We start from the raw sequence: 139,396 nt of genomic DNA, 5'->3' as shown, positions 1-139,396 counted from the left end.
TATCCATCTCTGCACTGATAGGGTGAGATGCAGGGTACACCCTGAACAGGTTGCCAGCCTGTCGCAGGGCCAACACAGTGACAAACAACCTTCTTTTTAACATTTGATGTGTTCAGATTTTCTAAGATATCTGGTCTGAGGCACTTCTACAATTTTTTTGTTCAAACTCAAGTATGAAAATATGGATGATTTGTGCACATGCAACATCTGTGAATAAGACCCAAAGTATTCAGAAACATTACTGATGTAGCGTTTTTCTCCTTATGAAATTAACATTGCTGATTGTTGGATGGATGAGAGAATATCTACAATCTACAGCTAAGTAGGGCATTTTTCCTTATTTATGTTCTCCTAACCATGGCTGGTCATCAAGCGCAGTCCACTTGGATATGTTATGGGAAAGTGAGGTTTTTTTTGACAGTGGGCTGTCTCTGTAGGTCTTACTTCTCCAGTGCTTGCTAAAAACTGTGGTGTGACCATTCAGATGCTAATTAATTGCATGTATTAATTGCCACATTTGTATTAATACGTGGAGTCCTACCATGGAAGTTCTACCCAAATGCCCCACTGATACTGGTATTAAGAAATGTGCATCTTTTATCTTTTTGCATTACTTTATGGATTTTGCTTTGGTGTCATCCATCACTTTCCTCCAATTTCTACATACTGATGGGCAACAAGGTGCACAACAGATCAAATAGGACAGTAAATTTTACTGTGACTTAAAGGCTCAATAACTTGTGAAATCCCTGACGGAGGCACAAAGCCACACAAAAGCGCACGCGGCCATGTTCCATTTCCATGAAGTTCAGGTCGCTTCACTTTGCCACAGTTTCCACAAGCCAGGGGAGAGATGAAATAACGTTCAGACTGACAAAGAAAAAACACACTCCCCATCCAAAGAATGAGCTGGGAAAACAGGCGAGCCGCGCAGCAAGTGAGGTGGAAAAGTATTCTTCACATGAAGAATCCACACAAAAGGCCAGGCACACTGGAGACTGAAGGATGTAGCCACAAAATCCTGGCCCTAAAAACCACACAAAAAAATAATAACAGTTGATCTTTGGAGGCTAGAAAAAAAATATATCAGTCCCCGATGCATTTTAATGCAGAGTAGTAAAATTAGAATGTCTGCTGTCTTTTTCCTAATCCAAGCCGCGCCAACATTAATACACCTTAGAATATGAAAACAATGTTATTTCATCTGGACATTGAGTATTTGTGAGTGTGTTTGCATGTGTAAAATTAAATCTAGAATGATGAGGAAGAGCCAAGTTTAAAAACCACATACGCACAATGGAATCTGTGCTATGTTTGTTTTGTTGTGTTTAATACCAGACCCCCGGTATGAGGGCTGACAGAACAGTGAAACAGGAGCTGAACGCAGGCCAGACACAGCCAGGGAATGAGACCAAAACGTACTCACTCACACCTTCCTCAGCCTCGGCTGAGGCATACATCATTTGTCACATCTACGCTAATCCTGACACCATATTACAGGAGAGCTTTCTCCAAAAGAACACTTAGGAGATGTCAAAGTTAGAAGAGGTCATTTTAGGGTCTTCTCAGGGTTACTTGTATTATACTCTAGAAGTCCTAAGAAGCACACTAGTAGGGAAGTGCACAACTAGATGTCTAGTTGTTGTTGCTCTTGTTTGTCACATTGCCACAACTCAGTGCATTTAGCGTGTAGACAAGGTCACGATGACTTGTTGATGTTTAAAGTGGGCAGCAGAATGGGGAAGAAAGGTGATTTAAATGACTTTTAGGATTGAATGGTTTTCTGTGCCAGACGGGCTGGTCTGAATAGCTCAGAAACTGCTGATGTGGGATTTTCCCACACAACCATCTCTGGGGTTTACAGAAAATGGTTCAAAATAAGAGAAAATATTCAGTGAGCGACAGTTCTCAGGGTCAAAACACTTCGTTGATGCCAGAGGTCAAAGGTGGAGCTGCGTCAATCTGATAGGATAACAACAGTAACTCAATTAATCACTTGTTACATGCAACCCTACTCTGAATCTACATGTAACCAAGGCATGCAGAAGAGGTGGGGTGGCTGTGGCTCAGGAGGCAAGGCAGGTCATCTGTTAATCAGGAGGTTGGTGGTTTGATCCCTGGCTGCTACAGTCTGCATTCCAAAGTGTCCTTGGGCACGATACTGAACCCCAAGTTGTTCCCATTGTGTTCATTGAAATGTGTGTGTGTGTGTGTGTGTGTGTGTGTGTGTGTGTGTGTGTGTGTGTGTGTGTGTGTGTGTGTGTGTGTGTGTGTGTGTGTGTGTGTGTGAATGTTAGATAGAAAGGGCTGTTATGAATGTCTGTGTGAATGAGACATGCTGTATAAAGCATTTTGAGTGCTCATGTAGAGTAGAAAATGTCCATTTACCAAAAGCAATTCAGAAAGTACAACATGTCAACCCTTGAAGCAGATGTGCTACTGCAGTAGAAGACCACACCAGGTGCCACTGCCAGCTTAGAACAGGAAACTGAGGCTGCAATTCACAATACTGAACAACAGAAGATTGAAATGTTGTTGGTGTGATTTCTGCCACAAAGTGTTGATGGTAGGGTCAGAATTTAATGTAAATAGCACGAAAGCATGGAACCATCCTACCTGTATCAATGGAGGTAATGGTGTGGGGGGTATTTTCTTGGCACACTTTGGGGGACTTAGTGCCAGTTCAACCACCACAGCCTACCTGAGTATTGTTGCTGACCATATCTATCCCATTATGACCACAGTGTACCCATCTTCTGATGGCTGCTTCCAGCAAGACAGCAGAGCTGCCACAGAGCTTGGATCATCTCAAACTGGTTTCTTGGTTGGACTTGGATGGGGATACCCTATGGTACTGTATAGTGATGTGGTATTGTGTAGAATAGCAGGACATTTCCTAAATTTTCAGTGATGTGGTGAGGGCGAACTTGCAGTTTGTTGGCGTCACAGAGGGAGATGTAGAGGACAGAAGGAGATGGAAGTAAATCATCTGTTATGCTGACCCCTAACATGAACAAATGCAAGAAGAAAATGTGTCAAATGAACTTTAAATCTGGCAATCTGCAGAGCCAACCTTCACTGATTTTATGAAGTAGCAATTTAAAGTGTACATATATATGTGATTAAAATCCCTGCTGTTCAGTTTGCAGATGGAGCCAATTATTTTTAATATCATTTCATAAAAAAAACTTGAACAGTTCTCAGACAAAGACTTGTGTAAAGAGAATGCCAGTTTTGATTTTATGTGAATGACAGGAACCACGGTCACTGATGGGAGAGAAAACTCATCTATGCTTCTCCACATCCAAACAGACAGGCGAGTAATTTTAGACTACAGGAGAACAAATTGGCCTCTTTCTCCCACTCAAGTCAATCAAGTGAGTAAGGGGGCATGGAGAAAGAGACAGATGGACTGACAGAGAAGGAGAGGAGGGTAAACACTGGACAAAGTTCAAGTGAAAGGACAACAGAGATTTTAAAAATTAGCTTACAATAAAGACAACTGTAGAAACCGGTTAATCACAAACTTTAAAAGAAGATAGGGGCAGTTAAAAAAAATTGAAATCTGTCCCTCCATTCTCCCACTGGTGGTCCGTGTTCCCACTGTTGCCTCTCTTGATTTAATTGCTTGGGTAGGAGTGAGATCAGAGCAGCAGTTCAGCAGTAGGCTTCTATCAGACTTGAGAAACAATAACAAAAATGAAATTAAAGAGATGAGAGAAAGGGGAAAAAAAGGAAAGAAAGAACAGGAAATCAGTGATGCATGACAAAACATGCATTAAAGTATAAAAATGGAAGAAGACAAAAAGCATACGAGAAAGAAAGAGGGTGAGAGGGAAAGCAAAAGCAAAAAGGAGCTGGTGGTCCATTTCCTTTTTTTAAGTTATGTTTAATTGCCCAAGTAGGAGTGAGTTCAGTAGATCAGTAGTAGGAGTAGCAGACCTTCATCAAAGCAACAGTCACTGCTTATTAGAATATTATTACAGAACAGCAGCAGCCAGCCAGTGGGCTGATTACTGACTGGGTCCAATGGGAGGCCTCATTTGACTGGAATGTACGGAGGCTGAAATGGAGAACAGGGATAAACACAGAAATACCATTTATAGACTTGGTGCTTTAATATGCTTTCATAAAAACTGTGTGTCCAGTCTTTCTTTTGCCATCATGCAGCAGCTTTTCATTGATCTCCTCACAAAAATTTTCTAGAAACAGCAACAACCTGTAGCTTATCTTTCCATCTAATGAATGCAATTACATATGAAAAATTCCTAAAAATTCCAAAATATTCATAGAACATGAAAAATTCTTATTGTTTCTGGAATAGCTGATGGATGATTTTCATATAGGTTACGCAAATGTACACACAGAAAATGTGCTGCACACTTAAAAATAAACAAAATCAGAAACTATGAAATGAATTTGAGCCAAACATGACCCAGAGATACAAAACAAGCAGAACAAATCACGGCTCATATTTTTTTGCAAACCATTCTTTATGGATATTTTGTAAGTGCCAATGACTGTATGGGAGGTTAAATGCAGGAATGGGGCTAATTAAACCAGTATGTGAAATGTGATAGACCACTCAAACCATCCTCAAGCGAAAAATGGACAAAGTTACAGATAAGTAAAATATATTACCTTTAATTGGGACACTGGAGCCAACACAGCATAGCTGATCAAAATACAGACTCGATCTAGGAATACCAATTCTATGATGAAACCCAAGTAAAACAGCATGCTGGGCAATTAGCATTACCTACAGGAAATCAGATCCCATCTCCTCCACCAATCAGGACAAAGACTAAATTCAGGCTGATTGGTTGGTTGACGAGGGGAAATTAGGCAAAGCAATGCCAGATATTTATTCTCAGATTTGATATGGCTGGTTGATGTCATCCTCTACCACACACACAAAGACATATAAGCACGCAAGCAGTATGCCTCCACAACACGTAACGCATGAGCTTTCCAAACTCAGGCACACATGGAAACACGCGCACCTAGTGTGGTCCACTCAGCGACCACCGTGGCTGGACGAGAAGTAGAAAACCACAGGCATCCAGTCATTCCTGACTGAGAAAATATTCATGGAAAAGTTGAATTTGGTAGAATGCAGTGAGTGTGTGACAACAAGACAAAGTAACAACATCAAATGTTTCTAACTTTTAATACTATACATGCACATTTTTAACATATTTTCTGGATATAAAGATGCATAAGGGAGGGGGGGGGGGGGCATTATCCTTGAAGATTATCCTTGAAGATTATCCTTGAAGATTATCCTTTAAATCCATGAAAAATTCCAACCTGTTTCGACAAAACAGAAACAGAACGTTTTGTTTCCAAATCATTTAAAGCGTAAAATAGCACAAAATCAACACATCAAAAGCCGATGCAGAATTTTTTTTGTTTGTTTTTGGAAGAAAAAAAAAAAAAAAGCAGCAGCACTAAAAGACAGGAAAAGTTGAATAGGCATAAAGAAACACTACTTTCATCTCTGAGCTCAATAACAAACTGGAAAAACTGTCATGTGTTCTGACAGCTTTGAAATGATTTCTAGAAATCATGGCTACTGAGACAACACAAGGGGAGCACCCTACTTGTTATCATATGCTGCCATCAAGACAGTTTTTTTTTCCTTTCTTTTTGAGAAGCACGTCAGAGTCCGGGTGGTATACTGAGCTGCAAGCAATCCAGACTCATCACCAACTGAAAACACGGAGCAGTAGAACAAAAACAACAAAAGAGACTCCAAACTGTTGAAGAAGAAAAATTGAATCCTTTAACAAGAATGGGAAAACATTTTTTTTTTAAACCACAACAACTGTAACACAGTGGCAAATGTGATCAAACTCAACCTTTCTGAAACATGTTGCTGGCAATAAATTCAAAATAAGACTTCTCAAATTTTAACATTTGGGTTTGTGCACAATGTATAATTTGCAGTTGTTCAAAGCTGAGGTTATTTCCTGCTTTCATTGTCCTTCTTTTAATGCAAATGTATGTGAGCTCGTTCAGGCTTTTAATTATTTCAGAGACACAAATCACTGAACTAATTAACTTTTTCCTCCCATGTGCAAACATGGACGTCCAAACATGGACGTCCCTTAATGGGAAACAGCGGATTGACTGGCCTGAAATCCTTATTATCCATACTGTAGGAGGCAGGAACAGGCAGAAAAAGTAATGATGTTTCTTACAAAGTAAAACAATTTTTTTTAAAAAAGTAAAATACTTCTTTGTTGTTAATAACTACTGTAAAAAAAAAAAAATTGATCACAGCACCAGGGAACAAACAGCTGTACGTGAAAAGTGTCCATAATATGACTAGTTTTTAAAGTTGCTTTTCTGATTTTGAATTTTTTTTTTTTTTTTCCTCCGGGCTTTTTTCAAATGTGAGATCTCTTGGGTAGTTTAGTCAAACAAGTTCCTTGCCAAGTTGAATATCCACTATTTGGCATGTCTGTGCTAATATAACTTGGATCACAAGTGTAAGTCCTTGCCAGAAACCACAATGGTGTCAGCTGGGGTGATGTGGATGATTTTTTGGAGAATTATGTCTGGGATCTCAGTCTGGGCTGTATCACTTTTGAAGTCCTGGGTTCAAATTTGGTCAAATAACAATGAAGCATGGATTAAAACCTAAATCAAATGTATCACTTTCAGTGAACTGTCTCTTGTCTCTTTGCCTGTGCCCTTCATTTTTATTTTTATCAGACTTAACCAAGTCGTTTTTCACCCCAGTCTCCTGGGTGAAAGTCCTGGATATGACTTATGGGAAATTTTGTGGCTTTTTCCATGATCTGCAATAAAAAAAAAAAAAAAAATTTTAAATTAAATTGACACATGGTGTCGACTCAGGACAACAGAAGAGGCAAAAAAAAAAAAAAAGCTGGCATCTCTCACATTTTGATTTTGAAACATGTTTCGTGCTGTGGACTCTTGTTATGCATTTTGCAGTGAGACTGGTTGGTATGTGTGTAAAGGCATGGAGCTAGTCAAGACTGGCCTAATTGAAGGTTGTTTGTATGTCTGGGAGAACGGATAAATGATGGAGGTAACAGGAAAATTAAGAAAATGGAGGGAGCAGGTGGCCTTCATCTGGACCACAGCTGTACACAGTGTGACTCACACACTCCTACCTTGACCAAAAGGCACACAGACACACATACACACACATGCATGTTCAAAGGCGCATTTGTGACTGTACAACACTAAAACTCCTCCTAAGTAATACCACAAGGACCACTGTGTGACCCACTGATTGTTGATACTGTAAACACAAAGTTATTAGATTTTAAAAGGTATCTTTAACTTCACGTCAAGTTTTACTTTAAGGAATTCCAACATGCAACAAGTAAAACTTTCTACATCCAAAGGCCTGAATTTGAATCCATGATTTGTTACAGATTTAAAGGGGGGGGGTTGCTGATTGCAGTTATCACTCAAATTAGATTATGTGCAAAACTACATCCTGAAAACAAACTCTTTGTTTATGTGCACACTACCCTCCAAAGGAAAAAAAAAATATAATATACATTAATAGCAATGAATACTTACATTAAGAAAGAAATTTTCTGAAATTTTTATCTATCAAAACTTGTGTGCATTTTTTGTACAGGAACCCCCTGTGTATAAACAATCAAAATAAAGACAAATCAAAGTTTGAGGTATATAAATTGTACTAAAGTGGAGATTATTTGTCAGTGTAGGGGGGGGGGGGGGGGGGGGGGGGGGGGGGGCAATGTGTGAAGTATTTGAATCATCAGGTCTAGTTACAGAGTTAAATAGCTTTTTTTTTGTAAAGTTAATCCTTCTTAAGTCTCTTCAGTAAGGCTCAACTGGCACCAGGTTTCTCTTTTCTCTGTTCTCTTTCTGTGGTTCACTCATGGGCTACAGGTTATTTTGCTCTGAGTGTGCCTACATGTGGAGGGGACATGGGCATGCTTGCCCTTCAGGGCATACTTAAGGTTCGTTAGAGCTCCAGATTCTCCCCCCTCTCATTTTACTTTGATTCCTGGAACAGTTAACATTGCACATGCATGAGTGTCCACACACACACACACACACACACACACATGGACACTTTACAGAAAACAAGTTGGGAAAGAGTTCAAACACTGCATTTAATTACAGCAGCAAGTGACACCCTTCCTTGGCTCGTTTATCTCCTGTGTTTCAATGCTATGTGAATTTTGCTTTGATTTTAATTCAATTTATTGCGAAATCGAATCAAGAAGGTATAAAAAATATTCAGTATAATAAAATAATAAAGGATTTATTTGAAAGGATTTATTTGACAGTACGAGTTGATTCACATGAATTCTTTCGTTTGTTTACCTCAAACTAAAGAATGCATGAATTTTTCTTTTTTATTTATATTGTTTGTATGAAAAAAAAAAAAAAACACCACAGCAAGTTAGTTATTGTAGATTGATCTACTCAACACAACCAACAGCTGCAGGTCAGTACTCAGGTAAGCCTTCCATCCAATTTCTGGAGTCCACTTAGATTTAAAACATTATATTCCTTCAAGTCACAATTCTCAGGCTGTTTGCTAAAGTAAACGTCAGTATAATTTCATAAGTGACATGGTGAGAGAAAGCAGCAGTGGTAACAGCAGCAAAGCATTCAAATGCATGTATGTCATCACTTGTGTGAAGCTTTGTGATGATAAATAAGGGTGAAAGAATCAGCTGGCTGTCCTGTAAGTGGACTACAACACCTGTTACAGTAGGCCTTGTCCTAAGCATATGAGCCTCCACTTCGTACCAGAGCAGAGGAAGGATTTCTGTCGTCAGCTGCGATCCACGACAGCACTGTTAGAGTCCTCTTTCCTGATCACTCAACAAACTGTTTGGATTCTTCCATCAGAGCTGATGTAGAGGTCATCTACTGTAAATGACTGTGGCTGTGGTTAATGGCTACTGATAATGACCACCCTCTGCATCACTTACTGGACACGCAGCTAACATCTGTTTGAGCTCCGCTGCCACATGCACAGATACAGAAAATCTTTATCACGTCTCTGCATTCATTTCAGATGTAAACTGCTTACTGCGTCATATTTGCAATTTGATTTACTGAGCTCTTCGCTTTGTGTTTTCTATTTAACTTATCGCCTTCTTTAGTGTAATGTTTAACTTTCTAAGCCAATTAGTTTTGACTGCTGTAAAACAGGAATTTCTTAACTTTTGGGATAAACAGTTTTTAATATAATGGGTCGTTTGTTGCAAGGCTTTTTATTTTATGGCAGTGACTGAACTGTCAAGATAAGAGCAAGAAGACTGGCCACTCCTAAATCAACTGCGTATGATATTGTTCTTACAGAATAAAATAAAATAAAAAAATGCTAAAATAAATCATAAAATATACTTTAATAGTCATTAACATACCTGGGTGACCTGCCCAAGTCAAGTTCATGTGTGAGAAATACTTTAATATCTTCAAAAGTTTGCTAAACCAACATGTGTGTTGGATTTTCAGCATTATATGGGGCAGAGTGCCTTCCAGACCTCCTCTGAAGATTCATTTTCTTCTCCTTTTTAAATAGTGTTACTTTTCTACATTCCTCATGGCTTGTTGAGATTCCATGTCTTGGATTGTGGTCTCCCTTTGTCATGATGGTTGTTTAACTGAGCCTTGGCATTGCTCATATTCTAAATTCTTAACATACCTTTTTTATGGTTGGAGAATTGCATTTTCCACTGGTACAGTGAGCCAATCAAAACTTCTTTTTTTTTATTTGTTCCCCCGAAAACTTACTTTGGTACTAGATCTAGTCAAAGATGTGTGTTTTCCCTCGCCTGACCAAGGGCTGGATTTTACTATAATTCAAATATGTTTGTGAATGTGGTGCCACAGATAAAGACAGAAAGACTTTGCTCTTTGCATAACAAACAGCAAGTAGCAACTTTAATACGTAACCACCAAATACAAAGAGGGTGAGATACAAAACCGTAGCATGTATAATGAAAAACAAAATCCTACAAAATGAAACATCAGTGGTAAGAAACCGCACACATAAATCTCAGGTTCTATATTAGTGTATCTGTGCAATAATATTATTTAATTTTTCTGCAGTTTTTATTTTAGCTGACTAATGACCCAGCTGCTGAGTGGCAGCATTGAGGTGTCAATCAACAGCAGTGTAGCAACACTGAACAGTTAAAAGCCGCAGCATTTCAGAGTTTCTATTTATTCAAAACTAGCAGGAGGGAGGGAGGGCACAGTTGTGTCTTTAGTCCTGGTTTCATGAGTCTAGTACAGAGCTTCTGACTTTTTTCTGGCATGCCGCATTTCAGGAGACAAAAAACATTCTCCAGTTTGTATCAGTTTGTATTAATCATTGACACATGGGGAATTTCAGTGAAGTAAAGGTTTGGTAGTATCAGCAGGGCGTTGTTTGTTTATAGCAGCTGATTTTTTTTTAAAGAAAGAAAACTATAATATGGAGAGGTTAAATACATAATACAGTCTGAAAGCAGCACAGCTGACTTCTAAGTATCACAGCTCTATCATAAAGATATGGGAGAATATGACAGATCGAGTGTTATGCCATTAAATTAATGTTTGTAAGGGTTGGGTTGAGTTTTTTTTCATGCAGCTGTAGTCCTGGTGGTGTTTAAAAGCAAACAAAGAAATATAAAGATAAAATTCAAATGTAGGCTTAGATTACATGCAAATCTGAGTCTGCAGGTAAAAAGACTCACAGAACTTTTTTTTTTTTTAATGATTGAAGGCAGTGAATTTGTACCTGTACCTGTATATTGAGTGTAACCTGTTTACCTGGGGACCTGTAGTATTTTATATAGTTGCAGAGTTTTACTGTGATCTTAATCTTGTTCAGATCTATCTGCTTTTGGTTGCTCCCTTTAGGGGTCCCCACAGCAGATCATCTGCCTCAGTCTCATCCTATCCCTACCATCCTCCTCTGTCACACTAACCCTCTGCCTGTCCTCCTTCACTACATCCACAAACCTTCTCTGAGGTCTCTCTTTTCCTCCTGCCTGGCAGCTCCATATTCAACATCCTGATCCACCATCCACCAAAAATTACCTGCAGTGTTTTACTAAATAGATGAGTCCTGTGATCATATAAGTCCCATGTGAATCAAAATCTGGGAGATTTTTTGCATGGCTGCTCATTTTCTTTGCGCCGTCCTTCTGCCTCTGCCCCTCTTGAGAAAAACAGAAGCTGGGTAGGTAAATAAAAATGAAAGCTTGGATAGCATTTTAGCTGCAAATGTAGGAGAAATGTTGATGTGAGAATCAGAGCAAGAAGTTGAAGAATGATGAGATGGATGACAACACACACACACGCACACACGCACGCATGCACACACACACACACACACACACACACACACACACACACACACACACACACACACACACACACACACACACACAGCAGAGAGAATCTGGCCATCAGGCCATTTGTTTTTGAAGAATTCACCCTAAAACATGACAAAATCTGCTCTTCCCCCCCTTTTTTAAATAGAAGCTATAGTAGTCATTTTCATCTCAGAGTAAAAATACTGCAGTACTACATTTCTAGCACATTAATCAAGACTAAAATCCATCCATCCATTTTCTTCCGCTTATCTGGGGGAAGACTAAAATTACTTTGGAATTTTCTAGCTAGACCTCCTTTAGTCGACCTTCATATTAAGTGATGTTTTAAGATGGCAGTCATCTCCTTTCTGTTGGTATTCACTCCTCAGCAAAGGTAATCTGCTTGAAGTCAGCATTACAGACAGTTTTATCAATATTGATATAATCCCAAACTAAACAGTGCTGGAATGGAAAGTTTCCCCCCCTTCAGCCTCCTTTCATCCCTTCTCTTCTTCGTTTCCACCCATTAAGATGGAACAGACACTCAGAGGGGCGACTTTTGAATCTGAAAAAACGTAACATGTTCTATTTTTATTTTTTGTTATAATTTCAAAATAAGGGCACTTAATTGAAAGAAATGATGCTGGATTTCTCTTTCTCTTGTTTAGTGGGTATCGTATTTACTGTTTAATTTTTACCCCTTTTCAGTGTCTGTTCTTGTGAGTGCCACCTGCCTTTCCTCATCACATCCTTCTCCCTGGTTCTATCACTTCTCTCTCCCTCACATTCCCCACTCTCCTCCATTGATCTACCCTTTGTACTTTACATTTCAATCCGCCCTCTTCCTCCTCCATCACCCTTCCAATATTTTCCCCGTCCATCCTTTTCTTCATCACTCCCACAGACCCATCAGTGCTTTTCTGAGTCCAGGCTTGTATATCTATTAGTCAGTGTTATCTTTATGTCAACAGTTCCTCTCAAATATTTACAATAGTCCCTGGTGAGGAGACATCCAGTCAGTGGCGGGATGACTCACCCTTTGTTAACACAGTCAAAGTAACTCAAAGTAACTCTGTACCACTCTGAAAAACATGCACATAAGGAATGGCCCAGGAGAATCCAAAAACATGTTTCGTACACTAAAGCACTTGACCTTTAGGAACAGGTTTTTATGATGTCAGTTAAACACAAGCATGACATTTTCTTTAAGCATGAAAATGAACAACATACACAACTTCAAATGAAAAATAGTTCACTGGTCTCGGCTGCTTTGTACTTTTTTGTATATCATCATACCTGAAGTTTCACAGGCAGTACTACATGTATACAACAGAAAAAAAAAGAGCTCAGCTGCTGGTGACAGCTAGAGATGTGCCTACTAAGCAACTAAAGGACTACCATGCTAGTCAGTTATATTTTATTAATGTGCAACTTGATTCTCCTGCAGGGTCTAAGTGGTTATGCAGCTCACACAGCAGAACATTCTAATATCAGGTAATGGTGACACACAAAACAAATTACCATTATTATTACTATTAGTATTAGTATTTTGTGTACTGCAGTTCTGAAGGTACTTTGCTAGTTTGCTATGAATAGGTATAATGAATGTTAACGACCTTACTTTTCCCTTTACTTCTGGCGATTGCTTGAAGTACGTCTGTATGAACGTCTGTAAGAACATATGGTTGAATGTGTGTGTTTAAAGTTCTTCAATGTTTGTAAAGCACTTTGTTTGTATTGTACTTAAAAACGTACAATACAAATAAAGCTATTATTATAAAGTTATTATTGCGCAGGTATAAAAACAGTTTGACATTTTACCCTCTTTAACCTCAATTTTCTCAGATGTGCACATTGGGGGGAAAAAAAAAAATTCCTAACAGTTGCAGAGGTAATATTCTTTGTTATGAGTCCAGCAATACACTCCCCACCAATCACAGCCATCATCTTTCTCCACAGCTGCTTTTTCCACAAATACAGCCTGGCCTCAAGTACGTGCTGTCGCATGTACTAAAATATAATGCAAATATCTAATCAGCCAATCACATGATAGTAACTCAATGTATGCATGTTCAAGAGGAACTGTTGAAGTTCAAACTCAGCATCAAAATGATAAAGAAAGGTGATTTAAGCAACTTTAAATATGGCATGGTTGTGATCATGGTCTGATTATTTCAGAAACTGCTGATCTACTGAGATTGAGAGTAGTAAACAACATAGATCCATCCTGACTTGTACCCATTGTTCAGGCTGGTGGTGAAGGGTGTGGGGGATTTTTCTTGGCACACTTTGGGGACCTTAGTACAAAATAGGCATTGTTTAAATGTTACAGACCATGTCCATACCATTATGACCACAGTGTTCACGTCTTCTGATGGCTGCTTCCAGCGGGATAACGTGCCACATCACAAAGCTTGAATCATCTCAAACTGATTCCTTGAAAATGACAGTGAGTTCACTGCACTCAAATGACCTCCACAGTCACCAAATCTCATTCCAACAGAGCACCTTTGGGATGTGGTAGAACGGGAGACTCACATCATGGATGTGCAGCAAACAAATGTGCAGAAACTGTGTGATCCTATGATGTCAATATGGACCAAAATCTCTGAGGAATGTTTCCAACATGTTGCTGAATCTATGCCACGAAGAATTAAGGTACAAAAGAACTCCTAGAATATAGAAACAGCTATACTTGTTTTTTTGTTTTTATCCTTAATTTTTTTCCCCCCTTGTTATTACTGGACAATTCACAAATTATTAAAAAAAAACTGTGGGAAAGGAGGAGTGTTTCAGTCTTTGATTAACCATGTGCAGACTGTAATTTAAAGTGTAATGAGCAAAAGAGGGTGGAAACCTCTGGACAAGAGCTAATTTCAGCCTTAATGGTATAGTTTAAGTGATTTTTTTTTAATCAAAGTTATGAATTGTGAGTCAGGTTCAACAATATCCCAACATTAAACTAAGACTGAGGACTGCATTTATCCTCTATGCATCAGTAACACGTACTTTTCAACTGCTCTGAGATAACAGCAGTAGCTGAAGCAAAGAAAACAAAACCAAACATACACTTGAAATATATACCAGTAGTGGCAGATAGGCCACCCCAGGTTAACCACAGAAATGTTTCATGTGTACTTTCGGGGGACACCCACTGACGCATACACAAAAGTAACAAAAATAACCAAACACTGTAAATCTACATGCAAATTGCATATGTGTCGCACAAGCAAAACGAGAGCTTTTGCTTATACACGTATACACACAGACGCAAACGCATCCACATGCAAGCAGCAAAGATTTTCTGCGTGAGTCACCAGTAAACTCTGATAGATAAACATGATGTTGGAAGCAGCGAGTTTATTTGACATTTCTGTCTGTCTCCCTCACTTTGTGGTGTCTCTCTTGGCCCATCTTTGAGCGTGACCTCCTATTCTATTTGTTTTAGAGGTGGGACTCTGTAAGGCTGTTCAAAGAAACACAGACACACATGGCCACACCATATGGATTCACGCACACTGTACACGCACAAACAAAAATATTAGCTTAGCAGCCTGAAATCTTGGGTCACCTGGTGTTTGAATTTGTGGGCTTGTTTCCTCCAAAGGAATAAATTCTGTCTTGTCTTGTTAAGCTTTTCTAGTTCGAATACTAAAAATTGAAGAGACATCTATAGATGTTTGGAAAAACAAGTATCAATAAACAAGTGTACCATCAGTTCTGGCTTTCAATAGTTTGGTAAGAATATATTGTGCTCATCAAGAAATCCTGAAATTTAATGACAAGAAATTATAAAGATAATTGAAATTGACAGCTGGCACATGCAAATTCTGGTCATAAGTAAAGCGCTTACAATATCAAAGCACAGGATCTGTACAGATCTGGGCCAGATCGTATTACCTAAAAACCACAGCATCAGAGGCATAAGATGTACACTGTTTAACAAACTTTGTATACGCTAGAAAATACTATGAAACCATGAAAATACAACCCCAATTCCAAAAAGCTGGGATGCTGAGTAAAATGTAATTATAAACAGAATGCAATGATTTGCAAATCTAAAAAACAACAAACAAACAAAAACAACCATAACACAATATAACATAGAAAACACATCAAATGGTCAAACCGAGAAAATGTACCAGTTTAAGAACATAAATACTTGATGGCAGCAACACATCTCAAAAAAGGGCCACGCTTACCAAGCACCCCATCTTTTAAAACATTTGGGAACTGACGAGGCCAGCTGCTGGACTTTTGGGAAAGGAATTTTTGTCTGATACAGGATTCTCGCTGCTCAACAGTCGTGGAGCTTTTGTCGTATTTTTCATGTCATGATGTTTTTAGTTGGTGAAAGGTCTGGGCTGCAGGCAGCCCAGTTCAGTCTCTGCTGCTACAAAGCCATCTCTTTGTAATCGATGGCGTTTGTGACTTTAGTATTGTCCTGCTGAAATATGCAAGGCGTTCCTTGAAAAAGACATTGTATGGATGGGAGATAAAACCTGTATATAAACTGTACTTTTCAGCACTGATGATGCCTTTTCAGATATGCAAGCTATCAATTCCATAGACACTAATGCACCTCTATACCAGAGATCCAGGTTTTTGAACTGACTGCTGATAACAAGCCAGATGGTCCCTCTGCTCTTTGGTCTGGATGATGCGGCATCCATGTTTTCCAAAAAGAATATCAAAATTTCGATCTGTCTGACAGTTTTCCAGTTTGCCCATTTTGAATGAACACTGGCCCCGAGAAGATGTTGGCATTTTTAGATCATGTTTACATAAGCCTTCTTCTTTGTATAACCGAGCTTTAACCTGCATTTGTTTCCAGATAGTGATTTCTGGAAGTGTTCCTGAGTCCATGCAGTGATTTCCATGACAGAATTATGCTTGTTTTTAATGCAGTGCTGCCCGAGGGTCCAGACATCATGGACACCTAATATTGGTCAGATTTGTGAACCTCTGCCCATCTTTACTTCTGAGAAATTCTACCTCTCTATGCTGCTCTTTTTATACCCAACCATGTTACTGACCTGTTGCCAATTAACCCAATTAGTTTCAAAATATCCCTCCAGCCTGTTTTCCCCTCTGTCCCAACTTTTTTGAGATGTGCTCAAATAAAAATTTCCTACCTTTTTTTCTTGAATTGGTGCACTTTCCCAGTTTAAACATCTGACATGTTTTCTATGTTCTACTGTGAGTAAAATTTGGGTTTATGAGATTTGCAAAATTATTGCATTATGTTTTTATTTACATTTTACCCAGTGTCCCAACTTTTTTGGAATTGGGGTTGTATTTGAAATAATCTGCAATACCCTAAAACAAGGATTTTATGTCTCCAGCTGCTAATATTTAGCAGTATGTAACTGGTTGCAGTGTGAAAAGGGGAAAAAAATGATATACCGATGATGGATGGCTTTGTGGAAAGATAGATCGACTGCTCTGTAAATAAGAAAAGGTTTAATTGTATTGAGTAAAGTACACGAAACAGATGAACACAGATTGAATTTAAAAGTCAGTATTTTCTATTACTGCCATCATGAAGTTATTAGTTAAGTTCTGATGATGATGCACGTTCCTGGGTATTCTTTCATTCCATACTGCACTGATAGCAAACATACCTCTGTTGCCTACAGGGTAATCAGGGAACACCCACACTTCAGTGTACACACACACACACACACACACACACACACACACACACACACACACACACACACACACACACACACACACACACACACACACACACACAGAACGCATTCTTACTTCCAGCTTGATAAATGTATGTGCAGGCCAATGTGTAAGGGGTAACATATCAAAAGTCACTCCACCTATTCTGCTCAAAAACAAAGATAAAGTACCCTTATAGTGAGGGACACACACACACACAAAATATCACATCTGTTCTGGAAAATAATGAGGAAAAAAGGAATCAAATTCCAGGTGTGGAAAATTTGGAATAAACATCCTGAACTAATGTGAGTGGATGATGGAACAGTTATCTGGCAGCAAATAATAAACGGCGGTCTTGCCTAATAGTTGTTCGATTTTATTGATAGTCCTAACAGTTACAAACAGCTGACTGCATTCTGTAAACCAGAAATGGAAATCTGGAAATATTAGCATATGATAATAAGCCAGTGTACAACATGACATTCTTTATCTTTATTTCACTCTCAATTTAAATTTAAAATGTGCTTTTAGGGGTTGGAGCTGGTGTGTTGTTCATCATATTTTGGCTCTGTCAGTCCTCATACTATACCTCATTTCACTGATCACATACTGTGTAATATCAGATTCCTGTTTGTTACACAAGTTCAGAACTGCTGTCTCAAAAATATTTTCAACACAGTCATGCCTATCTTATTTCTAGTGTTTGGACAGGTTTGCTCATTTTGACATATCTCGAAAGAATTGTCCAAAATTATAGCAAGAACACATGGTGATTAGGTTTTCAGGTTGCCTATCCTCTTCATACATTCATAACAGCCTGCTTGAGCCAATACCGGAGCTTTTGAGATCTGATACTGAAAGAATTAAATAGCCGTACATCCATATTTGACATTAGAATGGTTGTGTTGCATCTAACCGAGTTTGTATACACTTTCCTTACTCCATTGTTGTGTGCTGTTGGCGGTTTGGAAGAATACTGCATCTAATGCAGGCTTGACAGTTTAATTGCTCTGACTCTAGAAGTGTTATATTAAAAGACAAGGGCAACAATGTTTTTGGTCAAGAATTATCTGAAGGCCAACAAGAATTGATTGTGGTCATTGGGTTCAGCCTGTCACCAGAAAGACAGTGGAGAAAAATCCGTCTCGATGCATATTTTATCAGGCAGCAAGACAAACCACACTCAAAATCAAATTCAAATGGACCGCTTTCTGCTAGAACAATATTTCTGTTCTCAAGAATGACTCCAACAGGCAGGAAAAATTATAAAAGGTTTTCAGGCTTCTTTGCCGTGTAAGGTGCAGATTTACATGCTTTAGTCAGGTTTTATCAGGATATTTCATCAAAGATGGAACAGCAATGGTTCTTACTGGACTAAGCAAAGCTCAGTCAGTGTAATGATTAGCATATACCAATTACTCCTTCTGCGTCCCTCTTGGATAGTTGTTGTACAAGTAAAGCTTTTTAGTACTGCACCACCTGGAACAACATGGGGCATACGCTCCTGTTTGTGGACTACAGCTCTGTGTTTAATCCCATCCTACTCAGCAGACTGTTCTCCAAGATGTCCAACTTGGGTACGCAAAACATCAGCCTGTGGGTTCAAGACTTCTTCAACAGGCCGCAGTCAGTGGGGATGGGTCCACACCACTCTTCTGTTCTAACACTCAGAACAGGAGCACCACAGGGCTGTGTGTTAAGCTCCTCCCTTTACTCTCTGTACACTCATGACTGTATACCATCCCATAACACCAACACCATAGTTAAATTTGCGGATGACTCAACCGTGGTGGGCCTCATCACTAAAGGCGATGCATCTGCATACACAGAGGACGTATGAGGCTCACAGAGTGGTGCATTGTCAATTTTGCACTGAACATCAAGAAGATAAAAGAAATGACTTCAGAAGTTACAAAATTTTGAATTATTGGAGTTTTTATTTACATTTAAGCCTTCTCAGAGCTATGATTTAGGCCTCAGGCCCAAAGACCAATCAACGACCAGCTGGCAAGATCCAACTGCAAAAGAAAAATGTGTGTCAAGCGGTTGCTAAAGATTTTAGGCTGGATGAAATTGGTAACAAAGAGGGTGCCACACCTTGTGATTGCTTTGGTCACTAGTAAATTGCCCATAGTTTGGAAGATACTGACTTGTTTGCAAACACTGCCTGCTAGCTAAGTAGCAGTAGAACTCAAAAAAGTGTGACACAAACCAGAAATGGAAAAAGGTGTTTTTTTGGTGCAGCACCACATACCTCTTTGAAATCAGTTTCACCCAGTGACTGCTAGCAACCTCCAGTAACCAGTCGCCATTCAGTAAAACAATAAACATGTTCCCTAGCAAACAGTGTTTGCCAGGGTGTCCCTAGTCTCTAGGGCTAAGTGGGGCTTTACATTATGTGCTCTGTCCACAATCATATTACCCAAAATGAGAGCTCTAACCACACCAGTTTTTTTTGTTTTCTTTTTAAAGACATTTTTTTAATTTAACTTGTTGGGCTGAATCAAAGCTGTGATTAAACAGAAAGCTGACCAAAAGAGAACAGCATATAGTTGGGACCATAAGTAGGAAACAACTAAAGGATAAGTGTAATTAGGCATAGTAAAATAAACAAGCTCTGTTCGTCTGTTCTGTTCATTTGTACAGCTTAGCACTGCTCTGCTGTTTCTCATGCACCCTGCAACAGCTGAAGAACATCTCATTCAGATGCTTTAATATACACACACGCACAGAAAATCCTAAGACACACAAATGCATTTAGACAAATATAAACCAAGACACACTTTCAAACATAGTCACATGCACGGACACACACAGGCAGGTCACAGCCTCTTATTAATATTTCCTATTCTGGAGTGTTTTTTTGGCAGACTGAGCCGTGCTGCTGCAGTGTGTGGCCTGGCTGCACAAACACATCAGACTTTTACAAAAAGCTCACTAAATTAAGTTTTATTGCCATCCTGGGAGTTGACTCATTGGACTGTCACACTAATGAGGGGTTCCCCTACTTCAATACCATTTTTCTCCCTTTCTGTTTATTTATGTATGCCAGTGTGTCTGTTTTTGAGCCTTCCTTTACCTTCATTATCACTGTCATGTCTTCTTTGCCACACAGTGCTATGTAATAATTTGTTTCAAAAGCACGGTGTGACTGCAACAACAGCAGTTGCTAGGAAGTACAACAACATCAAACAGCTGCAAAAGTCAGGGAGAGCTCAGTGTACAAAATTTCTGACTTCATCACCCAGACGTCCCTGCCTGTTACGTTTAGATTAATTTATGTGCTGACACATTTAACTAAATTTGTTTAGAGCGTAACCAACACCATCTTCCAGTGTAAGACTAAATATAAGGCACCCTTGCTCCATGCATTGACTATTTTATAGTTAGAAGCAGTTTCAGTGGAGATGTTCACATCATACCAGCATAGGACAGAGCCCAATGACCACATGAAAGAGCAAGCCCCCTATAGCTCAGAGGGCCCAGCACAATTAAAAGACTAGATGGGGCTCTCCTCAAGTTCAGAAAAGAGGTCTCTATGAGGTAGCAGCCAAAACGTTGGACTGAGATGTTGCTTAAGAACATGCACAAAGTACGTTGGGCACCCCTAAACAACCCTGCAGCACCAGGGGGCCAAATGCAAACACTTGAACCTGGTCTGACAAAAATTGGTATCGGTGCATCCTTCCTCACAATGTGGAGAAATGGACATGGTACAAATAATAAAAGGGGGAGGATGAACGGGACAACCCAACAGTTTTGGATTCTATGAACTTATGGGAAGTATTCTGCAGAGCACAGCATCTTTTTTGTTTTGTTGTCTGGCACCATGTAACCGCTGCACTTTTTCTCTGCCTGTAATATGTTTACTGTGTCAGTCAGTCTGTCATATATTACTCGTGTCTTCATAGTTGACAGGGTGTTGATTGCTTTGTATTATTACTGTCTGTTTGCAGTCTGTCTACATTGTCAAAGAAAATGTATGACACACTGAACAAATATCCTCTCTCTGTTGCCCCCATGTAGGGTGAGAATTAATGTCACATCAAATGAAGGCTCATCTCCTGCCAATCAGCAGTCAAATGCAGCTCTGTTACCCTTTATTGTTTCCAGTAGGGCATACAATAAAATAGTTTAATACAATACAATTGACAGTTAATAAAAAACTTTGCAAGGAGAGATCACTAAACAGCCTTCCTGCCAAAATGAAATCTCTTTAGTGTTTTTGGCATTAAGCTCATAGAAACACATTTGCCATCAGCACTTTCTAAAATTCTCACTTAACACGATTAATCCCAGATGATAATTATATTTAAAATATGTGCAGGCATTTGTAGAATGGAAACAACCAAGACTTGTATAAACTGAGACACTTGCTAATGCACTAACCAGTGTTTTATTAAAACCGTTACCTTCTGCATGTGATTATTTTACAGAAACAAACAAATCAGTAAAAATACACAGACAGGGGACAAAGGAAAGTGGTAGTGGTATGTTGGTTTGTGTTGGGGAAGGGAGGAGAGGGGCTCACAAAAATTTTAAGTCACAGAAACTCAACTGAATAAATATGGGAGATTTGGGACCAACATGCTATACAGTGCTGGAGAGCGCTGTGCATCAAATGAAGAGATTCCCTTTGTTAGAATGTTTCATTCCTCATTGAATCAAAGGGTGATTGTCAGAGTGACTGCCAACAGTTTCCCAATCAAGATGGTTTTTAAAATTGTTTTCCCATCAATTATGTGAAATTAATATTATAATTTATAATACGAAACTATATTCTGCCTCATTGTAGTTGCTAATTCTGCATGCATGAACACACAAGTTCATGCATGCCACGTTATGATCTTTGAAATGATCTCAGAACAAGACAAAACAGGAGAAGTGTATTTTCATCTGTTTCATATTTTGAATTAGAGCTTAATGGAACTTTTATTTCTTAAAAATAAACAAAAACAGATTTCACTAGTTTAACTACAGGCTTGAAAAAAGGGGCTGTTACAGTGCTTTTTATCAACCACTATTAAGAGGCAGGAAAAATGTAAAATTTTATGATTTTTAACGTTGGTTAAGGGGTTACAAAGTTATGGATTTTTAAAAAAAAATCATCAAAATTGGTCAAAATTTCTGTAATGGAAATTTGAGGAGAGACTAGTTTTGGCAGATTATGTCACTTCAATATAATCAAAACTGTCTAGACAAATTGTCATGAGCTGCACTGTTTCATAAAGTTGCCAATCATAACAGACAAAAAAATATATAGCATAAGATCAGTAAGTCATGATTACAGCCAGTAATCATGACTTGGTAAATTTCTTTTTATCAAAAATTTTAATCTTAAGATGCTGATGTCAGACTAAAAGAGAGGATGTTGGTGCATTTTAGTGATTGCCATAATGACACTTAACATCAATAAGAGCTCAAAATACCAGCAAGCCAACACACGGGGTGTCTTCCTTGCTAACATAGAGGTCTCATCAGATATCCACTCAGGCTGGGATGATCAAACATTTCATGTGAGCCACTGATCACTGAATAGGCCACCATACAGCTGGAGAGCATTCAAAGAGAGTCTGGAAGTTAGGCAAGTAAGGTATGCTGGCTGCTTCTGTTTCTCTCCCACCCAACTAACTGAGCAGACATGCAAATAAACCACATAGGGGACTCAGGTGTTTCTGGCTTTGTAGTCTTAAAAAAGAGACAGAAAGTGACTGCGAAAGAATGAGGCGGGGAGGGAAAAGATACAATGTTTGCCTTTTTTGACCTCGGCTGTGAAACCCCATCTAGCTTTCGTTCCGTCTTCCATTGTGTCAGCCTCTCTTGTGTGCATTGCTGATGAGGCCCTTTGACACTGAAGAGGTTACCCGACTCCCATTGAAGATGTTTTTCTCTCAAACGTGTGCACACTTCCATGCACACATCCACAGTGGTCTTTTCTTTAGTCTTCCTCCACACGAGCCCCTGTCTCAACTTATTCCTTTATTCTTTGTTCCAAGTCTTTCAGGCACCTCTCTGCACCCACTAACAAAGCTAAGCTAAAGCTGACACCAAGCAGACATGTCAGAAGACACATCACTGTCAAGAGGGGGGTAAAGGTGAGAATGGAGAGGCTTACAGAGGGAGATATTCTCTTTCTGCTCCCATCTGCAGTTATGTGTTTTTTTCTCCTATCTTACATGTTGTATTCATTGTTTTTTTGTTTTAAAACCTTGCAGCGAGCCATTAAAAAAGCAGCTGTAATACCACCGTTCAAAGCTTCAGACCTCCCAATCACTAAACATCTTTTTCTTCTTCATCTCATATTGAAAACGCTAAAATTCTTCCTCTGATGAAAGACACCTTAGATGACAGAAAACCCTTTTTTTTTTTTTTTTTTTTTTTGTTTTATCAATAAATATGTCCAATCAATAACCAGAATATGTAAAAAAAAAACAAACATTTAAAGCACATAAGAATAAGAATGATCACAAGTTGGTAATTCATACATACGCGGGCTTCCTTGCAACAAAATTAGAAAAATCTTGTTTCGATTTTGCCAAAATTTGGAAAACATGATGAAAACTGTGTTTTACATTAAGAGATGGGATGGTACTGTTCAGAAATATGCCTGTGGGTGTCTTTATGAGAGGAATTTCTGGAACAAGCATCTACAGAGGCTTTTAAACCAATTACAACTCAAACCTTGATTTGTATATTGTCTTTCTCCTGATGATTATACATCTGCCACACTGATTTTTCTGCAGCTACAGCTCCACTTCATTTTATTACCTGTGTTTTGTGACTCAGGTGGCAGCCAATCTACTATACATCAAAATCATTGACATAAGTGATAGTAATAGGGCCAGTTTTAATAGTAGTGACACTACTGTATTAGCCTTTAATTATCTAAAAGAACCAAATAGTAACCATGGTTATGACCCTAATGATTGATGCTGTTTAAAACAATAAACCAATGATTTATAATCGGGCTCGCTATTAGTTTTCAGAAAAGGTTCTAGTGTTCATTAAAAACTGAGAAAAAGAGAGCAAAAAGTCCAAAAAGAGAGCAAAAACTCCTTGAAAACTGAAAGTCTGGGAAGTATTTTACTTTAGGGTGCTCTGTCCTGCACTGTGCTGTAAATTTTAAAGATTTCTATTGCCAAGTCCACATACTAAACCTCTAGGATTACATTTAATCCACAGTCAGCAAAAAGCCCATAAAAGTCCTTAAAGTAAATATGAAGTAAACCATCTTTTTTTTTTTTTTTTAAATGTCAAAGAAGACATTCATAAGACACTCATATCTGAATAGTTTCTGTACACCATATAGTCTGTTGCTAGAACAGAGGTGCATTGCCACTGACTGCTGGAACAGCTCTAGTGTAGAAAAAAACATCTGTATAAGCAGGTATAAATCTCAGAACTGAGTGCTTTCTATACATACACACAAGCACTCACATATCTTTGCAGAGGCAAACCTGCTAAAATTACAGATGTTCCATTTTGCAATCAGATTGTCCCAGGATCATCTTGTTGCAATTCAGTGTTTCACTGGGAAACCTTGGGTCCTAGGATTCTTGTGGACATTCTTTCGACATGAACCGTCCACCTGAACATTGCTGCAATCCAAGCATTGATTCTGCAGCTCATCAGGCAATAGTGTGATGTTGAGACAAGTCTGATGAGTCGTGAGTCCACAAAACCTGGACCTCTGGGATCTAACCCAATACTTAACACACTGTCATTGTCATATGAACGCATCAAACATAACTCCAATTAAAGAGGTAGGGTTTTGGTTCTTGTGCTCTGCAGTTGTACTCTTCAATACATTTCTATCCTCCAAGTTTAAAATCAATATGTTGCACGGTTAGTGAGATCCTGCAGGGATGATGGTCAGACAGAAAAGTGACAGTGGAAAAGTGACCCCTAATGCCACGTTTCCACTAGTACCTACTCAGCGCAGTTCGACTCGGCACGGTTTGTACAGTAGGCTTTTCCATTAGGTCCTGGTACCAGGTACTTTAGTACACACTCAGCTAAGATTCCAAGCAATTCAAGGCAATCCGAAAATGTGACATTGAAGAACATCATGCCACTGATTGGCCAGGGAGTGTCGTCATTAGTTGTTTCATGAGAGCAACTCCTTCCCTAAAAATCAACCGTGCCATTTTTAAAACCCAACAGCAAGAAAATGGAGGCAAGCAAACCAACACCGTGGTCGGATGAGGAGGTGCAGACATTTCTGTGCTTGGTGGCAGATGAGAGAATCCAGAGGGAGCTAGGTGGAGCAACGAGAAATGAGAAAGTTTATCACGAGGTCTCTGAGCTAATGGCTGCTCACGGGTACCATTACACAACACAGCAGTGGAGACATTGTTGTGTTGTGTTTAAGTCACACACAAATTATGTCAAGAGACTACTGCCCACGTTGCTATATCAACTCCACCCACATTGAGGTGGTACACAATTGTAATGGAAACAAAACAAGACCGTGCCGAGTCGTGTCCTGTCGAGTCGAGCTGTGTTGAGTAGGTACTAGTGGAAAAGAGGCATAATTGTGATGGAAAAGAATTCAAAATCCATGAGGCACACAAGCAAAGAAACTCCAACAAATAGCAGAATCCCACACAGGTGACAAACAGAGAAAAAAGGCTAGGGCTCTGTATACACACATGAGATAAGTGGAAACTCCAGGTAATAAGACACAGCTGAAAATAATTAAGAAAAAACCAAAGGAAGTAAAACCAGTGGCAAGGCACAAGAGACAAATTACTAACAAAATAAAACATGAAGTAAATAAATGGGGATTAATTTAACAAAGACTAATGCATGCCTTGATATAAGAGGGTACTGGAGTGGCAAGAAAAAGCTGAACACAAGGAATCAAATGTTAATGAACCCCAAGTCCTCTAAACAAAGAAAATGCAAGCTGTGTCTGTCACACACTATTACCACAGTATGGTGGTCTTGTGATTAGGACAAGAGAAGATATGACTACAATTATAACTGCATTTTGATAAGTCAGTGTGTTGCTTAAATGTAAGTATTTCTATGGTGTTTAAGAAATTTTCAAATTATTCTTTCAGATCCCAAATCTAAAAACATAATTTAAACCAGTGAGGAGCCAAATTTTGCATAAGGTCTAGTAAGGAGACTCTCAAGGTGACATCAAGGTACATGGCATTTTCCAGCAATGGTGACACCATTTTCAAGATAAACCATCAGTCAGTGGGAAATCTGTTTTTTTTACTTGTTGAACATGAGTCCATAAGTTATCATAACCATCAGTTGTAATGCTGAAAACCTATAGATAAATTGGAAATAACCTGAAACAAAATGAATGACATGAGTCTAAACAATAACTGAAAAGCAATACAAGGCAACAGATTTCTTCAATTTTTAAATAATTTGGGTTGTGAGAAACAAAACAATTACAGAGTTCTAATATCCAGATCAGAAGAGAGTATAATTTAAATATCCAGCTGGAAGAACATTGAACGCTATGTTGTTGACAATCATGGTACACTAATTTTGTGTTATTTACCAGGTGTTAGTGTAAGCTGGTTTTAAAGAATAAGTCTATAATAATCCCAATTTTTAGTAAAACAAAAACTATCATAATTGACAGCTACAAGTCAGACTTGTTCCCAGTGGGTCTTGGACTCTGCCAGGGCAAACCTTTGTCACTGATTCTAATCCTGATGATTATGACAGAATTTCTGGGTGCAGTCCAAGGGTGGAGTGTGTCGGTGATCTCAAGATCTTGTCTCTGCTTTTCGCTGATCATGTGTTTCTGTTGGCTTCATTTAACGCTGACCTCCAGTTTATACTGCGGCAGTTTGTAAAAGGGTGTGAAGTAGCTGGAATGAGAATTAGCACCTTCAAGTCTGAGGCCTTGGTTCTCAGGTGTAAAAGGGTGGAGTGCCCGCTCTGGGTTGGGAATGAGTTTCTCCTCCACTTGGAGGATGACTTACCAGTTGATCTAGATTGCCACCCTCACCTATGGCCACAAGCTTGGGTATTGGCAAAAAGGATGAGACTGTGAATACAGAAATTAGCTTTCTTCAAAGGGTGCCTGGGCTCTCCCTTAGAGATAAGATGAGGAGCTTGGAGGGGATTAGAGTACAGCCACTACTCCTCCATATCAAAAGGGGCCAGTTTAGGTGGCTCAGGCATCCCACCAGGATGCCGCCTGGGTGAGGTGTTTTAGGCACGTCCTATGAGGAGGCCCCAAGGTAGACCCATGCCACTGAAGAGATTATGTCTCTTCGTTGGCCTGGGAAAGGCTTGGTTTCCCCCCGGAAGAACTGGGGTGGATGGGAAAAGAAAAATATGTAGTAAAAAATGGATAGATGGATAAATATCATTGTGAAAAATACCAAAGTTGCATAGCAGACATACTTTCAAGGATTTCCAACCCAGTGTTTGTATCCAACAGCCACAGTGAGGCTACTTCAGCTTCAAAGCCTTTTTTTGGTAAATTCCTCCTTAATTTGCAAAGGTTGGGTTTCCTTCACCGTTCACTGTAAATACAGTTTGTTTCTTTTTGAATTTCTTTTTTGCCCCTGCAACTCTCGACTAGCCACAAGGCCATAACAAACTGAAACTAAGCGGTCTGGGAAGATGTTTCAATAAACATTTTGTTTCTCTGAACTCTGTGATGCTTTAATGGCTCATATGTACACACATAGAGATGCACACGCGCACACACATATACACACGCACACACACAAGTCTAAATGAATCCCACCATACTTCTGAGAAAATCCCCCCTCTTCTTGCCACTACAGTAACCAGCCCTAACTTCTTTTCACTCCCACATTATTTTCCTCTTCTCTCATCCCTCCATCCCAACCTCTCAACAATTTACATCCAGAAGTTGAGAAGCAGCTGGACAATAAAAGCAGCTTAAAAGGACACACTCCCCCAGTGTTTATGTTAACCAGCCCTGAACAGCAATCAAACTGAAGAGTAAAGAGGCCAGTTGTTTTGGTCACTGGCCAGATTTGTGTGTCTAGATCCATCTCTGACTGCCACAGTCAAAACGACTTTAGGACAGTTTGGGGCAGACAGTGTATGTTTGTGTAAGTTCATGCAACGATGTATCCAAGAGGCCTGGGTCTGGGGGCTTTTAAAACATTGCTCAGTAACGCAGTTTCTCCAAACAAGCTGTTAGGACGATCAGATTAGACATTAGGAGAGGGAACATGCCCAAAATCAAGGATGAAAGAGATTCCTTGAGTATGTCTTACCAACGACTGATGACACACTATCATTTCTATCTGTAAATAGAAGAAGAGTGGTGCTGCTGTGACAGGTTAGTGTAGCGTGCCTTCTTTTTATGCAACCTTTATTTAGCTCTACTGGGACACCTTTGTAAGAAAGGCCCACTGAGAGTGTAGGGAGTGCAAGATAGTAGATAACTGTTCCCATATAATATATCTGTTTTGTTTTTTTTATTAGCAACCATTTACTTTACTGTGATAAAATTGTAACCAGTTTGTAATCTGTTTACAAATCTTACTACAATACACAAAATCTATGTTCTTTGGCTGCCAACTGTTCCTAGACCATCAGGAGCTGACCAGCCAAACGCGGCACACAGGTATGTCTTTAGGCCCCTGAAGGTTCTTATCTATATCAGATATTATGGGGCCAGGATGGTGCCTAACAACCACCTAGCAACAGGCTAAAATGTCCCGTTTGCAGCATACATGCACCTACAACACCTTATGATAGCATCCTACTGTTTTAATTTCATGGCAATAACATCTCATTTAAAGCCACAAAACTTGAAATTATACATGCCTAGCAACTACTTAGCCACAGGCTAAAAAGACCCATTTTTAGCATATAAACCACAACTATGGCCCTTTTTCCTTTATCTTTCTCAGCAGCACAAACAAGCCAATCAATACTGTATGTATTAGTAGTTTTAATTTAATGTTGATTTTTCCATTTTTATTTCCATGGCTTTATTTTTAGACTGCATCTTTATCCGGTGTATCTATTAAGGTGCTGTTGGACCTCATTTATCTTTAACTGGTTGAAACTACTACTTGAAGAGTTAATAAAAGCTTTAACTCTACTATCTTGGTGTTAAAGCTCTAATGTGTATTAATGAGCCAGTTAGAACACATTGCTGTCTTTGAGGATTCCAGTTAAAAATGTTTTCTAACACCGTCTGTGGTCAGTTTAGTTTAGGGTGTGTATCCTTTGTCCGTGTTTGCACATCAGTAGATTACCACATTAGAAGACGTGTCAGACACATGTGTTGGAAAGGTTTCTTGACACAGTTTAACTTTAAGGTGGAGGGCCCATCTACATAACTCTTCAGTCACACAGTTAATTCTACATGCCTTTCAACAAGATTGCCTCATTTTCTCAAGGGAATATCTCTCTATTGCACCGAGTAGAATAAATACACAGACACACAGATGATGACTCCAGTGCGTGTGTGTAGCACAAGCTTCCTTTCTTAACAAGAGCTTAACAATAACAGATCTCTAATCGTTCCTTTCCACCTTTTTTTTCCCCCCATTGCGCAGTAAGATCAGTTAGACTAATCACGTGATGTAACAATTTCACTTTGACCATGATGCCAGAATATTGGAAGCTATGTGACTATTTATATATGTAAATAATGAATCAAGGGAACCCAAAATGTTGCACTGTAGTGGCTACTACCAAAGGTGGATTTTATGGAGGTAGAAATTTAGCACGAGCCACAAGCCAAATACTGGTAAAATATAAGAGCGATTAGCAGATTTCAGACACAAAATAATTAAATAATATTGAATGGCTGGTTAATTTGAACATTCCTTTATCAGCAGGTGGTAGGTTAATTAAAAAAAAAAAAAAAGGAAACAGTAGTCTGCTGTTGGCAGTGTCATTCCTAAAATATACCTTTGTTTTTATTTGATTTTTTTTTCATCTCTTCTGTCACATCAGATTTTAAATGCAAGAGAATTATATTGAGATATTTCTACTAAAGCAATCAGAATATTCTGCCACTTCTCTGTTCACACTTGTGCTTGCATGACCCACGCCTTAAAAAAATTTGAAATCCACACACTCACAGATTAAAATCTATTCACTCGTCAAAACACACTCCTGTCATAAATAATTAAATACCTTTCATATCAAATTGCATGCAAGTCCAAGGAAAACAAATTGAATGTGTGTATTATTTTCCAAAGAGGGCAGGCTATCCCTGCTGGGAAGAAGGATGGAGGCTTATTGTGTCTGGAACATGGTGGCTGTCCTTCAGCGCTCCAGGTAAATACTGGCAGCATGTCCCTACTTCAGCTGATGAGACTGTCACCTCTGCAGTTATCGGTTCATACATCTTCACTTCATGTGTCCCTCTCAAACACACACACACACACACTCAGTAAAAATAAACACTTGACCTTTATCAGTAGCTGAAGTCCTCCAGATGCGTGTTACAGGCAGATGATAAATACCTTCTATTTGCATTCAAGAAGAAAACAAGCAAACATGTAAGCATGCATTATGCAGGAATCTCCTGACGGTCATTTGTCAACATGTTCTTTTATCATTATCACAGCATCTCGCCTGTGCTGCAGGAGTGACAGCTCTCCTTAGATCTCCTCAAGCCTGAGAGCAGATAACAGCCTGTCTGAGTGCTACTTGTTACAGGATGAAACCACCCTCATCGCACACACATGCAATCCCCATGTCAATAAATCTATCTACAGTCTAATCAACTCTATCTCTGTGGGCACCACTCCCCTTCTAAGTACCTCCAGTTTACTCTTTGCTGATGAATAGCAATCAAGTGCCTCTTGTAGGTGAAAATATCACACAGGCTGATATTTACATTTCAGTCATTGTGAGAACCCTCATCACAGACTCATGCAATCCCATTCTGTAACTGAGGGACACCTTGAAGTTATAGAGGCTGCTTTCCTGCCCAGTGTGCTAATCTTCTCCCCACTGTTCCTCAGAGAGCCACAACTATTTGTGGTTAATTTAATGTTTCAAATAAAACGAAAAGCTGAATGATGTTGGTTGCAGGAGTTCACTTCCCAGCTGTGTTTCAGCGCCTCATTTGCATGAATATCTTTAAACATTTTTTAGTATCATCATGAAATGTATCATATCTTATCTTGAACCCTATCATCTTATCACCTAAAGCAGTATCAGTGTGCTCCCTTAAACATGTATTTGTCTTTACAATTTCCTTTCTTTCCTTTTTTTTAAAACAAATCTATGGTGACTACAGCCTTATGCTCAATTTTCAGCTCCATGGTGGTCAGCAATATTTATATATTATACAGCCATGTGAAAAATTACACCCTTTTACTGCATCCACAAGAAATTAAGAGGGTAAGTAGCAGCAAGGTGCTGCTAATTAAATGCACTTCATTAACTGATCATCAGCAAGTGTGAGCACCTCTATAAAAAGCAGAAATTTGTGCAGTTTGCTGGTTATTCAGGTGCCTGTTAACACAAAGCTAAGGAGGAAAGACATCAGCAACGATCTCTTCCCAGGAGGAGACGTCCCAGCTGGATAAGACTTCTAGTACAATGTCCAACTAAATCTGAACAGATGCGACCAAAGTGGACATGTTTGGTGAAAACTCACACAGCGTATCAATGAGGGGTAATGATTTGGGTTTCTTTTACCACCACAGGACCTGGGCACCTTGCAGTCACTGTTCATGAATCCTCTGTATACCCAAGTATCCTAGAGTCAAATGTGAGGCCACCTATCTGACAGCTAAAGTTTGGCTAAAACGGGGGTCACACAACAGGACCGTGATCCCAAGATGGGTTATCAAAAGGTGATGCATTTCTGTGGCTGTGTACTGTAACCCATATTTATAAATGAAGACAGTGTTGCTCCCCTCAAGTGGTGAGTGATGAACATCCTACTTTGTCACAGAGGAATACAATGATGGATGGTGATACACAGCATTACTGTGTGAATCTGTAACCATCAATCAGCCACAAAAACAAAAAGGCAGTCTATTTTAGAATTTTATCCTTGGATTACTGGTGTAGCTTTGCATGATTCACAGATTAGTATCACAAGCAATTATTTTATGCTGGGCCTTGATTTCACTCTGTGTAAAGCCAGCCATTTCAACTATAAGACCATGCTCCCTTTCTGGTAGCTTCCTTCTGGCTGGCTTGTCCCTCAAAAACTGAATTGGATGAATACGGATGGATTTGGAATATCCCCTATTTGACATCATTAAGTTCCAGAAATAGAAATATCTGTCAAAATCCATGCATTTAAAGATCCCTGAACTCTAAACTCAGATCACATGGATTACATATATATATACAGTGACATTACTTGAAACTTTCTCCATGTTTAATACGAGTATCTGCCATTGTGGTCATTGTTGGTAGAGCATGTTGTTTACCCTCTGCAAAGCTGCACTGGAGCGATGAAGTATGTGTGGAAGTGTGACTGAAACTCCTTCCCCAAGCTTGTGATCCTTCATTTAGATAATTGCTGCAAATATTTTAGTTTTCGACTCTGCCATAGAAGATTGGGCTGGTACTTTAAACCTCACAGCTGTGGCAGACCTCAGGGAAATCCTCACAGATCAACATGTTTACTTTGAGGAAATGCAGCTGCACCTTTCACCTTTAAGAGTACGTCAGGGAAGAAATTACACTTTCAGGAAACTTTTGTGTAAATACAGATTTATTAAGGGGATGAAAATGTTCCATGACAAACAAAAGAAGGGGAAAAAACAAGTTCACAGTACATTTCATTAGTTCATCTCCCTAACATGGTGCACTGAAACATTGTACAACTATAAAACCTCATTGTTGCTCTGCCTCTTTACAAAAGAAGAAGAAAAAGAAGAAGAAACAACAGGTATAAGGGGGCATACTAGCAGAATTATCAAGATTTTCCATCACTTTGAATTTGGTCGATGTTAAACAAAGAAAGCTTTTGCTTGTGTAAGATGTGAGAACATGATCATGAGCAACATACGTGGCTCTAAACTTGCAAAACAAAGTAAACTTGCTGGCAGCAGACTGAGGTCAGGTGGTTAAAAATGCAACGTGAACACAAAACAGAAGACTATTGGTCCTGCTTTTGGGTGGAAAATGACTGTTCTCATGTGCTAGATTACCTAAAAGGTGGCTGGTCAGATCAAGGTCCTGTGGAAAGATATTGGCCATTTCATGGAGAGGTAGGACAGTTGTCAACATATCAGGTCCCAGGACAAAACTAGAACAACTAATTCATACAGTACTTATAGACTACAAAGTGATGAAAACTGCTCATGTTACCTCATGATTATTGTTCAAACTAAGCATCATCATACGCTCTTGCCAATTCATCTGCTGTGTCAGAACTGCAGCAGTGCAACGGCAGCATTAAATCAAATGGACCAAATTTAAATATGAGGGTCTGGTTGACTCAGTTGTGTAGGAACAGGTAGAAAGTGGGAGTTGCCAGCTTTTTGTTTGTGATCTACTCAAGTGGTTTTTCAAAAGCCAAATACTTCCAAATTCAAGGGGCCGTTTGGCACAAGGTTTTATTAAATGGCAAATGTTGGACTTTAATAAAAGAATGGAGGAAATACGGTATCATTTTAGAAGTACTTCATGACAACAGACAAGTCATATCTGCTGGATTGTGGCGGCAGTTTCAATTAAATAACTGCACTGTTGTTCAGACTCGACACCACAGGCCATTTGACATCTGGCCCTACTTTAGCAACAGCAATCCTTCATTTCACTGTAGAGCAATAATGAGGACACACACTGGAGTGGATGAGCCACATTCACTTAAAAACAACCTTCTTTACCATTAAGGCCAACACACTAGCATCCTGCGTACTGTAATATTGGAGCTACACAGAAAGAAGGAACACATCTGGTTCAAACACATCATAAAATCCATTCAGCTATCAGACCTTACATGAGTGTGTGTTTGTAAGAGTGAGACAGGCTCCCCGTTCAGCACAGCTGTGGTCTCACATAAAGGTCACATCCTTTTGGTTTATTGCATCGCTCGTCTGATAGAAGAGGTCTGAATGGATGTTTTTTTAAACTGTTATTTGGACCAAAGTGTGATCGGCGAACATGAGGCATCGGTGGAAGATCACAAGATACGCTCAAGTGAAAAGAGAAAAAGCAAATAGCACCGCACTGAGACTAAAATAATTATCAGACCAAATACAAAACTCTCCCAATACAGTATAAAACTGGAACGGAAAGAACTTTACAAATAAAATGTTGCACTGTTCTGCCTTTTTTCTTTTTACTTGTGGAGGGGGAGAAAAAAGATAGACGAGAGTAGACCTATCAAAGGGAACACATGACTAGAACAAAACCAAAGTGGAAAAAAAAAAGAGGATGGAAACTTTACAGGGTGGTAAAACGTTCGTGCTCAAGTCTCTCATATCTCCTCTGGTGATTCACCATCATATATATATATTTTTTTTTATTCCAATTCAAGTCTAATATTTTCTTTTAGCTATTGGCTATTTCCTAAAACACCTTAACATTGAACTGTATCATCTCTAACACCTTATCTACATTTGTGGTTGCTTTACATTAATATACGTCTCTATAATGAAGATGACTCTGTCAGCTGTTCCCCTTATTAAACAGAAGACATGCAGAAGAATGACAAACCCTTGCTTTTAAATCTAGAAATGAAAAAATTGGGCTTTACCTCATTAGGAAATGATAAATCTACTATATCTGCATTATCCAGCTATGACTGCAAAAGCCAATTTGCTTTTATTTATAGATCACAGAAAGGGTTTGCCAAAAAGCTTTTAACTTATTAATCATCTTTGTTCATTTGGCTTTGTTGCAACTGGACAAAGATGAACTGAATGCTGGAATACTTTTGGAAAAACTTCGCCTCGTTGTTTTCTTCCTTTCTCTCTCCATGTGTGCTCTCAGTGGCGTGTCTGGTTGAGGCAGGGGTACGTTACTGGGACTCGCGGACCTTGCCTTGTAGGGCATCGCAAGTCTTCTTAGCGTCGCCTAACAACATCGCAGTGTTGGGTTTGTAGAAGATGGGGTTGTCAACAGCTGCGTATCCCACACCCAGGGAACGTTTCATCACAATCACCTATGGGAGGAGATGAAGTCACACAGACTGGTAAGCTTCTAATTGGACAAGAAAGCGATGACAAGGCAGAAGAAAGCCACCTGCGAAAAATGTAAAACCAGAAATTTGCCCCTCATCTATATCATTCATACCCCATTAATGGAAAATATCCTGAATGTGCAAGATTTGATCTCAAAGTTCAGCAACTCCACCCATAAAAATATCAGAAACAATACTGGCTGAGCTCTCTTTCTAGACAGTCACTTCGGGCACTGCTGCACTGCATCTAGCACATACATGTGCACTCTGCTATATGCATGGATCTGCTCCACTGTATCAAAACGGTTAATGCTTTAGTCTCTTGGAAGAAGATAACATCACAGTGAGTCAAATGTGGCAAGAAGGAAAGGTGGGCCATTCCATTTCCATTATAAAGAAACATCAAGTGCTTTTGGGGTAAATCTCTGGCACTGTGGCGCTATGAGTTAATTCTGTGTTAACTTGAGCTACGAGTGTAGCTCAAGTTAACACAGAATGATGGATGCTTGAATCTCTGAAATATGTGAACACCCAATCTCTGACAGCAGATCTGGAGGCCTGTAGAAACCATAATTTTGCAGGAAGGGGACAAATACTTTATTCATGGCTTCTCATATACAAGGCCCATAATATTCTTTAAAACAGTCCAAATCAGGTGACTGGCTTCACAGATATATAAAGATATAAAGCTTGAATATGGGGGGAAAAAAAAGTATTTTTATTCAACTTCAGCATGATATTCCTCAGGTATGACATCGTGTACCAAATCCAAATGAACTGATTTAGAAAGAGGAAGTTTCTGTATATCCAAAACTGGAGTTTACTCTAATTTTCCCCAATAAGATTTTTTTTTTTTTAAATATTCTGATTTATTTACAAAAAACAAAAAAAACAAAGGAAGCTCAGTGGAATTTTAAATGCATTAATGCCACTTCCTGAGGGACACATTAGCACCACCTAATTACCTTTAATCATTACACCAAGTGATGATTAAAGGTACATTACACATAACAAAATGAAACATTTAAGTGTTACTGGCACTGGTGGTGGGATATTTTTTGCACCGTAGAGTCCTTTGCTTGTATACTCTATTATTCTCCTGGGAAGGATACACTCCCCACATACTGCATTTTCAAATACTATTAGGGTACTAAATAGTACATCGGTACAGAACTGCCGGTACAGTCTGACCTCAGAAGATGAAACTGTGGTGGACAACCTCATTGAAAGAAGAACGAGCTTGACCCTCCTTCTACTCAAGAACACTGTTTGTTCTCCGAGTCATAGCCAAAGATTATTGAAATCATAAAAGCAGTGTATGATGAATGCATAATTGAATACTTGAAAATGATGATTTAAAGTCTCTCATGTGTGTGTGTGTGTGTGTGTGTGTGTGTGTGTGTGTGTGTGTGGTTAGGTAAAATGTCCTCTTTTAGTTCCTGTGTGGAAACTAGTGGGAGCACTGTATAAATCACAGATCTCTGAACAGTGCCAGTGGGATGCTCCAAATGTTGATATTCCACACAGACACAGTCTCAGTAATGAGATCAGGATGGGACTGCACCTGGAACTGTAACAGCATGTGTGAGACTGGGTTTATATGTATGTATATGTGAGTGCGTCGGCATTTCATTATGTTTGTGTGCATCTTCAAATGAAGCAGGTCTGCAGGTGTGGACAGCCAAATCGTTGTAAACTCTTCCATTCATTCCATGTTTTTGTGCTTCAGGATAAATCTTATTATCACTCATGCATGCACCAGATGTCTCACCTGCTTTGCCTTCCAGACTTCCAGCACGGGCATACCAGCAATGATGGAGTTGGGGTCTTCTTGGGCCGCTGAGTTAACTGTGTCATTGGCGCCGATCACCAGGACCAGGTCGGTTTCTGATTGGATATACAAACATGCTAATATTAACAAGTATATCTCTATAATTTCATCTCAACTTATTCAGTATTTGACTTGCATTCCAGTCAATAATAAGACAGACAGGAATTATAAGGTCTGGAAACAGGAGAAACTGTTAGTCTGGATCAGTTTATATTCCCAAATATAAATGACCCTAGTAGTGAACTCTAAAAGGCCGCAGCATTTACAGATGAAATAATGACAATGTATAGACTGTATTACAGAGATGACTGGCTCTCACCAGGGAAATCCTCATTGATCTCATCCATTTCCAGGACAATGTCATATGGGACACCAGCTTCAGCCAGCAGCACATTCAGCTGACCAGGCATACGACCAGCAACCGGGTGAATACCAAACCTGAGGGTTAAAAAACACAATGAATAATCCAGCTCAGTCCTACATGTACAAATTTGGCTCTTGATCCCCATTAGCTGCCTTAAATTAGAGAGAAAGACATGAACGTGGGAAAGAAGCAATCTTAAAGGTGCCTAAAGAGGGATCAAAATAAATGGAGTCAGGTGGAGGAGGAGACATTAAGATGAAGTATTTGGACAAATGGAGTTGAGAGATGAGTGTGATTATAGTTTGGTTACACACAAACACACCCACTGCACTCCTCCACCAGTATTACAGTATTTGTTGAGTGTGCACGCGCGCGTGTGTGTGTGTGTGTGTGTGTGTGTGTGTGTGTGTGTGTGTGTGTGTGTGTGTGTGTGTGTGTGTGTGAGACTGGGTATACACAGCTCTCAAACTCAATTAGCCATGTAATGTAATCACGGTAGGAAATTAGCACCAGCCACTGAATACTAGTGGCTGGTTCTCTTTTTCTGAACCCTTCCAATCACTTCGACCACTATTTGGAGATTTCTTCCTTTTTTTTTTTTTGTCTGACGAGCTTCAGCAGATACAGACAGCAGATGGCCTGCTGATTCTGGGATAAATTAGCAAGTCAGTTTCTGCCCTTTGTGTATTTCCATACAGTCTACACGCATAGGACGACAGTGGGGAACACAGTAGTTGTGGTCGGTAAGAGCAGAAGTTGTTTCCAAGTGTTATACTGTTAGTACCCTGTAGAAGGGGGAGGGTGGGTGTATAAGACAAGTGGAAGAGGTGACAAAAGCAGGTACAGAGAGTAAGTGACAAGAGTTTTAATAATACAGAACAGAGAAAAAAATGAGAGCAAGATCAGAGTGAAGGAGGTTTTTTTCTGTTTTTCTCTGACCACCCACTTTCCTCTAATCAAGTACAAATGCTCTAAGCAATAGCAGCTGCAAGAGCCAGGATCAAACGACAGAGGCAGGACAATTACACATGCTTCCACTGTACCTTGTCCTTCGCATCCTCTCTTTCGCATTTCCTTTTTTACCACACACACATACCCACTACGTCTTGCTGTTCCAACCAAAAACTATGTCCTTCATGGTACAACTTACATCATGTACTATAGTACATCGAAAGATCTCTTAAGGTCATCTTCTTGGGTAAAACAAGTCAGCTTTCAGTGTAGTTACCATTTTTAGATCGCTCACCGGAAGTCCCACTCTGACCACTTACACTCTGCTTTCTGGGATATCACCACGGACCTCAAACTTTTGCACAGCGAACATTGATTTCAGTTTCAAACCTGACCCGAATTTCAAGTTTAGAATCGTTACTGGGTCTAGACTCCATAGTTTCCAATACCATAGACAGTGTGTCAGATGAGGAGTTAGACCAGGAGGAGTTCTGGGGTGTCTGAAGGAACTGTCTGCACCGCAGTGTGTGCCATCATGTGTTGGAACAGAGTGCACTGAGATTTTTTTCACCACAAATATAATTTTCCCTCATCAGATTTGCCTCCTTGCAACTTCATGCACTTCCAAAAATGAAAATCATGTAGAAGGATGACCGCACTGGAGGCCATTCAGTGCCCGTCGTTGAGGCACAAGAGCATGGAGACATAATGGGACTTAAAGATCGAAAAGTAGCAGCCATGCTGAAAATGGTGCATAGATACACAAAACGATGACCCTGAATGTGAGATTAGCCAAATTTACATCCCATACATTTATTATTCAGTACTGCATATGATCTACCCATCTATAACCATCTAATCATTTGTATAAAATCCTGTTCATAAACATATCTGATGGTATTTTTTGTAGCACTTTGCTGAACATATAGACTCACTTTGTAGTACTTTAGTGAATTATATCGATTTAAAGCAAGCTAACTTTATTCTTGCCTTACCTCACTTTCTTGCCAGCCTCTTGAAGCATCTTCACCAAATCTGCAATGGGGTACTGGGCCTTTGCAGCACAAAGTCCATAACCTGAAACGGATTTCAAGGCAGTAACAGGTAAGAACGAGACACACCCGACACAGAAAAATGAAACACTTTTGCCACAATTTAGCTATGACTGGTTAAAACACATTTGTGCTCAGAGCTGTATACCTCACAGACAGCACATCTAAGAATGGAGCGTAGAACGCGTGAGGGAGCAAACACAGCAACTGAGTGTTTATTTGTAAAATCTCTCTTTCATCTCACTCAGCCTCTATGACTGAAACAATCTTCTAATCTTGCGATCTGATTTCTGCAGTCTAATTATGCAGTTTTAATGACTCATCAATAATATAAATATTCAGACCAAAGAGAAAACAACAAATATTTTTCAACCCACTTTATTTCCTTGCGATATCCTGCTTTTTGTGTCACTCATGTTGACATTTGGTGTCAATGTAGCAGCGAATTCTAAACACAGTGTGCGCTTCTTTCTCCCAGCCTTGGATTTATTTCATGTTTAATAACGCTGGTGTATGGTTCGTGATTTTTATCACGCTGTTGCTCACACACAAACACATGTCAAATGGTCCAGTGGTGTTTACTAACCTTGTCACAACAGCCAGTCTGAAACTGTCATGTTACAGCACACCAATCAAAATGACAGTTTCAAATTCCACTGGGAAAAAAAAAAAAAACACTCGAGAAACTTATTTAATTGACCAACTGCCACCCAGTTCAATAATTTTGCATTGTTCACTTTTCTACCTTTCTCAATCACAATTTTTGTAACCCCTTGTGCTTCCAAAATTATCTGTGGAGTTCCTGTATAAGAACAAGTGGACCCAGGCCACGCAGACTCAGCCCAGATGAATGCCAAGTACACACCATGTTTATCGGGCAGGGTCTTAACCGTTTCCACAGATGTCAAGCAAACTGACTGTGACGGCTCCAATTTAGTGAGAATAGGCAAAATGGAAACAAGGGGACTGACTGAAAGCTGGTGCAGGGAAACGATACCACACTACTGCTGCCTCCCAGAACACAACAAATTATGCATTTGGCTGATGTGAGTTATGTGGTCACGTCCATAACAATGTATGACCTGTATACTCTGGCTGATGTCAGGTTTTTGAAAATAAATTTCATAGTGTCCTCTGCGTGTTACTGCACTGCTTTCTGTACAGTAACATGTGAACTGCTGTATACATTCCAATTTCAGCTGAAAATTCAGAAAGCCACAATTGAAACAAATTTATTCATAATGAGAGAAAATTCTACAATGTGACATTCCAACTTTAGGATTTCAGAGCGTCCGATGGAAACAATCTCACCGACTGTGGAAGTTAAATTTAATTTACCTGTTATTACAGGTGACAAATGGCACATGTGCCGGGAACAGGCTTTAAAACTAGAGTGTTGTAAACAAATCTCACATTAAGAATGTTCGAATGCTTAACACTAAGTGCAGTTTGGACTTTTATGTTCGCGTTTAGAAGCTTGCTGGCATTCGTCTTTGCAACAAAGTCCGGATAACTGATTGATGTTGCTTAAAATGGCCAATTATTCAGCAGGTTGCATTATAATTTGTTTAAATGGATTTCAGTTCTAGTTTCATTTGGGATCTTACTCATGAGTGATGGGAAGGTGGAGTGCGAGCTGGACCAGCAGATTGGTGCAGTTTCAGCAGTAATGTGAGAGTTGTGTCATGGTGAAGAGAGCGCTGAGCTGAAAGGCAAAGCTTTCATTTAACAATCGAGCTACATCCCAACCCTCACCTATGGTTATGAGATCTTGGCAATGACCAGAATACAAGCAGACGAAATTATTTTCCCCCATTGGGTGGCTGGGATAAACTTTAGCAATAGGGTAAGGAGCTCAGGCATCTGGAGGGATCTCCCCTTGGAGGTTTTCTAAGCGTGCCAAACTTTGAGCAGATCCCGAAGAAGAACCAGAATTCACTGTAGAGATTATATCTGGCCTGACTACACCTCGAGATTTCCCAGGAGGAACTGGACAGTTTTGCTGGGGAGAAGGACTTCTGGAATACCCTTAAACAGTCTCAATGTGACTCGACTCAAGGTAAGCAGAAGATAATAGGTGGATTTTAATCATTATATTTTCACTAAAATCTTTTAAAGTGGACTTATTAAACTTTGATTTGTCTGTTACTTGTTAGATGCTCATATTAAACGTGTCCAACATGTTCAATTTGCTGACATGTAATCCTACCAGCCAAACGCTACCCTAAATGCCTTCAGACAGTTTTTTTCTCCTCTTAGATCTGTATGATGTCAAAGAAAGTGGATATCCTCCATTTGGTCATTTCAGGCATGCAGCTCTGGCCAGTAGAACAGAAGCCCCACCCACCTGTTGTTTAAACCTTCTGCTTCTGAGGGGCAGCCAATCAGATGAAAGTTGGCTTAAATAGCTTGTTTCAGACAGTGGATGACCCGAGAGGCTGCTCCATGTGCAAGATAAATAATGATTACTCTAAACCGTAAATCATTCAAAACCTTCCGAACAGTCCAAGAATAAAAATATGGAGCAGGAAATAAGTAATAATAGGCCAACTAAAGAAATGTCTGGTGTTTTATTATTTATCCTGTCCTGGTGTTGATTTGTTTATGAATCATTTTGAGAAAAGGCTGAGAAAATATAATTTTTCCATTTCCACTTTCTCCCACTCCTTCCAGTTCTCTTTTTTGGGGCTGTTTTTGGTGTTAGCTGTCAGATGTGTTCCTGTTCATCTTCCATTATTCCCAGAAAAGAGGGGGGGGTTGACCTAAATTGGATGCCACTCTCTCCGTGGATCACCTCTTTTTCACTTGACCACGTGACTACTTTAATTTTGCAATTCTTGTAAATTGCAGCGGTTTCCTCTGAAGACTTAGTTTTTGTATACAGGCACTCAGTGCTGTGACTGGAATCACCAGTTTGCAGATTAGATGCCTTTGGTCTGTGTTTACATGTACCCACGTGAGCGAAACAACCCTTTGGAACTGTGACTGGTTAACAACAGTCTAGACGAGGGGACCGAAATGTCAGTGGGCCACACAATAATGAGTTTAGAACAGCAGCTCCAAGGACAATCACTATAGTCCAAGTGGGAGGTTCAGACACATATCTAGACAAATATTGAAAACATGTGAAACAAAGAAAATCATATAGCTGGAACAAAGACTGGAACCCACTCTTTAACCCTGAAAAAGGAACTAGAAGCCAATTTAGAGTGTAGTATTTGAGTTGTCAACAAAAACCCAGCATACACTCATTCCATCTAATTTCCCCCCTTGACCTTGCATACATAAGCTGCACTGTAGAATCTCTATTTACGAGGACTGACGACCACACAGAAACCTAACAGTGTGCATGTGTGTGTGTGTGTATACGCTCCACCAGGACTTGTCAATTAGCCTAGCAAAATGATGTAACATGGGCTAAGAAAAGGTTAAATAAACAGAACACACACTGTGCTAATAATACCAAAAAAAAGAGAGACTGGCAAAGTCAAAGTACCATTTTTTCCACTCATGTAAAATCCTCAGTGTGTGAGTGTAGGGTTGTGTATGTATATCTTACCTGGAGTGATGATTATGTTCTGGGCCTCTTTAATCATCTCGACAGTCTGATCCACATTGACTTCTGTGTGTGTCCCTGTGATCTCCATGGGCTTTCCTGTACCGGTGGAAGATGTGCCGTAGCCTCCCAAGATCACATTAGTCAGTGAACGATTCATGGCCTGAGGGGGAAATAAAAAATAAAATACTTTATTTGATATTTACTTCACAACTTGTCTAAAAGAAAGCATGGCTATGAATGTCACACATTTGTGGCCAGAATATTTAGAAAAGGAACTCCACAATCTTGCTATAATGGAAAAGTTAGAGTCCCTCCTGCTGGACAGATAAGGAACAACCACATTAAACAATCTGACACAGGAAATGCTAGGATTCAAACAGTGATGCTGAGTCTGTGTTCTACTCACCACACACATAATATATGACAAAATGGCTCCAGATGACCCGATGAGAGCGCCGACGATGGTCAGCAGGTTGTTGTTGAGAAGGAAGCCCTCGGCACACAGGGCCCAGCCTGAGTAACTGTTGAGTACAGTGATTACCACCGGCATGTCGGCGCCTCCAATAGCTGCTGTCAGTGTTACACCCTGGGAGAAAGCAGGAGGAACCATGAGGTTAAACCCACTGCTGTGATCACCTTAGGTATTCAATATGCCAGCGAATGCTTGTTATATGACCAGGGGTTCAGTAACCAAAACTGGAACTCAGCTACATCTTAAGCACCTAAAGTTTCTTATCTATATCAGATATTATTGTGTCAATGCAGCAGCTTCACAGTGTAGTCGTTTACACATTTACCGCACAAGCAAATGATCCCAGGTTTGACTCCAGGAGGAGACAGAAATCTCTTCATCTGGTGTTTTAAAAAAAAAAAAAACAACTGCCAAATCAAATATGTGGACCTACCCGCTGTGGCGACCCTTCGTAAGGGAGCAGCTGAAAGTAGCTTTATTATGTTGCACAACAACCACCTACCAACAGACTGAAATGATCATTTGTAGTGTGCATACACCTGTAACACCTTATAAGATCATTGTGTCATCTTAATTTCTTGACACAAGCATCTAATTTCTATCCACAAAACTTTTCATTATGCTTGATATATTATGACATCAGCAGCAGCCGCCTAACAACGAACTAAAAATCACACACCAAACAGTACTGCGGTATGTGCATGTGCCAAAACTGTAACTGTCATGTCGCCCCCTTACTCAGTCCTCACTCTGAGTGTTTAGAGCTCAGTTATTAGACCATCTTTGCTGTTTAACTTCAATGTTTAATATAAAATATGTCAAAATGCAACAGCACAATAAGCTGTCAGTTTAAAGAAATAACTAACGGCGCCAGGGTGGCTCAGAGTTTGAGCATGCGACCATATATGCTGCGTGGCAATGCGGACGGCGCAGGTTCGAGTCCCGACCTCTCGCCATTTACCGCATATCTTCCCCCGTCTCTCTCCTCCTACTTTCCTGTCTCTCTCCACTGCAAACTATCAAATAAAGCCATAAAAGGCCAAAAAAAAAGTAACTAATAAATATTACACTACAGTAGATTCTTAAGAAAACAGTCTGCTTTGACTTTTTTTCCTGCTTTCCTGCAGAGCATCACACACTTTTTTTACACAGATCTGTAAATCTCTGTACAAGAAAGGTGACACCATGTTCGAGATCACACCTCACAGTATCATTTGCAAAGCCGACAAATCGTACACGTAGCATTTCTTCAGAAACGCCCTCATAGCAAGGCTTTCTGGTGTGTAGCTCCAATTCAGTTTCACACACTGCAGAAAAACCCAGAGAGATCCATGCACTTATGCACCTGGCACAGTAACAGTATTTTCATTAACAGACAAACAGCTTGGGATCTGACAGTAAATAATGTTTTGTGTTCTTCAACACATCGCACATGTCAGCTGTGACACATTTCAGGTTTATATGGAGGAATAGCTTCTAATAAAGTCACTCTGGATAAATCCTGTGATCTACCTGAGTCTCAGTTCTCAGGTCCACACAGAGCCCACCAATTTCTGACATAACATATTGAGTCTTTTTCAGCCTCCTCTAATTTATATGAAGTGCCACACTCTTTTCAGATAGAAACACATGCGTAAAACCTGCACTTAGACTGTATTATTTTATTGGCACATTACTTGATTCCTTATTTTTGAGCCACAAATTTGTGCTACTCTTATTAGAATGCTGGTCATTAATGAAATGAACTAGCTGTGTTTGGTTAAACATTTATAAATGATAAATTTGCCCTGTTTATATCTGGCCCAGTCTGTGGCTAAAAGGCTCATGCCTGATGTTCCGGTACAGCACCACACCTCTGATATACACAACAGCAGATTTGCAGCAGTGGGTGACAGATTTGTGATTTATCACAGTTAATTGCTGTATTAATGCAAACATATTGCAGTGTTATTGCCAACTTGACCCTGTTCAATCGACTGACTCTATCTTATTGCTGTTTTTTGCCATCTTGATGCACCAATGTTGCTTTGAGGACAGCAGCTGTCTGCAAGTGGTCTCGGACCTGATTCCCATCGCAAGTTGATTGGCTGTGCACAGCGGCAATAATTTTGGTCGTGTAGCGGTCTCTAGCCACTGTTTTCCCAAGTGACTGTACCCTACAAAAATACCTGATTACTTCCAGTTACTGCTGCGAAAGGTGGTTCCACGAAAAAATTGCTGTATGTACAAAGGTCAACATATCAATACTGGAACTTATTACTCCCTATAAAGTACCGGTAACCGTATCAGCCCCAAAACTGCATTATTGGCTGGGGTATAATACAGAAGAGTGATCTAAAACCATTATAAAGCAATATTTTTTGTAATAATTAAAAGGTGCTATTTGAATCTATTTAAGAAAAAAAAACAACTATTTAAATTGTAAAGGATGCAAACAGCATCCCAGTTTTAGATAAATTTTACTTGTCCTCCATCCCTCTATCATCTGAACAGCTTTTGTTTAAAGAGAGCCAACTGTAGTTATGAAAGCATCAGCGAGCTCCAGAAGTGTGAAGAAATGCACACGTGTACAGTAGATGATGCATTATACTGTATTTTAACAACTGATTAGAGGACAGAAATATAAAACAAACTGAAATGATATCCTGCTAACTTCTCTGGGGACGTGCTGATGTTTTTATGTGGGACTCAGTCCAGCTGCTGATTTTCCCAGCAAAGCATGCAAAAACGCAGAGCAGGCAGAAAATCCCAAAACTCCAACACGTCACTGCATATAGCATTTCTTTGCTTTTTAACGTGTGCTCGGTGCCTCTGCCTGGCTTCACTTAGTGATAATGTAAATTCTGCACAAGTATATGAAACTCCAAAGGCATGTCTAGAAAAAAATTATGATTTTTTTTTTTTTATTCTGATCATCACACCTCAAAAATGCTTCTCTGGAGATCCTAATTCCAATTTCATAGAGTACAAACATTGCAAAATGTAAATCTAAAGTTTCTCACTTAAAAAAAAGCTCATTTAAAAGTAGGTGGAGTTGTTAAACTTGTTATTGTTTATTCTCACATGCTGAGCATTTAATACTGCTGTGTAGAAATACCTGCACTCAACATCTTTGTCTCTGATTTCCACAGAATTTCAAAAGCTAAGCAGGACTTAACAACGGCAGGGGAACAGGAGCCTGGCAGTTTCGCGAAGTCATGCCTGCTTTGCCACTGCCAACTCTCCATTCTGAATTTCTGGGCAGCTCCTGTTTCCTGCGCAAAGAGCCTCCTGACATTTATAACTAAATCCCTGCTTTTGTCTCTTTTCTCATTTACACCTTCCTGGCAGCATTTTTCTTGACTTTTTTTATGCCGTTTCTCCTCTCGTGAAAATTTTATCATCATATCCAGTCTGTCAGTATGAAATCACTTTTCAGTCTGTGATTTTTAAGAGTGAAAAAAAAAAAAAAAAAGACCTCATACATAAACACACAGCGTACCATGACAGCAGAGAGAGCAGAGACTGATCCGAGACAGGTGATTCCTGTAGTGTAACTTGGATCGAGCATGTAGGGAATCATTCCACCAACACTAGCTGCCATGAGACCGGCATTCAGGGCGTGACGAGCAGGGAGCATCAGAGGAGCGCTGTTCAAAATACCTGCATGTGGAGAAAAGGTGGTAAGAAAAAAAAAAGATAAGACCAAACTGAAAAAGTATCTGTTAGGGGTCTCAAAAATCTAAGCAGTAGCTTTTTTTTGTGTGTGTGTGTGTGTGTGTGTGTGTGTGTGTGTGTGTGTGTGTGTGTGTGTGACATTTATCATTTTAGATTTCTCATTCTGCAGCCACCACTTGAGACTTGTCATTAACTGAATGCCATGTTGATGCATAATTTGTCCTTATGAAACACTTTCAGTCAACATGGAAATTATAGTGTGATTACAAGGACTGGAGCCAGCACATGAACCTGATGAACTGGGCTTTTTTTTTTCTTCTATGCTTCACAGCAAGCAGCAGTGACATGAAGCGACAGACTTTCTTACATGGATAAACACAGTATGACCAAGGTAACACATCATCTGCTGTCAGCAGTATACACACTCACTTCCGATTAGAGGGAAGTTTGTTCGCAATCAGTAAGGACAGTAAACACCTTTACCATTTTTACCTCACAATATCAAAGTGTAATGACAGGTACAGGTCAGTTAACTAGTCAAGTTTAATTATGAACTAGGCAACTGCAAATAAAACTGATTTATGAATTATCTTAATTATAATAAAAAGAAAAAGAGATACGTCAGCTAAAGGAACTGTCATTTTGGGGAGGTTTTTTGTTGTGACATACATACAGTATCCAGGCTAAAGCTTGGAGTCAGTTACTTTCTCAGCATAAAGACTCAACCAGAGACTGCTAATTAAAGATAGATGGAGCCTCCATGATGTCAGCCATTAGTGCCTGGACTCTGCAATTTAAAGTCTCAAGATTAACATTTTGGACACTTGAAATGTTGATTTGTGGAGTCAGAAGTTCCCTTTTTTTTTGGACCAGACAGTTGAGTGCCAAGTTCTCTTTATGTAGCAAGCTTAATTAACAAGCTGCAATGCACAGATGCTGACAAATCAGTCCAGAATAACATACTGATAAGAATTACCACAATTCGCTCGCCAAAACTAAAGCACAAACTTCCTAGATGGTCTGTATCACATCGTAATCCATATTACTTATTCCTATTAAAAATGCCCCCAAAGCCATCAACAGCATAAGCACGGCTGAGAGGCCTAGTTCAGTAACTCGAGCAGCAAGCTGCTCCCTGTACGAGCACGTCTGTCAAAGTAGCCAAACCTCTAACTTTAAGCCTTAACAGTATCTACATGGATAAGATTTTAAAAAATTCACCTAATACAAAGCTGTTAGGAAAACTACCCATAATAGGCAAAACTGTTTTTTACCCTTGTTTATTAAATGGTGTTCATGCGAAGCCAAGCTAAATGAGTCTTAGCTTCAGCTTGAGAATTAATGCTAAGACTAGAAATTGGTACTCATCTTATAATGTGGCTCCTGGAAACAAAGTAAAGACAGTTCATCTGAGCTAAAAAAAAAAAAAAAAAATCTGAGCACTGCAAAATTAACTGCTCCTTAAGCATTAACTATTGCTTTAAAGGTTACATTTAATCATGATCTATGGTTTTCCCAACATGCATCATGCAGCTAGAAAGAACAACACCTCATGATAGGCTACATCTGCCTCGTCTTTGGCAAATAGGGTCACCACAAGTGTAACAAGTGGTCTTCATAATAACATGTCAGCATTAGTCCAAAGTCTGCCTGTACATCAGCATACTAATAGTGTAAATGTTTCTTCTTCACAGAATATTTATTATACGTAACTGCAGTTCTCACCTTGCAGTTTGCCGTATGCCACCAAAGAGCCGCTAAAAGTGACTCCACCGATGTAGGTTCCAAGATAAGCAACTATCTTGGTGAGGTTGGCTGCAGGGTCTGTGGCGAAGTGTGGGTACTCAATCATGTATTCAGCCACACAGGTGAGCACAGCAGCCAACCCAACCAAACTGTGGAAAGCAGCCACCAGCTGGGGCAGGTCACTGATCTGGATCTTCTTAGCAATGGCCAGGCCTAGAGAGAAGGAGATAAGAAGTAAATAAAGTGTAGTGGCCCTGAAAGACCCACACACAAATAACATGCAAATCACAAGCACATGCACATACACTCAGGACTGCTGGGAAGTGGGCCCATCTAAAGAGCCAGGTGGTGCTGATGAGGCTTGCTTGGGGAAATTCCGTATGTGTGAGTTGGTCTACACTTTCTGTCCGTGTGTATGTGTGTGCACGTGTGAAATACGTTCCCGTATCTGGAAAAAAAGCATTATTGTCTGTGTGGATAGTTTAGTCTGGCTTTCAGCTTTGTTACTGGAACAATTAGCATTTAAATGATCAAACTATCCTCAAAGAGAAAGAAAGTGAGTAATGTGTGAAGCTGACCATTCTGACAGATCTCCTGTGTCTGGCAGAGATTTAGTCATGATGTAAATATCACTGCTCTTAGCACACCTGCTAACTTAATCTAGCCAAGCTTGGAATACATGCATGCATGCAAACACAAACAATGCAAAAGCCGTGTTCAATATTTCTGACTCAAGAGACATTCCTTCTTCCATGTTAGGGAGACGGATAAGCCAATCTTTTAGACTCCAAGTACAGCTGCAAGAAAGAGTTTGTGAATCATTTGGAATCACTGATTCCAAATGAACCTGAACACAATCTGACTACACTAATTAACACTGAAACAGGTGTACTTTTCACTGCTTAATTGAACCCATTAAGTATTCACTCAATCACTTATGGTGGAGGCCGGAAAGAGGAAGTTAATTCTTGAATTCAGTAACTTGTAACAATCTTTAGCAGCAGCCTCCCTCGGATATGTCCTGTAACTGCTTATGCAACTTGCACAAAGGCGAGGGGAAACTGTGGAGCTTTCTTTCCTACAAACTTTCTGGGATGTGAAGACTGAAAAGCCCCCTGAAGGTCACGCCTCAGCATCTCAACTGGATTAAGGTCAAAACCTAATCAAAAGCTGAATTTTATTTCACCGTCTTCCAACTCTTCTGGTGCTAATTTACTAGTGTGCTTACTGCTATACTGCTGCAACACCCGACCTCTGCCAACCCCCAGATTATGGACTGCTGCCCTGACAAAATTTCTCCAAGTAATTTAACCTCGCTATTTCTTCAATCATTACAAGGTGTCAAGGGCCCGAGTTAGCAAAGCAGTCTCAAAACATGAAACTGCCTCGACCATGCTCTTTATAGTTAGGATTTTTCTTGGAGTGTTTCTTGGTTTCCTTATAGTTTTGTCACCAACTCTTTTGGGATTGCAAACTATGCTCTTGGTGTAATCTTTGCAGGACATCTGAAATGCAGAGCAGCAACAGTCCTAAATTACACCTAAGAGTTCTTGTAGCCTTTTCCTCTCCTTTTTATCTCTATAATATTTCTTCTAAGATCCTGTAGAAGTTGTCATACTTGAGACATGGCTGACGCCAACCAGTCTTCCTTAAGAAGAGCAGATTTTGTCAGTAACCAGACTTTGTATGCCTTTATTTACTAGGACGGTATCTTTGTAGCCCAAACTTCAATTCTCATGTCTTAAATCTGATCACCAGACATTAGGAGCTTTTAAGTTTGATTTATTACCCAATGTGTTAAATAAAGACAAATGTTTGTGTGTTATTGCTTTATTCAGATTGTTTTCATCTCTATTTGTGACTTAGATGAATATCAGACCACATGTCAATAGTAATCAGTACTGAAATCCTGGTAATAATTTAAAACTTTTTATTGCAACTCTAAATACACACAGACTCACCAGCAGTGCCACCCACAGCCATGGCTGCACTCATCTGTGCCAGGAGCTCAGGACTTGGTTTGAGGAAACCCAGAGTGGCTGCAAGCCCACCTGCGACTCCCATCATACCTAAAGTGTTACCCAGACGGGCTGTGGTCTGGTTAGAAAGACCAGCCAGGGCACCGACGCAGCATAAGCCTGAGCCCAAGTACATCATCTGGTGAGGGAAAGAGACAGAATAGTAAAGAAGGGTTGTTGACAAGGATTAAGGGATCGCAGGATGGGGGGAGAAAAAAAAAAAAAAGTCCAAATGATTTTACTTAGGGCTCCTGCACAATGTCTGTGAAATCAAAGAATACACTCTGGAGGTCTCAAGGACTTTTATACAGTCATGAGCTGTTTTGCATCAGTACTGAGGGATAAAGAAAATGGCCTCAGTGAGAGAACATGAAAACAATTAAACTAATGGCCATGACTTAAATGTCCTCTTTCACCTGTTCAATGTTATATCCAGACTGCAGAGCAGCAGCGTAGCCTCCAATGAAGACGCCACCAGGAAGCAAATAGAGGTAGTTGTACTCTGGGGGATCAGTGGGACGTTTGAACATGTCCAACATCCTCTGCGTCACCAGAAAACCACCTGATAAAGAGGCAGAGGAAATTAATACACTTATACTGGCAACTGCTAAGCCAATTAAAAATCAATAAAATAATTATTAATACACAAAATGCAAAAACTTTCTTCAAAAAGAACAAGATGAGGGTGAGGGGAGTAAGGGATGTTGAGGCACCTGAAATACAATTTCTATATTTTTAGACCATTTCTTAAAACAGGTGTTTTAAAGGACATAGCTAAAATTTATTGCCAAGTCCAATAACCAATGTTAGGAATTTAATGAGTCTACTTCATGTCAGGGTAAATATTTCAAGTCGAAAACCTCAAAAGTGTCAAACTGGGAGCAGACAGTGTCTCAGTGCTTTACAGGACAAGATCGCATTACTGCATGTATGCCTCCCTTTCCCCCCTCTGGCATGACTGTAGCCACGTGCACACACATGCACTAATACACAGAGGGGTGAATGGGAGGTTAGCATCTGTTTCTGTCCCGTACATGTAATTTTAGTCACAAAATATCCCATTTAAAAAATGTAATAATAATCTACTATTATTCCAGACAAGATTGGGTCAATATATTAACATGGAGGAATGTCTGCGTATTAAAACAACTCTAAGCCAGCATCAGTTTCTTTTGGGTATATTCTTAACCCCAAATGGGGCTAGTGGCACTGTATGTAGAAAGCTTGCAGAAAAATGCAGTCCATCAACAAGACTAAGAGGCTACAGTCATATTAGAGGAATTATGCTTGAATTCCTCATTCAGACAACAAAATATTTGTGTCACATAAGCAGTGACTGCAGAGTTATCAAATCTTGAACCAATAAACACTGTTTAGCTTAGCTTCATTTAGCACCTCACCATGCCAACATTTGCTAAAGAAAGAAAGTATCCCGCACACCACTCAGGTGGGGGGGGGGGGGGGGGGGGGGGGGTGTATCCGTGCTTGGATCTTGTTTGCGCCAAATTCTGACCCGACTAACCAAATGTCACGACAGAAATCGAGAATTGTCAGATCAGCAGCGTTTTTCCAATCTTCTGTTGTCCGGCTTTGGTGAGCCTGTGTGAATTATTGCCTCAATTTCCTGTTCTTAGCTCACAGGAGTGACATCTGGTGTGGTCTTCTGCTGCTGTAGCCCATCTGCTTCAAGATATGATGTGCTGTGCGTGCAGCATCCACACAGTTGTGTGGGAAAATCCCAGTAGACCAGCAGGGTCTGAAATATTCAGACCAGCCTGTCTGGCCCTAAAAACCATACCTTGTTCATAGTCCCTTAAAAGCACCTTTCGTCACCATTCTGATCGCTCAACAAGTTACCTTGACCATGTCTACATGGTTCTGCCATATAATTGGCTATTAGATAACTGCATTAGTGACCAGTCAAACAAGTGTACCTAATAAAGTGACTGGTCAGTGTATATTAGCTTTAAAGAGACATTTGAATATTTGACTTATCAGCAAGAAAATGCTTGATATTGACTGTCAGGGTCCCAGTTTTCAATGTTTTTTTAATCTGCTGATCGTTTTTTTTAGTTCGGTAGCTTAGAAAAACGTAGCTCTGGGTTCTTTACCCTGTTTGCAGTGCAGCAAACTGCAAACAGGGTAAAAACACTGCAGCTTTCAGGCATTTTTCAGATTTTTGCTAACAGATGGAATTGATAAGGCAGCATGTTCACATAATACATAGACCTAATTGCACTCTGTCTTTATTGTGTTTGTCCGTTTCCATGGTATGTTAGTTTTGTTCCCATGGGGTTATGGTAGTGCGGTATACTGCTTAGAAATATGTCTGAGGAACCCAACTCAAAGAGAGCATTAAAAAAATAACTGGTAGGTATGTCTCTGAAGGCTGCGGTATTTTGGAATAAAGAGGAAAGTTAATTGGAATCGCTAAAAAGTGGTTTGTACAGTAATGAATTTGAAAGTAACGAATGCCACGTGATTTGTGGTAGGATTGTACTTAATGCCCTCTGCATCTCACAGACACTCAAATGATGCTTCAGTGTATTTTAACAGGCCAAACTTATCTGTTATGCAAGTCAAAGATTTATCTGCTTGCATCAACGTCTCTCCTGGTGTCTAGCAGTGAGCTAATAGGAGAAATTAAATATAAATCATGGCTCAGCCCTGGAGGAACACTCTGTTTTTCCCAGGACTATTACAGAGCGATGAGTATTATAATGACTCCAGGAACAGTTTGTCATTATAATGGAAATTATTGAGGCTAATAGCAGGAATGGATGTGTGTGGTCCGAGCCAGAGCCACCGACTCTGGTTTGAGCAGGTGGGCAGAAAGGGCAGCTGCAAAACTTGGTTTGAAATGATGTTATTGCACAATCAATATAAAAGACTTCAATCTTCAGCCTAAAATGATATTTCATTGGCTCGGGGTTGCTGTAACTGGCAGGAATTACCGTGAGGTGTCTGTGTTAGGGTGACTCACCAGCGATGTTGACCGAAGAGATGAAGGCAGCGAGCACAGCCAGTGTCTCAGCAGCCGAAGTTGGGACGTAGCCCCCTCCCATCAGGGACAGACCACCCACAGCTGTCAGACCTGCAGACCACAGACATTTCAGTATTCATGAACCTACATTTTTATAATACAGGGAGTTGAAAACGGTGGTGAAGATGTTACAAAAACAGCTCCAAATTTCAAACCATTAATTCAGATCTTTTTTTTTTTTTAAGTCACTCTCAACACTTATTAGATTTGTTTTAATCAAACATTTTCCACAGAATCCTGTTTGTTTCCCAGATAGGAAAAAGATAAAGTGATTTAAAAAAAATAGAGGAAAGGAAAAGAGTTTTTAAGAAAAGAGACTCAGGAAACCTTGATAACATCAGTGCTGTAATGATTTACAGGCAGTAGGATGCAATTCACAACAACCACTGGAGCCTGCATTCACATGGGTTTGTGACTGTGTGCTATTTTGGTTGACTAACAGGTAGTGTGTGTGTGTGTGTGTGTGTGTGTGTGTGTGTGTGTGTGTGTGTGTGTGTGTGTGTGTGTGTGTGTGTGTAGTCAACAGTGTTAGATTGGACTTTCAAATGTGGAAAAAAGGAAGTTTGACCTCCTTTTTTCTCAAACCAAATGCAGCTTTACCAACAAGTTTATCGACTTCAAGTTTCAAATGCTGCCAAACACTCTTTCACTGCTTCCATTATGTAAAATACAAGCTCATTTAAAATTAACTGCCACAAAAAGCTACCTATAGCAGGATAAATGGCAAAATAAGTAGTTACAAACACATCAAGTTTATTGAAACCACCTAAAAACGTATCAGGATGCCACTAATCAATCTCCATATATTAGTGATTAGGATGTTATGCTAATCAATAATTTATCCTGCCCATTGTGCCCATTGTTGGTGCTTTTGGCAGATGTCAGGGGTCAGCATGGGCATCCTGACTGGTCTGCAGCTATGCAGCCCAATACGCAACAAAGTGTGATGCGCTGTGTATTCTGACACCTTTCTATCAGAACCAGTTTGAGCTACAGTAGCTCGTCTGTTGGATCGGACCACACGGGTCAGCCTTTGCTCCCCACATGACCCTGTCGCTGGTTCACCACCGCTGTTCCTTCCTTGGACCGCTTCGGATAGATTCTGAACATCCCACAAGAACTGCTGTTTTCTGACCCAGTCATCCAGCCAACACGATCTAGTCGTTGTCAAATTCGCTCAAATCCTTAAGTTTGCCCATTTTTCCTGCTTCTATCACACTGACTTTGAGGATAAAATGTTCACTTGCTCCCTAATATATCCCACCAACTAACAGGTGCCATGATGAAGAAATAATCAGCGTCATTCACTTCACCTGTCAGTGATCTTAATGGCTTAATGACATTTTATGTTTTCGCCTCTTCTATTGAACAAAGTTTTCCACACGTGTCTTCTTTTAAAAATATCTTATTTTAAACCTCCTAAAATTTTCAAATTTGCTTAACATTTAACATCAAATATATCTTTTAAGTTCTAGCTTATCAAACACAAGCAAAGCCTTAATTACAAAGTCAAACCATCACTTCCCTCTTTTTGTTATTTCTTTTAGCTTCTTTTGTTGTTTATTGTGCTTTTGTTTGCCAGCTAGATGGGTATCTGATGTACAACAAATATTTATGGCTTAACATGAATCAGGCTTGGTATGTTGCACAGCCAAATGGAGTTACCAGGTGGGTCCACTTCCTAAATCTAATCAGAATGGTGTTTTTTTTCTATTTTACCTACAACATGTTGATGCCTTGAAGTCTTTTTCACTATGATCTTTATTTCTTTCTCCTTGTTTGTCCTTTTTTAATTCACCTCTAAACAGTGAATAATGAAGAAAAGGAAGCAAAATGCTTTTAACTGTATTACCTAAGCCTTTGCTTACCTTTATTTTTCTGCAAATGCATCCTGATTTAAGGAAAAATTACAAATGAAAGCAATAATAGCAGCTATGCCCTGGTCAACAGGTACTGAGCTGCACAATAAGAAGTCCATCCTATGACTAATTTCATTTAAAGTCTGACTCCTATATATATATATATATATATATATATATATGTGTGTGTGTGTGTGTGTACAAGACACACTTATTAAGTCCCACAGAATAACCTGATGAGTCATCAGGAGTACAGCAAAAAACTAGTTAACTATTTGCAACTGGTCACTAACAATGGAACAAGGAAAATATGAGAATTTGAATTTTGCTGAAACAGATGCAGTTACATCTTGTAGGTGGAGATCAAAGGAATTCCTGTCCACCTTAACGAATGGATAAGCCTAAAAGCAAGCCAATATGCATCAGTGGACACACGCAAACTGTAAGGCATCAACAGATGTCTGTACTGGGTGGGCTAACACCCTGTGTGTGTGTGTGTGTGTGTGTGTGTGTGTGTGTGTGTGTGTGTGTGTGTGTGTGTGTGTGTGTGTGTGTCAAACATTAGGTTTCAGGCTGTGAATCAGTGCTCTCAAGTAGATTAAAGCCTTATTATCAGTCACCAGACATGAAGATATATTTCAATGAGCCACTGGATGTGAAACCAGTATCTGAAGAATCTAAAATGACCCACCAGTCAGAGTCACTACTGGCTGTAACACTATAATGTCCTACAAAGAATACAACTGTCCTTCACTGAAACCCTAAATTCCAACATGATTCCCTAACGTCTGTAAGGTTATTGTGTGTCTTTATGATGCCTGGCACAACAACAACAATTTTGCAGGTTTCACTGTTTCCATAACCGCAGTCAGTCGGTGACAGAAGTTTTTAAAAAAGGCGATGAGGCCATGCCAAATATGAGGGGAAAAAAATACCTGGACAAAGAGGAAGGTAAGAGGGGAAAGGAGGTGAAGAGAGCAGACAAGACGGAAAGAAAAACAAAAAGTATTTAAGGGAACTTTAACACAAATTTATCAAGTTCTGCAAAATATTAAGTGCCGAACCTATGAACTTTTGCCTTTTGGAGCCATCTCACTTAAGACAGCATTGGACAAACTTCACAGAAAGAATGAATGGGTAAACGATAAATAGGTGTCACTAATAAAGTTCCAAAGAAAGTGAAAAGTGTCTCTTAGTTGTTACACTGCTGGGCTCTGCAGGCGAGCTCTGATGTCCGCCTGTGTGCACGCGTAAACGAGCAAAGGCCTTCCCTGACCCTCAAAGATCACCAACGGCGTGTTACTTCCTACCTCAGTGTGTAGCTGTGGAGTGATCAAAGCTGTGAGAACACACACACACCATTTACCTCGCTAACCTCTTAACCCTTCTGTGTTAAACAGGAGCCACAATAAGAACACGATCTTGAACGTTTTAAAATGAAGGGCAAAAAAAACCAACAGCATGGCTACAAAGGCCAAACTGGGTGTGTTCGATCTTCATGTTAAGGTTTTTAATCTGTATACCACCAGCACTGCAGTATTACAGCAAGGGTGTCTGGGTGGTGCACTTTAACTGCTGACACAAAAACTGTCACCAGTTTTTGCAGCTGTAGCTCACAAGAATTTAATGGCTGCTAATTATTTGCACATAATTTCATTGATATGAATTTATTAAATTAAAATCCTTTGATTTTGCCATAGGTGCAATGCTTGGGTAACAGAACAGGGCATTTAATAAACTAGGTTTTTGTTTCAATTTCGGCTTAATATCCCCTTTATGTTCCATCCCGCGAAGCAGCTGATGTTTGCTGATGATCTTGTGTTTTGATAAGTTCTAGCTAACATGTCGCTCTGGTGGACAGTAAAGTTGTATTGGTGGCCGTGGGGATAATGACGCTTTGAGTACATCACATGATTAATAATTTTGCTTGAAAAAGCTTAAGGTCAAACTTCCAGAAAATAAAGGACCTTAATACAGATCTTTTTTTTAATTAATTAAATGTCAATTCTAGAAGTGCATAAAATTAATTGGTGTTGAAATGATGAATCCATTCATTTTAGACAGATAAATGGATTCCACTATGGGACGTTTAATTCACAAACTGTATGAGACCCATTAAAAATAACAGACCTGAGATGGCATTGGTGACAGACATGAGAGGAGAATGCAGAGCAGGAGTGACTCCCCACACTGTGTGGTATCCCACGATGCCAGCCAGACCAAAGGTGGTGACCATCTGAGTGAAGGCAGCGTTAGGAGCTGACAGTCCCAGACCCAGCAGGGTGGCCATGCCTGGTATGGAAAAAAGAGAAGTTAAGGAAATAAAATCAGAGCTACGGTAACAACTAGGGTAGCTCTGGCTATATATCTAAAGGGCACATTAACAGTGTAATACAAAATGTATGGCCACTGTTGATCTCCCATTTATTATGCACAAAATTAAGAAAATTATTCCTAAAATATGCTGTAGAAGGATATGAAATTGTCACAACTGGTTTAAGAGTTGTTTAAGAAAATTGTTCTCCTGCTCAATGTGATTGCTCCTCAAGTTGCACTGGGTCTTGTGGCACTTGACCACCCATGTTGTCCTGATTCTCTTTACTTTAGCAGACAGGTTCAATCTTTAAGCAAATCTTTATTTTATTTTGTTACTTTTGGGACATGTAGCAAGTTTTCTTTTACAGACTGAATTTATATCAATGATGATCTAAATGGCTGCAGAAAATTGGGCATTTAAAGAAGAGGAGCTAACATCAGGAGCTGTGTGCTGGTGCTAAGTGGGAAACTACTCCAGCACAATGTGTGAACCACATTAACTACATGTGGCGCGCTGACACAGAGGCTGTGTGGCACCACGGGAGCATCTCACTACAGCACTACTTCAAACCAACACTCAGCGTGACACTGTTTTTACAATGCACACTTCCTGACACTAACAGGGTGCCTGTGTGCGCGTTTGTAATGCGCCTCTGTCACTTCTCACCTCCAGTGCGCATTCCAGCTGTGAACAAAAAGCTGGAAAACCTCGACCTCCCTTACGACCCTCTGATGACAGTTAAGATATATGAGAGTAAGCTGTGCAAAAGAACACTTTGCTCAGACTACTCTACCCTAAACCTAAATTTATCCACAACAACCAACCTCCAGTGTACACGCCAGCGCTGGTGAGTGTGGCCCTGAAGGGGGAGATTTGTGCAGCCTTCTCCGCCTCCAGTTCCTGGACAGTCTTGGTTTTAGCAGGCGCTGCAGTGGGCATGTTGATAGGCTGAGGAGCGGGGAAAAGGTTTTTTCCATTCTGGAGGTGACAAACAGAGAACAGCAGAACGTGAAAGGAAGAAAGAAAAGTACAAACAAAAAACATAACCATCCTGTTTTATGGCTCAGCTGGTGCAAATTTGTTATTATAAAATATGCCACTTATCAAGGTCTGGGTTGTGGGAGCAGCAGAGACTTCCAGCATCTTAACACCTCACCGATGACGCTCCCAGGAGGCATGCCGGTGCGATGCCTGAACCAGCTTAACTGACTCTTTCTTGTGTGGAGGGATAGCAGCTCTAATCTGATCCCCTCGCAAACTGTAGATTCCCTGACCTTCCTCCAAAGGGTGGCAGGGCTTATTTCCATCGCTTCTATCTGCAGTCGCATTCTTTCAGTCACAACCAAAAGCTCGTGGCCATAGGTGAGGGTGAGAATGCAGACTGACCCATAAACTGACACCTTTACTTTCACGCTCAGCTCTCTCTTCACCACAACACATCAGTACGGTGTTGGCATTAATGTGGATACTGCACCAATCATCTGTCAATCTCCCACTACACTCCACTAATTTAGCTTGAAGTTTGGTGTAATGAGGAGATGGTGCTTCATTTCCACCACCATAGAGGCCATAATAAGACAAGAATGTATGCTAAGGGTGACATCTAGTGACTGAGACATGTCCCTACAACATGCATGGATTGATGGATGGATGGATTTAATTGTTTAATGACATATTTATATACAATTTAAAATTTTGCCTTTATTGGAAAGGACCCATAAGAGACGGACAGAAAATACAGCAGGAGAAAAGGCACTAAATGTCCACCCAGCCAAGAATCGCATCACCTGTAGCAGCGTATTTGGCTCTGGGAAACATGAGACCTCATACCTGCATGACAATAGATCCTCTGACAACGTGATCCATGGTCCCGTAGTCAAACTGTTCCTTGACATCAAAGTAAAATTTCTCCTTATCGGGGCTGATGGCCCGGATCAACTTGGTGATGTTGTTGGAATACAAAGTGCTGGACTGTGTTGGTAAACGGCTGGGCAGGTCTGTGTAGCCGATGTGGGTCACTCCCTTTAAAGAAATTATACTAAACTGATCAATCAACCAAAAAAAAGCTTTCTTTTGTCTATCTGTGAGTACATTTGAAGAGTATGTGCAATGACCTTGTACACAGTCAGCTCTCCGGGTACTGTGGTCTCAATGTTTCCACCAGCTTCAGCAGCCAGGTCCACCACCACTGACCCATCCTTCATGCTTTCTACCATTGGTTTGGTGATTAGGATGGGTGCCCGCCTACCTGCAGCATTAAAACAGAAAGACCGCTATTAGCACATCACTGGTAAGCTGATCCAAAACTCTCTCCCCATTTATTACATACCATATCACATCAATGGTAGTGGTTAAAAAAAAAAAAAAAAAAAAAGGGTTCAATTTTCAATACCAGGAGCCTCCATTCCAAATTATGACCCAACAAGTGACTCATACTCACTGCCGTTAAGCTTACTGCATCCAAACTATATATAAAAACTGCTCAAACTCAAAGAGTAATGGAACTAATAATCACTTTTCTAAGACTTGAGACCAGAATACATGTCTCACATCCTGTGGTATCTAACCTTAATGTTGAGGACAGGCCTAATAACCTTCACTTCTTAGATTTACAGACAGCATTTTTACTCTAAATGATGCTGCGCTTCTCTGCATACCAGGGATCAGAGCAGTGCTGATGACAATGTCCACATCCTGACACTGCTTAGCAAACAGCTTCATCTCGGCCTCTATAAACTCCTTTGACATTTCCTTGGCGTAGCCTCCCTGGCCTTCTCCTGACTCCTTAATGTCCACCTCCAGCGGTTCTGCGCCCAGAGATTTAAACTGCTCCAAAGCTGCAGCTCTAGGAGGAAGGAAAAGGAGAGGTCACTGGTTATTTCAAAATCTCAGATGGAACATAAAACAAATAATGCATGTGATTACAAATGCAAAGATTAGTCAATTAATATGTCATTTGATTGACAAAAAAATATCTGGCAACTATTTACTAAAGGAAACACCATCTTCTCTGATTTTTTTAAACACACAAGTCCCAAATATTTAATAGTTCTACCTTCTGAAATCAGAGAATTTGATGCTTTACCTTGTAAATGAAAATAAACTAATGATCAGGCAAATCAAGACATCAAATTGGGATATGAGAAATATCAGGCATTTCTACCCATTTTCTGACATTCAATACAGAAAAATAATGATCAAGAAAATAATCAGCAGAATAATCAGTACTAAAGGTGATTATCAGCTGCAATACAAATAAAACTTTATGTCCCTGAAACATAAAGACAAACATGTATAAAAAAATAACTGTGTAACAGCAACAGAACAAATTCACAGCTGAGTTGCTCCACAGTAAAAATAAGACTACAACCTCCTTGCGACTAGGAAAAAACACTGGAGGAGACACAATGCCTTTATCGCTGTGGTTATAAACGACTGTAATATTAGATGCTGCCATTGCAGCCATCAGTTCTACCCTAATATTAATAATAACTGTATTAGCTGGTGAATAGGAAACAATAACAAACAAACCAAAAAAAATATTTTACAGTTGATAATTCTTCAAACCTTGTATCAAAACCTCTGACAATGGCTCCCATGGCCCTGGCAGTACCAGCTGCTGCCAACCCAGCCACACCACCTCCAATGATCAGCACCTATTAACAAATGTGCACAAAACTTAGTTAGGGATGACCAGTTACGACCCATGTTTACAGTTAAAACTGGCAGTGACACATTCACAGATACACACTTTCTAAATAAACCTCCAGAAACACACAAACTCAGATTGCACACCTTTGCAGGAGGCACTTTCCCAGCTGCTGTGATTTGCCCAGTGAAAAACCGTCCAAAGCTGTTAGCTGCCAGCACCACTGACTTGTACCTGAAAGATCAGGGAATTCACAGCAAAGAAAAAAGTAAATATAGATTTTTTTTTTTTTTAATGTCCCACATGTAAAAGTTTTGAAAAAAATTTTGTACTTGCTAACAGATCTACAGAACTGTATGTAATGTTTTCCCTTTTTTTGGTCTGGGTGTGCAAAAAGTGGACATTAAAAACTACATGTATACATGTATAATAGCTAATTTATACCATGGAGCCTTGCTCTAAAAAACGGTCATAGATTTAACGCTGTGTGTGAAGCTGGATTTAAAAAATAAGGGTTTAAAGTTAAAGTTTTCAGAGCATGTGTAGCGCCTTCATGGCGGGGGGGGGGGGGGGGGGGGGGGGGCAGTGGTTGTTCACCAGACCGAGCCTTTATACGTGTAATGTTTCAAGTCCTCTTTAAATTTTGTTTAAAAGAAAAGAGTGCATGAAGGCACAAGTAGATCATCAACTGGACACAAGCAGTAAACAATACATGCCTTGAAGGCACCATGTACATACCCTGCGATGTTTGCCATGGAGCTCAGTGCATCATAACCCTGGGCGATGGTGACTCTGGGCACCTGGTCCATAGCCAGGACAGTGGCTTTTTTCTTGGACAGTATGTCCATCAGCTCAGGGTTCTGAGCTGGATAGATGAAGCTGATCAAAGTAGATGCATCCTTCATCATCTCCACCTCATGCACACCCAAAGCAGGGTTAAAAATGGGAGCACGGACCTGAAAGCAGACACGTTTGCTTTAGTTAAGTCTAGAAGAGCGTACAGGTCAATACCAGCACTCATGTTATCTGAGGAACAGAGGACCCAGCCGGTTAACTTCACTTTCCAATAGAAATGTCCCAGAACAGGGAAAGCAGTATGTGTTTACATTAAGAGTCTGTTTCCTATTCTCCTGATTTCTGTACTCACATTAACAGCATTTCAATGCAACCAAATTCAAAATAAGCCATTCTTATCTACACACTCTCCTGTTTTTGTCTAGAAATTATTTTTAAATGGAAAAAATCTGTAAAAGCATGAGGCTGCTTCTCATTTTCTTTGAATCGCTGACTTTTTTTCATCCCCAACCACCATGTCTGACTGAAGACACGTGGCAGTTTAACCATTTTGGCCTAGTTTTTTTTCCACCCACATTCACATACTCTGCCATTCCTCCTCTTCCTCTTCCTCCTACACCTACACCACAAGACACACATCATGTCAAAAGCTGCTGCCATCATCAAAACTCTGACTGGGCCACCCTGTTCCTTCCTTTTCCCCACTTCCTTCCATTATCCTTCATTACCTCTTCTTAACCAGTCAGTCTGATAACAAGAAATTTCTGACATAGATTTAATTTAACCGCCTTATGTGCCTCCTCTTCCCTCTCTCCAACACCCCCTCTCTTTATTTAAGACCTACCTTAACCACCACATCAGATGCCAAGACATCTTTGAGGTCTTTAATTGTTGCTCCAGCCTGGGTGTACTGTTCGTCACCGAACTTGGAAGACTCGCCAGCTCCAGACTCCACGACGACATTGAAGCCCTGTTTAATGAGTGCCTGGACACCGGCGGGCGATAGCGCAACTCGACGTTCATTCTGGAAAATTTCTTTGGGAACACCGACTGTGAGTTGTTTGTATGGAATACCTGGACAGGAAAAGAGACATAATAAAAAAAAAAAGGACCATGTGAGACTAATTCAAGTTATGTTTTTATGAGCTACAAAAGCTAAGGTGATGCTAACAAAGATAGATGTTTCACTGCACCGTTAACAAAGAATAATGGAAGAAATGTGCTGTGTGTTTATGGATTTGCACAACTGAAGGTGCTGTTTTCCAAGACACCAGAAAGACATAGTAACAATAAACAAGGCACAATACTTTGTTCATTTAATGGATCTTTGCTGCTACTGCTACAGCACAGACTAGCAGCAAAGGAGAAACTGAATAGGAAACAAAAGAGAGAACAAGCTGTTTGAAAACTTATGGTCTTATTTTAGCACTTCCATTTTCAAACGGCAGGCAGGTCACATGCTTTGTTGGCTCTTATGGAAAATTCCACTGCAGATCCTTCCCACTGCCTCCTCAATTTATACACAAGAACCTTTAAGTCTTTTCTGCTCCTGCTGCTCTGGTGGCCCATTCTCTTGCAACTTTTGGCTTACTGGCAGCCTCACAGTACAGACAACGCAGAAATTATTTTGTGAGCCGACCATGTGATTTTTTTAAATGTCTATAAATCAAAGGTCACTGCTGATATATAAGCCCTATCTGCCCTCAAAAATGTAGCTCTCAGGTAGCCATCGGGTAAAATTAAGATTACTGAACAAACAGATGGAGTAGACAACAGCAGATAAATCCACTCACCACTAAAAACAGTGACCAAAGGCTGCTTGTAATCTCATGGTGGAGAAAGAGATTTCTCTGGAAGATTTCATTGTTTTTTTAAACACCTAATCAGTTACCACATATGTAACGTGCTATTTTCAACTAACTTAGTCCAATTCCAAACGCACGGATAGATCGATTATGATCAAAGTGACTCACACTAATCCCCCCACATATAACTAACGCTTGTGACACAGACATTCATGAGCACACACACACACACACACACACACACACACACACACACACACACACACACACACACACACACACACACCGTTAACCAGTGAAATGGGTAGTTGATCTAATCTCCTCAGCTTTTTGGCTTACAGTGTGTACAGAGACAAGAGACAGGTAGAGTGAAGATGTCGTTAATGGAGTTGAAAACAACTCATTGTTACTGCGAGTGCCCTGGGCCTTCAACCTTGACTCTTTCGCCTATAAATGAAACACTGAAAATGGCAGGCCCTCAGGGGCACATTATTATTGTTTTTAAATAAATACATTTACACTGTGCAGATTTTCTTAGAAATGAGGACCACAGGAAAAGCTGAGAGGCTGACAGTGCTGAAGCAGCTTTAATCCCACAGAAATCCACGGCTGTGAGATTGCTTGGAAGTTCAGACTGTTCAGTCTTGCCTACTTCACAGAACAAATCCAGTCTCAAATAAACATGCTTTCAGATTATACTATGCGTCTATAGGTTCTCTGGAGGTCAAAGCGTAATCACATGTAAGTGTGTGTGCCACTTCTATACAAAACCATAATCTGGTACTTGTGTGTCCAGAATAGATGCTGCCAGCTGTTGCTGGAGCAAGCTAAAGTGCAGGAATGTCAACCTCTGTCACCGTGAAGCAGAGAAAACGAAACCCAGCACACACAGACATAAAGCTCCTCTAACCAGCTGGTACTGGCTTCACAGCACTCACACCTGCTGCCTACGGGCTTTCAGAAACCTCATACCGAGAATATCTCCCTAAGGCTGCAATATGCATGATATGATATTTAAACAGAAAGTAAATGCAGGTAGCAACACGGACTCTAAACCGTATAACAACAAATCTGACTCAGAGGAAAAACTGCTGTATGAGGTAAAAGTTTATCCTCTCTTTTGCTCTGTTTTTTTCTAAACAGTGAATTAACTACTTCATAACAGCTACAATGTACTGACCTTCAAAACAAGCATGCAAGTATGAATGAATAGCATGCCACAACAGTGATTAGAGGGAACTGAATACCCCTCTGTCTTTATATATAATGAGTAGTGGGCACCTGTAATACTCATGCCATATACCTGACACACAAGTACTTGGGAAAGGACACAGTGGATCCAGGTGTTATTGCTCTTGTGGCTATCAGCAGGTAAATATCTACGCCTCAATCCATGTATGCCGAGTACAGCTTCCAACAGCAGAAAACCCAGCCTGCTATCCAAGAATGACCATTCATGCATAATCATGCAATTCACAGCACTACTCCTACACAGGAACATTAGGTCAGAAAAGTTTACAGGTGGCAATAAAACACAATATTGAGAGTACAAATATTTTTTGAGTTACATCAAACAAGATCTTGTTGTCTACTCCTTGCAGTAACCGCACCTGCGAATGCAATGCTGTGATCGGTTCAATATGCCTTAAAACAAAGCATTACACCACATAGAGTCACTCACTTATTGCAGTGACCGCGGTATTAATTATTCTATTGCGTATGCTCCTCACCATGCAGCCTCTTACCTGGACTAGCGCATCGGCCGAGAGCTTGATGGGTCCTAAAAAACCGCAGGCATGTTGATTTGATGGTACGGCCACTCTGCAGCTTCACTACAGAAACCCCGCTGAACACAGGCGCTGAGCAGCTGGCCGCCACAACTCGTAGGAGGCTCGCCATGGTGCACACACACACGCGCACCTGACACTCACACAGGAGGAGCTATAGAGGACAAACAGCAGCCCTCCTGGGGAGAAAACATGAAAAGAAAGAGAGGAGGGAGGTTAGAGTTTAAGAAGAAAAACAGCAGGATGAAAGTACGCTGAAGTGAGAGGGAAAATAAGCATGTCAATATTTTTCCTAATCCCACAATTATCAGGTATCTACACGCAAATGAAAATGTTTCACAGAAAACTGTCCTTCCCTGTTCCTGTGTACATCAAGGACATGTAAATAAACTTTGTTTATCCAACTAGTCACATCCACTTGCACATATCTGTACTAAAATTCAACACATATTCTAGTGGTTGGATTCACAATATGAATGTGTCTTTTGCTCGTGCTACCATTCAGGCACAACTGTGTTATCAACCTAACTATGCACTAATAAAGCCACAGTGAACTACAATCACTTATTTTAATTGCAGCACACTGAATGCTTCATTGGCCATAAACAGCATGCCGGTACTGTGTTTCTTTAAAAGGCAATAACATGACTGGGATAAACTAGGATAGGTGGCTGGTGCAAAAGGGTTCAAACTAGAATAGACTGGCTACAAACTCCACAGTGCCACTTCTTATGCCCTGAGTAAAGGTTAAAAAAAACACACTAATCATTAGTGCAAAAGATGGAGCTCAAAGGGCTCAATTAATTGATTAGCTATTAGAGAAAAAAAATTCATGACCATAATCTAATTTTATATTTATATTCTTGTAAACAGTGTGGCTTTAGGTATTGGAACTGTTGTGTTTGTAAGTTGCAAACAATATAAAGTCTGAATTGTTTATTAATTATAATTACTGCCTTGTAAACATAAGTAACGTGTTATAACCAGTGATCAATATATCATTAAATCTAATTAGTCATAAGATCATAGCATAAGCACATTAATTAAGTAAACATTTATAAACTAAGTTATTTATTGTTATTTGATTAGTGAATTTAGCTCTCATTCTAGAATTAAACGCTAGTCAAAATTTAACAACAAAATTTATCTACCACATCATTCAGTTTCAGCTAACATGCTGCTAACAGCTAAAAATAAATCTCATTACCTCAACCACCACCGTGACGGTGGTGGCGGCGGTTTTGTATTGAATGCCCTCGTTTGACCCGCTTTGTCTGAAAGCACCGTGAACCTTTACACCTCCGTTTGAGTCAGCAATAAAACAAACCTCACGGCTTCCTGACAACAACACACACGGCAGTGTCATTCAAAGAATACGAAGCATAAAAATTGACGCATCAAACGCACTTTAGACGGGCCAATTGTTACACAGGTTTTCCTATTTTTTCCTATGAGATAATTACCCAGTTGGGTACCTCGTTTCTCTTTTTGTCTGCAATCGTAACACAAAACATAACGGGGGGGGGGGGGGGGGGGGGTAAGGATGCTAACCTGAGCTAACATGAGGCGCGCTAGCTTGCATGCAAAGTCATAGGTTCTGATTCATACATGTAGGCGATGTGAGTCAAAAAAGACCCCTGCACACTCGCAGAAATGCAAACCGAAACAGATGCATGGTGGAAAGTGAGAGTGGAGAGGTTAACGTTGGATAACTCGACTGACCTTTGAAGACAGTCCCCGGCTCTATGCGGCACAGGCGAACTTTGCTATGACCCGGAAGCAGTGAGGAGAAGCCGCCAATATAGAAACGTAATTGGACCACAGGAGACGCGTCAGAGGATATCCGACCACATATGGTGTCACTATCGGGATAAACTTTTAACAGCATATTTGTGTGTCTTTGCCTTGGTAACATTTACTTTTATGATTTGCAATATTTTTTCCACACATTATATATTATCAAATTAATCAAAAACATCCTTAATTTGGACGGAAATTTATTCGCATACGTTGCGTTTTGGATAAATAAACCACAATCATAGAGAAAAATGCATATGAAGGAATATTTAAACGGACTAATGAGCACATTTATTTCATATAGCAGAGAAATGCGTCCAAAAATTGGATCCCATTAAAGGTGCAACTCTGCGTGAATCCGCTGAGGCGCGCTCTATTTCAATTTACTGAATCTAAGGCTCAGCTTTGTTCATACACTGTACGGTTTAGTTTGAGTGTTGCTATCTGCATTTGCTCACTTCCAGGATACAGCAGCCTGCAGGCAATATTCACAAAAATTTTTTTTTTTCCAGACTAATTACTGGGCTTCCCAAAGAGCACGGAATCAAAGCAGCAGGTTATTGCCAGCAGTGTTTCATTTATGCATGAGGTGTGCTGTGTAGTATTTGCTCCCGGACCTCTGTGAAAAATATGTTTGACTATCCAAAACATGTTAGTGTGACAAATATGAAAAAAAGAAATCAGACAGTGGGAAAATACTTTTTCACAACACTGTATAAGAAACATTTTTGCTTTTCAAATAGAAATAACAGGAAAATGCAATGTATGCAAACCACTCGTGCTAATATCTCAGGTAACTACAAAAGGGATATGCAGAGCCAGGAGAAGCCGTGTCCCCCGTTGCACTGAACATTACAAAATTCCCTTTTGCATGGGTTATTGGTTTACCTGGGAACATGGAGCAAAAATTAGTTATGGGCAACTTTTGGGGCTAAGAGACTTGCATTGAGGTTAATTTAATTGTGCACAATTTATGTGCGTTAACATGTAAGACAGGCTTGGAAACTGCATACCTGGCATGCCCTCTGTTAAAATCTAGGATGCCCATGCTTTGAGGGGATACTCTGTGGCCCTAGTATGCATCATATAAGCAAAATAATGGATGATGGATGTCACAAAAGTAGAAATTTGACATAGAAACCCTTTTTATGGGATATATTAGTGAGGACTGATTTTTTTTTTTTTAAGGTTGTTTACCTTGAGGCCTCAGCAAGCTGATATTTTTTTTCATCATCCAGACTCCAAAATACACTTTTGTTTATATTAGCATAAGGCAGCTGACACAGGCTGAAGCATTTGGGGGCACTGGAGTTCTTGCTTATCTTGCAGCGTTGGTTATTCAACTTGAGGATTTGGACACTGATGTTAGAGGTGTCCTTTCCCCTTGTGATGTCATTGTGTGTTACCTCATATTGACCTGAAGCTGTAGTGCATTCAATTATGTTAGCATTGTAAGCTGCCATGCTAAACACTAAATGCCTGGTCTTCATTTGGTATGGTGGAGACAATCCTACACAGCTGTATGAAATCCAGTGTTCTCATGTAATAGGTAATATGAATGGTGCTCTGAGGTCAGTGGAAGGAGGCTTTCACTCTGTTGATGTTGGTCTTAACCCAAAGAAATACCATCACAGTGAATGTGACCTGTCAGGAAATAAAAATCCGACAGCAATCTCCAAAATTATGCATTTCCAATGAAAAAGGCAGCATTTTTTTGCTAGTAGACAAAAAACCTAAACAGTCTGTACTGACGAACAACATTATTTTCAGCTTCTTTTCTCTTTGAAACAGGGTTCATTCACTTACAGCACAACACATGTAAACAGAATGTATTTCTCACACATAGTGATCATCTGGTTCTCTTTATCAGGCCAACAGAGCGGGATGCATTGTAGCTGCACCTGGTTCTCATTATATTTCATTTCACCCTACAGACAGCTCTTCTAATTGCACTGGAAGCACGCATTCTTCCATTGTCTTTTTTTTTTTTTTTTTTTGTCTCTATTCTCATTAAATTGCTTCTTTGAGGTCAAGAAGCATGTGCACGAATATTTATAACTGTTATAACTCTTCAGAGCATGTGGTTTTTAGTCATGTCATTCTGAGTATTCACCTCCACCAAAGAGGTTGTGTTTTTAGTAGTGGTTGCGTGCATCCGTGTCATTCTGTAAACACAATAGTTCGAAAAGTTTTGAATGAATTCTGATAAAACTTTGTAGGGGTGGGGTCATGTTAACGATCCATTAAAATTTGGTTTTACATCCACCAAGGTCTTCAAAGTCACCTTAATGATTTATTGGTACATTGATTTATTGAAACTATGGCTCTTACAAGTGGGGTGTGTATTGTCAGCACATAGAAAGTACCATATGAAGATTTAAAATATGTCTCATTTGACCTCTGAACTCTTCTTCAAGGTCAGATTGATCTGAAGTTCAAAGTGATAATAATACTATATAGAGCTATTTAAAACTATGGTTCTTGTTTGTATTGTATTGACAACATAATGGCATATAGGGAATGATATTTGGGGATTCTAAATATCAGGTTACATTTGACCTCTGACCTTTTCTTCAAGGGCAAATAAGGTCAAACTTTCATAAAATTCTACTGCCTTTGCTTGTATTGGCAACATGTAAGAAATGATAACTGGTATATGGGGATTCTAAATATCACATTATAGTTTCGCATCAGGCTGTCTTTCAAGCTGACCCTGAAATGTGTTTTATCTTTAAAGAAAGGATTGTCAGGAGAAAGAGAATGAACTGCCTAGTTAGTTACAAATAAACTGCAGCATAATATTCTAGAATAAGCTCAAGTTATTTATGTCCAGCTCTTTACAAGTCATTACCTACTCCTACATAATCAAAGTAAACATCTGTCATGCTGCTCTTATCTGATTTTTACTGCGCAACAAACTTCTTAAAGTTCATTTAAAAAGAACAAAGAAAACAAAATGAATGTATAGAAAATACAAAACTATTTCCTTAAAAGAAAAAGAAAAAGAAAATACTGCCCAGAGAGCGAGGCAGTGTGGGGGAGGTTTGTGGTCTTGGCGTGCTTCTTGTTCTACCTGTTGCAGTTCTTCACTGTGTGCAATAGATTCAAGAAAGGATTCTTGATTATTAATAACACATGAAATGCTAAGAACATGCAACTGTGATATTTTTGTGGATGCTATATTTTTATAATAGAAAAACAATCCCACCTATTAAACAATAGGTTTAACAGGTGGGAGGAGGTTGTGCGATATTTAACTTGAAGCTGTATTTTCATATTGTAAAGACTGTCAGATTTAATGGCTGGAAAAGGATGAGTACTTTTACCTGGCAGAAGGCCATCTCCCTGTGGGAACATTTGTCTCCGATTGACAACTTTGAACTCGTGTGAACTTTTCTAGACATCGGCATCTGCAGTGTGGTCTGGGTTATTTATGGTAGCTGCCATTTCTCATCACTTAAAAGCTTCGACCCTCCTGAACAAAAGTTCACAACTTCACTGTGCTTGCTCTTTTCCTTGGAAACTCCCTGTCTCCCACCCCCATATGTGAAGCAACAAAAGGTTTGTGATTATCAGTTCATCCAGGTGCTAGTATCTGAGGGATAGTGAGATATGCATAAATCAAATCTGCTGAATGCAATTCAATTTCATTTGGTGAAGAGATTTAAACCAAAGACAATGTAGGGCACGAATTATGCAACAATGAGTGTTTTTTTGTACAGTTGTGTGAGTGTGTTTAATTTATGGTGGTGTGTGGGAGAGAGAGGGACAGAGAGAAAGTTTTCTGCGAGAAAATGCTTTGAAGTTGCAGAAAATTCCAGGAGTTTCCTGTTAAAGGGTCTGGGGTTTAATTTGAACCAGGAGTGTGTGTGTGTGTGCAGGGAGAGGAGTATCTCTCGAGTCAGTTTCTCTGCTGGTGAGAGGGGTTAACACCCCTGTAGTCTTTGCTTTTCCTTTTCCTTTTCAAAGTCCAAGTTGGAGCCACCTGTTTTTCACGATACAGCGATACAGCCTTCAGTGTGGTGTTGAACTGGGATTCAAACTATCATCCTCTCTGGAAGCTTTGGGATTTTTTTCTTTTTATACGTCAGAATATCACTTTGGAAATCCTTCTAGTCTGTTTCAGATGCAACACTGCTGCCTAAGACCTAGCTGTGGTGTAAACAGCACTACACATATGTATTTTTATTTCAGATGAGGATTTATGAGCTGCTAAGCGGTTCCAGCTGATCGCCAGACCAATTTATTTGCAACATCAGTCAGGATGTCTCAATTTTGCGTCTCACGCTATCTGTTGCTCTTTGCTGCTTTGTGGAGCCTCAGCAACCTGGGTTTGCTAGCTGCATGGCCAGGCTTCGGTGAGAGTAAGCCAATGGAGCTGTTGGACCCTAATGTACGGGACTGGGGAGACTATTCAGATCTTCCCCCAGGAATTGAGCATGGATTGGGGCTGGAAGAAAAAGTTGAAGATGGATACAACAGAGAAGTTGGAGGGTCATCATCAAGCTTGGCTCCAGAGATGGATTTCCTGGCTGACTTTGCAGGTAAGAGAAATGAATTGACCAGCAGATGTTTCTGTTTTTAATGTTCCTACAGCCACTTGTTTCCCCCTGCAGGAAAAAAGCGTCTGTGGGTGATAACAGCTCAGTCCAGCAATGACCACTACCTTCGTATGATGGAGAAACAGCTAGAAGAAATGGAGCAGGTAGTTCTCTGCAATTTATTCTGATACACACTCATCATTTATTCCTATTTTCTTTCATTTTTTTTTAAATTTACCTTAAAACCTCAACACAGCTGCTTATTCATCAGTTTTGACTCATTTATTTCATTGTTTCTTTTTCTGTCTTGCTCAGAAAGGATTGAACTGCCATTTAGCAGAAAGAGACACATACATCATTACCATCATCCAGAATGCCATGATGGAGGGACGCATCCAGAAAACAACTTTTCAAGGAGATGCCACAGTCGAGAACCTGGACCCCGACATGGTCACCAAACTGCTGCACTACCTGGAGCTCACCAGCCAAGTAACCAGTGTCCCATAAACAGTGTGATTCATTTCAAACTCTTGCCAACATATAAACAAGTTACCGCCTATTTGACTCTTTTAAAAACTGAAGTGTTTCCTGATGGTTTAGCAGTTGACCTGCTTCTGATTTGTGTTTAACACCAATCATGTCAGGAGCAAGCGTTCACCATGCTGGTTATGAAGAAGAACCTACGGGTCAGCGAGCGCTTCCCTTATCCGGTCCGTGTCGAGGCCATTTTAGAGCTCATTGATCAGTTCCCTATGAGGAAGCTGGAGAAGATAACCAGAAAAGGATCTCAGTTCAGGTTTTACTACCTCACTTTTACTTTGATGTGATGAGTGATTTTACAAGGTGCAATATAAAATGAAACTGTTGCTTTTTTATAGAAAGAACAAAAATAATTTAAAATTCTGGTAAATTTTTCAAAAAAAAAGTTATTTGTCTGGCACCACTATGGGTTTCACAGAAGGTGCAAAACTTCCTCTCAAGTCACTTTAAGCTATGCTAAGAGGATGGCTCTAGTGATGGCAATGTTGATTTACATTTAGATATATCAACAACTTCTGAGGAAAATAAATTTGGTACAATCATTTATTATCATGGCAGCATGGTGGTGCAATGGTTAAAAAAAGGTCCTAGGTTAGAATCCACCTTGGCTGGAGCCTTTCTGTGTGGAGTTTGCATGTTCTCCCCGTGTCTGTGTGAGTTCTCTCGGGTACTCTGGTTTCCTCCCACACTCCAAGGATATGCAGTTAGTGGGGTCTGGTTAATTGGTGATTCTAAATTGCCCATAGGTGTGAATATGAGTGTGAATGGTTGCCTATTTCTCTGGGTTGGCCCTGCAACAGGCTGGCGACCTGTCCAGGGTGTATCCTGCCTCTCACCGTATGACAGCTGGGATAGGCTCCAGCCCCCATATGTTAACAGTTTTAGACTAAATGTCTTAAAGTAATCATAGTGCAACCAAGCATTCAGGGTGTATAGTCACTTTCATTAAGGAGAGAATGATCTCTCTAAATATTCTCTAAATGGATGGATGGATGGATGGATGGATGCATGGATGGATGGATGGATGCATGGATGGATGGAACTTTTGTCAGCTCTTGATGATCGTGTGTAAAATAAGACACTTCCTCCTGCAGACAAGAACATATCAGCTAGTCTGTAGAACCTTCTGAGTGAACACCACTGTCCAACTCTGACTTTTAAAAGTATGCAATTCAGAGTATATTAATAAAACTGGTGTTAAAACATCTGCAAACTTAAAATATACAGAAGACACTGACACCCGATTCAATGATCTGATAACATATACCTGTTTAGATTGCATGCATGAAAACTTCAACATCAGAAGATCCCACTTGATAACTTGAGGCAATAGTGAAAGCATGGACTCTCCTCAGGAGAAATTGTTGGTTTCAACAGCAAAAATCTACCAACAAAAATTTAACATCAATTTGGAAAACCCGAGTTGGAAGAAAACAGAGCTTGAAAGTCAATATTTGGTATGATTGCCTTTATTCTTCAGCACAGCCTGAAGGCTTTCAGTAATTTCTTTAAGTAGTCTTCAGGGATGGTTCTCCAGGCTTCTTGAAGGACATTCAAAGCTCTTCTTAGGATGTTGGATGATCAAACTGACTAAAGTTTTATCTATTTTACATTTTCAAAACTTAACTTTGAGTAAGTTTTTCTATTTCAGCAAAATATTTAAGCATAAAACCTATCTAAACAATTTGAAACTATACAAGTCAAAGTTTTTGTGATGAAAGCGCCACCTCTTGGTGACATTCTACAATTGACTCAAAGCTGCGTGTTTATAGTGGACAGAGATACGCCCCTGGAGAAGGATGGGGGGCCTCCCAGCAGCTGGGAGCAGTCATTCAAAGTGGTTGTACCAGCATAAACAGTTGGAGACTGACCTCACTTCTGGACAACTGAAGCAACTACCAATAGGAGTGAAGTATACTAGTGACTGGCATATGACAGTTGGAAAATATGCAAAAGACTAATCTATGCAACCAGAGTTTCAAATGTTGACTGCAATGACCGAATATCAGCTACAAAACAAAGAACAAAAAGTGAATCAATTTATTTGTGAATGGGGCCTTAGTCTATGCTGCTAACCAGACTTGCTACTACATCATCTCCCATCATTTTTGTCTTTTAAAGTGACTGGCACTTACATTCATGAGTTATCAAAAAGTAATAAATGAAAAAAAAAATAGCAGCAAAAAAAAATTACAGTTTAAGCTGATCATCCAAGTGACCATGCATGTGAACTTATGGTTTCCTATGCCATGTTTTAGGTGTAAAACCACCAAGAAGAAGATTGTGATAAAAAGAAAAAAGATGACGCCGAGCCCTCAGAGGCGAGGAAATGTGACTTCTGTGGTGGCATTACAAAGACGTCCTCTGGATAAAAAAGCTGCCCTGAAGAGTAGGATTCAGGATATACTGAATGGTCGGTCGAGGTTTGTAATCCGTAAAGTGCCTGTGAGGACAAAGACTTCGAGCAGTGATGATCGTGCCACTTCAAATGCACAGGAAAAAGCAAGAGTGACCAGTCCTCCATCTGTTTCAAGGAGCAATAAGGAAATTAAGAAAGACAGGTAATGTCTTCATAAGTTTGATTGTTTTGTGAGACTTTGAAACAGAGTGAAGAGTGCGCCTGTGAATGTTTTGATTTGTGTTCACATCTGGTGTCTCTTGCCTCCTCGTCTCCTTACACCACATAAATGCTGTTTTCAGTGCTGGATGGACATCAAAGTGACTTTTTTTTTTATATACTGTATTGCAGCACTCACCCATCTGTGGAAGAAGGAAAGAAGAAACATGCAGAGAAAAAAAATGGAGCTCAAACTGAGCAGAGTGGAAAGGAGAACAAAAAGGAAAAACAGAGGTCTAAGAAAAAAGGCAAAGGGAAAAAGGGAAAGAAGAGAAAAGGAAGGGGGGGGAAGTCCAACAGAGAGGCAAGTGAGAAGGATAAAGCAGCACTGAAGGAGTTTTTTGACAGTTTAAAGGGGACCAGAAGGTTGATGGTAAGAGTTTTTGTCTAATCTTTCTGTTTCTCTTTGCATTTTTCCCCTCTTTTGCCTTTACATCTCGAATCTACCTTATCCTGCTGAACAGAGGCCTCCACACTGTTACACAGCTGTACCTGAACCAATATTCACGTTTTTGTGTTGTCTCATACGAGGTGATCTCAACACCCAGCAGAGATGCAACACTCTACACCCAGCAGACTGAAGAGAACGGGAAACATCGCTGTGAACTCGCTATGAGGAAGATCACAGTGGCAACCATTGCTGGTCAAGGAAGTGATGCTACACTTACACTGCAGCACTACCGCCTAGGTAGGAAGTGTTTTCGCTTTTGTGTTTGGTGTGTGGGTGATGTTTTCTGTTTAAATATTTGCATTTCAACATTTGGTTAGGTTCCCTTCCTAGAATTCACTGAACCGATAGTTTAAAAAACAAAAACAAACAAACATCTAAGGCATGACCAAAGGCAAACACGGTGCTTCCTCAAAACTGAAAGTTAACAAAACAGCCTAAAGTGGTGACCCATTGACAGCATGCTAAACATAGATAACAGTAAAATACATAGACTAGTGGAAAGGTAAGAAACCACTGAGGTAAAGCAACACAATTTCACAGAGACATAAATTAGCCCTCAGTCACACAGGCCTAGAGACTGGCAACCCATGGCAACCTCCGGTAGGGAAGAATATGTTTTCCGCAACTGCTTGGAAAGTGGTCGCTGGAAGTTGCTGGCTGTTGCAAGGTGAACTTGGTTGGAAAGACTGTGCTGCACCAAAAACCTCCTTGTGATCACTTTGGTCACCAGCAGATTGCCACAGTTGCCCCTGGATTGCAAGCAAGATGCTGACTTGTGTGCAATGTCAATGTTGTCCATGCAAACTGCTAGCAACCAAAGCGATCATAAGGAAGGTTTTAGTGCAGCACCATATTCCTCTTTGCAACCAGTGTCACCCAGCGAATGCCAGCAAACTCCAGGAGTCACTTGCCAGCCAGCCAGGGAATACACATTTTTCCCCAGCAACCTGTGGTTGCCAGGGAGTCTCTGTCAATTTTTGTAACTGGAGCATTAACCACACATCAGCTGGTCAGAGAATACACATTTTTCACTAGAGGCTGGTCTTCAAGTCTGCGTGACTGGGGCTTTATTGAACAAAATGTAATGGTAGGCTAATCTATCCAATATATGTTGAGACATTTCACTCAACACCAAAAAGTTCAGTCTCATTATGATGTTAAATACTAATAAGTCAGGAGAACAATGAAGTCACTGGGATTCATCATCAGGGAACAAACCCATACAATCACACTTTCTTTATGGCACCACAGCTGATGGCTTCAGTTCCCATTAGCCTTCAGATAAAGTACTTTCTGATCTAGCGCACCAGGAAGTAACAATGTGATTTTGTCCTGTGTTATGTAGTAAATGTTTAGTCTGATTCCCTCACATACAACCCTGTGATACTGCAGCAGTTACATTTTAACAGGTATCACAGTAGCCCCTTACCGCAAGATGAGTTGCTGAGGACAGATGAAATCTAACAAAAGCCCTGTGTACTGTTTTTATTGTCTTCAAAGACTGCTGAGTTCAAACATTGTTCAGAGACACCGATTTAACACTGCGGTTATAATTACTGTTTTTGTTGCATGCATTGTAAGGTGTACATGGTGATTTCTCTGGCATCTATGTGTGCACGCATTGATTTATATGCTTTGTTTGCGTGTGCTTCAGAGTCAGAATCTCCACTCAGTGACCGTGGAGAGCATTTATTGGATTCAGGCCCCATCTCTCTGCTGAGAGCAGAGCTCGGCCTGTCATCGCCTGACCTCTTTTCAATGACGGTCACAGATTATGACATCAAGCCCGGTGTAAGAAAATCTCACCTGAGCTTTCTGAGTTTTTCTTATCCTTTTTTTTTGGCTTTGACAAGCTTCTTCCCAGCACTGCTTTGAGTCACATTCACACCTGAGAGCAGTTGAGTTTAGAGACACATGAACAAGATTTCGTTAGCTAAAGCAATCATTTCATTTTAAATGTTTAAAGGAACCCATTTAGTCAGGCAACGATGGCACTTGGCATTTACCAAATAAGAAAAAACTTTTAATAATTTTTAATAATCCAACTGTGTCAGAACACATTTTCCTTATTGTTTAGTTGCTTATGTAGACTCATAAAGACTGTTGACATAATCTCATGTAGCTATGGTAGTAAAAATACTTTTGTTGCCTAATCTGCTCTTATCCTTCCCCCAGAGAGTCTTCGAGGCTCCCCCATCAAGCCTGGCTTTGTTTGAATACATTGACAACTTTCCCTCAAGGCACCCAGAAAAAGAGAAGGAAAGAAAGAGTCCTCCAATGTGCTCTAAAGACACGCAACAGTCTGTAACAGAAAATTCACTTCTCAGGTAAAATAATCACTTTTTATTTCAGGGGAGGCAGCCATCCGCTAAGAAAACAACAAAGTCAAAATAAATTTGAAATTTTAGCGCCATTGTTTCCAAGATAAAGTTAACCAGTGTCGGCATATTTTAATCTTTTTGCTTGTTATTTTTCCCCTTATCACCTTCAGTTGCTAACAGGGGGGGGGGAAACACATTCGGTGGCAGCAGCCTTTGTGTAAAGCATGCATCCCTGAAGGTTTCACAGTCCAATCCCAGCCTCCAGATCAGGAATATATATTTGCTGCTTTTCACCCTGCTGTTAAATAATGTAATAATTTTCCTTTACCCAGCAGAAACATCTGATTTGTCCAAACTGCTTACAGTTTATTTTTGTTTCTGTTTTCATAACACAATACATGACTTGAAGTGTACAATAAATGGTTTCAAATTTAAAAAACGAGGAGAACTGAATCTAAGGTCTTCCATCTTGTGAGGCTGGTGGGGTCATGACTGAATGAAACTGAGGGACACTCAAGCTTAAAATCTGTATGTTTTATGTATGTCTAGGTTCATGTCAAAGAGAAGACTGCTGCTCATCTCTGCTCCCTCTGAGGATGACTATTTTTTCCAGCAGCAGCTCTCTGCTGTCAGAGGACAGGAGTGTCACCTGGGTATGTTTTTTTTTAATGTCTGTGGTAACAAGGAAGTGCTGAAGCCAAGTCAGGCAGGCCAAAATAAGACTTTTGTTTCCCTTTATGGCCAGAATCACACAATGAATATTAAATATGTTATGCATCTACAAAAATATGCAGTAAGACAGACACATGTTAAATATATAACTGTCATAATGTGAGGCTGACTGGAGCCACAAAGCAGGCTTAATAAGTAGTAACTTTTTAATTAAGTGATGTTTTTACTATAAAGAAAGTGAGTAGTGAAGGGACTGTGGCAGAGGAACAAGCATTACTTCAATATGCATGGCGTCAAAGGAGCTATGCAGAGGAGAGAATGAGAGTAAAGTGGCTGCCCAGGAAGTGAATATTTCAAGTTAATGAGTAAGCTGAAGCAGATTGAATCTTACTTGAGTTGCCAGGCAGACTGAGTGTGGGCCACAGATGTCCAGGTGGGGGTGAGGAGGAGAAACTAAACTGCTTGAGTTGTTACTAAATTGCAAGTAAGTTGATTCTTGAGCAGGCAGCTTTCAAACAGGGATCTCAAGTGAGCAGCTATGAGGAAACAAGAATCTGCCCATAGGTGGAGGAGGCCTGACGCAGCCAACCCAGCAACTGCACCTGAAACATTTAAAGGACATGGAGAAAGAGGAACACAAACAAAAATCCCTAACTCACCGAGTTCTGCTGAATAACAATAACCACAGATACACATGCATTTAGCTGAATGGACCCATCAACACAAGTGCATTTCTTTATGCATAATAATGGATCTTTTTGATTATCTGATTTACAATCCTGAATGAGACCCGTTTAATGTCCTAAAATTTGGCTTCTTGGATGTTTTTCTCAGGTATTCGCCACTTTGCCATGCTAAAGCTGTTAGGAACTGCAGAAAAAGCATCAGGAACTGTTGAGTTATTTCCCTTAAATGGTAAGTCATTGTCATGTGGGGCATTCCAGGTTTTTTTTTTTTTTTAGGTATATTGCCAAAAGTCTTTCCTCATCTGCCTTCATACACATGTGAACTTGAATAACATCCCATATCGGCCCACCTTTAGCAACTTCAACTCTTCTGGGAAGGCTTTTCACAAGGTTTAGGAATGTGTAAGTAAGTAAGCCAGCAGTCTGAGAGCAAAGTGCTCTATTGGGGTGATACGGTATGAGATCTTTCAGATAAGGTGGGGACTGTTTATTCAGGGCCTTGTATGTAAGAAGATGGATTTTAAATTCAGTTCTGGATTTAACAGGGATGAAGAGAAGCCAATCTGGGAGAAATATGCCCCCCTTTTCTAGTAACTGTCAGTACTCTCACTGCAGCATTTTGGATCACCTAAAGACTTTTCAGGGTGCTTTTAAAAGATGGATGGGTAAATGAATACTTTTGGCAATGCAGTGTATATGAGATGGTAATGGAACATACACCTTAGAAATTCTTAGCAATACTGTATATTTTAAGGTGAGTACGTAACTAAACATTTTATTTTAAGAATAGACTCTGTGCAAATGTGGTTAGTACAATGTCACCATTTTGTGGACTCCAACAAACTAAATTAATCAACCAATGTAAGTTGTAGCTGATGGGAACTATAACTTCCTTCAATATTTATATCTTGTCATGTCACTACTGCAGGGCCTTTGCCAGGGGTAGATGCATGCTTTGGTCTGCACAGTGATGCAGTTGGCAAGTGTAGTTTGGCAGAGAGAAAATATAAATAGCAGTACATGCTACACTAAAATATGCATTTTGATTTTGGGGCTAACTGTCTCTTTAAACATACAAAAACAATTTAAATGTCAGTACAGTTGTCATAAAGGGGAAATTTAGCTGTAGAGAACAAACAGCTTTTGTTCCAGGTAGTAAAGCTGTTTATTTCTGCTGTAACTTTAACACAGATATCTATGGGGATAATCTGACTTTTGGGACCAGCCTAGAGGAACTGTTTTTGCAAATTCTTCTTTGGCTTTGATTTTATGGTTAAACTGCCATAAGATTCTATCTAATCTGAACCAATCCCAGAGGTTTCTGAACTCACAACTGTCCTCATATTTGTTCTTTCCTTTTTGCTATGTTCTGTAATTTGAACAACTTAGCTTCCACTCTGCCGTCCTTTCCCCAGGTCGCAGTCAGACCGAGGTTGAGTCGTTATCCCCTGATATGGTCAACAATATGAGAGAGCAGCTAAAGATTGGTAAGGATTATTTCAGCATGGTGGTTGTGGGGAAGGATGGCGACATCAAGGCATGGTTCCCATCCCCAACATGGTCTCTGGATAATATCTACGACCTGGTGGACTCTATGGAGCTCCGCCTTGAGGAGGAGAAGCTGCAGAAGAGACTGGGGATTCATTGCCTGGAGGACAGAGGAAGAGGAGGCAGCGAGGGGGGGGAATATCGTGGATACAATGAAGAGACGGCAGAAGAGATGCACTTCTACCACCAATCGGAGGAATAATGAGAAAAAAGGAGGAAGAAGCATTTATCTACCTAAATTCTTGAAATGAAAAAGAAAATGTATCAACACATGGATTTGACAAGAGCCAATGATTAAACAAAGACCTCTAAACTGGACTCATAGGAATCAGTAAAGTCTGTATAGATGATGATCTGGTGGCTACTGCAATAATAAGCTGGATATTTTATAAGAAATAAAATACATTTGAAAAAATGAGCAGACAATAATGAACTGGTCTCATTCAAGCCCTTCAATTGCTCTTTAGAAAAGCTGCTTGCATGCTGGGAAGAAAGTTAATTCAAGACTGAGCAGAGTGTGTTTTTTAGCAACACTTCAGTCTAGACCTTTAAAACGCCTTCACTGTGCACGTACAAAAAAAGAGGAGACACCCTCTATTGAAATATGATGATGCTAATACTGTATTTAAATAGAACAGAAGGTCTTTTATTTAAATCAAGCTAAACATCTATTTTTAAAGAACTGCAGACAACCCATGATCAGTAAAACAAAGTTGTTAATGCAGGTCTCTGTCCATGTCTGAGATGATTTATTACTCTCAAAAACCCCTAAATCTTAACCAACCCACGATCAAGTAAAGGGAACAGAGAATGTTCATGGAATGAAACTTATGTCAGCGATATCCTGCAGCAATCTTTAGTAAAATCAACGCAACGAGAAGATGTGCAGACTGAGTTTAGAGGAAATTCATGTGTCCAAAATAGCTCACATACAATAATGAGGATGTTGGGCTCTGCAAGTGCAGCAAAGTAAAAAAGAGTTAATAGCACCTTTAATAAAAAAGGTATATACAGCACAGAGGGAGACGGGAAAAATAATACAGACGGGGCAAAAAAAAAGACATTTAAATATTGTTTCATTTATCATAAATTTGAGTAAAATGTCTTATAAAGTGTTCCAAAATGGCATTTAACAATGAGGAGATCATCCTGGAATGCATTGAAGCTAAAGGTGGTAACCCATTACACATTCTGAAGACTGGCAGGTGATGATATAGCTATAATGTGCAACATGAAGACAAACGAAAGGTCAATAAGTGGAGCAATTAATCTATCCAAAACGTAGTAAAATGTGGCAAAGCAAAAGAAGAGAAAACAGAACAACAAAAAAAAAACATAAGTGACTCTAAATTCTATTTTAGCTTTAACCCCAAAAGCTGAAGTATGAGTAAGAAAAAGAATGAAGGCGGAAGGAAAACAGAAAGTCACTCTGGACTCAGAGACTTCAAACTGTGTCACGTTACAGATAAAAGGTAGTGGGAAAAGATCCATATATATTACTACCAACCTTGCTGTGAATCTTTTAAGTTTATGTAGTTATATAAGTGAATGTTGTTATTTGTCCTCTAAAAGCCTTTTTGGTTATATCCATTAAAAAATGAAAGAAAAACATCTTACTAATATCAAAGCATGTATATCTAAAAGGTTTCTTCAGATTGAAGAAAAAGACTGAAAACTTGTTAATGGAAAGAAAACTAAGAGCACCGCTGAGCAGGTGCCAACACTCATCTGTTTTTTTCTTGATGATTTTTGATGATGGCAGATCCTCATCACAAGCTCAGTTCAGTTGTATGTGCGTTGTAGGTTTACGTAATGAGGTCAAGGGCTCTGAAGCTCTCGATAGTGGCGCGGGGAACCGCGTTTCATCAGACGTGGCCATCTGCGTGGACCGGTTGGTGTCAGCGGTCAGTGGAGACAGAAAAAAAGAGAAACAGCAGATAAACACAGAGTGGGTCAGGCCTGTAACCACAAATACAGAGCATGCCAAACATCCTGGAGGAGAGCAGAGAAGCAAACTATCAAACTACACCACATGAAAGGATGCAACAAAAATACTTGTAAACATTATTAAAAGAAGTCTATCTAGATTTTACAGTGTTTTCTGATTCCTGGCATATTTTCTATAGCAGATAAAATTGTGTTATCTTGTTGATACAAAAAAAAATAGACAAGACAGCGATGGTGTCCACTAGGGGCTGCTTATCTGTCTTTAGGTTGCTCAACTTTCTCAGAGAAAGCCCATGTTGACACGTGTGTTTATCCCTTTACAAAGGGTGACCATACCGTTCTGGTAAAAGGGTATTTTAAGCCACTTCTCCACTGCAGGAACTGTGTAACTTGGAGCTTCTGTAAGCTTTTGCTTTGCTTTTTCACTGTATTTTACAAATTGGCATTGTAGGTTCCAGTCAGCTCTGCGTATAAAGGAAACATTTAAAAGTTTGTCACCTAAACTGCACAAAAAAATAGCTGATACATTTTATGCACTGTCCTTTCAACACACTGGGTTTTTTTAGACATTGCTGCAGACTAGGTGATGTTTCTCACACCTTAACCACTTGCCTTAAGGCCCATTGCCTGTTGTAGTTGCACGCTGCAACAATCCATAGCAAATTGTTGCCTACATTCACAGATCAGAACTGTTCTGGATCGAGCTTTTAAGCTGTTAGCATTTTAGGTTTGTTTATTGTAAGCATGTTAGCATGCTGACATTAGCATCGAGCTCACAAGTATCAAGCTGAATGCCTACTGACCAAATCCCTTTATAAATTTCACTTGTCACTTCATGTTCGCAATAAATTTTGGTCCACCCAGTTGTAGCTTATGTCTGCAGTTACATATGCACATGCAAAATTTAAAAAAAAGAGAGTACACCAGACACTGGACAAGCAGGCTAATAAGCTAGCTCACAAAGACTAGCAAAAGAAAATGCTGATGTTAAGCCAAATAATTCACTAAGAAGCAGGAGACTGAATTGTCTACTTCTTCACCTAAAGAAATGCTTCTGCATCCATTTCCCACAAGTCAAATCTGTTTTCAATTATTATTTCCATCATCATTTTGAATCCACCAGCAACAAAACAAAGTGATGAAAAGTTAACAGAGGTTTCAGAAGCGAGATAAGCTGCAACACAAGCATTATCATTTTCATTATGAAGCTGTAAAACAAACAAAAAAATGCAGGTTTTATAGCTTCGTGTGCAGCCAGTTTTAATGTCAGAAGACTGAACGGTACCTGTAAACAACACCATCAAAGGTCTTTTCTTGATTTTTATGAAATTCCCTACACAGACAGAGTTGTTGTTATATGTTATAAAGAAAAATGTGTGAGAACACAATTGCATGAAGCACATAAGAAATCTACAGTGTCAGTCAAAAGTGAGTGTGTCCAGACTTTTGAATGTGATAAATGCTTTAAGCAAGTGTGTCAGTAAATTATAAATATCTGGCCCTTTATGTGATTCTCATTTGCCAGTGTAGCCCTTAGTGAACTTGAGTGTAGCACGTCTGACTTAGTTCAAACCACTTGCATGGCTGTACTCTCTTGTACTCTTGTCTTGCCTTTGCGCTGTCATATGACCACAGTGTTTCCTGTACTGTCTGCTATTGTTGTTTATTGGCTATGGCTTTCTGTCATATCACGTTGCTGCCAACCAAAATCCCTTTCATCATACAAGACATGTTATAGTGTTTAACACAGCTGCTATAAAACAGTTTTGACTGTTTTATTTTTTGGGGGGTTTTTTGTAACCTGCCTCTAACTGAGTGAATGTCATTTGTTAAGCACAGAGGGAAACTGCAGGGAATTTGCCAGGGATAGGCAAATCAGTGAGATCAAAACATGTAGATAACAGAGGCTGTGACACCCACATTCACACAAAACACACATACTACTAAGAGAGGAAGTAGTCCGTTGTAGACAGATACTTATGTCACAGAAAGAACGGGAGTATACATCCCCCCTCAGACAAACACGCTCAATGCTCAGCCATACACTTTGCCATTCACTATCTCTCACTATCTCAGTGCCTTTCTCTCTTTGACAGAAACAGAAACTCGCACAGAGGCACTGAACAAACACTCTCCGCTTTGTACACCAGCGACTTAGTCACCAACTCTTCGCCTAGGATTGTTGTCCTCAAGATGGTGAGTAAAACCTAAGATTTCTAAATAAGGAATAAACAGATTTTTTAATATTAGAAATACTCTGAGTGGGCAATGCAGATGTAACAGAAGAAAATTGCTCTTGAAACTGCTGAATAGTTGTTTTGTGTATTTTAGACAGCTTATTGATTATATAAGTTTATATAAAAAGTTATATTAATTTTATATACGTTTTTTTGGACATCACCTTTTAGAAGTCACTGATAAGTTTCCATTTGTTTGAGCAAGTTAATGCACGATTACAAAGGGAGAGTTGCCGTATTTAAATTGTTCTGAGAATTACATGCACTACATTCATTTTAGTGATTGTTTAAGTTGATAAGTTGCCTTAAAATGAAGCATGATGTGAACTTGTTTTAAAATAGTTTGATGTGTAAGGCGTTTCTGTCCCATGTGAAAACAGGAACATTCAGCGCCACAGTTGGGGCTGGTAATTTTGGGTCTTGTGTCAGCCGGATTGAGCAAGGCACTTTTACTCTGCACTTTTCATGAGACTGGAAATAGAAATCATGGTTCCCCTTCCTCTGTCATTTCTCAGCCAGTCATTAAACATTAGAAAGGCTTGTTTTAAAGAACAACATTTAAAAAGACATATATTTGGAATAACTAGCTTAGCATTACACAGTCCAAGTGCTTAAATAGTCATAGTCTAGCTAGCAGTGCTGTGGTTATTATATTATCTTTGTTCTGATCTTGCACTATAACAATGGGTTATTTACATATAATTATATTCATAACCATAAAAACGTGCAATAGCCCTGCAGTAAATTTATGGCTCAAACCTCTGAACCACTTTGACTGTGGCTATACACGTTGTGTTCCTGTTGAGCACAATAAAAGGTTATTTTAGGTGGCGTTTCCAGTATGTGACAAAATATGCCGGAGTTTTACAAAATTGCAACTGTAGTGCACCCATATATCGAGAAGCAGTAACTGCAACAGTCCTGTACAGAACATATTGAGTAATTTATAGTTTACTGTGGTTAAGAAACAGAAGTATTATGAGGGAACTTTCCTCTTTTTCTTTCCCCCTCATTTCATATTCAGCCACATTTCAGGCTCAGTGTTAATAACACTTTAATATTTAATGTCACTGGAACCACTATAGCTATGTTCCACCCACTAGCTCTCTTTTGAGCACCCTCAGTTTATTATTTGTTTGCCCTAACATGTCCAATGGTGGCAGCTAAAGTCATCATCTTGAAGTACTGACAGTGGTACTTTAAGTTGCTCCATTAATTTCCCAAATAGTTGGCACGGCAGATGGATTCACATGTTTGATTTGGAACAGTTTCACTTCCTGACACAACCCTCCCATTTATCCAGGCTTGTGACCCCCCTGAGACTAGGCTCGTGTCTCCTTCTGGTCTTGAGCTGGAAATTTTTATGCTTGTAAGGCAAATGTGTTGAAATTATGGCTGTCTACAACTTCAGTGCAGTCCGGGGGCACATTTTCTCTAAAAGAAACTAAAAGAAGCTTAAAGCAAACAATATACAAGAAAACATAAGTCTTAAATATCAGTATAACATATATACTTTATAGTCCTGTGGAGGAAAAAAAAGGTGTTCACATCACTTTACACAGACCTGTGAAAAACTAAGCACAGTCTTACTGCTTCTACGGGAATTAATAGGGTAAGTACCAGCTACATGCTGCTAAGCAAATGTATTGGATTAACTGATCATCAGCAAGTGAGACCATGTGGAGCATTCAGCAGTGTGTTGAAACAATGCCACAATCTTCCCAGGGTGTAGCAGCAAATTCACCCCAAGTTCAGAGTGAGCAAAGCATGAGCTTCATCTCAAACACTACAGGCCTCGGCATGTTAAATGTTAAAGTTCTTGACAGCACAATTACAAAAAGACAAAATAAGTATGGCTGATTGGAAGGGTTGCTTGGAGGAAATCTCTTCTTTCTAAAAAAGGACATGGCAGCGTGTTTTGTTTTTTTTATTTCTTTTTTGCAAATTTGCATCTGAACAAACCACAAGACTTCTAGAACGATGTCTTTTGGACAGACGAGATCAAAGAGGAAATGTTTGGTGCATGATGCACAGCACCATGTTTAGCGAAAACTAAACACAGCATATTAGTACAAGCACCTCACTCTACCTGTAAAGCACGGTGGTGGAGGGATGATGATTCGGGCTTGGCCCAAACTGGGTGATACGACAGGACAATGACCATAAACGCAGCAGCAAATCTACAACAGAATTGCTGAAAAAGAAAAAAAAAACCCATTGCGGTATTGGAACGGCCCAGGAACCAGTCCAGACCTCGATCTGACTGAACTGCTGTGGCGGGACCTCAAGAGAGTTGTGTATAAACAAATGGCCACAAACCTCAATGAACAAAAGCAGTGCTATGAAGAAGAGTGGGTCAGGAGTCCTCCCACACAATGTGACAGACTGATGAAGTCAAACAGAAAAGAACTATTGCAAGTTAGTGCTGCTAAAGGTGGTACTGGAAGCTACTGAATCATAAGAAGAGTGTCCTTTTTCACAGGACTGTATGCTAATTTTGAACCACACTGCGATATCATATGTGACATCACATTATTGAAATGAGTAGCCAGTAAGAGTTTCCATTGCACTTCGTGGTTTTGTTTAAGCTTTAGCATTAGATGACAACACATTAACATTGTATGCAAAGTGTTTCTGTTTATAATGGTGTACATTTGCACTTTTTATTGCATTGTGTTCCCTTTCTTTTACTGCTCCATAGGAAAAGCAGAAGCCGTGTGTCCTCATCCTCTTATCTCCACTTCCTGGTCAAAGCAGCTTCATTAGAATAGGTGTGGCTCATACGTGGTCATGAGCCCAATATTCCCACCTCACACTTTTGCATATACTCATAGGACTTAATATTCCAGTTCAAATATTTGAATTCCTCATTCATTCAAAGCCACTGAAAAAAACAGACCATATGAATTCTTTTCAGTGTAAACACTGAACAAACAAACAAAATGCAGTAAAGAGCAAACTTTTGGCACTGCCTCAAAACAGGTACATTACAAATGCTAAATAGTTTGACACTGGGACATTTGTAATTATTGTGTTTATAGCAGTGACAGAACAGGAAGTTGGTACAGAGTGTTGTTTGAGAGATGAAGATTTTTGTTTGCTTGTTTGTTTGTTTGTTTGTTTTAGTAGCTCAGACCTGCAGTGAAAACAATAATTGGGCATTAATTTATGTTAAGATTTTCACAGGAATGTCTAATAAACATATTAAATATCTGAAGAAAAGAAAATTTTTTCTATCCTTCTATTATACATGCTTTCATTCATGAATTTATTACATAAATGCAAAAATCTTCATCAACCCATTTTTTTTTTTTTTATGAGGTACAGTAATGCACATAGGGTCACAGCTGACATCATATGAGAGAGCGGATACTCCCGGGACAGGTTGCCAGTTTATGACAGGGCAACATAGAGAGAACATAGAGCAACTTTACAATCACCAGTTTGCCTGTCATGCATGCCTTCAGACTGTGACATGAAGCTAGAGTACCTGGTAGAAACCAATACAGGCGCAGGCAGAACATTCATGCTGCACATACAAAGCCCCCCAGCTGATCAGGAGGCTCAAACCCAGATGAGTCAGCAGTACTAACCACTGCACCAATGTGCCACTTTCAATAGCTTCCGTTTCAGAGATAAATGCTTTTTGAATGTTGGCAATTCTCAAGTTAAAATACTTAGATAGTACTTGTAGCTATTTTTTTTTCCAAATATTGCTCCAGAGTGTTAAATATAAAAATTAAAAAAAGAAAAATACTGACATAAGTAAGATGGGGAGCTCCTGAATTATGAAATCTTGTAAATGCTGGGGACATTTCTTTATTGTCAAAGAGCATTCATTACCTTATTTTTTGTGACAGAGGATAATTTGTTATAAAGATGAAACCTTTTTAAAAAAAAAAAAAACAGAGTGACACTAACAAACAGGCTCACTTTCACAAAGCAGTAGCTGCCGTTCAAAGTGCCAGCACTAACCACAACAACATTTTGAAGCTTAGTATCACTGGAACATATTTTAGCCACAAAGCCTGTGATTAATGTGTATAACTTATCGCTCCTGAGCTACAGCTCTCTGTGCTAAGTATATGGGCATTTGAAGACATCTGTGTAAAAGTAAAGTGTGAGAGATCAAAGATGGTTTAATTGAGCAATGAAAGAGAAACCAAAGAGAAAGCACAAATTCCACTGATTGGACTATGAAAATTTATGAGAGGAAATGAAACTTTCTGTTCCTATTTGAACTTTCATGACCATTTCTGCGTGCATCTCATTTTTAAAATTGCATTCTTGCTCTGTCTGGATTTTGTTTTCTGTTGAAGCCATTTATGTTCTAGCACGCAAACCCTAAATTTCCTTCCCCTTAGTTTCTTCTTCAGTATGTCTTTCTGTCAGTTCCTTTTTGTAGTGTTAGATTTTTATTGTTAACTCACCTTCTAAACCTCGACTCTTCTTTTCAGGATAACAAGTCAGATGTAAAGGCCATCATGGCTCGCTTCCAAGCAGGTGGGGCAAGCACTGATGAGACCTCCTCCACGCCAGTTGGACGTGTCAAACCACCTGTGCACCCAACACTGTCCTCTGGCCCACCCATACAGAAGAAACCTGTCTTGGAAAGCCTCTCGGGCAGTGCAATAAATACTCCTCCAAAACCAAATTTCCTGAAAAACACAGTATCCAGTAAAAGTGACACTGATGCACATGAACCAAACAAAACTAAAGCCCTAGCGAGCAGATTTGGTAACATCCAGGATGATAGCAATACCAATAGCAAACCTTTTACTGCGAATAAACAGCCGACACCCTTGAAGTCACCTTTTTCACAGGCTCCTGAAGTTAAAAGCCCGGCACAGAAGCCTCCATTCAACAAACCTCCCCTCACCTCCACCACATCTGATTCCAAACCTACCTTTCCCAAACCACCTTCAGCAATCAGCACCAAGCCCAGCTGGGTTAAAGAAGACAGTGGTGGGGGTGCAGCAACAAACAGCATCCCCACACCGGCTAAACTACCTGGTGTGCAACAAAAACCGAGCAGCAACATTGTGAAATTATGGCAGCAAAATGAGGAACAGGCAGGAGGGAACACAGACAATGTGATCAAACCTTCTCCTCTGGCAAACTCTTCTTTTAAGCCCCCCTCAAACTTCAAGAATGCTCAGAATATGTTCAACAAGGAGGACAAGACTGAGCAGACAGATAGTGGAGGGACCAGCAAACCTTCCCTTACAGGTACGAACTCCTTTCCTCCTCCCAAACCTCCAGCCAATAAGAAGCCTAGCATTAAGAAGCCAACCAAGCCCTCTCCTCTGCCCAGCGGCATTAACGGTGATGATTCTTCAGGTCCAAAGCGTAACCCTCTTCCCAACAGTTTAGCTCTGGGTCCTCCTCCTGCTAAACCTAACCGACCCCCAAAAGTCAACCTGGAGAACTTTAAAAGAGGAGCCGAGACCTCTGATGACGGTAAGTTGGATTTGTTTGTGTTACAGTGAAGCTACACTACCATTAGATCACTGGCATGTTGATTTTTTTTTTTTTGCCATACAGCCAAGGGAAGAGACAATTTGAGTGGATGCTATGTTATCAGATACTACTAGCAATTGTGGTTAGAGGGCTGCATCAGTCACTGTATGTGTGCAATGTACAAACACATATAATTCTTAAGTAGTGCTAAGTAGGCATAACATAAAAATAAAATACTAGAATTTTGCTCACCAAAAGTAGAGCACAGATTTAACCACAAATAACCAAAACTTTGGGGTTTTGGTTATTCCATTAAAAATGCTCCAAAAGGCGCCAATCACACAAACACAGACTTGACTTGAATTAGCGTGGTACTGACAAAATGATTTGTCAAGCCACACCTTTAGTTGTGCTAGATGGGCCAGCCCTGACCTAAATGTCATGAGCCATGTGTGATATGAGTAGGTGCAGGATGTACAAGATGTGAGTCAGATGTTACAACTCACCTGACATCTGGCCCATAATCGTAGACCTGTGGCTGAGTTGTGGTGGCTGTACTCACCCTGAGTAAGCACCGTGAGAGATGGACCATATTTCAGCAAAACAGTCGTTGGTTTCTGGGTTGTGGCTTCAGCTGGATCGGTGGTGTCAAAAAGGTGGAGTTCACTAATGTTGCCAAGCACGCTGAAGCCACTTGGAAGCCAAACATATATTTTGAGAAAATCTTGGTGGATATGAACCGAGGCCATTTGTTGTGTGTGAACGTGTCTGATAAGGTGATGGAGGCAAGTTCAAAACTAGTGGAACTTTTTGGAAAGCACAACTCAAGGTTGTTAGCTCTGGAAGCCAGAATGGTTTTGTGTACCAGACTTTAAACATATTTTTTTTGGTTTTGTTTTGTTTTGCTTTTCTTTTTAAAAATAAAATAATGATGATAATAATAATAATAATAAACAAACAAATAAAGCTTTTTTTTTCCCCCTCCTGTGGAGGTGGATATTTTAGGAGTCGTGTAGGAGTTAGCTTCATTTTTCACCCCTGGATGTTGTTGCTTGGTCTCAACTATTAACAGAGCCAAGAACCCAGAGCTACGCTGTGCAGTGAGCATCCACATCTGTTTCAGACTTATGTAGTTCTAAAAGTTAAACAAAATCATGTATGTATCTGGACAATTAAAAAAAACAGAATTGCAATGTGTAAGTGCCTTAACTAATTAACATTTCTGAGCATTTCATATTGTATGAAACTTGCCGACTTATAAGTCTCACAGTTGGGTGTTTTGACATGAAAAGCAGTCTGGTGTTTGCTACATAAGTATGCAGTGGAGATGTGTTTTACACTTTAACATCGCAGTGTGTGATCATGCTTTCATGAAAGCCAAAGTTAAGCAAGCATGTTAGGTACTTGCAAGTGCCTCCGATTCAAAGGAGAGTTCTTAATTTTACTCTTAAAAGAAGCATAGCAGTATTGTATTACATCACAAAGGCTTTTAGAGATCACAGTTCCGGTGCTGCTGGACTAGACTTGTATCTCACAAGACAGAACAAGACACCTTACTGCTTGACAATAAATAAACACATATATTTATTTAAAAAAAAATCTCAGCTGTGATAGTTTATATTTAAATTGTATTAATATTTGATGTGATATAAGAAGAGTTGAATGTTTCTAGCTCAAAATAATATTTAATGTACCAGGATTAAACATTTTATCACTTTCCAGTGCAGCCTAGCTTACAACAAAGTAGAAAATATGCCATACATATGTGAGACAGAGGGCTCAGCTTCAGGCGGGAAACCTTTGGCGGCCAGCAGGGATGCACATGTGGCCCCACAGGGAGAAATACTTCAGCCATTTGTCTGCATTTATGTCGTTTGTTTTCAGTTTGGTCTGATGTGTCTGTGGTTCTCTGATCTCAATCTGTATGCAACAAATGTGGTGAATTAAACACAGCAAAAGTTGTAAGCAAAACCAGCCCCAGCAACATTTCACATAATGGACTCTATACATAGGTAGAGCCACCCACCGCCACCTGTCAAACGGGGTAAGTAATGTGGGGTAGTAAACAGCTCTCGTGACCGTCGAAAGAAGACGTTCCTCTTATTTTACTGTCTCAAGCACATTTCCTCTATTATCACTTGCAGTGCTACTTTGGGCAGACTCTGTTAACACATTTCTGAAGTGTGAAAAAAAAATTGTTGCACAAGTCCGTGTGGTTTCAGTGACGTGAGGAATGTTTGGCCAGCAGTTACTGAGCCAGTGAATGGCTTATCAGACCTTACAAAAATAAACAAAAAAAAAATCAATTTGTGCATGACATTTTGCACTAAATAAGTAACTCTGTGTCTTTCGAATGTATTTATACAAATACTGCAGTTGTTGGGAGATTCAGATAAGAGACCAAAGTGACAAAAGTTAACTAGGTTCCTCTATTTGCCCCGGCCAAGTTCCCTGTCCAGTTTCTCTTTTCTACCCCCACCGCGCTCGCTGCTCTGACAGCTGAGGGTGTTTCACCACATGAGGAAGTAAGTTCCAGCAAACCAGGGAGCCTTTTTAAAGACAGGCTCTGTTTGTAGGCTCACACCTGATGTGAATACATTTCCGGTCGAGTGTTGGCTGTCTTGGCTGACATTCAGGGTTAGCCACCAGAGGCCAGAAAGCAATGTACTGATCATAGTTTGCAGTTTTGTGAGGTTCAGCACGCAGAAGCACGTGACCCAGACTCCACTTGTGAGAACTTTGAAAAATTTTGTTTTCACACTGTAATCTCACTTTCTTTCAGGTTTGTTATTATGGCTTTTATGACCCTCTACTTTAATATTGTCTTCAACAAAGTTATAATGCAGCCAAAAGTCATACGTTTACACTATAATTGTGTGACAGTTTCCATTTGATTCTGCATGCAAACTCTTTGATGAGCTGATTGATTATTAAGAGGTTTTTAAAGGTGTAGTTGTTTTCACTTGATTGAGTAATTACCCTCGGATTACTTTGGCATTGCAAATATTGCCAGAAACTATTCACCAGTGAGTATTTTCACTTTCAGTATTTTCAAAACTTTGTAACTTTCACAGATGTTGGGAAATGTTTTCTTGTGGCCAACACAAAAAGTTTCCCCTCTGGGATTGGATATTTTTCCAGAAATTTTGTGACACTGAGATTCACTTAAGTAGACAAACACCCAAAGAGACTCAGATGCTTTATTGCAGAAAGGTTTTATGCATCATTCTTGAAAATAAAGGAAATCTTGTCAGCATATGCAGTCACCCATATCTGAAGATGATATTCAGCGGAGGCTCTTTATACCAGTTTGACATGCCTAGATGAGACTTGTGTGACATATATACTAATCACTCAGATTAGACAGATGTTTCTCAAAGAAGAAAAACATTCCAAGTTATATATATATATATATATATATATATATATATATATATATATATATATATATATATATATATATATATATATATATATAAAACTTGGAATGTTTTTCTTATATATATATATATATATATATATATATATATATATATATATATATATATATATATATATATATATATATATATATATATATATATATATATATATATATATATATATATATATATTTATACATCTTGTGGATTCATTGGAGGGGACTTTCAGGCAGTGTTGGGGAAACTACTTTGCATTGGTTCAACAAGTACCACTTTTGCACTAGAAGTAAGTACAAAGTCACCCCTAAAGAGTAATTGGCTAACTGAAAATAATTAGAAAAAGCAGGCAGCACTTCTTGCAAATACACCAACTGCACAGCTTTAACACCACATTTTTTTTTCTGCAGGTCCCAGAATTAAGAAAACCCCAAACAATCATGTTACCCAGGCTCAAGCCCCACCGCCTGCACCACCTGCACTGCCGAATCTGCCCCCACGACATCCTGGAATCATGTGAGTCCCACATTAAGCACGCTTTTCTGTTTTCCCATTTAAACACAAGCACAGTGATAAATGATGGCCATGCTGCATATTTTCTGGATAATTACAGCTAAATCCTAACTTTGCACTTCAGGAACCAGCAAGAAGACTTTTATGATGATGTTGATCACCCGACCAGTTCACCTCCACCTCTACCACCAACTGCAGGTTTAGTAAAAGTCGATGTATTTATAACCAGCGTTGGATCGAACACAACTACCGTGTTGCACAATGTTTTTAATATCACAGGAAGACAGGAGAGGGCTGTGATGCTGACAGTTGTACCATCTTAGTGGTAGAAGACAGTGGCAATTTGTAAATATGCAAAATGCATTTTATTGGGATTGAAGATTTTTGGAGTTGTAGGAAGAGAAAAAAAAGAATATTTGTAGAAATCAAAATTTTATGGCTGCTTCAATTCTTAAGTGTAAGGTGCAATATGTAGGTGGATATTTTGGAACGTTCCCAAACAGATTTTTTTCTTTTTTTTAATCCAGTGACCAACCCCACTGCCACTTAGCTGTCTTTATTTACATTAGTTAGCATAGAGTTGTTAAGAGATGTTAAGCTTTTCACTGGGAGTGACCAGGACGGACAGCTAAAAGTCAGTGTCTGTGAATAGTTATCTTGAAGATATTTAGTTTTCCATACAGTGCGTTCACATCGTGCTTCAAAGCATCTGTGGATAAAATGTTTTTGAAGCTCTCTAATTTCTTAAAAATACAACTGACAGTCAACATTAAGCATGTGAAACTTCACAATGTGAACATGAATTCAGATTATAATAGCTTCTTGAACGAGGTCTCCCTCTAACTTTGCTTTGTTATTTCTCATTTGCAGCTCACCCGAGTCAGAGGGCAAAGGTGAGACATGCTGAACTTCTTTCACTTATAAATACAGATTGACATGCAGGTGAAAGTGCAAAATAAAGCCACATCAGCAGCAGTGGACCCGCAGAGTGAATTGGCAACTGAATATTAAATAGAATAACAAGAAAAGTCCTGAAAGCAAATAGCTTTCGACAGATTTTCGGTCCTCTTCAAAGAATCTTTAGCAATCAAAAAATCTACAAAGAATTCAAAGAATTAACCTGGAAATTTTTGTTTTCTATCTGTTGCTTCGTGTCCTCTCTCCCCAGGAGGAAAACGATGATGACGATGATGGAGAGATGTATGAAGATCTTGATGAACGATGGTGAGAGAATGACACCTTCGTGGGTTTTTCCCGCACCTCACTAATGCTGTTCAAGTTTTAAAGTTTGAAATAAGTGATTAATAACTCACTGTTTTGGGGGAATTTGCATAAAATAAATATGCTTAGATCCAAAGTTCAAAATGCTTCCGGCAGATGTTCAGCTGTGGTCGTGGCACTCTTTATTAACACTACTCTCTGGTGGTTATTTTGCATCAATACAAGACATTGTTGGTTCTCAACCTGTCACACTTTTATTTATTAAAATAAAGAAGCAGAGAAACTTAAAGGGAGTTAAATCTGCATTTTAACCCCATGTCATGGTCAAATTGAAATTGTTTTTTTTAAGGGACATCAGAAGTCTTGGTGTAATGCTACTAAATAAGCCTCTTGTTTTATATTTTTTTAAAACCCCACTGACCCCACAAAATCTCAACTTTCACTCACAATGAAAATCTGAACATCTTCAACTTTGCCACCTCCAGCTTTCCAAAACATACATCATAGCAGGTCTCACTACTACCCTATAAACCTTTCCTTTCACTTTTGCTGCAGGACACTCTCTTCTTCACCTCTCTTGCACAGTAAAACTATCTTAAAACTATTTATCCATCAATCTAACAAAACTATTTTTTGTATTTCTAATTGCTTTGTACTTTTGGTCTTGCAGGGAAGCAGCTGAACAAAAACAAGACAAGAGAAAAGAGAAAGAGGACAAAGAAGAGAAGAAACGTCAGGAGGCTGAGAAGAAGGAGCAGAAGGAACGCGAGAAGAAGGAACAAGATGCCCGAAAGAGATTCAAAGTGAGTGAACAAAGGCAGAAATCTCAGCTAATCTCAATATTACCATCACGTCTCAATCATCAGTGCAAAGTTATTTATTATATGCACATTTGAATTTATGTGTGTGCATGGTTGTGCGTTAGCTGGTTGGACCCCTGGAGGTCCTTCAGCAAGGAAAGGCACGTACAGATTCCAGAGGCAGCAAGACTGAGCTTGCTCTGAAGCAGGGAGACCCTGTGGACATCATTCGAGTCCAGGGAAACCCAGAGGGTAAATGGTTGGGACGGACGCAGGATGGATCCAGTACGTTCACAATCTGTCCCTCAATTTTCTGTTTCGTTACCTGTCTTTCACCTGTCCTCTTTGGTGCCAGGATATTGTTTCACTGGCACCTCTAAATACAGAATGAATTATCTTTCTATGAACCATCTACTCTTATTTTTCCATCAATAATAGGAAAAGGAGCAACACTAACATCTCACCAACACTGCATTTTGCTCTTACAGTTGGCTATGTGAAGACCACTTCAGTAGAAATTGACTTTAACTCCCTGAAGAGTCAGGGAGCCTCGCGCCAGCAGGCGTACGACCCTGAAGTCTATGATGACATTGATGTAGCTGATCACAGGTACTGGGGGTTTCAAATGAAATATTCAGATTCTAACTTCACTTTTTTATAAGGACTTCTTTTGTAACAAATATAACAAGTGAAATGGTCACAGCCATAGACATTTCATTTAATACCTCCATTTTCTTTCTCTCTCCAGTGCTAAAAAAGGACCAGGAGGTACGTTTTACAATAACGTATTTTATTGCATTACATTGAGTCACATTCTTTGCATTCAGTAATCACAGGTTGCCAATTATATCTCATATGCCTTGCAGTTGTCCTACCCCCTCTACCAGGAGGAGAAGGAGGAGAAATATATGATGATGTTCTTGATCCAAACTTGGAAGTCAGGTGAGAACTGGTTTTGTTATCTACAAAAACGGGTACATGCAGACGTAAAGACACTCTAGAAAGATTCAAAAGCATGACAGAAAAAAAGCAGATCATTACATCCTTGGTTGGCTTTCTAGTCCCCTCGGTCCCAGGTCTTCTATGAAGCCCCGCAGCTTCCTGCGGATGTTTGACAGACGGCCCACCAGCTCTAAAGTGTAAAATACACTCAGTAGTAAGACTGACCGCAGATCCTACTGTCCACTGTTGTTAATCCTTAATCTTTCAGCCGTCACTCCTCTTTTATCAGTGATGGCGCATTTCAGTTCTGATTTCTCCCGACATCGGCATAAGAACAACCACTTCACCTCCTCTGTCTGAATAACACCGAAAGATCCTAATTTGCAGTTTAACTTTTGCAGTCTGAGAGGCTGGAGTCTAACGGTCATGTATATATGTTTCTGTCTGATCACCAACTACCTGTGATTTTACTAATCTTTGAGAGTAATTTGCATGTGTGCGACTGCTGTAATCAGAAAAATCAGTGTATTAACAGCTAACACTGTCAAAAGCATGTTTTAACCAGAGTTGAATATGATTGTTAACCAGGGCTGCTTTAAGTCACATTAACATACTTTTAACTGATAATATTCTAATAATGTAAATTGTGTAATATTTGAATAATTTTTCTCTTCTGTTGTGCCAGAGTGCCTCCACCCAGCCAGTTCACAGCTGATGGGAATTCAGGTATAAATCGCTATGATATTACCACTTTGATATACATTTCAAAATAGGATATCTTATTGAAAGAGGCATCACTAAAACGAAAACAGTAGCCAAGACTCCAGAGGGCATGAGACCAGTCAAAGCTTTATCTTTAATTTGAAATGTTTGAAGTCATCTACACTTTTATGGCTTCAAAATGGTTCTGTGCATAGAATTTAACATTTTTGTTTTATGTAGTATAATTCTATCACTGAGTCAGTTTTAACTTTTGCAGTGGTTGGTTGTTTGGTTGGTTGGTTGGTTGGTTGGTTAGTTGGCTGGTTGGTTGGTTGGTGACCTCATCTCAGTGGACAAAAAATCCTGGGAAACTTTGTTAAACTTCAGCAAAAGGCACCAGTTTAAATGATCTTGACTAGAACCTACTGTAAATGGTTCCACCTATTTTTTAGGTGCAGGTGCCAATGGTACCAATGCCCTCTTTGTGCAGAGTTTTGACTCCTTCCATTGGGTTACTCTTTCCAAAGGAGGGCCATATCAAACATGCTGTGGCCCAAGCTACTACATACACACTTTAGCTATAGACTGATAGACATTCAGTGCTTTTACAGCCTATTATAATATTTATTGTAATAGCATCTAATGTTTGAGTACTGTTTGCAAACCAAAGCACAGTAAAAACTATCCAGTCAGGTTCTCACTGACCTTCTCCTCGTGTTAACACAGATAAGTCAGGTGTACCAGTGGATGAGGAAATATATGATGATGTTGACTCTCAAAGTGCGCCTCCGCCTCCTCCCATCAGCAGGTACATCAATGTTACAACATAACAATTGATTTAATATTAACTGCAACCCATTTAGATCCATGGGTTGAAATGTCTCAATCTGGCTGTCATTTCCTTCTTACTTCTGTTTGTTTTTCCATCAAGCCTTCCAGCGATGAAAGGCAAAAACAAGGGTGAAGAAATGGACCCAAAGAAGCAGAAAAAGTTTGAGAAAGAGGAGAAGGAATTCAGGAAGAAGTTTAAGGTTTGTTCCGCTAAAAATTTTTTTAACCACACTTATCATTTCTTTAGTATATGCTTTTTGAACTAAAAGGTCATGTTTAATCTGTTCCAGTATGAAGGAGAGATACAGGTGCTGTACCAGGTGACCGTTGTCCACAATCTTACTAATAAGAAGTGGAGCGGCAAAGAGCTGCCAATAAAAGCAGGAGAGGCACTTGATGTGATCGCTAAAGCTGTGGATAACAAACTGATCTGTCGAAATGAGGATGGCAAGTGTGAGTATCTATTTACGTAAATGTATTGGTTAATTAGTACATGTATTTAAGATCCCACATGCATCTGATGAACAAATCCTGGCACTTTTTCACCTTGAAAATCTGCATTTTACAGTTGGTTATGTATCGACCAGCCACATTGATATGGAGTAAGTACTACAGGCATTCACACAGTCATGCTAAGAGAGAGACTAAACAAAATTCAAACTGTGCTAATTGTTTTGTTTTTGCTTACAGTGATGGAGATATCTATGATGATATTGGAGATGGTACGTTAAGTTCATTATTATTATTTTCTAAATAGATTTTAGGGCATCTGAACTTTTAGGAATGTAAGAGACCAAGTAGACAGATAGCTATACTCTTTAAAAAAAAGTGGATTTTATTTTAACCTCCATACAAACCTCAGTGTTTATGCACAGCTGTCTTGAGGTCCCGCTACAGCATTTCAATCAGATTGTGGTCTGGAGCTGTGCTTGGGCTCATTGTCCTGCTGCATGACCCAGTTTAGGTCAAGCTTTAGCTCTCAGACAGATGACCTCACATTTGACTTTGGTATCTAGGTCCTGTGTCTCCCCCACCATATCTGGCAGTTGGCATGTGGTATTTGTGCTGATATGCTGTGTTTGGTTTTCTCCAAACACAGCATATCAGCATTATGGCCAAACATCTCCACTTTGGTCTCGTCTGTCTGAAGGACATTGTTCAAGAAGAAGAACAATGATCATGCATGGTGTGACAGAGGGCTGAGTGAGGCAGACAGGATTTTACTCAAAGCTGAGCAGAGTCATACTTAATGCTGTCAGGATATGAGGTGGAGGAGGGCCATTAGAACAAGAGGGTGAAAGCTCAGAGGAGAACATACCAGCTTTTAAGGAGCCTGAGAAACAGCAAAATGATGATATCCAAATTCCATTATAGATCAGAAGCTCTGTATAAGCTAGGGCTCTGAAGTTGTGGGATTTGGTTTCTCAGCTGCCACAGAAGAGACTGGCCTGTGAAGAGAATCATCTTTCTATGGCAGCCTTGCTGCATTCTGTTTAAGAGAGTTCTCACTGTCCAAAGGTCTTTATTCTTTCCCCATTATCAGAGACATGAAGATCATTTGTTGCTTTGATGGACTGCATAATCATAAAGAATCTGTCTCAGCCTTTTGAATTGGCTATAACTAGGAATCAGTAAATTCAGATCATGGGTAATCTGAGACATGTGGTGAACACAGCTAACGCTGAAGAATGTTTTCAGTTTTAATGCTGCCTTCAGAAATCAGCACCTCCCTCTGGTTTGTGTGCTCTGAATTTTTTTTCTAAAACCTGGTTGCCTGTTTTCTGTTTAATGGAATCAGAGGACCACCCATTTGGTGGTCGTGGGCAGCGATGTCCTGTTTTGATGTTTCATGCTGAAAAACTTTCAACCCAATTTCAGTATGTGGTACTGTAATATTGAATTGATAAAGACAGGAGAGGTATGGTTTAATGCACTTTTATATTTCCTTCCACTCTTCAGGGTCACAGTTGGGCTGTAGCCTTTCCCAGTTGCCATAAGGGGTGGGTCGCTAGCCTGTTGCTGGACTTTCTAGATATTGTAATGCCTGAAAACTTTACATTAAACAGTATTTCTTATTATGGACAGTAGGCGTCAGCACATATGTCCTCCTCTGACCTTTCACCTTCCTGTTCCAATGTCTGGCCTTCCTTCACCTCATCCCCTGACAGCAGTAAGACTGATTCCCCCAGCACAGTTCTGAGTAAAATCCTGTCTGCCTCATCATGCCCTCTGCATCCTGAAGTATGGACATTGGTTGAAAATGTGAGGTAGTAAGTACTGCTGTCCATTACAAAGGACCCTGAATAAAAGTTTTGTTTTGAAAGGAGTAAAATTACTGTACATGTCTGAATTCCTTCTAAATCATAGTTAGGACTCTCAAATTGAAGAAACAATTTGAGTTTTAGCGATAGAATCATTAGATCAGCAAAAAAAAAAAAAAAACAACAAAAAAAGATCACTTAACCTCCCTTTTGTCCATAAAATGTGGAAGCTGAAGCTGCAGTTAATTTTGTTTTGAAAAGAAAGGGCATTTGCTCTGTTAGCCCAACCCTCCAAAATATATTTCAGACCCATGTCACACTTGATATTTAATAGCAGTGCTTGGCTGCTACATAGCCTACAGTATTTCCTATGGGAGCAGTAAGCGTGTACTTAGTTTTTAACAGCACTGCATAGAGTGCTAGAAAACCTTTCTTTTTCACATGGCTGTGCACATACATGTTTACAGGGCAGAGAAAAAGCAAGTAAGGCAACTAGCGTCAGTGTATTAAAACAAAGTATCGACACAACTAAACCAAAGAAATTAAAGATGTGGAAGAAGTTGAAATCATAAAGCTGTATGTCTGATTATGTGTTGAGTCTGGATAATTATTACAAAACTTATTTTTAGTTGTGTGGCTGTGGCTATGGCCATCTCAGGGCATATCATTGAATCATTGTTTTCTTTTCTTTTCAGAATGCATCTATGACAACGATTAAGAAACATCTGGGGCCAACCTTGTTTAATGTTGCTCATTTTCATGTTTTGTTATTTATTATGTTGATTGATGCTAGACACTGGGAGTTTGGATAAAATAGTCAGTAGGTGTCAATCTATTTTTTTAAATGGCATCCAAATCAGAAAATATACATATATATATATATACATATATATACATATATATATGTATATATATGTATATATATGTATATATATATATATATATATATATATATATATATATATATATATATATATATATATATATATATATATATATATATATATATATATATATATATATATATATATATATATATATATATATATATATATATATATATATATATATATATATGTGTGTGTGTGTGTGTGTGTGTGTGTGTGTGTGTGGTTAGCAACTCAAAGATCTAGAGCCAGGCTAGCTTTAGCCAGGCTACCCAAAAAGCTGTAAAACAAACTATATGTGAAACATTTGTTTAAACAACAGTATTTTAATATATTTCTGTTTCCATTTGTTCGATTTTTTTTCTTCTTTTTGACTTTAATTTATAAGTATGCTTTGAAGGCTTTGCAACCTTTTTAAGAATAATTACAGTATATCCTTAATAAGCAAAATGTTTTTTTTTTCCTTTTTAGCTGATGATGACTATATTATACTGTTTGTACATCCCTTCCTACATGGCGAATTCAAACTGTTGTCTTTTTCTAATCGAAGTTTTAGACAAATATTATTTTGTGCCAAACTACTTTTGATATGCTGTGTATACCATTATGAAATTTTTTTCTGTTTTTGGATCTTCTCCACACATTACAGTTTCTCCTGTTGTTGCAATAAGACAATACCTGAGAAAGACAATAAAGACACTTCAGAACTTCTCAAACTAATATGCACCGTTGTTTGATGCCTGCAAACTTGAGTAATGTGTGTTGAGGTGGATGAAGGATGGGCCCTCTGCGCATTTTTATTTATTTTTTAAGGGAATCAGTGGCATCTAGTGGCAGAATTAGAAACTAAAACCATTTCAAACTACGTTGACACTCGATTTTTGATTATAAAATTTAAAAAAATAAACACACAAACAAATCTTGGCAGATTTTATTGTCATAACCAAACACCACACTAAACCCTGTGATTTAACCCCCACCACCACCCCCATTTCTACTCATGTATAATACACTTTTTTGTTAATCCAAAAGTCAGAAATAACAGGAAAATGCAGTGTCAGGTCCAGTCATGTTTAGATCTTAGGTGATCCCCAAAGACACATTCTGTATTAGGATAAACTGTTTATAATTTTACACATTTCTGTCTATGATGTCACCAAATTGTATCGAATACCTCTGAGATTCTGACTTTTACAAATACTCCCCAAAACAAAACTAAATGTAAAATAAACTACACCTTAACTTAGCACTATTTGCACTGAAAGCAAAATAATGAAAGAAAAAAACTAAAAGTCTAGTTAAAATTTAGCTCTGATGAGCTTTATGTAAACTCTCCTGTCAAGGAGGGGGAAAAAAAAAACAATTTCCGCTTCGACCGGAAGTCACATCCTCGCTTCAACATGGTTCCTCCTGTCGCAGTGTCGCCGCTCATCAAGGTAAAACATTTGTTATGTGGCCTGTATATTGTTATTATTGTGAATTTAAATGGACTGATAGGTCTAAGCAATAGCTTCCCCCTAATACTCGCAGACTCCTGTGAAATCGTGGGGAATTGGAGTTGTTCTAGTAGCATGCTAGCTAGTGTTTGCTAGCAGTGACATTGAGAGGTGAGCGCTTCCTAGCAAGCAGCTGCATCTGCGGCATCTTACCCACCTGTCTGAGGCAGGTATTATGACTACTAATGTTGAGTCAAAAGAAAGTCATGTCGGCGAGCAGTGCTGTGGTTTTGCTCTGTATTTCAGCTGAAAGGTCAGAGACAAGCTGGACTTCGCCCCCGCCACGGCTCATTTGGCGCTGTTTATGTAGGTTTTTATCGAGTAATGACTTATTCTGTTAACTCGTGATCGCACACACGATGCTTTTGAATACGGACTACAGAATAAAGCATAAAATGTTGGCTATATGACATCGACTGGTGTTTGAAAGTGACAGTCGCGACAGAAAGGGCAGGATACGGCAGCAGAAATGAAGGAAAATAATATTTCTTTACATTTTGACATGTCGCAGCTCACACAATCATCTGGTTATTCACGTCTGTTTCGCTTGTTAACACGTCTGCATCTTTTCTTTTTTTTTCCCCCATTTCAGACGGCCAGATGGTCTGCCCTGCTGCTCGGCGTGATCTATGGCAAACAGAGGTTTGGTACGTCCATGCGTGCGCATGCACTGAGCATTGTCAGTATATCAGTGTCTGAACATAATGGGAAACAGTTGAACAAAAAATCAGGAAAGTTCACAGTTTGTGACAGATTAAAGGCATTTATTTTATTTAATTGATTTTAGAGATGCAGTTTTCTTGCCTCTGAAAAATATTGACAGATTCCTTGATCCTGTAGATGGAACAGGTAGGAAGCTGAAATACCATATGTGCCATCAGCTACAGATTGAAATACCTGTCACTTAGTATTCTTTTGATACATAATTAGCCATTTTTTGTGAGTGTGAGAGAGGACATGGATATGATCTTTTCCAAATCAAAAGTGGTGACCTTGATTCATTATGACAGAAGTTACCAGCAAAATACACCTCAGTGAAACCCAGCAACCACACACCAAAACAATTATAAAGAAACTAGCAGAAACAAAACCAGGCAGTGGGGTGATTTTGAGGACACCCTTACTGTCATCAAAGTCACTAGAATCACCAAATATCATAACACAGAGCGGTGATAAGAATCCGCCCAGAAACCATAAGTGGCTGCAACCTACATGGAAGGCCAAGAAGCAGTGGACACCAGTATGCTGAGCCACAAACATGCAGGAAGGTTTTCATCGGTGCCTGGGGCCCTAGCCAAGACCCAACAGCAGCCAGACAGCACAACCCAGTCCCACCCAGGCAGCATGGGCACCCAGAAAGAGGAGTCCACAGCACCGCACAAGTCAAGGGACAGCGAACAGACACAAAGCCCAGGAAGGACACCAGCCAGCACAACCAGGGTGCCAGGGCACAGCCCCAGCAGCACAGGATGCCCACCCGGGAATATGAGTGAATATAGGATATTAGTGTGCTATCTTATAACTCACAGGCTGTGATCTATAAAGTTTATGTAAATGTGGAAATGTCTCCATGGTCTGATACACACGTGTAAATGTTCATGAATAACACTGTGATCAAAACGCTTGGTACTAATATAAATACGCTAGTGATGGGCTTTGTTGTTATTCTTGATTAGACTACCTGAAGCCAATTGCCGAGGAGGAGAGGAGGGTCGAGGAAGCAGAGAAGAAGGCCAGAGAGGAGCAGGAACGCATCTACAAACAACTGTCTGAAGGTAACGCAGAATCATACACGGCCTTATTTTTTCCTTTTCATCCCAACATGTTTACATATTTCTGCTTCTTTTTCTGTCTCTGCAGCAAACTCTGACACCATCCTCAAATGAACCATTTCCTGATGTGTGTTGCTGAACAATAAATATTTTTCATGTAACATATTAAGTGTTCATCTTTTTTTTTTTCCTGGTATTAGTCTAGTCACTTCTTACCCTGAATTAAACTTTTTGAATCTTTTAGTTGCTTGAGACAAAGTAAGACTGTAACACATGTTTTACAACTAGAGCATGTAAGAGTGTGTGTGTGTGTGTGTACGTACGTACCTGTCCTTCAGTAGGAATTGAGCCTGGAGGAAGAGCATGGTTGTAATCCTGGCCTAGTTTAGCAGCAATCCCAGGATTGGGGTCAGGGACCAGTAGTAGAAAGTGCAGTGTTGACAGAAGCATTCCCTCAATACTCTTGTGTGTTGTGTAATATTGTAACCTTCATAATGAACTCTATGTTGCATTATAGCATTATATAGTGCATGCTCTTGCATTATAATCATGATGGCAGGGGTGCAACTCCTCAGATAACATCTAAAAGTAATAGAAGCTCGTGATATAAGCCAGTTCCAGTAGCAGGTGAAGAGTATGACCAAATTCCCACAATGTTGCTTCTTGGTAAGTTTCAGCTTCAGTATCACAGGCAATAAATCCACTTGGTTAAAAATACACTTGCTTTTATTGGGGTCATCACTGTACATATGGAGCACATGAGGAGGCAAGCTTTACAATACTGACTGAAAAGTAAATGAAGTCTATTTAAAAAAAAAAAATCACGGTTACATCCACAGCACATTTAGGTTGATTTATGGTCTAACATTACAGTCATCTTTAATAAACCCTCACCATAGCAGTTCCATATATGTAATACATTTAACTTTCTTTAAATCAAGCATGATAAATTTGTTATTCAGCTTTATGACTTTTGCTAGTGTTTGCAAATAACTAATTACAGGGCAGGCTCTTTAGCTTTAAACTAGAAAAATAGTTGGATATTCACAGGAAGTGGGACAGTATGTAGAAGTCTTTATACAAAGCTCAGTTGCTTCTTTATGCTGTTTCAAACAGCTCTGTGTCCTCATTGCCTTCAAGGCCTGCACTCAGGGATTGTAATAAGAATAGCCTGATGGTTCAGCGATTAGTGCTTTTGCCTTGCAGCACAACAGTCCTGAGTTTATGAATTGGTCGCGTGGAGTAGTTTGCATGTTCATGATTACTCGCACTGATCCCCAGTTGGTGCGCTCTGACTGACTCCTGGTCCTATTTGGGATGAGTCCAGCGCAGAGGGTAGTTTTCAAGTGGGGATTAATATAGTACAACTCACTCTTTAAACCAGTTTAAGTAAACTTGCCGATCCCAGTGTTTGATTACACTCATGCTGTAGCCCATCTTAGTTCATGCAGATATAAACAAGCACAATGAATTCAAATGAATCAGTTTTATGTGGAACCACCTGATTTCCTGTTCTTATTTAATAAGACATTTGTAATACTATATTTGTAAAATACATATCTGAGGCTACCGTCTCACACTCATAAACCACACACTGTTTATTTACAATATAAAGGCATCATGAATAAGCATCTACAGACTTGCTGACTGTAAACTTACAAGTGTTCGCTGTTAAACTCATTTTAAAAAGTTGTTACTGTAGCATCACTGAACATCTACCTTTGGCTTTCTGCAGTAAACAGACTCTCATTTGTAAATAGTATGTGACTGGAAGGAGTCAACATTGGATTACTTTTGGAATATGAATGAAAGGTGACTGTCTATGTTCTGTGAAAACTAAAATACTACAGTAGTAAATATATAGACAATTAAATCCCCAAACATAAATATTCTATAGAGGCCTGAGCATAAAAAATTAACACTGCACTCACGTTCTGTACGGGATTATTGTTTACAACACAGATGTAGGTTGTGTCCTCCTGAGATGTTTGCTATGTAAATAAACAGTTGTAAGAAGTTGGGGGGAAAAAATATAAAAGTTGGGGGTATTTGTACATTTGAGAAACACAACTTGCAACAAGCACACAGTACACAGACACACACACACCATCACTAACGTGAATCCTTGAGAGATAAGCAAACAATTTATAATGAGAGAAACCTGAAGTGTAAAAATCACCTTCACTCTTGATTCATAAAAGTACAATGATTTTAAGACAGGGAGCGGCAATTTATTCTCAAACGCGATCATGTGGTTGTTTGCTTTTTGGTTTCCGTTCCTCAGTTATGTCTTACCAAGATGTGGTCAGACTTGAACAAATTTTTTTGGCTCACCTGGTCATTGTCTCTTAAAGCTCTTAAAACTTTGCTGTCCTTGGTGATGATCGCTCCGTGTTCAGGTTTTTTCTTTTCCGACTGGAACCACTTTTCTGAAGAGGTACTACAGGGCCGTGCATTCAAATATCCATCCTCCTGACTTCATGACATTTTTTTTTTCCATTGCGGTGAGACTGCTTGACTGGCTGTGGTTCTTAGATAATTATGAACTCGGGCTGTTGTGTCTTCGTCGATCCCAGCGATGTAAACAGTTCTTTGGTCGTTTAGCACACAGAGCAGGTCTTGGAGCCCGACCCACCACTGGGGTTGTTTGCAGCTGCTGTTAAACAATTGAATATTCAACAAATGAGTCAGTATACAATTAAAGCACTAAAAACCAAATTATCACTTCTGTTGTGGCTAATTCTAATATACAGTATAAGTCTAATACATACTATAATCCAATCAATTAAACCTGATATTTAAATTAAAATAGATGCAGGTAACACTGTTTAAAAATGTTGGAAAAGTGGTGTAAAAACTAGCAACAAATTAAAAAAAAAAAAAGAAACCTGGTTGAACATCTCATGATTGAATAGCTCAACTGGTAATAGGTCACCAGCATGGTTAGGTATAAAAAGAACCCCCAGAGAAGTAAAAATGGAGGCAGTATAAAATCTCTGCAGGGGAGCCCTTCTAAAAACTACAACCTGTTGGTGGCTGTATCCACCAAGTCAATATTTACAACCTCTCAGCTGTGTTTAAAACAACAAGCTGGCTAAACCACCGTCAAATGTCCAATATTCCAATGTACCAAGAAAAAACCATCACCACCTCCTCCAGAGGTGCCTGAGCTCATTTAAGATAAACTGAGATGGCAAAAAAAAAAAAAAAAATAGTGGAAAACACCCCAAAATTTGAAATTATTTCTTTTTTGAAGATGCTGCATCCCCAGGCTAAAGAGGATTATCTGGCTTACTATCAGCATGCAGCTCAATGGTGTAGAGATGGATTAGTGCACATGGTATGAGTAACTTGCACATCTATGAAGGGTCCATTAATGCTGAATGGTAGTTGCAGGTTTGGGCACAACATATCGTGCTACCCAGGAAATTCTGCATGATTAAAAAAGCATGACTAACTAAAAAAAAAAAAAAGCCTCCATGCTGGCCAGACACCACAGACACACTAAACTGGACTAATTGGGCTCCTCAGTTCCTAATCACTTTTTAAAAAGAAGAGGTGATGCAACACATCTAGGGGGGTGGGGGGTGCTTGTGCCAGCTTTTGAAACATATTGCATCATTGTTGCCAGCAATATATTTACATTCCATCTCCTTTGGAAACATAAATTCTGTTTTTTGGGTTTGATGTTCTACCTCTCTGAGTCAAGCACCGATGGTAAAATTAGGTAGACGACAATTCATTTTAGGGGTGTGATTATTCTAAAGAAACGCTGTACCTTTACTGGCTGCTGCTGCCTCTTTAGCAGCTTTTGCTTCTTCAATGGCTTTGAGCTTAGCCTCATACTCCTCTTTTTTGGCATTCCACTCCTTCCTGTTGTTCAGGATGCCATCCAGCATGGGCTGGATTTGTGGGTGGAAGCGAGAAAACTCCTTAGAAGATAAGAGGCAAATAAGAATGGTCAGCATGGAGCAGTATAGATGAGGAGAGCCGTACACGGTTGGTGATGCTCCAGGAAAAAAAAAAAAAAAAGTAATAATAAAGGGGATTATTTGATGGTTTTAATGTGTTCAGACTGAGCAGGTTTTTGCAAGAAAAACACTGACAGGAACCCTGCAGTGCTCATATTCTGTAAGTGAGAATGCAATAATCAACATTACCTTGTAGACAAACGTGCAGACAAAGTCAATGAAACCACACTGTAGCTTTGGAAGCTCTGCCGCCTTGGTCCTGTCCATCATGGGCTGTTGGGAGAAACAAACATTTGCAGCAGTCAGAACTGTCTGTACCTACTCACATGCTTCTGGTTTCATATTGCAAGTGTAACTTCCGTCATCAGTCCTGCTGCTCTCAGTACAATGTTTTTGAGCAGCACTTGTTGCCGCAAAAAGAAAAAAAAATAACTCGCCTGCACTCTATCTGAACAATTTTTGTTTTTGTTACTTCAAACTTGTCTTATGTCATCCTTTTGTCCTCTGCTGAGTACTTCAGTTCCCGACAGGTGGGTTTCTGCTGAGCTACGTAAAGAGTGTGATGTCTAAAGTGATGTGTGTCTGGTTGTGGGCTGCCAAAGAGAGACTACAACTTTATTCTGGCCTTTGTGCATCTTTAACAGAAAGGTCAAGAGTAGCATGAGAATTAGAAAAATAAAAAAAAGAAAGAAATCAAATAAATATTTATACATATAAATAAAAAACAAGTACATCTTATTTTTTGTGAACACAAATACATTCCAGAAATGTATAAACTCACAATGGGTTGCTGTTCCAGCACTGTCCTCTCCAGGTCACCCTGCTCCCAAAACTCTGCTGCCACAGACAAGGCAACCTAAAAGACAGAGAAACACAATTATGCTGTAAAATAATACAAAATGAATACTAACACCACTAATAATTCCTGTGCTTCTCACCTTGCTCTGCACTTCCCAAGGCTTTGTGATAGCAGACAGGTCACATGCGGTCATCATCATGGCCCTGAAATGGAAAACAATTTGTAGGCTCACAGAAATGCACAGGAGCCAGTAACACTGTGCATGTTAGTTGCACTCACATGACAATCTCTTTTCTGGTTGTTTCTAGTGACAAGAAGTCGACCCATTTCTTTTCGTCCTCATATGTATGTGAGAGGTCCACAATCTTTTGGAACATGGTTCTCTTCCTAGAAAGGTGAAAAGAGAAGAATCGTTTAGTGTTCCTCTCGATTTTTCCATGAAACATTAGAAAAAGAGAGGGAAAAAAAACAGGCATTTATCAGTGAGTGAGGGCAGGCAAATGAGAAGTTGTACTGACTTGAAATAAAGAGCCAGGTCAGTGGCGATGATGGCAATGTCCATGAGATGAATCACATGGTCTACCTGTCGCCTGTTAAGGTTCTGGTAGATATTCAGTGACTGCACGGGAGGGAAGCAGAGAAATGTCATTAGCGATGGAATGAAAAATACAAATAACTTAAGTTACTATTATCTCTTGTTAGCATCTTCTTTGTCACCTCGTCAGACAAGAGGAACTTTCCAAACTCTAGATGGTGCCGTTCTAAAATGGAGGAGCCGTGCAACTTGGCCAGAGGGTTACCAGATCTGTTGAATAAAATTCCTCAGATACTTGCAGGATTTAACATGGGACTGACATCAGTTATCAGAAGAGTTTCTGTATATGAAAGACTTTCAAAAAATATTCCTCCCTAAAATCCAGTATCGGAAAAAACAAAAAGTTCTCTGAAGCACTTACTTGACCTGGTACAAGTTATTTGTTCCTCTGTGATCAATATCATGGAGGAAGCCTGCAGTTATCATGGCCATTACCTCCAAGTCAGTGTAGTATCGCTTCAGCATTCCTGTCTGAGCACACAGAGACGCAGACAATGCACAACATCAATGTGTCCGACTGCGACAGTGTTAAAAATATTACCATGTCTTGTATGAAAATGTTAATTTAAACTGAGCTAAATGGAGGCTAAAAAAATAAAAGAAATACCGTTAATAGTGTAAACATCGTCTGTCCAACATTGAAGCCATGACGCCAGTTGTGGTAGGTGATTCTTCTGTAGCCTTTACTGACTGAATACATGAAGCGAACCAGCACCTGACAGGAGAGCAGCAAATCATTAAAGCTGTTTAAAATCATTGCCGGGAGGTGGCCCAGGGGCAGACCCGGGACACGCTGGAGAGATTATGTTGCCCAAATAAGCTGCTGCCCCACGACCCAGCCCCGGATAAGCAAAAGAAAATGGATGGATGGATGGATGGATGGATGGATGGATGGATGGATGGATGGATGGATGGATGGATGGATGGATGGATAAAATCATCACAGCCCCTAAAGGTTGGCCATAAACTAAAGATAAAAATGCCCACCTATGTTTGTCTGCATTACCTCCTGAGGGACCTGGAACTTCTTGACCACACCAACTTCGTAGTACATCTGGATCCCGCACTTCACCAGCTCCATCTCTGTGCAGTTAAAATCCGAAAAACGGAACTCATAGATCTCAAACTTCTTAATCAGCGGAGGGAGGTCTTTTTTCTGTAAGGTAAACAGCAAATCCGTGGCACTGATAGTTGGATAGCTCCGACAACATTTTTCATCATAACTGTAGAGTCACTCAGAAATATATGGAAAAAGTCAAACTTATTCAGCAGCTTAAACCATACCGAGAGACACCACAGTACACAAGTTCGAATTACCAGGATAGCTAGGAGCTCGTCCTCTTCACAGTCTCTGGGTTCACAGTCATAGACCTCTCTGGTGTTCTGGGGGAAATGACAAAATCACTGATGTTATAGGTTTAAACTGAGGGAACAACAAGAGATACAAAGCTAGTAATTGTCAGTTAAGCCTCCCACAAAGTGAAACAAAATATAAAAATGTTAAATTTCTTCAGGTTTGATGTTGGACCCTTTGTAATGTCTTTTGCTGAGGCAGGATGAGGTGAGTTCAGCTGAAGCTAGAAACCTAAGTGCTCCAGTGTCTATAATCACTTAACAGGTGGTGGGGGCAGTAAAACTGAACTGACCAGGATGTTCTGAATCTCATCATCTCGACATTTGACGTGGTAGAGCACCATGTCCTGAGCGATGTCTTTGCGGTTCTCGAGCTTGTTCATCTTGTCGTAAGTGTCTGTGTTCAGAGCTGACCATCCCAGGAACTGGGTCAAAGCCTGAGAAACAGGAACATCAGGAAAAGATCAGATCAGCATGTACATATACTGAACACATGAGGTACCAGAAGTGGACTGCACACGTAAACATAGAACAGATTTAAAACTTTATCTTCACAGATCACATTGGTGGAGCTTTATTTGCTTTTGCACAAAAGCATTTATGTGACAATGTGTTGTTGTGCATGTCAATATTAATATTACCTCCATGAGCTGTTCATCCTGATCATCAAAAGGTTTTCCATCTTTTCTGTTGTAAAATGTGGCCACACCTACTATCTCTTCCTTTTTGTTGACAATTGGCAGTGAGAGAACATTTTTTATTGTCCAACCACTGCTGTCCAGCGGCTCTTTCTGCAACACAGGGAAAAAAGCATGTCTCATGCTGTATGCCTTTATGGCAGCAGTTCTTCAGCTTTTTGGGTCCAGATATCAGAGTTTGAAAAATACAGCACCCCTTGGCTGTGGGTCACAGACCCCTGGGGGTTGCCAGACACTACTTTGATGGCAACAGCTCTACGAGGTAGGAGCTTCTTTTCTGGTCAGCAATGCTTAAAATCTCTTACCTGAAAATCGAATGTCTCATCAGCAGCCGCGTTCAAAATGTTACAAATCTGAGAGAGGGAACAGAACGACCTGATTGGTTTGGATGCTGAGTGAAATATTAATTAGGTTAAATTGGTTTGACAGCTTCTAGCAATGAATTAAAAACAAACTTACAAAACCGCTCTCGGCAACATAAGTAGGTAGGCCACTACTCAAAGCCCAGTGGTCTGCAGGTGGATTGCTATAAGACAGACAGGCAGTAAGTAAACAGATATAATCTGGGCTAATGACCACTCTTACAAAAACATTATTAATCTGTACATTTTCTTCCAAATGGCCACATTTTCAGCGTGTTCTCATCTCAATCTATAACTACTTACGGTATTACTTTGATGTCTTCCTTTCCATGTAAAATATAATCAATCACTTTGTAGAAGTTGACCTCCTAAAATAAAAACATAACAGAGATTAGAGAGAGATGTGACACCAAGCACAGCACTGATAATAATGTTAGATAAATGAAATAAAGGAACGTGCCCTGCCATCGGGAGTTACGGGGCCAGAGTAAGGTGGCTGCTCTCCCATCAGCACAGGCCACACATCAAAGAACTCCTGGAAGCAGAGAAGTAGTTAGTAACTTCATGATAAAAACGTGGCTTAACATCACACAAAGAAACAGGAAGAAACCACACCTTCTCCTTCGTCATGTCTAGTAAACCAACAGAGTAGCGGTCACAGTTGAGGTAGGCTCGGACTGTGTACAAGGCTTTGTGAAACTGTCGCTCGATGTCTGTCAGCTCTTCAAACACCTTGTTGGCTGACCATAGTAGCAGCTAGGAAATATGAGAAACATGGATTAAAGAAGGGTGAAAATGAGGGTGAAAACACTGCAGCAATATGCCTGTATTTGCATCAAATATAGCATATTATAATATGTACCTGCCCTTTACGTGTCTCACAGTTGTGGAGGTAACTCAGGTGGTAAATCTTCAAGTTCAAACTGGCAATTTTCAGATACTTCAAAAAAAGCTGAAAGGATGGATAAACGGGGTCCAAAAAAAATAGAAAAGCATCAGTAACAACAAAATTTGTGATCCAAAAAAACAGAAATGAAATAACACCGTGCTGCTGTTCCCTGTGCTCCTGCATATATAAATGTGACATTATTTTTGCTATGTTGAAATATTTTGATAGACATTTTTTGTAGTAAGATGTTTTCTTGTAAAGTGTATGGCATAGAAAAAATTCTTAATTCTGATATAATCCGATAATTTGCAGCACAGTTTCTTGTTTTGTGTATTTAAATATTGCCTGCATGAAACTGGGTCCATTCAGCTCAGGTTTATTTTCAAGAGAAAGGCAAGTTTTGCTTAACTATGATTAATGACCTCACACATATTACACATACTGCTGAACATGTGTAAAATTACACTAAGCATCACAAGGGATATACCGTTAACAGCCCAAAAGCCTCAGTGTTTAACCTGACTGCCTTAAACTAGGGGTAGATTATCCATGTGAACGTTTGTTGTTGGGACTCACATCTTCATCTTCGGCTGTGAAATATGGTCCCGTGGTCTTGTTCACAGCCATGATCACTGCCACCATGTCTTTGCCGTTGAGGATGGGTGCAGCAAGAACATTCCTGGTCTCGTAGTCTGTGAGTTCATCAACGAATGAGCTGAAGTGCTGGTTCTAAAATCCAGAAAAGAACACATATAGAGGTGCATTTGCAAACACTTGTGTATGGACAGCTCTGACATAGCAGAATGCTACAGGAGTCAAGAGTAGATTTATTAGGGAACAAAAAGTCTATTAGGCATTATAAGCAATTGTAGGCGGGTGTGTCGGTAACTGTTCGTGAAGAATGCACCATGTGGCCCAAAATCCCACAGCTGTATTTGATTTTCCGTTTGAAACTACAAAATGTATGATGCAAATTCCTGTTTTGTTAAAATAATGCTATAAAGGCATATACAAGGATATAAAGACAAGCTTTGGACAAACTCTATCAAAGTGAAGTGATCTGTTTTATATTCCTGCTGACTAAATGCGAGAGATATCTAATCCACAGCTAGAGCAGAGGCTGATGGGATCTGAAAATAAATGGATTATGTCTGACAAGGGGATTTACACCTTCACTTGGTCAACTGCAAAGCCATGATATAATAATATATGCACATATTTACAAAAACAAATAGTTACTAATAGTTACTATTGTAGTCTGATTTCAAAACACACTTTGACATGGTGAACATTTAGCTGATGTTTCCAGCTGTTCCCTAAAAAAATATTATTACAATATCCCTATTTTTTTCTTATATGAGGGGAACATTTCAGTTATCATGGGTCCCATGGAAGTGTTGCCTTTTTTCATAGGTGACCTTGGAGTTCTTGATCATGGGTAACATGCCATTGCCTTTAATTACATCTGTTCTTCTACACTTCCAGTGGGGAAAATATAAGTGAGAATATCAATCTTCGCTTGGACTGTGATATATTCATAACTGATTTCATTCTTAGTTATAGTCACTATGTGTCACCTGGGGGTGATCTAATATCATGAATCACACCTTGACAGACAGATTCATCATCTAAGCTTAGGAGGACCGTTCACTGGTGCATTCTTCCCCTCTAATTAATTAACCCTCGCTCCTCCTCACCTCTTTGACATTTTTCACATTAATAGGCTTCTTGGTCAGGGCAACATTGCCAACTATTCCCATGTCCAGCGGATACACGATCTCAGAGTCTGGCGGCACAATGCAGGCATCCAAATCGGACTCTTTGCTCACGTTGAAGAGTCGAGTGGCGAGCTCTCCCACGCCGTTCCGCTGGCGATACATGAACAAGCTGCAGCGGTCAGCAAGGATGAGCGCGCTGATTCTCTTCAGGATCTTGAGAACCACCTTTTCCATGTTGATGTTCTCCTGCATGTCTTTGATCAGGTCATACATAATTCTGCTTTCTTCAATCTTGGAAAAAAACAGAAAAATAACAAAAAAAATTTTTTTTTTTTTTAAAGATTGTTTACTTGCCAATAAACAAAAGATTAAAAATGTAATTTACCTGACTGAGCTCCCGAAACTGGCTGAAGTCGATCTGTTTTTCTGGGAGTCCTGAAACCTTTGACATGGTAGAAGAGTTCACCTTTTTGGCAAAGTATTGTTTAGCAAAATCAGGGTTCCCATTCAGGAACTTTTCCACATCTTCCTTTTGTACACCCATGGTTGCTTCTTCCTCTTCCAAATGTCCCTTTCGTCTCCCCCTTCAGCTCAGTGATCGAGCTCCCACTAGGTCCAACGCTGCTCCAAAGATGCTTCCTCCAACTTTCCTACCTAGAAACAAAAGGCAAAATAAGAAAAGCAACACTTGCTTGGTGACTACTTTCTAAGCTTTTCCCCTAAAGAAAGAATGAACTCTTACCCGGATATTACACAGGAAGGGGAGAAACAGAAGTGGACACATTCAAATGCAGGTTAAAAAAAATAAATTAATCCCCCCCCTTGTTAGTGGGATAAGCAGAGTGAGAGAGGGAGAGCCCTGAGGAGAAGGCAGAGGGCTGAATCCAAACAATCCCTCTGTCATCAGCAGATAGTGCTGAAGGTTAGCGGGGATCTGCCTACACTGAACACATCAGCTGATCACGTAGCACGGGCTATATAGGCCAAAGGATTCGGCCTCCATTGTGCTTCAGGACATTTAGTACATTGAAACCACAGACCACCAAAGCTGCGTTCAGTACTGCAAAGTAAAATATATGCTGTCATGTCCTGTGAGTAAATCCTATTTAAACTTAATGCAGTGGTTTTAAAACTACAGGAATGACCAGGGGAAAATATGGAGTGAAACAATATTTAATGATTTTTATTTTTTTTTAGGCAAAATAAACAAAAAGAAGCTTTCTGATGTATTAAACTTTACTAAAATTCCCCTTGGACTTTTTTTAATTTCATAAAAACGTGAAAACCACTGCATGAAAAAGCAGCATTTTAAGTCTTCTTCATTTTTCTCATCTTATTTGGACTGTACGCAGAATTTTTGATTGACAGACTGTTTCATATACTGTATGTGTTTTTAAACTGAAAGTTTAAGCACTCTGAAATCAATTAAATAACAAAATGAATGCCTTATTTTTAATTTCCTGGGCCAGTATAGATATTTAAAATGGCAATTTTAACAATAAATAAATAAATACAGGACAGTTAGGGTAGAGGCATTATACAAACAAACAAGTAAACAAGCATAAACCAAAAAGAAATAACAGCGAGTGTGGAGGATAGGAGTGTGACTGAAGATGTGTGTGTTTGAGTGTGTGGAAAAAAGAGAAAAAAATACATAATAAACTTAATAAATTATCTCAGTGTTGCAAGCAGAACTATAAAAATGAATATAATCATAACACATATTATATATTTGCAATAATTATAGTGATACAATCAATAATAGTAATAATGCTAATACTAGTATTAACATTACTAAATGTACAAAATTATAGTATATATGTTTGCACATGCATGCATGTCCTTTGCCTTTCATATCATCTGTTTGTTTCTTACATTTTTCAGTTATATAAACTTCTAAAATGCTGGTTCTGTCTCTCTCAGGTCTACCTGTAAAAGCTCTTTAGTTCCTTATTAAACTGGAGCCCCTCTTTATAAGCCCTGTTTAGTTAGAATGCTGCCTGATGAGCTCAGCACCCAAACTCTGCAGTCTTTAAACCTGTAATGCACATACGGAGAGTGGAAAAAGAGACGCTCTGTGCTTCTGTGGGAAAATTAATCCTTTCATTCAGAGCAGGGAGGTCCTGTCTATAATAAGGTTTCATAAACACCTTAAACAAAAGGTCAAATACATAATCTTCTTCCACTATAATAGATTGCGGCAGGCACTCTGTGTGTGGGTTTGTGTGTGTGCGTATCTGTGCACATTCATGCGTGCGTGACTTAGAGTGATATGGGTTGGGAGGGGGGGTACTGATTTAGTTTGATAAGAATGTGTATTTAATGGGCAAGTGTTGTGTTACTCCATGCATCATTTATACAGGAATCACACATTCACCTGAGCCTCACCACTGTAAGTGCTCACCTGTGTGCTTTTTTTTTCCTTGCTTGAGTTTACCTGATGTGAACTCCTACAGTTATCTAAAATCTATAAATCACACCAGTAAGCCAAAGTCTCCCATCATGTTAGCAGCTCTGTGAACTACCAACCATTGCAACCACACAACTATAAACGCACTATAAAAACACTTGCACAACACATCTTAGTCATCTTAGTTTTTGATGTAGCTACATTACACATGCACATCTTGTCTAGTGTTAACGCCATTTTCTGGTTTTTACTGGTGCTGCTGGTGGGGCATCCTGAATGAACTCTCATAAATACAGGAAGTGGGAACTGGAATGTACCAAATGTTGCTACATCAGGGGGGTCCAATGGACGTATTTAGTTGAAATATGTTCACTTAAGGGCAGCATAGTGATGCAGTGGTTAGTAATGTTGCCCCACAGCAAGAAGGTCCTAGGTTTGAATCCATGCTGGGACCCATTTGTTTAAGCTGATAGTTTGCAGTGTTACTTCTGGTTACTTCAGATGAAGCCTGAGTTAAGTTCTGTTTCAGCTGGCCTCTTTGAAGCGGCCAAAGTGTATTATTTGGCTTTTTGGGTAAACTGAAGCCTACTTGCTTCCTTCTGCCTAAACCAGCGGTCCCTCACACTGTGCATCATCAAGCCCCTACTTAACGCTAATAGCTGTAATCAGAATGCTATAATGATAATCACAAATGAATTACACTGTTGCACAGTTATTATAAAGTGCCTTGAAATAAATATAGTTGTGAATTGGCACCATTTGAATGGAACAAAATTGAAAATCACTTTGTTTAACACATTTGCTCAGTATTGTTATCAGCACAACAAAGCACATATGAAGCTGATGTCAGAGTCATTTGCATTGCAGGGATCATAAACAAAGTAACATAAATTTTAACCTAGTAATGATTTGGATGAAAAGCCTTAGGGTTACTATAGTTAATCCTGACAAAGGAAAAATTGATGCCAATTCAGTATTTGAGATATTAATCTCTAAATCACACATGTAAGATTTATTTAAAAAAAACAAAAAACATGGGTTTAGTACATAAACAAATTTTAAAAAGCTTGAAAATATAACATCTTTATTCACATTTACTTTCTTACAATTGCAATGCTGGCATCCACCACAAGATGGCAACAGACTGCTAGAGCCTGCAGGCAGAGATAACCACACACAGAATGGGCGGCACAAACAAATGCATTGCAAAGTGTTGCCAAATGTGATTAACAGACTTCCCCGCACGTTTCAGTTTGCTCTTCATTCTGGGGGTTTCCAGTTCCTCTGGACATGGCAGCAAATTAGCAACAATGATCTCCAGATTGACACCGTGACGTTACAGTTTATGGTAATAACAAACAATTTTGCTCAAATAAGCAAGATCAGATTTATACCAAAAACATCTTACATTGAGGAGAGAAACCACAAGACCTGCACATGCTGCCTGTTCACTGCAGACAGGTCCACAGACCAAAACAGCCGGGAACAACACAATGAGTGATTGATAGAAAATGACCTGAAGATCAGTCTTGAGATATAGTCATACAAAGCACTTCAGAGTCACAGGATGACTTTATTTAACATCTGTTTGTACACAAAGTTGTCTAAATCCTGGTAAAGCTTATTGTGTCCAATCTCGTGACCTGTACATAAACATTGCTGCCTTTACCTTGTTTCAAAGTTAAAAGTTAGATATAGAACATAAACATTTTTGCCAGTGATCTATTTCCATTCTTGCAAGCAGGATTAAACTGTATTCTTCCACCCAGTGGGGAAAAAAAAGATCCACTGTCTTGACTGACTTGTGTATCCTCACTGAAGACACTGTTTATTTTCAGAGCCACACCAGTTTACACTGATTGTTTGATTACATCATTTTTTCAGAACACAACAGATTAAAAAGCTCAAATTAGGAACAAAAGTACAACAGGTTTCAAAACAGACAACTGGATATTATTACAGGATGTCTCAGGTAACCAGGGTTAATCCAGGAAACGGAAAAATCACAAACATGTGCCTGTGTGTAAGTTCCTGAATCACTGGGCTGTACTGTATTCTTCTTGTGATTATCTTTTTGTGAGGCTAACTCAATGAAATGGCAGTGGATAGCACTGCTGCCTCGCAGCTAGAATGACATCTAGAAGCTCTGGGTTCGAATCCACCTTGGCCTGGGCCTCTCTGTGTGGAGTTTGCATGTTCTTCCCGTGTCTGCATGAGTTTCCTCCGGGTACTCCAGTTTTCTCCCACTGTCCAAAGACATGCAGCTACTGCGGTTAGGTTAATTGGTCACTCTAAATTGCCCACAAGTGTGAATGGTTGTCTGTCTCTCTGTGTTAGCCCTGTGACAGGCTGGCGACCTGTCCAGGGTGTACTCTGCCTCTCACACTATGACAACTGGGATAGGCTCCAGTGACCCTGAACAGGATAAGCAGACAAGGATGGATGGAAAATAGCTTTTCTTAACAGGTGGGACATTTTCATTCTCATCTAACTGTATTTTTTTGGACTTGTTTACAGATTACTGAGGATTACACCTTTCTTGTTGCCAAAAGAAGATGAGTTAACTCATTAGTCCACTTTTATTTACCTTCATAATGGCGTGAGTCAGTGTCTATTAAATTGTGCTTATCCATAAAGTAAGTCTCAGTCCTTCACTGTCAAACTTGCCAAAGTATGAAAGTAGAAACAGAATACATCTCAGATCAGTGTTTTCTCACTCATTTTGGTATATTTACATGGTTTTGATCAGGCAGCTGTAAAAGTGTTGTTTTTGTTTTTTGTGGGAATTTTGGCATCATAGATGAAAATTGTGTTTTGTTTTTTTTTATCTACAGAAAGTGCTGCGCTGTAACCTGCTTACTCATAAAATACCTTTTTGGGTTTATCAATGCACTCACCTTTCAAATAATCCGTGATGTAAATCAATCCTCTTATCTCATATAATACACGTTGGAAAACAAAGCCGGGGCTGGTGTTACACCACAGTGATCATTTAGCTAATAGCTTTAGTCATCCTCTGTCTTCATTTTTTCCCAAACATCCCTGTAAAGATTTGATAAAACAGTCAAAATGTAAAATCTCTGCGTTCAATAAAAATCAACTACATCGTGTATTTTACACACATTCAGACAGATTTAACTTGCCATCTCTTGGCGCCATGTGGCTCTTTTACTTCTCTTCCACTCACTTACATAATGCTCTAATTGTTTTTATAGTAAGTCTTGGGCAGGTTTGAATGTAAAAGCCAGATTACGGTAAGGATTTTAAGCGAACAGGATTACCTCTAGATTTAAGCACCTTATTTAGTTGTAGGTGATGAAAATCAGCCATAAGCTTGTCCTGCGGTGCGTGTATATAAAGACATCTTCTGACACAAGAATCAGTCTGGTGGATCACCACACACAGAACTTAATTTTTTTTTTTTACCTCTGTTGCTACTTTCACTCAAAACAGGTAGGATGCTGAAATATTAATTTGAGGATAATTAACTTTTTCTTTACTTTTTGGGGGGGATTTCCTTCAATTCTGTCAGTCGTGATGATCTGAAAGTGTGACTTTATGTTTTTTTGGCTCTGTCACATTTTTAACTATTAACATGAGATATTTTACGGTACTGATGAAGATGACATTGCTGTTAATGTCATCTTCCTTAGCCAACATTATGTAATTAATGATTTAACACAGAATACGTTTCTTTGACTGCAGCACAGTGTCCCAGCCTAACGTGAGAGCTGACTGGCTGTATCTCATGTTATACAGTGCAACTACAGGAGTTGTTGGAATTATCACGTTAGTAGCAATACTACTGTCGGCTGGCGATCAATCATTGATTACTGTGGAAACACTGATATATATGTTCCTTCCAGAATGGGATCTTCTAAGCTGGCCCTGCTGCTGGTCTTTGTGTCCTGTGTTGAACGCTGTCTGTCTGCCTCTTGCGTTGTTGATAGCTTCTCGGTAAAAAAGGACTTTGACCCCAAGAGGGTGAGTGAATTCGAAATACGCAGATAGCAACTGTGATGGGGGGGGGGAGAGAATCGTTTCTGACTTTGTTCTCCCTGTTTCCTTTTCACTGAAGTATGCAGGGAAGTGGTATGCACTCCAGAAGAAGGACCCACAAGGCCTGTTTCTGCAGGACAACATCTCAGCAGAGTACACCATCAGTGATGACGGCCTCTTCCAAGGGACGTGTCACTCTGTTCGGGTAGGTTACAAAGCCTGGTATAGATTTTTTGCACTCACAGTTGGTGTGTGCGTCCTTGTTCCCCTCATATCTGCTGATAAAATTATTAAACTGGCTTAAAATGAAGGAAACCCTGTTTGTCTCACCCATGTGCCTGAAGTTACGTGTGTCGGTTGTCCTTGTGGTCCCATGAAACATTAGGATATAAACACACTTTTTAGAGTGACATACTGGACAGCATTAGCTGCAAACTGGGTTTTCTCAGGATTAGGAAGAAATCCAGGTTAGACAGAGTGGTTTTATACAGCAATGTAGGCTTAGATAAACAAACACATGAGCTAGGCCTTGTTTAGAGAAACTGTTAAATACACTGTATACATACTGGGCATTGTGAAAATTATTTCCAAGACATTTTGCAGATACTAACATGTGTTTGCATCATTATTTTGCAGCCTCTGGATTGTGTGTGCTGACATGGCTGCACAGTACTCTGTCCCTGACCCTGCCACACCCGGCAAGATGTTCATGAACTACCAAGGACTGGCCAGCTACCTGTCCAGTGGAGGTTGGTTAAACATACCTGGCACCTCTTATATAGGTCTTTTAATCCCTCATTAATCCACATACTCCACCTTTCTTTCACTCAGGTGACAACTACTGGGTGATTGACACCGACTACGACAATTATGCCATCACCTACGCCTGCCGCACCCTGAAAGATGATGGCAGCTGTGAGGACAGCTATGCCCTGGTCTTCTCCAGGAGTCCCCGGGGCCTTCCTCCCACCATCCAGCGCATTGTCCTTCAGAAGCAGGGCGATATATGCATGGCTGGACAGTTCCAGCCTGTCCTGCAGTCTGGAGCCTGCTAAATCGAAGGAGATTACCAGAATGGGGAACAGAAGTGTGTACCAGCTAGCTGCTGTCTAGGTGGTTGGAAGGGGAGGGAGAGTGAGAAAGTGAATGTGTATGAGAGAGGAAGAACATGTGAGAGTGACAGAAGTGCAAAATGCAGAGAAATACCAGGGGAATTCAGTGAAAAACTATCTTCCTCTGTTTTTTTACCCACTTCCCCTGTTTCTCTAATCCATCCACTGTCTGTCAAAGGAAAACATTAGTGTTGCAGTCTTATGTGAATGTGAAAATTAAAATAAACTTTTTTTTTTTCTAAACAAAATGTAACTGGAAAATGTCCTTTATGCCACTCAAAAATCTGAGTCACTAGGAAGCAAATCCAGCCTAAATGGACTTAGATAAGAAGTAGCAGTCAAAACTATAAAAACAAAAGGAATATTTGTCAGTGCTCCAGCCTTGAAAACATGGACTACACTTGGGCCATGTAAAGTAAGTGGGTAATCCTCTCTGAGCCCGAGAAAATGCAACCAAACCAATGCAATACGCTCCCAGCAGCAATGGGCTTACAAATGTTTTGAGATATTAGTTCTTTTATACTAACTCAGCCGAGAGTACTCCAGGGTCATGGATTAAATTAGGAGTGTTTTTGTTTGAACTGCAAAGATAATTGACTTCATGCTAGCAGGTTAGGCCTCACAGCCACAAAGCTGAACTGATCCTAGGTGCCTTCTTCTTTTGTAATGTAATCACCAGTTGGATAAAATCCTTTAGGAGAAAGACGACAGACAGCTGCTGAAGAAATAAGTCTTTAAATTCAACAGTGAGAGAGAGACAAACACTTTCAATAGCTGGTGAGCGATTGTGTTGATGTTCTACAATAAGTACAATGTACAGTGTATGTACACAGTAAAATATATGCAGAGTTTTAAGGACCTCATACAGATAACATGATCCAGTGTGGTTATCTGTCAGTGTAGTGCTGGTTAATCTCTAATATTTTATTATTGAGTCTTGCTCAACTACAGTAGAAGACAGAGAATCAGGAGATCGTAGATATTATCTGTGAATAAAGTAATTGTTAGCAGGACAGTGTGAGCTAGAATTAGTCTGCCAGCTAGCTTACCTCTGATAGGATCAAATGTTTAATGTAAATAACACCATCTCTAAGTTTCCATCAAAACTGTTGAACCCCAGCAGGGCTTTATGCTTCTGTGTTACAAACATATTCAATCCCAGGTTATGCATTTTCATAACAGTGCCAGGAAAGTATCCCCCACACCATTACAGCACCAACCTAAACCACTGATACAAGGCAGGATGGATCCATGCTTTCATGTTGTTTGAACCCTACCATCTGAATGTTGCAGCAGAAATTGAGAATCATGAGAGGAGGCAACATTTTTCTAATCTTCTTTTGTCCACTTTTGGGGAGCCTGTGTGAATTGTACCGAGCTGAAAGCAGTGGCACCAGAGGTGTGCTCTTCTGCTGTAGCCAGTCTGCTTCAAGGTTTGGCATGCTGCACATTCAGAGATGTTCTTCCGCATACCTTGGTTGTAATAAGTTATTGAGTGACTGTTGTCTTCCTATCAGTTCGAAGCAGTCTGGCCATTTTCCTCTGACCTCTGGCATCAACAAGGCATTTTCACCCAGAGAACTCACTGGATAGTTTCTCTTTTTCAGACCACTGTCTGGAAACCTTAGAGATGGTTGTGTGGGAAAATCCCAGTAAGATCAGCAGTTTCTGAAATACTCAGGCTAGTCTGTCTGACACCAACAACCATACCAAGGCCGTATTGACCATCTAAATACATTAATATCTTTGACTGGCTGATTAGATATTTGCATTAACAAGCAGCTGGACAGGTGTACCTATAAAAGTGTCCAGTGAGCCTATATTGTGAACGTTTACATCTTTCCACTAGAGGGCAGTTAAATCACACCAAACAAACACTAGGCTTGACTATTTCATGAAGGATTTTTATTCATTATTTTCTCCCTTGTTGAAAAACTACTGGGTGAGAGAAGTGATCAACAAGCAATAAACCTTTTAACTTTTTATATCTGCACTCTTTAAACGGTGATGTAGAGTATTCAAACAGCTGCTTATTACTTCTAATGCACACGTTTTGTTGCCTCGCCTGCAGGTGGCTGATGTCATCGCAAAATCGAAAGCAAAGCAAGCAAAATGTTTCCAAGCAGATTTCTGAATGCTGCAGAAGAAGAAAGCTCATTTAAGTTCTGTGCATTAAGTGTGAGATACAATGGACTGAATTTACTTCAGTACTGTGTTGGGATGAGATGTTTAAATGCTGTTAATGCATTGTCTGTACTCAGAGAAAATCTGGAGTTATGCTTGTTTTTGAAACACCATGAGACTGCTTAATCCACAGATCTGCTTGTCTCCTCATCTCTACAGTCATCTACTCTTTCTCTCTCTGAGTCTGTCTATGCTAAAGAAGGGGAAACAGCTGACACCATATAAAATACACAAGAAAATATGAGCAACCATCTGATAGCAGGCTGGGCTCCGTAAATCTGCAAAACTAAACAGAGCACAACAACATTTTTTTTTTTTTGCAGGTTGCTCCCCCCCAAAAAAAATTATATCAGGCATCAGTCAGCTTCAGCGTTAGATGTGACAGGTTTTAAATAATGAATCCTCCTGGTTGTGGCCATGTGTCTTGTTTGTCCTAAAGTCTTCCTGTTGAAGTGTTTACTAACAATGTTTCTCTCCTCTTTCTCTCAGGCTTCATCAGACTTTCTGTATTTATTATTTCATGACACTGAGCTGGCCAACAAGGAATCTCCCAGTGGTCTTGACAAATCTGTGAACAGTATCTGCCTGTATCTGTCTTGTTTATTCAGGGTAGGGGCAACAAGATACTCTTGAAGGGTGTGGAGTCAGTAGTGTTTCAGGGTTCACATTTAGTGCCTCTATTCAGACAAAGACACAGTTGTCTAGCCACGAAAATCTGATGAAATAAAACAATAATCACTCCTATTGTGTTGTAGCCTTTTAAAACCACAGCTTTTTATAAACACTCATGAAAAGCATATTTGTAATGTGATCTCGGGAAGCCTGTTGATATCTTATTGTGTGTTTTACTCCATTTGGAATGTCGCTTTCCACAAAAAAAAATAAAATGTTTGAACACTGAAAAAGTCTGCTTGTTTGAATGCGTGTAAAAGTGGTTGCTGCGATTGTTTTGTTGCTTCCACATGGATGATAAACTTTTTATAAACATGCTGACTGTGTTGCTATGACTGGAAACTGCTTTTGTCCTGAATTCATTTTGGTTTATCTTTGAATTTGTTTGTTTGATTTTGTTTCCTTTAGCTTAGTGACCCCACTCAGATGGCTGGTTGGGTTGTGCACTCAGACAGGAGGGTGGGTTTTTTAAGGGATTATCGTGACAGGAAAAATATTAATGTCACTCATGAAGGTTATGCAAGCAAACTAAACCTGTGTGAACTATAGATCTGTCAGTCATTCTGGATAAATCAGACGAGGAAGATAATCACATCCCCTGTCACAAAATGACTCTAATATTTTCTAGTTTCTGTTTTTTCTATATTTGCCTCACTTTTAAAGGAGTTGCCTCCTGCAGTATGTTTTCTATGCTATTGAAATATTGCCCAACACTCAACCTCAGTGACAACAAACATGTCCACCCACATAATAACTGTGGGCTTCACATGTTAGCAGCTGAACCACAGGAGTAACAACTCTGTGATTGGCCCCAGGGCAGATATTCTGTTGGTCCTTCACCACATTGTGCCGGAGCAAACGCAGCTTCTCACATTCTCTCTCTCTCTCTCACACACACACACACACACACACACACACACACACACACACACACACACACACAGAATAATAGCATATAGCAATAATCAATATCAATAGCATCATTCCAGCTTTTGATCACCACCACTTACATAAACTTATGCTAAACTCACACCATCCTCTTCAACTAGGCTACCACAAGCCCAAAACATATTCAGCCTTGCTGTAATAACAGAAAGATAACCGTAATGTCTGCAAGCATGAGACAAAAGAGAGAAACCCATTAACCACAGGTCCTCACACACTGACTGAACGGGTCACCGTACAGTCCAACAGACACACTCATTTATGGAATTCCTCATTGAATCTTTTCCAGTGGACCAGGATCTAGATATATAAAAAACACACATAACAGTGTGAGCGCATTTTTTTCAACATGTAAGTGGTAACAATATTTCAATCCTTCACAGAAACACAAATTACTACCCGTCAAAACTTCATCTCTCGAGCCTTGCACTCAGTAAAGTCCTTGACAGCCCTTTGTTCCCATCCTGCTCTCGTCTCTCCTTCCTCTTTTGAACTTCCTCTTTTTTTTTTTGCTTTGCTTATTAAACATAATTTAATATTCCACTGCAGCAGCTAACTACTGTACAAGACAAATTGTTGCACAAGTGATTGATATCAACAGGTTCGTGGGTATTTTTGCACAAATGAAAAGTTATATATTTCCCAGCATGCCCCTCTGCCATCAAAACCTTTGAGAAAAAATATCTGTTTCAGTCAGTGGAGCGTAAGATGACTGAGTAAGTACTTGCAGAACTAAAATTCAATTCATAAGGAAAATGTATATCACATGATGTGTTCACTTTATCGTAATACTGTAATTAAAGGCACCAATGTAATGTGAAGGGGAGGCTACCTTTATTCTCATTATTCTCATGTGCCTAAAATTCTGGCTTTCTATTCAGTGTGTTTTCCATCAATCTAATAATTTTCTGTTTATGAAAAGCTAGAGTGCTTAAGGAATCCAGAGGTGGACTCAAATGCAGACGCTGAAAGCAAACTGGAACTGAAAATGCACATTTTATTAAATAGGTAAGAAGTCCAAGTGAAACAACAAAGTCCATGCAGAAATCCAAGAGGTCGAGACACAAACTAAATCCAGACATGAAGCACATGAGGGTGGGTAAACAGACAATGTGACAAAGGCTACAAGGAAGACGGGATTATTTATGCACATGACGGCAATCAGGGAATTGGCCAGGCAGATAACGAGATACAGGTGCAGACAAGGACAACCGGTAACTTGAACTAAAGGTTAACCAAGATTAATGGGTCTGGAAACTGAGTAAATCAAAACCTATACTATAAACAAAACTAGGAAACACAGCAGCCAAACAGAGCACCTGAAAAATGAGAATATAAAACTTCAAACACCAAAAAACACAAAGAAAATGTAGACAGAAATCAAAACCTAAAATTCTACTAGAAACTCAAGTGCACAAAACCCCGGGACCATAACAGAAGCATTTTTTTAAAGAATCTGAATAATGATGCAAATCCTGTGACTGAGACACAGCGCTGGTTTGACTTAAACTGGTATCCTTTGTCCAGTGTATTCACTGCCCCTCCACATGTCCAAACCATATTAACTTTGGCTAAAATACCTGTCGAACATGGAAAAATTCAAGCAAAGCACCTCTGCGCTGAAGCACAGCCTCATGAAGCCTTTAGGATGCCTGTCAGTTATCCCAAGATTGGCGGAATAAAGAAGTAGGACACATGATGAATTTATTGTGTCTTTGTATTCAGAATGCAAACAGCAGACAGCAGAAAAGAAATTGTTGTAAAAGGAACAGAGGCACAGAGTATAACACTTAATAAATGAACGTTATCACACTAAGAATTAAATCTCTTGTTTGCCTACAAAACCTTTTATTAGCAAAACAGTCAGATATAGCAGTGGTTAGTTATTTCCTCACACACATTTCTATCTAAAATTCATAAACTCAAGCATAGCTTTTATTTTAGTTACATCTGAACCATTTTTCTTACTGATAAACCTGTGGGGTGATGGGAATCAGGACATTTACAGTCAGTAGTTATAGTGCCTGAAAAAATGCTCCTTTTTGTAAAACTAATGATGCTGAAGCTTCAGTTTCAAAATTCATAATTATGAGGCAGATGCTAATCTTTCTTTTTTTTCTCTTTCTCTCTTTTTTTTTTTGCAAGAAAGTTCTAAATTCTGCTTCAGATTTTGATCATTTTAAAATTTCAGCTGCTTCTTTGCTTCTTCTATTTCTTCGACTCCTCGATTTGCTCCACCTCACTGGATTCGTCCACCACCTTGCCATTGACCATGGTCTGAGTCACCACCTTCACAATCTTCCTGGTACGGACGTCGGGCTCGTCTGCATCAAATATACATGAGATGAGAACGTAAGGGTGAGATTTAAGGAAATTAGTGAATAAATGAAGGGATAAAGAAAAGAAGAGACTAGAAGCTGCATTGACCTTTCACACACATATAAATGCATAAAAAAATGTAACCTCTTGCCAGCTTCACATATGTAACAATGTGTAACTGTTACTAAAGCAGCTTTAACGTTCACCTCACCTCACACTCTTTGAGTCTGTGTTGTTTTTGTGGTCTCATGCTGTGAGACGAAAGCTGAACATTTTCAAAACGAACTCCAGTTTCTTAATCCGGCAGTGTAAGTCAGCGAGATTAGGACACACAACATTGGGGGAAAAAATGTTTTCAGACCTACATTAGTTGCTATAGGAGCTTAGCTGTAAGTGCTTTATGTATTGTTTGGATATTCACATAACTGTAATTAGTCCTGGGCCTCCAGGGTGTGGTAAAAGATATATATATCTGTCTGTCTGTCAGTCTACTGCAGTGCTGGCTCACATTCACATTATTGCTTTTATGCAACAGCGGTTAACAAAGGCATTTGTGAACCATTTGTTTGACTTATCTTTGTCAAAACTTCACTTTCAGTCATTCTTTACCTCCGTAAGGTCCTCTTCAGTTATTCAATAAACTATAGCAGCAACAGCCTCAGCTTTTGTATTTATACCATTGTGTGATGGTGTGTAACGATGTCATTCGGTTCTTCTCACATATAATTACTGACTTTCTTTTATCAGGTAAAATTAAAAGCAATATACTCACTTTTTGGTGGAGGAGGGATTTCTTTGACTCTAATGGGCAGAAAGAAAACCTGTTAGAATGACCTGAAAACAAGATTAACATGTGTAAGGCAAACATTTAACAGGAACCTATAATATTATGTGCCCTACTGTGTGTTTTTACTTGTATGATAATGCACGGTCATGTTATGGATACTCTTGAAGAAAATTAAAATAAAGAAATTAGCAAGTAAGGCTTCAAACTGCTCTAAACACTCTTTTTTTCTGTTCTTGTCTCTGTATGATGTCAGTGAGAGTGGATATCCTTAATATAGTAATCTCTGGCACACAGCTCTGGCTGTGAGTCCCACCCACCTACTGTTCAAACCTTCTGTTTGTCAGGGGCAGCCAATCAGAATAAAGTTGGCTTAAAGAGGAGCTAAAACAGTTGGTTTCAGACAGAAGTTGACATGTGCTGCTGCACCAACAGCTAAATACAAGATACAGCTACAGCTGATCTACTTATTTGAAGCAGGGGGAACCAGTTGATCTGAGTAGAGGAGGTTTACATGATTCACATTTCAGAATAATCCTTATGTATCTGGTATTTAGCTGTTGCTGCCGATTTATCATTGAAGTCATGGTAAATTAATATTTTCCAAAATATATAATCTCTTAAGCACTAACTGGCATAGGAGTTGTTATTTCCTCAAACACATTTATTAGACAGTGGTAAGTGAAAGGCTTTATGAATGATAGAAAAAACAACATTTAAGTATGAATAAGCCCAGTCTAGGCAGAGAGAAGTGACTCCGTTTTCTCTGTATTGTTGTAGGCTCTTTACCTTACAATATGAAGCACCTTGAGGCAACTGTTGTTGTGATTTGATGCTAAATAAATAAAACTGAATTGAACCAAACTGAAAAATTTAAAGCAAACCTTGAAAGAAGGCTTCAGTTTCTTAGAACTTGTTTTTTTTTTTTCTTACAATTACATTTATGTACAATATAGTATAACCTATAGTATTGTTTGCTTTCATTTCCATTACTTACATTGTTACAGTAACAATGTTCTCACCAAAGTATCAGCTGACATCTGAGAGCAGCTACACCCAACAATGCTGGGCAGTATTGCTGGGTGTAGCAACGTTGGTGGTAAGATGATCACAGGTATTTTGATTGAGCATCAAACTAAAAGAGTGTACCATAATCTCTGAGAGTGACAGGTGTGTCTTTGCCCTTTTATAGCATTTTTCAGTAACGTTTCCATGTTACTGGCTGGCCAAAGCTATTGACATACAGTTTTATTATAAAGCTCTGGGATGAAAGTTGTACTTAATTATGCTTATCCTTTGGTACTTGCACTAAATCTTTGATTATTACTATTGCAATACTTACGATTCCTCTCCCTCCAGCAGGCGTCTGTAGGTGGCGATCTCCATCTCCAGGTTCTGCTTGATGCGAAGGAGCTGCTCGTAGTCGGTCTTGGTGCGCTGCATGTCCAGCCTGAGCTGGGAGAGGTCGTCTTCCAGCTGGCTCAGGGTGACCTGCAGCCGCTCCATCTCAGCAGAATACTTCTGACCTGTCTCACCCAGGTTCCCTTCCAGAGCTGCTATCTGAGGAGCAAAAGGGAATGCACCTAATAGCCCCATATCTCACCATGAATATTACTCATAATCATGATATCAGTACACTCGACATTATAACACTGGCATTTTGTGATTCTCCCCATAACACTGACTCCACTGTACTGACTGTGTTGTAACCACTGTTCAGAAACAGGATGCTATGCAGTAGACTGGCTGGTAATAAAAAGAATGTCTCCTGGTTCTGAAATTGCTTCCCAAGCCCTTATCAACAAACACCTGTGAACAGACAAGTCCTTGGCACCCAAAGCAAACATTTGCTGCTCAGACGTAATTACCCATCTCACCACTGAAATTCACCCCCATACTATTTTGCAACTGGATCCAATATGTCCCTGCATGTTTATTGTCAACACAGGATTAAAAGAAACAAAAACAAAATAATTTTTCCCAGAATTTAAGATAAAGTGGTATGGAAATGTACAAAGAATGTACATGAGACTTATCTGGATGTCTGTAGAGATTTTCTCTGTTGCTGTTTGACAAATCTCCCTCTCTAATGCAACACCATAATTCAGTGTGGCTTTGTAAAAAGTGCATATTTGTAACCATAAATTTTGAATCGTGGCTGAGGTGTGGTCGCACTGCTTTGTGGGCATTAGGCTTTGTTTGCACAACTAAAAATGTATTTTTAAACCAAAACACAGGTTGTCAGTCTTCTGCATGCTGAAAGGAAAAACAGCAGTTAAGTAAGTCCACGCCCTCACCCACACCCACACCCACACATGGCTCACCTGTTTGTGCAGACTCTCCAGCTCCACCTCCAGGGTCTGCAGGAAGCGCTGCCTCTCGGTCAGCTCTCCCTGAGCTCCTCTCAGAGCCTCGTTGCTCTCCTTCACTTCGTTCTGCATAGTCTCCAGCTGGCAAAGAAACATTTTCTGTCATGTAAAGCACTTTAATTATTTAGATGTGTAGACCATGTGACGCCATCACAGGGAACCACACTACATGTTGCTCCCCATACCTTTTTGCGGTACCACTGCTCCGCCTGCTCCTTGTTCTTCTTCACAATCCCTTCATACTGGGAGCGCAGCTCAGACAGAACGGTGCCCAGCTCAGGCCCGGTGGCAGAGTCCACCTCCACATTCACCTCATCTCTGGCAATACGAGACTTCATCTGCTCAAGTTCCTGTAGGTGCACATGTGGTTATATTTATTATATTGCTCACACTGACATTTTTTTAATCACATTATTGTAGCTGCACTGTGTATCAAATGTCACTTCTAATTGAATGCAACTAACACTGGTGTCCACAGTCAGCGTATGCGGCTATGAACAGTTCTATGAACCCTACACCGCAGAGGGACAGATAGGATGTGATGGCATTTTAATTATTTAGATGTTCTTCATAAATACTGGATGGGAAAGAGCTCGCCTTACCCCTGGCCTTTCAATTCGCACACACAGCCTCCTGCTCACGCGTGCTTGGTGGATTTCTTTTCACTCTCTCCTCTCTACATTGTGATCTGTCACAAGTAGTTTGTTTTAATGTAAAGCAGTCTATTATTAATGCTTTTGTTATATCATTGTAAATATTTTTCCAGTCATCACTGGGCAGTAATGTTGAATTGTTGTTTATATTTCACTCAGAGTCACTGAATCCTTGCTTGGGGTCTATCTGACGTCCCAGTGGACCTATAGGGGCACTGCTTGTTTAAGTTAGTTGCCATAAATGAAATAAAAGGAGCCGGCATAGATTCCAGAGAGGAGAGCAGACAAAGAGAGATCTGCAGTCGATTGTGAGCAAGTTTCAGATACTCACACTGCGCAGCCGACAGGCTCAGATAATTCACATTTTAGACAAAGCAAGCAAATATAAAGCAACAACACATGGGTAAAACACATAAATGGTATGAGTGTGTGATCTATTCTAATAATAATCTTATTTGGTCAAATTCATTCTGAAGATTTGTAGTATTTCATAGTTTCAGTGTGAAATTGGGGTTCTAAAGCTTTAATTGTCCAACATGTTCTTTCTTTGCATCATGTTGTTCTAGTGGCCTCTAAGTGGCACCTTACAGGATCTGTACAGTCTTGTTTCAGTAAGAGGGAGATCAGTTCCTTCTTTGGTGTGAGGGAGTAAGTTTATCTTTGCCTCAGAGGGCACTTCAGATCAGCTGCCTGGATAGAAAGAGCAGGTGTGAGCAACCAGATCTACTTGCTCCTTTTGTCTACAGTAACCAGAGGACCACCTATCTCTGCTCAGCTACACATCGTTTTCTGTCTGTGCTGGCTCTAAAAAACCTACTGAGTCCACCAAAGTGGGTCAAGCAGGTACTGAACAAGTGTTTGTGAGGGCAGGCAGGAGAAGAGAGAGGGCCAAACTGAAAATGAGACCACACAAATGTCAAGTAGTGAGCAAAGAAAATGAGAACATGGCATTGGTGGCAAACACACTAACCTCCTCATGGTTTTTCTTAAGGAAGTAAAGTTCCTCTTTCAGGCTGTCCAGATCCCCCCTCAAAGAGGCGATGATCTGCTCGTGGTCGGTCTTGGCCTTTTTTAGGGCAATACAGTCTCGCTCCACAGACTGGCACATCACCATTTCAGTCTCCCATCTAGTTTGGAAAAGAGAAGCAGCAGCAGCATATATTACAGTAAACTTACCCTCCACAGGTAAAATATGATACATTTTTTTATTAAAACAGAAACTGCCATCACTAGATACAAAGTAACATGTTCACAGAAAAAAAATAATTTAAATATTTTTATGTAATTAAAGATAAACATTTGTATTTGTACTGATGTAATTCTGCCCTTGACTTCTGTTTGCATTTAGATTAATTAGTCAAAGTAGTGAGAAATATTTATATCTGCTGTCAGGAAGTCTTTAAAAAAGAAAAAAAATAGCCTGAAACTAACTATACAAACTCAAACTGACACAAAGATTTTCCAGTAATAAGCTACATTTTTATTTTTTATTTTTTTTACACATTATCCTGTATAGAATGAAAACGTTATGATATGTTATGTGACTGGTCACCATCATACTTTTTAGTGTTCCTGCAGTAATCTAATCTTTAATCAGTGCCATTTCCCTCAAACAATCAGCATATTTAGTATTTAACTTTTTCCAGAGAACGGCGCATTACTGTGCAAAATGTCACATTTTTTAAACCAATTTTTGTTGAGTGATCAAATGTTTCACTAAAACATGACGGAGGCATGAACTAAATTATCAACACAACCCTGCCTCTGTATCATTATGTGATACCAGCTTTACATCACCGTGGTGTTATCATTAATCACTCACTTGATTCTGAAGTCATCAGCGGCCAGTTTAGCATTATCGATCTCTAGCATGAGACGAGCATTTTCCAAGGTCCTCTTCCTCACCTGACAAATATTAACGTGGGTTAATAATAACATTAAATCCTTCATTAAAGTCCATCTTCAGTTTAAATTAATACATTTTTTTTAAATAAATAAAAAAATAAATTAATTAATACAATTTTCTACATTTACTGAATGTTCATGTTACCTTAGTGCAAGTGTTACACTAACAGTAACAAGGTTTCAAACGCTTGCAAATGACACATTAAGATTTGGATCTGTGGCCAGTAAAACATTCCAGTTTCATTAAACCGTCTGTTTAAAAATGGGCCAAATAATCATTAACTCTGCCTTGGCTTCATGTGGTACTTGTTAACTGGAAGTATGAGCAGATTCTGCCTCTGATGACTCTGCTAATGCACCTCCTGCTAAAATACTCCTGACATTTGCATGAATGTTTTGTCTATGTAAAGTAATCAAAGCCATCATAACTTGAGCTTTGCCGATTTGCACCTTCAAAACTCAGACCTTGAGCTGACCTTTCTTTGTGGCTGCCTACCCCTTTGATGCCTACCTCTTGCTCAACGGCATGAGCTTGGGCCATCATGGAATCGAGGTCATGACCTTTGGGAATGCGTTCGAGCATCAGCTGCTTAATTTTCATCTCCAGGTCAGCATTGGAGCGCTCCAGTGAGCGCACCTGTAGCAGACAAAGAGACACAGAGAAGGGAGGACGCAGGTTAATGATCAAAGTCGCTCAACTTACCGCTTGTTTTATTTCCTGGGCTGATAACCTCACAGTGCTGTGCTTTGTTATCATCAGACCTTGTCCAGGTAGTTGGCCAGACGGTTGTTGAGACTCTGCATAGCTTCCTTCTCATTGGTGCTGTTGCCATGCAGTCCATTAATTTGAAGGCTGGCTGGCCCATTGAGATCCTGGCTGATGGAAGCTGAACGGGTGAGCGGGCTCACTGCAGCGAATGACACAGAAGCCCGAGAGCGAGCGCGGCCGGTGTCCATCAGAGAACGACTGGAAAAGGAGGGCTGACGGCCAAGAGAGTAACTTTTCATTGAAATACTGGAGGCCATGACAGGCGGCTGTGAAGACACAATGAACAATGCACAGAAGTTGGGAGTTTAACAATGTTTCAAAGCAGCTGTTCCCAACCTTTCCGATCTGCCTCATAGCCCCTTAATCAATTCAATAATTTAAACTGGATCTGGATGGCTTTTACCTTACAAAATGCAGGGTCAGGCAAATAAAGTGCAATTACACAGGCCTAGACACCAATCAGTGATCCCCCTGGCAACCATCAATAGATAGGGAACCAATTCCCCACCAGTTTGGAGAAAACCTTGTGATTTCTTTAGTCGCTGCGGTTGCCTGCAGGTTGCATGGAAGAGGCCAACTTGTCTGCAAGCACTCACCAATTGCTCTCCGAGCAGTAGTGAACCTGTGAAAAGTGCAACAAAAGCAGGAGACAGAGACCTTTTGCCTTCAGAGTAAAAGTTGCATCTTTTGAAAGGTGTTGGCACAACTTTTACTTTTAAGGCAAAATTCTCCATTTCCAGTTTGCGTCACACTTTTTCAGCTGTTACTACTGTTCAGCTAATATTTAGTGAGTATTTTCAGGTTTGCACCTTCCACACAAACTACAGGCAACCATGGCAATCTGCCAGAGACCAAAACAATCACAAGGAGGTTTTATTTGTGCAGCAACCTCCAGCAACCACTTGCCAGCCAGCTGGGAAACAAATGTTTTTCCCTCAAATTTGCAACTAGTGGTTGTATCACATCCAACATGGCAGAGCATGATTTCACACAAGGAACTCCTAAAATGTGTGGCTTGCTTCCTAACTGTTTATGCACACCATTAGCATTTTCCACATTGTTAGCTGACAATTTCAACTGTTAGCCATAATTCTAGCTCTTAAATTTAACCATTGTTTTCTATTTAAAGCATTTGGCTGTCTGTTTCCACTGACTATCCATTTCCTTTAGTTGTCTTTTCTGCTGAAACCTGTTGTCATCTTAAACTAAACTGTCATTGCTGTTATTTCAGATTAGCTCAGTTAATCTACCAGCATAGGCTACCCCCTGGAGTACTTTCACCTTTGATTTGGAATCACTATTTTAACTATGAAGATGAAACAGAGGAAAGGCATAAACTTGAGGAAAAAAAAAGAAAACAACCAGAGCACAGTCACAGGTTTGCTCTCTTAAAGGTTCATATCTTCGAGGAGAGCAGATGAATGTTCAAATTACACACATCATAATTTCAAAAGCCAGACTGTTTGACCCATTGCAGTCATTTAAAGGTAGTGTTGCATGAGATCTGGTTGTAGAAAAGCCCTTTTGTGGTCCTTAAGCAAATGTGCTTCATTCTAGCATTTCACCAGACTCTGATGGAAGTACAAGTAGGGTCTTATATTCAAGACCACTGATCGCCCACTGAAAGTGATGAAAGGAGTCTTTCAATGAGCGTATGCGCCGCTGCCTTGTGGCTGTTCAGTCTAACCATCTGCATCAAGAGATGACTGACTTTATGGCTGGAGACACTTCAGGCTGTCAGTCTCAGCTCTGTGCAGACATAATTCAACTCAAGTCAGCATAAAATCTAAATGTAAATGACCACAGCTCGGCTCGGGGATGAAGGAGGGCCTCTCAGTGAGACTGAGAACACTCACATATTCTTTTACCTATGATAATAAGATGCATTTTATATTCAAGAAGGAACTAATAGAGGATTCATAAAAAAAAAAAAAAAAATGGAAGCAAAGAGAGGATAATACAGGTGTCATCATAGCTTCAAATAAGAGAAGTTTTTTTTTTCCAGTCAGTTTCTATTGATATGATCATTTATATTACTGTGTCTTAATATTAGTACCAGTATTTTCTAGCCTGCTCTTTAAGCTCACGTCACTTCCTCGACTTTAAAAAAGGAAAGTTGTTTTTTGGATATCATACATAGTGAAGGACAGGGTAGCTTTGTCTATGAGTGTGTGTGTGTGTGTGTGTGTGTGTGTGTGTGTGTGTGTGTGTGTGTGTGTGTGTGTGTGTGTGTGTGTGTGTGTGTGTGTGGTTTCAGTGGCAGATTAGCGGTCAAGGGAACCTCTCTGTCTCTCTGTCACTTGATCCTCACAACACCGTTCCCACAACACTACAAAGGACCCAGCAGGAGACAGACAGTCCTTGTTCAGATGAAAGATAGAGAGCTTGGGAAAATGATCTACAAAATATTCAGAGGAAATTCCAGTAACACGGCAAGACACATTGTACAGCAGGAAATGGGCGTTTCATGAAGTGGGCTCATCCTGCTATCAGCTGACTAATAGGTGTGCTGACCACTTGAATGAAACTGAATGAGAAAATATGCAGAAGTTTTCATTTTGATTTATATCTCTGCTTAATTATTGCATGATAACAACCATTAAACTTATTTAAGAAACAAAAAAAACAACTGATTAATATTTAACTGATTCATTTTGAGAAGGTTGATTGCTAAAAAGAAAAAGAAAAACAAGAAGAATAAAAATAAATGAATTCTTCTTACCAGGACTTTCTTCAGCTAGAGGCAGTGTAGGATCCAGAGGAATGCAGGAGGTTCAGTGCTGCTGATGCTACAGGTGTGCTTATATGCAGGTGTGCACAGAGAGGGAGGAGCTAACTATCAACAGGAGGTGTGTTTAATCCACCTGTAGGTCTTGAGAAAGGTGGGATGAAGAGTCTTGTAATGAAGCTAATATAAGTTTGACTCATACCTGCTCACTCTGTTTCTTCTTTACCTGTTACAGGGAAAGACAAGTACAGAGTCTGTAGCTCAACAAAGATCAGCTCACTGAAAAACATATTTGTTTGATCCTGAGTCACAGCATCAGGCACAATTTTAAAACCACTGACGGCTAAAATGGGCAGCATAAGCATCTGTGCAAGTTTGTCAGTAGCCAAACTGTGATTGCAAGACTCTGGTCAGGGCCAGTAAGATCCTCTAGGTACCACTCTGCTGGAAACCTCAGGTCCTGGCTTGACTCGTACCCTCTACCTAAACAGCAGCA

At 39.7% G+C, this 139,396-nt stretch overlaps 7 protein-coding genes across 9 annotated transcripts; 4 read left to right on the top strand and 3 right to left on the bottom strand.

The window, feature by feature from the left end:
* Positions 1 to 32,664: 32,664 nt before the first annotated feature.
* Positions 32,665 to 67,777, bottom strand: nnt (nicotinamide nucleotide transhydrogenase). Of its 2 annotated transcripts, XM_030742259.1 has the most exons (22): positions 67,728 to 67,777; positions 65,964 to 66,184; positions 63,258 to 63,487; positions 62,357 to 62,574; positions 61,765 to 61,852; positions 61,537 to 61,625; positions 60,627 to 60,814; positions 60,084 to 60,217; positions 59,800 to 59,991; positions 58,794 to 58,947; positions 57,783 to 57,944; positions 53,734 to 53,844; positions 51,167 to 51,312; positions 50,694 to 50,889; positions 48,712 to 48,945; positions 46,811 to 46,971; positions 43,264 to 43,443; positions 42,858 to 43,017; positions 39,242 to 39,323; positions 37,251 to 37,369; positions 36,872 to 36,987; positions 34,939 to 35,082 (listed from the first exon to the last, which is right to left on the bottom strand). In XM_030742259.1, exons 2-22 carry the CDS (start codon positions 66,115 to 66,117, stop codon positions 34,939 to 34,941), a joined length of 3,258 nt encoding a protein of 1,085 aa, XP_030598119.1. In that variant the 5' UTR covers positions 66,118 to 66,184; positions 67,728 to 67,777. The 2 variants fall into 2 exon arrangements, with proteins under 2 accessions (XP_030598120.1, XP_030598119.1); XM_030742260.1 differs by lacking the exon at positions 67,728 to 67,777 and having other exon boundaries at positions 32,665 to 35,082; positions 65,964 to 66,117.
* A 4,289-nt stretch (positions 67,778 to 72,066) lies between these two features.
* Positions 72,067 to 81,554, top strand: ccdc80l2 (coiled-coil domain containing 80 like 2). Its single transcript, XM_030742982.1, has 12 exons — positions 72,067 to 72,346; positions 72,419 to 72,507; positions 72,659 to 72,832; positions 72,988 to 73,139; positions 75,142 to 75,444; positions 75,633 to 75,873; positions 76,032 to 76,188; positions 77,606 to 77,742; positions 78,127 to 78,278; positions 78,822 to 78,925; positions 79,779 to 79,859; positions 81,046 to 81,554. Exons 1-12 carry the CDS (start codon positions 72,067 to 72,069, stop codon positions 81,378 to 81,380), a joined length of 2,205 nt encoding a protein of 734 aa, XP_030598842.1. The 3' UTR covers positions 81,381 to 81,554.
* Positions 81,555 to 85,104: 3,550 nt separating this feature from the next.
* On the top strand, positions 85,105 to 102,368 carry fyb1b (FYN binding protein 1 b). The gene is given in 21 exon segments (XM_030742762.1): positions 85,105 to 85,129; positions 85,132 to 85,268; positions 85,271 to 85,321; positions 89,820 to 90,822; positions 94,652 to 94,757; positions 94,879 to 94,952; positions 95,625 to 95,647; positions 95,923 to 95,978; positions 96,646 to 96,778; positions 96,901 to 97,060; positions 97,264 to 97,384; positions 97,524 to 97,543; positions 97,642 to 97,717; positions 97,837 to 97,914; positions 98,403 to 98,443; positions 99,146 to 99,227; positions 99,351 to 99,450; positions 99,541 to 99,703; positions 99,819 to 99,852; positions 99,941 to 99,972; positions 102,207 to 102,368. Coding segments are annotated over 21 exon segments (2,538 nt in total). The 3' UTR covers positions 102,230 to 102,368.
* A 1,400-nt stretch (positions 102,369 to 103,768) lies between these two features.
* Positions 103,769 to 105,831, top strand: LOC115789513 (ATP synthase subunit e, mitochondrial-like). Its single transcript, XM_030742958.1, has 4 exons — positions 103,769 to 103,834; positions 104,487 to 104,541; positions 105,571 to 105,669; positions 105,755 to 105,831. The coding sequence occupies exons 1-4, from the start codon at positions 103,799 to 103,801 to the stop codon at positions 105,778 to 105,780; spliced, it is 216 nt and encodes a 71-aa protein (XP_030598818.1). The 5' UTR covers positions 103,769 to 103,798; the 3' UTR covers positions 105,781 to 105,831.
* Positions 105,832 to 106,374: 543 nt separating this feature from the next.
* Positions 106,375 to 116,967, bottom strand: pde6b (phosphodiesterase 6B, cGMP-specific, rod, beta). Its single transcript, XM_030743382.1, has 24 exons — positions 116,794 to 116,967; positions 116,437 to 116,705; positions 116,031 to 116,342; positions 114,910 to 115,062; positions 114,307 to 114,396; positions 114,060 to 114,200; positions 113,905 to 113,979; positions 113,748 to 113,812; positions 113,542 to 113,608; positions 113,388 to 113,435; positions 113,026 to 113,175; positions 112,678 to 112,821; positions 112,349 to 112,414; positions 112,038 to 112,187; positions 111,639 to 111,746; positions 111,393 to 111,502; positions 111,154 to 111,241; positions 110,955 to 111,055; positions 110,716 to 110,823; positions 110,576 to 110,639; positions 110,419 to 110,493; positions 109,827 to 109,910; positions 109,445 to 109,598; positions 106,375 to 108,322 (listed from the first exon to the last, which is right to left on the bottom strand). The coding sequence occupies exons 2-24, from the start codon at positions 116,593 to 116,595 to the stop codon at positions 108,267 to 108,269; spliced, it is 2,568 nt and encodes an 855-aa protein (XP_030599242.1). The 5' UTR covers positions 116,596 to 116,705; positions 116,794 to 116,967; the 3' UTR covers positions 106,375 to 108,266.
* Positions 116,968 to 122,328: 5,361 nt separating this feature from the next.
* rbp4l (retinol binding protein 4, like) lies at positions 122,329 to 123,515 on the top strand. Its single transcript, XM_030743063.1, is given in 5 exon segments — positions 122,329 to 122,445; positions 122,540 to 122,634; positions 122,636 to 122,665; positions 123,097 to 123,209; positions 123,292 to 123,515. Coding segments are annotated over 5 exon segments (579 nt in total).
* A 4,919-nt stretch (positions 123,516 to 128,434) lies between these two features.
* On the bottom strand, positions 128,435 to 138,960 carry LOC115789396 (keratin, type I cytoskeletal 18). 2 transcript variants are annotated; one of them, XM_030742792.1, is made up of 10 exons: positions 138,895 to 138,960; positions 136,166 to 136,438; positions 135,915 to 136,040; positions 135,321 to 135,403; positions 134,469 to 134,625; positions 133,031 to 133,195; positions 132,801 to 132,926; positions 131,819 to 132,036; positions 130,465 to 130,493; positions 129,582 to 129,697 (listed from the first exon to the last, which is right to left on the bottom strand). In XM_030742792.1, exons 2-10 carry the CDS (start codon positions 136,427 to 136,429, stop codon positions 129,582 to 129,584), a joined length of 1,284 nt encoding a protein of 427 aa, XP_030598652.1. In that variant the 5' UTR covers positions 136,430 to 136,438; positions 138,895 to 138,960. The 2 variants fall into 2 exon arrangements, with proteins under 2 accessions (XP_030598653.1, XP_030598652.1); XM_030742793.1 differs by lacking the exon at positions 138,895 to 138,960 and having other exon boundaries at positions 128,435 to 129,697; positions 136,166 to 136,429.
* Positions 138,961 to 139,396: the final 436 nt, after the last annotated feature.

This window comes from Archocentrus centrarchus, chromosome 12, assembly GCF_007364275.1.
Source record: "Archocentrus centrarchus isolate MPI-CPG fArcCen1 chromosome 12, fArcCen1, whole genome shotgun sequence".
NCBI lineage: Eukaryota > Metazoa > Chordata > Actinopteri > Cichliformes > Cichlidae > Archocentrus > Archocentrus centrarchus.
This window is presented reverse-complemented; position numbering and strand designations above follow the sequence as displayed.

Coding starts and splice junctions, on each gene's coding strand:
- nnt (XM_030742259.1), bottom strand. CDS start 66,117: ATGGCGAGCCTCCTACGAGTTGTGGCGGCCAGCTGCTCAGCGCCTGTG. Junction 59,992..60,083: donor GAGAGCTGACTGTGTACAAG/GTCATTGCACAT, acceptor ATTTCTTTAAAG/GGAGTGACCCACATCGGCTA. Junction 57,945..58,793: donor CGCTGGCGTGTACACTGGAG/GTTGGTTGTTGT, acceptor TTTCCATACCAG/GCATGGCCACCCTGCTGGGT.
- ccdc80l2 (XM_030742982.1), top strand. CDS start 72,067: ATGTCTCAATTTTGCGTCTCACGCTATCTGTTGCTCTTTGCTGCTTTG. Junction 72,347..72,418: donor TTTCCTGGCTGACTTTGCAG/GTAAGAGAAATG, acceptor TTCCCCCTGCAG/GAAAAAAGCGTCTGTGGGTG. Junction 75,445..75,632: donor AAGGAAATTAAGAAAGACAG/GTAATGTCTTCA, acceptor ACTGTATTGCAG/CACTCACCCATCTGTGGAAG.
- LOC115789513 (XM_030742958.1), top strand. CDS start 103,799: ATGGTTCCTCCTGTCGCAGTGTCGCCGCTCATCAAG. Junction 103,835..104,486: donor CAGTGTCGCCGCTCATCAAG/GTAAAACATTTG, acceptor CCCCCATTTCAG/ACGGCCAGATGGTCTGCCCT. Junction 104,542..105,570: donor CTATGGCAAACAGAGGTTTG/GTACGTCCATGC, acceptor ATTCTTGATTAG/ACTACCTGAAGCCAATTGCC.
- pde6b (XM_030743382.1), bottom strand. CDS start 116,595: ATGGGTGTACAAAAGGAAGATGTGGAAAAGTTCCTGAATGGGAACCCT. Junction 114,397..114,909: donor TCACAGCCGAAGATGAAGAT/GTGAGTCCCAAC, acceptor CCATCCTTTCAG/CTTTTTTTGAAGTATCTGAA. Junction 113,609..113,747: donor GAAGACATCAAAGTAATACC/GTAAGTAGTTAT, acceptor TCTGTCTTATAG/CAATCCACCTGCAGACCACT.
- LOC115789396 (XM_030742792.1), bottom strand. CDS start 136,429: ATGGCCTCCAGTATTTCAATGAAAAGTTACTCTCTTGGCCGTCAGCCC. Junction 136,041..136,165: donor TGGCCAACTACCTGGACAAG/GTCTGATGATAA, acceptor TGTCTGCTACAG/GTGCGCTCACTGGAGCGCTC. Junction 135,404..135,914: donor CTCATGCCGTTGAGCAAGAG/GTAGGCATCAAA, acceptor AATATTTGTCAG/GTGAGGAAGAGGACCTTGGA.